Here is a 116,418-nt window from a genome sequence, read left to right as displayed (position 1 = left end):
TTAGCCTGCAATACTGCATTCTAATCACCTTGTCATATTTTATTGATTCAATTGTGATGGAAAATGAAAAAAAAATATGGAGGACTGTACACCATAGTTGTTTGGGAACAGGGGCATCTGCAGAATAAAGCAATGGGGGAAATCAACTTACCTTTGCTACCAGCTCGCTGATATGTGCGCGCGCGCATGTTTGCTTTGCGAGTATGTGCCACCAATGAGCATGTGCCACCTCTACTCATGTGCAGGACTTTCGACGCATGCACAGAGTGTCAAAAATGGGACATGATGGCATCCTGGTGGGTGGGCAGAGCCTCCCATCACCACCAGTTCGCCTGAACCGAACCGAATAGAACCGGCTGAATTGCACCACTGGAATAAAGGTGCTAAAAGAATTAAAGAAGGGAGTTGGGAATGGGTGGTTGAAGCTTGTCTTAAGTGGTTTTAACATATTCCAAAAAATAACAATGCCTCAGTCACAAAAGTGCAATCTCTATCATTACTCCCTGGGGATAGCTTTTGGGAGATTCCTTAAGGTGTTCATGGTCTCTAGGTCACTTCCATGTCTCCTTTAGAATCTCAGATAGGGAGCAGAGATTTAAGTGACCTTAAAATACTTCAGTCTTGTAAGCACCATCCTTAATGCTATTGTTTAGAAAGAGCCAAGAAATAAGTTTCTTGACAATAAGATTAAGGCTGAATGGAGCTTTAATTCATTCAATGGAAGCCCCTGAATCCATAATTAGCTTGTTAAAGATAAATGTGTAAATAGCTAAGAGTTACAGCAAATCTGACATTTTAGATAGCAATAACTTACAGTGGTGGGTTATCAACTTGCCTATCATCACAGGGGTGGGCTTCAAAAATTTTAGCAAGGGTTCTTTGCCTGGTTGCTGGGTAGGCACAGCCATGGTAGGTGTGGCCTAGTTGGCTTCCTGCACCATGGTGCAGGGGTGGCATTTTTGCCCTCTCCGGGCTCCAGAGCCTTTCTTTGAGCCTCCAGGAGGGCAAAAATGGCTTCTCCAGGCTCTGGAGGCCCTCATTTTCACCCTTACCGAGCCTCCGTGCACGTTCTGCACTTACCTGCATCCAAAATGGGCTGCGTGGAGACTCCTGGGAGGGGAGGGTGGGGCCAGCCAGGAGTGGGATTTGGGGTTCTCCGAACTGCAGAATCTTAGCTAGAGATTCTCCTGAACCCCTGCGAACCTGCAGCAGCCTACTCCTGCAGCAGATACATCATACTTCTTGTATAGAATTCTCTAATACTTCTGTTAAACTTTTAGTACAGAACAGTATATCATATTTCTATACTAGTGGTAATATGGAATATTTCTTTTACATTGAATAGAAATGCATTGAATATATTTTATTCATCCTTCTTAACTACAACACTTGAACAATTCCAATACTCCATGAATAATGCGTTTTGTCAAGTGCTGAAAGGTTAAAATGTTCTTAGTGAATGATTTTTATCCATCATTCTGTCTTACAAACAGAAAGCTGATTTACAAATGGATTCTATTTTTTTTCTATTACCAAGATTCTTTTGAAACCATGAAAGTTGGATCTTGTACTTTCATACTCACAAACATGTTTGTTTGGCAGAATAGAGTTTTACAAATTGCACAGGCAGTTTACACAGGCACTTCAGTTAATTATGTGTTAAATTATTGTAGTAGGAGAGCTACGTTACATTATGGTACCTGGAAATCAGAAAGAGTCAAGTGGCCACTTCAATTAATACATTTTATTAAAAGTTATAAGCTTTTGTGAGCTGAAGGTCACTTCTTCATATGTATGGAGGAGTGTTCTGACCTCAGCTTCCCCAAAAAGCACGAGGCAGATTCCTGGTCCTGACAAAACCCTTTTTATTAAATGAATGTGAATTCCTCTCATTCACATTCAGCAAAGGCCTGGTAAACAGTCTTTCAAAGGTGAATTTATGACCACAGACCTTATCTAGCTTGGAAAGCTGCCACGTAAATATTTTCCAAATGAGGTGCGGTGCAAGGAAAGACACAGGGCACAGAATCTCTGAGATTCACAGACAGATCTTCTTCACACTCCTGAAATGAATAAACGAACAAATTGTTTCCTGCAAAAGCCCACTCCCCTTTCGCTCCTTTTTTATTTCTTATGGGAGGGGACATTCACCGTCTACCTGTGGCATTACTCCCTGATTTTTTAACTGTTCTTTTTTTCTGACAGCTCTGCACATATGCACACTGGGAACAGGCTCCAGCTGTTTTTCAGTCTTACTGCTGTCTAGCTCTGAAGGCAGCTGAGAACTGCCAGATGATCTTGGTCCCATCTCTGCCTCTGATGCAGAGCCCTCGTCCGAGCCTTCCCCATCCTCCAGGACTGGCCCATGTTCCTCCCCAACCTCCTCACTGTCCAACTCTGCTGCCAGCTCTGCTGGCTGTTGGCGGGCCACAACAAGGAGTTTGACCAATGTAGGATTTGGATTTTAATGAGATGAGGAGGAGGAAGGGAAGACAGGATGGTGACAGAGATGAAGGTTACATGAGAAAACCCCTCTTATAATTTTATTTATCTATTTTAAAAATTTGTATGGCTGCCTATCTTAAGTGTACAATTCTGAGCAGCTCATAGGAAAAATAAAAAAACTATATAAACCACAGGTGTGAAACTCACATTGTCACAGCGGCATCACATGATGTATCAGAACTTTCCTCCGCTTCGCTAAACCTGGCATGGGCATGGCCAATGCGGGCTGGGAGTTTGACAGCCCCGATATAAACCATAAAAGCCAAAACTAAAACTAAATACCAGTGCAAGCATCTTCCTAAGGTGCTCCAACAATCCTTCATAGGCCCAATTCTATGTCCTAGAGCCACATCTTGATGGCCTTTTAAAAGACTAAAATGGTGGTGTGGATAAAGTTTGTTCCCATTATGTTCTTCAGGGTTTGAATCGAAAGCTTCTCAGAAATGGTAGCTATTTATCATAGCCTCAATATTCTTTCATTTTATTAGCTGGCCCAGTTTATTTCTTTAATTTAAGGCATTTAAATGGCTACCCATCATATAACAAACTCTGGTTGGCTTCCAGTCAAAACTTAAACCATTAAAACCACATTAAACCAACAAATCCAAAGAGACAAGAACAAAAGTACGTTGCCAAGTCTTCTGAAAAGTAGTCATCGCATCTTATTTATTTACATTCCATCTTTATTATTTTTATAAAGAACTCAAAATGGTGAACATGTCCAAAATACCTTCCTATTTCCCCAACAACCACCACCACCCTGTGAGATGAGTTGGGCTGAGAGAGTATCACTCGCCCAAAGTCTCCCAGCTGGCTCTCATGGCTATGCCAGGACTTGAACTCACAATCTCCCACCTTCTAGCTTTACCTCACACTTTAGGGAAAAACCTAGGTCCGTGATGGCGAACCTATGGCACTTGTGCCACTGGTGGCATGCAGCGCCCTCTCAGTGGGCACACAAGTCATTACCCCAGTTCAGCTCCGTTGTGCATGCGCGCGCCTCCCACTGGCAAGATGGTCAGTGGGTCTCTGCTGCGTATGCTTGGGGGCGGAGTGCATGTAGGAGGGCTGCACACACGTGTGGGGTACATGTGGGGTGTGTGCATGCACAGGCTGCACGCACATGCACAGGGGCTGCACGCTCATTGCATTTGGGGGGTTGGTGTGCTTTGGGCATTTGGTCTGGAAAAGGGCAGCCACCACTGGCCTAGGTCTTTGGTGCTTTTCAGAAGGCTAGGATAGAAGAGGCCTGCAGAACTCCAGGGGGCAGAGGGTTCCTTAGGGCAGGGACTGGCTTCTGGGCTCCCTGCACCCATAAGGTGCAGCCTTTAAAGGAAGGGATTAGGAGTGTGCTCACTCTATCTTTACCCAAACTTCCCTGCTTTGCAGACAAGCTACTTGGGGGAGTGTGTAGGCTCCATTTGCGCAAGTGTCAGGCATGTGTGTTCACCATTCACACAAATGGAGCCCACAGGGACATGCTCGCCCAAGTGGAGATATATGCACTCACCAGCTGCTTCTGAGGCCCAAATAGTTCATGGCTCAGTAGTGGGCCACAGCCTGAGGATTGGGGACCCCTGCTCTGTCTAACCTGGTAAACTGGGTAGATATCATTTATTATGGATTCGGTTTTACTTATCATATTCATATCCCAAACAGGTCTCCCAAGTGTTGTATCTATGGGAAAATTTCTCTCCCTATATTATCTTTACAATAACTATGGGAAGTCAGGTGACATTCTGACCAAAATCCATTTCATTACTGGGAGATGTTTGAATGTGGGCTGAGTTACACTGGCAATATTTTATGCATAATCAATCAAATAGAACTGGAAGGGACCTTGGAGGTCTTCTAGTCCAGCCCCCGCTCAAGAGAACCTGTACCATTTCAGACAAGTGGCTGTCTGTACTGTACAGCAATTAAGTGGAATAAACTTTTGACTCTTCAATTTAGGAACATATATTTGTTTATAGATCTAAACACCAATTAAATGTTCAATTTTTGGCACCCTTCACTTCTTTTCCTTTAAGCAACTGTGGCCAGAGACACCAGAGACACCCTAAGTCTTGGCACTGGGAACAGATTTCATGCCAGGATAGTTTCCTGCCATCTCAAGGCTGGGTGGAAAGGCCTTCACCCATCGATGGGGCAAAGGCCTCTAACGGGAAATAGAGGGCAGTCAGGCAAACTAATCTATCAGGTTTGGTGATGAGTTGGCTGAGGCTGCACGCATAGTTTGCAGGGATTTTGAAACTAAAATGCAGATGCGAGCTGGTGCCTTTTCTTTCTTTCCCTCTTTATTCTTTTTCTTCCTTTCTCTCTTTATCCTTTCTTTTCTTCCTTCCTCTCTCTTTATTCTTCTCTCTCTCATTTTATTCTTTCTTTTCTTTCCCTCTTTATTCTTTCTTCCTTTCTCTATCCTTACTTTTCTTCCTTTCTCTTTCTTTTCTTCTCTTCTCCCTTTATTCTTTCTTTTCTTTCCCTCTTTATTCTTTCTTCCTTTCTCTTTATCCTTTCTTTTCTTCCTTTCTCTCTCTTTATTCTCTTCTCTCTCTTTATTCTTTTCTTTCATTCCCACTTTATTCTCTTTCTTCCTTTCTCTTTATCCTTTCTTTTCTTCCTTTCTCTTTATTCTTTCTTTTCTTTCCCTTTATTCTCTTTCTTTCCTTCCCGCTTTATTCTCTTCCTTCCTTTTTCTCTTTATCCTTTCTTTTTTCCTTTCTCTCTCTTTATTCTCTTCTATCTCTCTCTCTCTCGTCTTTCTTACTTTTCTTTCTCTCTTTATTCTCTTTCTTCCTTTGTCTTTATTCTCTTTCTTTCTTTCTTTCTTTCTTTCCTTTCTTCCTTTTTTTCCCTTCCCCTTTTCTTTACAAAAAATCGCCGCTTCACGCGCAACAACCCAGAAAAGTTTAAGGCGCCCTTCTGGAACTCTTCAGAATGAAGCGGCGCGACTCCTCCCAGGGTGCCCAGGGCAGCCGCCCAACGAAGCGCGCCGGGCGAAGGGGAGGCGAAGGTTCTGCCGGGCGGCCCCGCCTGGCGGAAGGGGAAGGCTCGTACCCGTGAAGTGGCCGGGGATTGGCTGCCGGGGAGGGAGGCATCTCTCGCGTTCCCTCTCCCCGCCGCGCCGCCCCGCTCTGTAAATAGCGGCGCTTGGCAGGGTCTGGCGCCTGCTCGCCCGGGTGCAAGAGGAGCCTTCTTGGGGAACTGCGGCAGGTCTGGTGGGGCTCTCTACCGTCGAGGTAAGCGGTTCCCTGCAGGCTGGACACCTGTCGGGCCTAGGAGTCGCCCGGATTCCCAGCGCGCACATGCTGCTTCTGCAGAACCTGCTCTCCCTCTCCGTGCTGAGCCCCCTCGCAGTAGGCCTTGCGGGGAGCGCATGGGCAGTGGGAGCCGCGCGCCAGGTTAGCAAAGGGTGGCGGGACCGAATCCTCCTCCTATCTCTACGCTCCACCTGCATCGCCTATGCAACGTCGTCTTGTTCCTGGCATTTAATGGGAGCTTTGTGGCCAACTCGCCTCTTCCCATTTCTCCGGAGCCCGTGGCTTTGGGTAGAGGTTTTGGGCACCTTCCCAATGGGCATTCGGGGATTATGGTTCCAATATGCGTAGAGACCCTCTTGGCTCTGCATCAATAATATAATATAGCAAAATAAAAACTTTGTTTTTTCCCCTCAGCTTGAAAATCCCTCAGGCGTTCAGAGGCAGGAGAAAGCAATTGGCTCAAAAGTTTCTTTAACTTGGCAACTTTAAGACTTGTGGACTTTAACTCCCAGAGTTCTCCAGCCACAAGTCTTAAAAGTTGCCAAGTTTGAAGATCTCTCCACTAAATCGTAAAGTACAATACAACATTTAAGAGGTTGTGGGCTCCCATATCAATCTCACTAAAGAAATTCTTAGAATACGAATGTTCAATAGTCTTGGGGCAGTTGAAGATTTTGCTTTAGAGAATTGCTTTAGAAATTAAGAGATTTCCAAAGGCAATTTACATCTGCATATTTAACATATAGCAGAGCAGCCCTTTTGGTGTAGGCAGGGAATAAAACAACCAGGAAAAGTGATTTCTAGTCCTGCTTCAGCACAAAGTTAGCTGGCTGACTTTGGGCCACTCCTTTTCCCTCAACTCTGCCAAAAAGAAGGCAGTGGCAAACCACTACTGAAATTGCTGCCAAAGAAATGGCATAGAGAACAGCATTCATTATTTAGAAGAGCACAACGTTTTGAGGTTATCACCCCATCCCATCTCCATCCAATGTAATACTATTGGCTTCTAGATTAGTTCTGTTTTCTTATTCTTGCTTAGATTAAAAGTTTGGCTGTTATTAAATGCTACTTTTGCAACTTTGTTTCTGTATCAGATAATGATTTTCTATTTCTGTAAAAATCAGATCAATCACCCAATTCAGAAATGTAGAGGAGACAGTGATTTTCCATTGCCATTTCTTAGTAACCAGTGTTCAGTAAATGCTCCCTGTGATCTCAGAGAAAATAAATAGGTGTGTTGGATACCTAAGTTGTATTTGTCGTCTTTATTGACTTTGATTTTTTATACTGTTGGTTATAAAAATTCAGAGTATTTCTAGTATTGGTTCATTTCTATGAGTAGCAGTATAAGAAAAATAAGTAGATAACTTATTAAGATGAATTCTCATTGGTAGATGATCCTATATAAATTTTTATAGTGCCTTTTAAAAGGCTAACTTAATTGGTGACCATCAACACTTCTTTTTACGTCAAGGCACTCATTCATTCATAAGTGTATTGATGTATTTTACAGAATTTTAATGAGCTTGCCAGAATAATTCCATCCTGATTTTCCCATATTTAATTTTACTGGATATCTTGAGTTCAGGAGAAAGATTTTTCATACCACGATGCTTTATAAATCACGTTTCTTCTTCTATGGTTTTGCTGCAAGCTAAAAAGTCCCCCAAACTGTAGGCTTTCCTTGTAGAAGCCCACGCTTCCCCCACACCACACTTTGACAATCACTACTCTAGACTATCCAGTTGTGGTGATGATAAGCAGTGCTCCAAGCTTGAATTCATGAAGTCACATAAGGAAAATCTGTTCTTATCTTTTTTATTCTTGGTTCCCTTCTGAATGATTTCATTTCAGCAGCCATACACTGGATTGATTTTTTATTTTATTTTATTTGTTAAATTTATTTGCCACTTATCTGGCCGTGAGGCTACTCTAGACAGTTATTTTTCTTAAGCTACCCATTTGTAAGCCTTCTCAGTAGCAGCTCCGACCCTTTGGAACGATCTCCCCGTAGAGATTCGCACCCTCACCACAGTCCAGAGCTTCCGCACAGCCCTTAAGATCTGGCTATCCCGCCAGGCCTGGGGATAAGATCTTCATACACCCCACCCGAATGTTGAATGAATGTTGTGTTTTATTGCTATTTTTATTTGTACTCACATATTATTTTACGTTTTGTCTTGCACCCCCTTCCCATGAGTTGTAAGCCGCCCTGAGTCCCCTCAGGGAAAAGGGCGGCCTATAAGTGACAATAAAATACTAAAAAAAACAAAAAAAACCAGGTCTTCTGATCTGCTTAGATCATATTAATGTGTATTTGAAGTTTAGAGTTTTTTAAAAAGTAAATGACACCCTTGCTTCCATTTAATTTGTTTGCTATTTGATAATTGGGATTGATCCTATTGGAGCTCATTGTAATCTACTTTTGCTTTTAATATAATTAACAATTTACTAATATTAGTACATTTGATCAAATCACTGCTCTCCTTATAGAATCCCAGCTTGCATTTTTCTCAAGCGTGAGAACTGTTCACTTATTCACTTTCCCATATTTAAGTCGGTTAACAATTCAAAAGAACATGTGCCTTCTTATCCCGTGTTACTCATTTTGGTAACTGTAATAGTCACGGAAGGTGTTATATAACTGTATATTGATTTTAGAAGTGGCAACTAAACTGTGAAACAATGTTGCTGTTGGAAGAACAGTATGAATATCTTTGCTACAGTGTTTATAAAATTGGCTGTAAGCAATTACCTATTTATTTGTGGAACTTTTTTTTAGGCTAAGATTTCTTGTTACTTATCTGCATGCATGCTAGCACATGTATAAATTGCAAAATTGCAGTGGCCGTGTAAATCACTGAATTACAAGGGCACTCTAACTTTGGAGGCATAGGGGTGTTTGAAATTGTGGGTACTTGAAATTGTGAGTTCTGTAGTTGAAAACTTTGAAGGGTTGAGGACTCGCAACAGCAAGAAGTAAAAAGTCTTGGAGGTTACATCTAATCATGAACAGATACCTATTGTTCTGTAGATTATTTCTTATCTTTTCCCCTGGAGTAGCAGAGAACAGACCTCTGCCACCTTTTGATTCACAGAGTTTCAGGTGTTTCAAAAATGTATCCCTGTGCTTGGGTAAAAATATCTCACACAACACTAATGATTAAAGTATAGTCCAAGTACATCTAAAAAAGTTATCTCAACTCCACACTGGCATAAATCAGTGTGCAATTTGAGAGTTTATCTGGTAAAGAGGGAGAAGGTGATATCCAAATTTGATTGATAGATAAATAAATAATTTTCTCAAACCTCAATTTCTTTTAGGCTTGTGGCTACTAGTAGTACTAATTGCTAGGATAGTAACTAGAACTTGAGTATAACTGAACTACAGGTAGTTCTGATTATTGCTTTAAAGCCCAAGGTGACCTCAGATAGCCAGAATAAACCTGAATATGAGAAATGCCACTTTATCGTCTTGTGAATCTACAAACGAACATAGATATTGATCTTCTCCAGGAACTTTTGATGTCAAACACACTGCAAATGTCAGATGTGGCTTTTTGTGATGGAATTTGGAATATTTTCCCTGAGGAGTTTCACTGGGTTCCAATTTATGTATCTTTCCGGTAAACTCTTTGAACTTTGTTTCACCTAAGACTTTCTGGTCCCAACTTTGGCAAAAAAACCAGCTGCATAACCTTGGGTCATTCACTCATTCTCAGCCCTATGAAGTAGGCAATGGCAAATCATGTTTGAAAAATCTTGTCAAGAAAACCGCCAATACTACACCAGGTGGTCACTGAGATTTTTTTTTTAAATCATTTGAAAGCACACATACATCCCAAAAAATTGGACTGTGGGGTCCAGTGGTGGGATTCAAAAATTTTTTATTACCAGTTCTGTGGGTGTGGCTTTGTGGGCATGACTTGGTGGGCGTGGCTGGGGAAGGATACTGCAAAATCACCATTCCCTCCCCACCCCATTAACCTGCTTTCCAGCTCCATTCTCCTGTTCAGGGCAACAAAAGATCAGCTGAGAGGCGGCGGGGGCAGGGCCAGTCTATTTGCCGGTTCTCTGAACTATTCAAAATTTCCACTAGTGCTTCTCCAGAACCAGTCAGAACTGGCTGAATACCACCTCTGCTGTGGTCCTTTTGGAAGAGAATTAAAATCTGTCTGTGCAGGCTGACCTGGAGCCCCAATAGGAGCACTCAAGGCTGGGAGGGGCTGATAGGATAGAGAAAAGATCCCCATCCCTATGTTGCCTATCCTGTGGCTTTTTAGTCTATTTAATTTTTCTTAATTTTTAATTGTTTTTGATTATCTTTTTATTGTGTTGTAAGCTGCCCAGAATCACTGTTACAGCAGGGGATGGGGGTGGCGTATAAATTTAATAAATGAAAATTTAAAATAAATAGAATTGGAATTGTGGATTATTATAATTTTGATCAATGTGGTTGGGAGGAACTTTTATTCACAACCAGGAACCATGTAAATTCTAGGGGAAGGTTAGGATTGATTGATTAGTTTGGATATGTTTTTTGAATTCTTCAAGCACCTTTGGGGGATTTTTTTGGAATTACACATGTATATTTACAGCACTTCTCCTTTTTTTGATATGTTATCTGCAAAGTTCTGTTATGATCTTGTTTAGTAAAGAAAAGCCATTTGAACAAATTTAGCTGCCTAAATTTTACAGCAGATTTCTAAGGAATCAAGATTTCTTGTTCTCTTGTTCCATTAAAATGTTGCTTCAAAACATATTTATGCTGCATTTGTTTGTTACCACATCTTTGTTGTGGCAAGGTTTTTAATCATGCTGCGAGCATTCAGACACACGGGGGATCGGTTTGAGAGGCACCTTTCTAGATGGCAGCAATATCATAAGTCTGTCCTGGCAATCAGGAGGGAGGATGTTAACGCCTGGGAAAGAAGAGCCCCTCTAGCACCACGCCATGTCAAGATGTTGACCAACTTGGGGTACAAGGTTCTGGTGCAACCATCCAATCGCAGGGCCATCCATGAAAAGGTATGTTTGGGTCGTGGTGGTGTTGTGTGTACTGCTTTGTTTTGCTCTTTTCAACCGAAAGAATATATGAAATGCACAGGCAAATTAATAATCTGTCTATATTACGACCTTCACTCTGTCAATGACCTAGGAGTACTCATCTCAAACGATCTAAGCCTCAGAGCTCACTGTAACAGTGTTGCCAAAAAGGCATTAAGAAATTTGGCAAAGCTGCTTCTGTGAAACTATTGCTAACTAGGCATACAAAACCTTTGCCGGACCAATTCTTGAATACAGCTGGTCCGCCTGGAACCCACACTGTATATTGGACATTAACGTGATTGAATGGTTTCAGAGGTATTTCACCAGAAGAGTACTCCACTCCTCTGCTCACAATAGAATACCTTATGCCACCAGCTAGGATTGAAATTTTGGGCTTGGACAACCTAGAATTTTGCTGATTAAGGTCTGACCTAAGCATAGTACACAAAATTGTCTGCTACAATTTCCTACCTGTCAATAACTACTTCAGCTTCAAGCTCAATAATACATGGGCAAACAATCAATACAAACTCAAGGTAAACTGCTTCAAACTCATTTGCAGAAAATACAACTTCAGCAACAGAGTGGTCAATGCCTGGAATGCTCTACCTGACTCGTTGTTACATCCTCAAACCCCCACAGCTTCAATCTCAAACTGTCTACCATGGACCTCACCCCATTCTTAAGAGGTCCGTAAAGGGGGCGTGCATAAGTACACCAGCGTGCCTACCATCCCTGTCTTACTGTCCCCATTTATCTGTATTTACTTCCTTTGTTCATGTTTTTGTTCATACCTATTTTTGTTATCTTAACAAGCAAACAAAGAAACAAATACATATTATATACAGAGATTCTGTGGAAAGCTAATGGCATGCAGGGGCTGAAATGCCCTTACTCAGGAGTAAAGCAGATGGAGGCTTTCAGAAAAGAAAGAGGGAAGAGGCAGAAACTTTGGGAAAAGATACCTGAGATGTCAGTAAACTCAAACGGGACTTAGATCAAAAGCGACACTCAGAAGAAGGAATGTAACGAAAGAATGATAAGAATTAGAGATAGGCGAGAGCAACAGAGGTGAAAAAGATGAATTTCACACTGAAGAATCTTTTGTTCAGAAACTTCTGGCCTTCTTTTAATGTGAAAGTAATTATATTGCAGCTTCTGCTCTGGGCTGATGAATAGGATCTAACTAAAAATCAAAAGGATTCCTCTCACTACAAGACTGTAGAACAACTCCATGGGGGAGGCTTCTGCTGTAGCTACGTGATCCTGGAAACAGATGCAATTGCTTTAATGAGTGGCACGCTCTGTACTGGTGGTCCTTGACTTACAGCCACTTCTTTAGTAGCCGTTCAGCGTTCCAGTGACACTGGGAAAAAATGACACCAGTGCCCCCGCTTAATGACTGCATGGTTCACTTAATCACAGTGAGTTGCTTAACAACCATGTCTGAAAAGATCATAAAATTGGGCACAACATACTTAACAACTGCCTTTTTTAGCATCCAATTGTGGTTGTAAATCGAGGACTGCCTATAATTCGGCCTTGCCCATGTTCTAAAATAGCTCTTCAAAATCAAAACTGAGCTGCACATTTCTCTTGACCAGTATAGATATAAATTATACTCATTATTCAGAACTAGCATCTAGAAAACGTATCTGTCTTTTCTGCTTTTGTTCATCTCTGCTGTGTCAGTAACCTTTTAATGATCCATCGGCAGGACTATATTAAAGCGGGAGGCATCATACAAGAAGATATTTCCCAGGCGTGCCTTATTGTGGGTGTGAAGAGGCCCCCAGAAGACAAGCTAATTCCCAACAAGAACTATGCTTTCTTCTCTCATACTATCAAAGCTCAAGGGGCAAATATGTCCTTGCTGGATGAGATCCTAAGCAAGGTAATACTGCACTTACTGAGAACTATTGTTATGATAATACCATCATGAAATGCAATAGAAGCAGTGTGAGAATACTTGTCAAGCATGCAATTAACTTTCCATACTATGACAATTTTCTATAATGTGTGTTAGCAGTTTTAAAGGCAAAAAGGAGGAGAAAAATGCATACATTCCCAATCTACTGTTACGCCTTTTTAGACTATATTAATCTAAGCAGGCAACATTCCCTTCAGCGTGGCTTACATTTCAGTAGACAAGCATCAAACGCTAAATTTAATATCTTACTACAATTAAAAGATTTTTATCTTTAATTGGTTTTCCCTTCTGAACCCATCCAAATCTTTCATGAACTTTTCTCCATTCACACAGTAAATTATTAAGTTAGGCAAAGGATTGGAGAGACGGAAATTGTATTTTAGGTTATTTAGAGAAATTCAAGTGGAGCAAGGAAAAGATAAGACAAAAAATGCAAATTAAAAAATCAAGATTGAATTGAAACAAAATAGTCACTAATACTAAGAAATACTCTCTTGGGACAGCTGATTTTCAATTCAGATTAATGATTTTTTAAAAGCATACATAATATTTTGAACTTGTGAATAAAAGCACATTTCTCTTCTGCTACGATTTCTGAAAAGAATATGGTGGCTCAGTGGCTAAGACGCTGAACTTGTCGATCAGAAAGGTCGGCAGTTCAGCTGTTTGAATCCCTAGCGCCCTGTAATGGAGTGAGCTCCCGTCACTTGTCCCAGCTTCTGTCCACCTAGCAGTTCAAAAGCATGTAAAAAATGCAAGTAGAAAAATAGGGAATTCTTTGGTAGGAAGGTATCAGCGGTCCATGGGCCTTCGGCATTTAGTCATGCCGGCCACATGACCACAGAGATGTCTTCGGACAGCGCTGGCTCTTCAGCTTTGAAATTTAGATGAACACTGCCCCCTAGAGTCAGGAACGACTAGCACATATGTGCTAGGGGAACTTTACCTTTACCTTACTATTTCTGAAAAGAAATACATTAAAGCTGGCTTAATCTTTGATAATTGCATCAATCCAGTGAATATGTGCATAGATTTTGTAAGGCACCCAAACCTGATATAAAAACTGAAACCATATTTACCTCTGTTAAAAGTACCTGTATCTGGATCATTGAGATCCAGATGTGAGAAGCAACTTGCAGCCTGGCTTCTATGACTTGACACATGCTCTCTGCTTTTTGTTTTTAGAATATTCGATTGATAGATTATGAGAAAATGGTGGACCACAGAGGAGTGCGAGTTGTAGCATTTGGAAAGTGGGCTGGAGTTGCAGGTATCTGGATTGAATATTAATATTGTGCACTTATTTTTCATGAAGAATATTTGGGGTATCTATGAAGTAATAGTGTAGATAAAGTGATACGTCTGTTTTGTTCAGTTTTAGGGCATTCATTTAGAACAGGGGTGTCAAACTCAAGGCCTGGGGGCGGGTGCTTAGCTCTGGCCCGCGGGGCCACCTTGGAAGCAGAGCTTGGGAGAGCGGCCCTCCTGAGCTCCATTTTCCCTGGCAGAGGGTTGCATGAGGCCAAAAGGGAGCTTGGGAGCCCATTTTTGCTGGCAGAGCGCTTGGGCTGCCACAGGCGCCCCTGACACAAGTGACATTGAGCTGGCCACACCTACCCTAGACACGCCCACCTTGACCACACGCACCCAGTCCCCCCAGTTCAGATACAACCGTGATGCGGCCTTTAATGAAATCGAGTTTGACAGCCCTGATTTAGACTATCTTAAGTTTCTGCAACATATTGCCCTCTTGGACCGTAAGAGTCTACCTTATCACAAGTCAGGCTATTTGTATAGCTCAGTTTCATTTGGGAAGGTTGTAGTTTGCCTGGTAGCTACTCATCTCGCTTCTTCCTATTAAAACAAAAACTGGAATGCAGTGCCTCACTCAGGGGTGGATGGTCTGCATTATCTAATCAGTAGGATAAGCAATAGATGATCTTATCCAGTATTTATTTGAATAGGAGATTGCATTTATTTTTAGGATCTGGTCTGGCTTAGTTTTAGATAAGAATAGGTAGGAACTTTCTCCAACAGGAATCCTTCAAGCACTGCAGGCTAGAGTTCCCTCATTCCTAGTAATTTATTTGATAAAGGTCTGAAGGGATTTGTACTTCTAAACTTCAGAACTAGCCCGTTTTGGAAAGAATGATAATATATTTTTGATATACAAGCTATTTCAATTCCTTTCTATCGTTCAATGTTTTTTTTGTTTTTGTTTTCTTTTGGCATCATGATTGCATCATTTGATTAATAACTGTATAAATTGCAATTCTAATCCAGGTATGATCAATATTTTACATGGAATGGGATTACGTTTTCTTGCTTTGGGACATCATACCCCATTCATGGTAAGACTGTGTGCCAAGCCAAAAGTTGGATTGCAGGCATTTTTAACCTTTCTGAAAGTTTTATTGACAACAGTGTTCTGTCTTTGGTTTCAGCATATTGGTATGGCTCATAATTATAGAAATAGTAGCCAGGCTGTTCAAGCAGTTCGGGATGCTGGCTATGAAATTTCCTTAGGATTGATGCCAAAATCAATCGGGCCACTCACGTTTGTGTTTACAGGGACTGGGAATGTCTCTAAGGTAAGACACATTAATAGATTTTCTCACTGAAACCGTGAGCTATTATCTACATCAGGGTAATAAATATTTTTATAAGCACATGATGCCTATCTACTTTATAAATACTCAATGCAGAAATGTGATTGCCCCAGGTGGCAGGTATAACAAGGCATTGCCCTTATGTCAAAGTGGGAAACTCATGGTCTTCATTTCCAATGAAGCTTTGCTCCTACTTTTTTCTCTTGGCCCCAGGACCACCCTTGCAGATACTACTGAATCTCTCTTATTGTTGTAAGTTGTCTTGATAGTCAAATATGCTACGGGTTTTCACTGGGTTCTCTATGGAACCACAGTTCATGAGAACTGGATGGAGTAAGTGCAAAGTCTCTCTCTCTCTCTCTCCCTCCCTCCCTCTCCCTCCTTCCCTCCCACCACCTCCTCCCTTCACTCTCCCCTCCCTCCTCCCCATCTCTCTCTCTCTCTCTCTCTTTCTGTCTGTCTCTGTCTCTGTCTCTCGCTCTCTCACTCTCTCAAACACACACACACACACACACACACACACACACAAACAATAGACTTTAAAAAAACAAACACACTCAGGCCCTCAAAAGTATAAACATTCTAGCAATAGTCAGAAAGGTAAATTAGGAATCCAACAGGAAATTTAATTTATAAAATTGATATTAGTCAGTAAGGGTTTTTTAACGTTTTGTGGAAAGAAATAAGGGCAAAATAATTGTATTATTTTGTTTAGTTATTAAATTTATATGCCACCCATCTCATTATAAAGCTTCCACAAGACTCAATAGACATTTTTCTCCTTAGCTACTTCTTTTTTCCAAAGGTAAATAAAAATGGACTACAAAAGTTTAGTTGTATTAAAACTGATTATATCCCATAATGGGATCATGTATATTCATTGGTGGAATCTCCACGATTTTAGAGGCTTTCTCAGATCTCCCCTTAGGATTTCTAGGCTGAAAGCAGATATGGAGTCAGAATTTGAAATAGCATGAGGAAACATGTGTTCCGGGGTCCCTCTCTGTAGTATCTATCTTACATTCAGCAGTAGGGTCTACAGGGAGCAAGAAATGAGAACAACAATTGAGAAGGAGGGACTGGTGATCTAAAGCCAGGTAGGACTTGAATCAGAGGTGGGTTGCTCCCAGTTCAACCCAGATTGGGTGAACTGGTAGTAGCACCGGTGGGAGGCTCCACTCACCTGACCAGACGCTTCTGCGCATGTACATAAGCATCGAGCACATGTGCTAGCATGCACACATGCACAAGCAAACCGGAAGTAAAAAAATTGGAAACCCACCACTGACTTGAATGGCATTTTTCCTTGGCCAATTTGAGCATCATACCATTATTGACTTAGCATACTGCCTCTATAAAGTATAGTATGCAAAGGTCTTTCGTATAAATATTATTTCTCATTGGCTTGCATTATTTCTAAAATCTTATATTTTTCTCTGCAGGGTGCCCAGGAAATGTTTAATGCTCTGCCTTGTGAGTTTGTGGAACCCCATGAATTGAAGGAGGTCTCTAGAACTGGAGGTACTACTAAATCAATCATATGTGCATTGGGAATTTGCAGTATCTAGTATCTCTGTCTGATTTACTGCCTACTTCATCACAGACCTTAAAAAAGTATACGGAACAGTACTAAGTCGACACCATCATCTTGTAAGGAAAACTGATGGAGCATATGATCCAGTAGAATATGACAAGCATCCGGAACTCTATACATCACGGTTTAACAATGATGTAAGTAAGACTTCTAATTTTTCTAGACTAGGAGCTCCTTGTTCTTTGACATTGACCATGGATTGTGAGCACCTGCCCTCTAGTTATAAAACCCTTGTCTGAAATTCGTGCTAATGCTGGCCATTCTTGGCAGGGTATCCTACCTGAACAAAGGTGGTTTTTTTGCTTTTTTACTTTGGGTTCTTCAACTGTTGATTACTTAGACCTGCTTCTGGAAAGCCCATGATTTGCATGTAATCCTCAGTGATTACAAGTATCAGCTTCAGAAGGAACTATTTATTTATTTTATTTTATTTATTTGTCAAACATGTACAAGATAACAGGTATAAGAATATACATGGGCATGAACATAGAAAATGGGTATGAATAAATGGGAGACAGTAGGATAGGGACAGTAGGCACACTGGTGCGCTTATGCATGCCCCCTACAGACCTCTTAGGAAAGGGGTGAGGTCCATGCTAGACAGTTTAAGGTTAAAGTTACGGACGTGGGGTGGGGGTTGAGGATATTTTCTGCAATTGAGTTTGGAGCAGTTCACCTTTAGTTTGTATCTATTGTTTGCCCGTGTATTATTGCACTTGAAGCTGAAGTATTCATTGACAGGTAGGACATTGTAGCAGACAATTTTGTGTACTACGCTTAGTCGGTGTAGTTCTAGGTTGTGTAAGCCCAAAATTTCAAGCCTGGTGGCATAAGATATTCTATTGTGAGCAAAGGAGTGGAGGACTCTTCTTGTGAAATATCTCTGGACTCGCTCAATTGTATTAATGTCCGATATACAGTGTGGATTCCAGGCAGACGAGCTGTATTTGAGAATTGGTCTGGCAAAAGTTTTGTGTGCCCTAGTTTGCAGTACAATGTTACCGGAGAAGAAGCTTCACAAGAAGAAGCTTGGTGACTAGGTTGCTGTCACCAAAATTCTCTGCCAAATACCACCAAAGGAAGTATACTTAAGGCTCCTGTTCAGTGAGATAGGGAGAGGATAATTTTCCCGGAGGCGGGAATCAGAGTGGTACAATTGCTCCTCAAGCATTCAGCATTGTAACAGGAGATCCATCTTGACCACTTGTTATCAGGTAGCCTGTTCTGCACCCAAATCTTTTAATGCGAGGGGTACAGTTGATGGAAAAAACCATTCAAGGTAATTAATTTGACTCATGCAATTGACATCACAGGGAATAAGTAAAATACAGTTTCATTTACAGATTGCACCCTATGCTACCTGTGTGATAAATGGAATCTACTGGGAGCAGAAAACTCCGCGCTTGCTAAACAGACAGGATGCACAAAAGCTTTTGACTCCCCTCCAGCCTTCTCCTGCTGCTACAGAGGGCTGTCCTGAATTGCCACACAAGTAAGATGTTTTAACTAGGACATGATTTGGAAACAACCTGCTCAGTATCACAGTGGAATGGATGGGAGTGGAACCAGACTTAGAGCCTGTGGAGCTTGGCTGGCACTGGGGAGCTGAGAAAGCATTGGAAAAGCAATGCCCTTTAATCCCCCCTTTCCTTCCCTTTGCCACTTTAACATTGCTCTAGATACTGCTCAGATGTTCTGGAACATGATGAGAGGCTGTAGGTTGCAGGACAGATGATGATTGGAGTACTGGCCCTAATATATCCAAAATAGCCAGAGGCCAAATTATCTTCTTCAGCTGCTATCTTCATCATTCCCATTATTAAGAGCCGTGGAGGCGCAGTGGTTAGAATGCAGTACTGCAGGCTATTTTTGCTGACTGCCGGCTGCTTGTAATTTGCCAGTTAGAATCTTACCAGGCTCCAGGTTGACTCAGCCTTCCATCCTTCCGACCGAGGTGGGTAAAATGAGGACCCAGATTGTTGAGGGCAATAGGCTGACTCTGTAAACCGCTTAGAGGTGGCTGTAAAGCACTGTGAAATTTATATAAGTCTAAGTGCTATTGCTGTCAGTCATGCTGGCTAGACTGACAGAGTAATAGGTGACAATTTATCTAGTTGCAAGTTAAATATCTCTTTCCTGTCCAATAATAACAAATAGTAATAAAATAGCTTTCCCCAATTTATAAGTTGAACATTAAAAGGCTTGCTGGCAGCAAATATAAATCAAATATCGTTTAAAACCTGTTAGGGCAAGCAAGACAGTTTAAAAACTGCAGATCCGTTTAGATGAAAATTCCTTTGCCTATTGATAGATAACATTGAAGGGTTCCTTGCCAATCTTTACAAATAGCATGTCTTCAAATGATGTCAAGATTTATAGACCAATCATTTGAGTTTGAACAGAATATATCAACTATAGAAAGAGACACATTTAATCCCAATTTTTAGGGTTTTATGGGAAGGATCCTGGAATTACATTTCTAATGAATAATTCTGTGCTGAAGACATAGTTGACTAAATTGGTATCTTTCTGGTCTGTTCTTACAAGTGCAGTAACTTTTCTGTTATTGCTAATAATAATAAATTTTTCTCTACTGAGTTCAGGTATGCATATGCATTCAGCTGCACTTCTCTATTTTGTGTAGGTAACCTGGTGACCTCAGGTAGTTTGGATTTATTCGGTCTCTTGCCACTAGTTGGTATTGATAAAAATGAATCCAAAATATTTGGATAACAACAATTATCTATTTCTGTCTTATATGATCTACTGTGTATGGTTATTGAATTATGATTTCATTAATTTTAGGCATGTCACATTCTGCAGTCTTGATTTTAAACATACCTTTAAAAATACCCAAAATGAATAGGAAAAAATATTCATACTACTATACCTGCGTCTAAACTTAACCTAATGATTAGCATTGTGATAGCATTCTTCCCACTGTTTTCATTCCTTTTTAATAAAATTGTACCCCTTATTTGCTTCTCAAATAATCAGTTTTATTGGGTTTTTTTTCTAATTAATGACAATTTTGCTGAGATGAATGTAGTTAAAGCAGCCTCACTATATAAGCTATAAGTAATGTTGAACACACAAACAGAGACAAAGGAAGATGTAGAACTATTCCTAATTTGGGTCACTGTTCACCAATTAGAACATGGTTAGAGGCTAGATATTCAGAAATACAATTCTCATAATTTATCGAGATACAATTTTTTCCACTTAAATCTATCCATAATGATATTTCATTCATTATTCTGAGGGATTTTTTTGATCAATGGATTATTAATCAATTCTAGACTTGTTGCAATATGTGACATCTCAGCAGACACTGAAGGATCTATAGAATTTATGACAGAATGTACAACAATTGATAGTCCATTCTGTATGTATGATGCTGACCAGCATATTATTCATGACAGGTAAGAGGTTTTGTTTTTAAATTTGTACTGGCTTGCTTTTGATTTGAGGATTCAGAGTTTTTTTTAAATATGTTTTTGGAATTCTTTACTTAACTAGGATGAATGTAATCAAGCATAAGGGATGCCAAAATAATTTAGTTTAAGGAATTTCTGGAAATAAAAGTTTCATGTCCAACCACCCCTTTCTTGGCAGTCATTTGTAAATGAGCCCCTTCTCTAACCACTCTGGCAGGGCAAGGGTTCTCTTAAACAGCAAAAATTAATCAGACTTTTTGGAAGAGAAATGAATTTTTTGTTCTGTGTACCATTTTCTTTTAAGATGAAAGCCAGATTTGGGAAGTAGGCCATGCTCCCTAGAATTCCTTAGACCAAGGGTATCCAACTCAGGGCCCGGAGCTGTATCTAGCCTGCAGGGTGCTTAGATCTGGCCCATGGAACCACCCTGGAAACAGCAAAGAACTGGCCCGTGGTGCCTCTGCCAGAGGCAGAGATTTGCAGGATGCTGTTGCAGCAGAAAATGGAGGTTGTGAGAGCTATGAGTGGCCCTCCTGAGCTCCATTTTAATGGCAGAGGGTTGTAGGAAGCCATCAGAGCCAAAAACGGATCTTGGGAGCCCATTTTCAGTGGCAGAGCACTCGGGCTACCACAGGCACCCCCGACACGAGTTACATTGAGCTCACCTTGGCCACGCCCATCGTGGGCTCCCAAGGTCAAACACAACGCGGCCCGGCCCCAATAAAGTCGAGTTTCACACCCCTGCCTTAGACCTTATCTGATAAGTGGTCTTCTCTATTTTAAGAGACAGCTGTTCTCTCCCCCGACACCATTTATTACATCTTTTTGGCTGTTCATTACATGGAATGAAATGTCTCTCTCTTCCAGTGTGGAGGGACTTGGGATTTTGATGTGTTCTATTGATAACTTACCAGCTCAGCTTCCAATAGAGTCAACAGAATGTTTTGGAGACATGCTGTTCCCCTATATTGAAGAAATGGTAAGTAGAGGATGCACCTTTTGATCTATTCTAAATAAAAGAAATCTGCTGTAAAATGTAACAGGCTTTCATGAAATGATTTCTGAATATTCTTTTTTTTCCATCTTGCTAAAGTTTAATCTCTTCAAATGGTTTAATATTTTCAAATATTGTTGGACAGCTTTCCTTTCTTCCTCTGCTCACATTGCTTGAGAGAAATTCATCATCTGGGAATAAAAATGTAGGAGATGAATGTTGCATAAATATAGTATATCATATAGGAGCTGTTTCATTGAAGTTGTCTTCCTACCTAAATTATGATGACTCTTTTCTGGATAAGTTTCATTTAGCTAATTTGGGCAGTTCTTCAAAAGGTGGCTAGTGAACCTTTTTTTAAAAAAAATTGCAATGGATAATATTGTACTATAGCCCAATCTGATTGGCTATGTGGTATCACGATATCAATACATTTGTGGTATTTAAAGTGGAAAATGGACATTATTGGATTGAAAAAAATACGACTGTAAATAGCTATGGTAAAACCGGTGAAAAATTAGACAGCAGAAAACCTCCAATACAGTGGTTATAAAACTTAATACAGTTTTCATTTGCACTGAAAATATATTTTGGATAGAGTTGCTTAAAGTATTAAAGTGGAGTCCTTGGTAATAAAGTAATAAAGTGGAGTCCTTGGTGCTCTCTGAACTTGGTTTTTTGTTTTCAGATGTTTTATTACCTGAGTAGATAACATTATCAGAGGTAGTGAGTATACAGTTTACTCCCTGTTTATATATATGTAGTAGCTTACGCTACCAGTGTTGATAGGAATGCAGTTTTCTCCTCGATAGTTTCTGATTATGATATTGGGTTTTTTTTTTGCTAGATTTTCTCTGCTGTTAATTCTTGCTTATCTGGGTTTTGGTTGCTAGAGTGGAATGTGGACTTTTTGTTTCCTTCTTAACTTTTTTATTGGCTCTTTTGAATGGTGTGACACACCTTACATCACAAAAGCAATGCTTTTGACATTTGAAAAAAAAAGGGTGCTACGGATGCCTCTGGGAACTATAGTTAACCTGATTTTATTTTTATTTTTATTGATTCGTCCAATCAAACAATTTTCTGACAACTGATAAATAGAGATTAGGAAAGATTTGTGATTAACAAATCTTATCTGGAGATGGATATGACTATTGCAATGGTTTTCTAGGTAGTAGGCTGCAATTTAATCACTAATTATGTGATATGAAAACAGTGAACTAAGTATATAGCAGCATTAAAATAGCTATTAAAGATAAATATGTTAAATATGTTAAATTTTAATCAATTTCGATTACGAATACATTTTAAAATGGAGACATCAGAAACCGAATTTGGGATAATCTCATATAAGACTAAGCTATTCTGTTGACTAGAAATGGACTTCAAATGTCTTCTTAGCAAATGAAAACTATTTTATGGTGCTTCCAATGCAAGTTATTCCTTTGCTATAAAGAATTATTCAAATTATTAAAACTATAGCATTCACAGTCATTCCTTGTAAATGTGTTTTTTATTTTCCATTTTCATTTTCATACAATCACATATATACTGTGCATAACCGGGGTCATATAACATTAAACAATAAACACAGCCATTCCTCTTGTCAACAAAACCCCCTAAAATAAAGACCCAATGCACCTCTTCGACCCTCCATACACCCTTTCTTTCGCCCCCCTCCAACTTTCCATCTTCCCTCCATCATTCCCCTCTACCCTACTTCCCCTCCCCCTCAACAGTCATTGATGTGACTGTTTGCCTATCCCTATTTTAAACTCTGCTTCTGTAAAATCCAGTTATTAAACTGGTTTGTTATAGTTTCCTGAATAGTTTCTTTTCTGTTGTGATATGAAAACTTATCTTTCTTAAATTTAGTTCCTTTCTAAATCTTGTTCTAGAGCAAAAAGAATATTTTATATTACTTTCTAAGAATCACAGTTCTTGTCTCTCTTGCTTTCTAGATAAAACCTGTAATTATCAGGGAATGTACAAAAAGACAGGTCTTGTAGATTTCGCTTTTTGCTTGTATTTTGCCATTCTTCTTTTCTTCCTGCCTTTCAGCTTTTGTATGTGTCACAGATCAGGCCTCCTATGGATAAAAAGTTGGAACTGGTTCTTGATTTCCTCTTTAGAAAATTGTACATATATAATATAGACTATGGTATAAAAATATATTGTGCTTTATCCTTCTCACTTCAGTGGTGTCAATACAGTATTAAGTTAAAACGTGAAAAAGTTAATCCTAGAAAAGCCAATTAACGTTCCAAAATTTTTCTCATTTTCAAAAATAATGTGGCTACTATTGCAGCCAGCTTTTTCATCTGAGTTTGTCTTGACAGTTTCTATGCTTTTAATAATTTTTTGCCCAAGGTTCTCTTACCTGTCCAACATAATTACATATCTGAGCATGTGTGTCTACGTGAAAGCAAATATTCTAACAGAAAACCTTGCTCTCCACAGCTCCTCTCTGATGCTTCAGAGCCCCTGGAAAGCCAGAATTACTCACCTGTAGTTAGAGATGTAAGTCTTACAAATCAATTGTCTTTCTTCCACACATTTTAAATAGGAAATCTGGCATGTAAAGAGAGTAACAATGGCTCTCCTATATCTTTCTAGGCAGTGATTACATCCAATGGTTCACTGACTGATAAATATAAATATATCCAGAAACTGAGGGAGAACAGGTAGAGTACTTTTTTCCTCTTCAGAATATATTCATCTCAAGTGTAAAATTATTGAGTCTATTTGTGCATGCTAATATCAGTGTTTTGTTTTATTTGATGAGGTTAACATAGCAATCACAACATGTCTACGTAAAGGCATGCAAAAACAAAAGGAGCAAATATGAACCATTCCTTCTAGTGTCATCACTATCGATGAGATATTTGTGATTCTTTGGGGAAATGTTCAAAGTTTACTTTTAGATCTGATCATCTGAATTACAGTCTCTTGCCACTGAAATATGTGGTAATCTAAAAATTCACCTAAAGGTGACATTGTCATTGATTTGAAGGATTCATCTGAAGGCAAATCAATTTAGTGCAGAATTCAATTGATATAATAAAGTGGTTTCTGCACTTTGTGATTGTGGGGACAGGCAGACAACAACACATATGTCTTTTGTGCCTGATCAATGCACATTTGAGGACCTCATGGCAGTACAACAGAAAGCAATTAATGTTACTAGTTTCTGGGCAAGATCTGTTTAACTTGTACATATTTTAATCTTGTATTTTATATTTTAAATAATATGTCGTATACTATGCATTATTTTAATTGTGATGCTTCTGATACGATTAAACAAATAATGAAGTGGCCTTATATAGCACCAATTCTGAAAGGGTTACATTGGTTGCTCATTAGCTTTTGAACGCAAGATGCTGGCATTTAAAATTTAGCCAAGGATCACACTGGGAGAAGTAATGGTGCAAAGTAGCTGAAATTCTTCATCTTTTTCCTCTTGGGTTTTTGGAGGGATTTGGATTCTTCTTTGTTTTAAAATGTACGTTCAATCATGTTTTAAGACTTAGGCTATATTTCTGTGTGTTTCCCATCACACAATTCAGAAAAAAACATGTTACCATTTTTAGCAATTTTGGACAGAGGAATCTTCTAGGGATTGTAAGTGATAGTTGAGGCTTGTTTTAATCTCTTAATGATTCTATTTCTCTATAGAAGTGTTTCTTTCAGTACCCTCCCAAGAGAGAGGGAGGGGAATCCATGTTGCATAAGGGGAGGTAACTTCTGGTCTTACATTGATTATAGAAGCTTCTAGAGCAGCATTTTTAAAGTTTGGATCTCAGAATTCTTTTGGAAAAAAAGTTCCACCAATATCATGCAGCCCTGGGTCTTTTCATTGTACACTCCTGGCCTCAGGCAATATATTTAATGCTGCCATTGTAGTCTCTGTAAATTTTGGGTTGTGGCAAGATGAGTTGTCCTGATGTAGTTTGGGATGATATAGTAAAAGTTGTGGGATTAAACCCTATTGTCTATTTATTATCATCTTTACTTTTGTGAATGAATTCAGACTGGCTAGCTAAAAGGTTCTTACACCAATATTTAAACAAGTCTCACTGATCAATAGAGCAATGGCTGTACTCTCTTGGGCTGTACTTAATAATATATGCTGATATTATGACAGCAGCAGAAAGGAACATATATTGATTTCACTGTAACCTTGTAAGTGTAAAGCTACTGCTAGAGTTAGTAGAGGAATAGAGACAGAGGCATAAATTCGCACAATATTAAACTGACCATTTTCACCGTCAAAAGCAAATGCAATATTGAATTTTTAAAAATATGGGCTGAAGTTAAATGAGCTCTGAAGGAATAAAACTCTAGTAATCAAAAGTTTTCAAAGCTAATTTATAATGTTAACAATTTTCATGTTTATTTTACTGATATTTACTTTTAATTGTATACATCTATATATATATTGTAGGGAATATATGCAATCCCTGACCATGGATAAGAAGAAGAAGGTTTTAATACTTGGATCTGGATATGTTTCTGAGCCTGTAGTAGAATATCTTACAAGAGACCCCAATGTTGAAATAACAACAGGTTTGTAAGTAAGGTTATAACCCTAAAATCTCAGCATTGTTTAAACTAGGGGAGTTTCATTTATTCAATTTCTTTCAATTTATTTGAGAAGAATTATGTCTTTGTTCCTTCTTTTTGTTCTTGGCTGGGGTGCAGGTAGTCCTCACCTTATGACCACAATTAGGACCAGAATTTCCATTGTTCAGCAAGTCAATTGTTAAGGCAGTCATGCCCAATTTTACAGTCTTTTTTTAATCATGATTGTTAAGTGAATCAATGCAGTTCACTGAATCAGGCAGTCATTCTGGCTTCCCCCATCACTTTGCTTGCCAGAGAACAACTGAGAAGGTTGCAAATGGTTATCAGTGATGCTGGCACACTGTAACCAACATAACTACAAGATGGTTGCCAAGTGCCCAATTTTTTTTTTTTTGGCCTGATCATGGGGATACAGCAATGGCTGCAATAGTACTAGCAATAGCACTTAGACTTATATACCACTTTACAGTGCTTTACAGCCTTCTCTAAGCTATTTACAGAGTCGGCCTATTGCTCCCAGTAATCTGGGTCTTCATTTTACTCACCTCGGAAGGATGAAAGGCTGAGTCAACCTTGAGCCAGTGAAACCTGAATTTGCCAGACTGCTGGCAGCTGGTGGTCAGCAGAAACAGCCTGCAGTACTGCACCCTAACCACTGCGCCACTGTGGCTCTTGCAAGTGCAAAGGCTAGTCATAAGTCACTTTTTCAGTGCCATTTGAACGATCACTACAGAAGTGGTTGTAACTCAAGGACTACCTGTGCAGGCCATTGGGTGGAATGAACATGGGGCAGAAAGGCATCACTCACAGAAACATCCTTCCATGAAAACATATCTTAACACTAAATCTTATGAAAAAAACTACTTTGTATCCCACTTACTAAGTTTTGAATTACTTCAAGAAATGGGTAAAAGCAGAAGAAGGCAAGCTTGTGTTTCAGTGCCAAGGGGTTCTGTAGATCTTTAGACCTGCATGTGTGAAAATTTGCTTTGCTCTTCCATCATCATCATCATCATCATCATCATCATCATCATCATCATCATTTGGTTGATTTTTTAAAAATCTAATATGGAAGGTGCCTGGAGTTGCTATGACTTCTATGACTGACGTTTATAGATGTTTATAAATAAATAAAAAACACACATCTGAGATACCTAAATTAACCCAATATACCGGTGTGCATTGATGTTGGTAATGTGCTTCTAGATCTTCTCCTGGAAATATGCTGCGTTCCTTTGGAATTAACTTTTTCAATACTGCCATTAGCATCTCTGCATTTTTTTTTTAAATTGCAGAACTGAGATTTGAAATTGAGAATTGAAAATTGGGTGGAATCTTGGGCCAGCTCTTCTTACTGGGATTATTCTTTATTTTTTTATAACTTCGTTTAGTGATGTTCTCAATACCTCTCCATCCATGACTGATAAAATTGTAGGATGGGGTGATTTTTCTTTTGCTTGATTTTAGTGGAATTTTAGTGGAAGATCCAGAGCCTTATGCTACTTGCTAGCAAGTTGAGTTAAAATGTACCTGACTGCCTACAGTATCACCCACATTAAATCTCTGCCTGGTGGAGAATGTGGGAGTAGTTGACCTGAATGGCTTAGAATGACTAAGCCATCATTTCATTATTTTCATTTGTTGATACTCTTGATTTCTTTCCCCTCCAAACAGTTTCTTCGGTGAGCCTTTGTCCTAGATCAGGTACTGCTTTGCCTGCATGGATTAGCTTAGTTTTAGCTAAATATTGATCAGAACTCCTCCTTCTGTTCTTGCCACTACGTACCACAACATGGTTTTAGAGAACACTCACTTTTTGGTCATGATTCTACAGATAATAGTTTCCACCAATAAGGCTTGTTTGTTGAAGTTTTATTGCTCTAATCCATCTGATACCTCGTCCTTTCATCTTAAAATGCTGCCTCCCTGTTAGAATGGCTGCCTTCAGAAACCATTGCAAATTGCGGAAGTTTATTACACCTATTTTATTGCCTAAGAAAAATAATTTTGCCAACTTGTGATGGCTAAAGTACCAAAAAAATTCCCATCATTGGTTTACATGACCAATTGAGCTTTATATCTCACAGATAATCCCCTTCTTTTCTGGATGGTTCAGCAAGCTATGGCTAATCTGATAAGGATGTGAAACTTTCTGACATTGTTTCAGTGGAGGAGTGCATGAGAACAAGGTTTTCCTGATCTCATCCTGCTAATGCTAAGCTATGGTTCTGGTTTTGAGAGGCAGCATCAAATCAAAGATAATATACAGGTTAAAAATACTGTGGGAGCCAGTCTTTTTCATCTATTATTTGCACTCTCTAATAGCCTCTATCATGAAGACTCAGCTTGAGCAGTTGTCCAAGAAATACAATAATGTTGTTCCCGTCATTATGAACATCACAGAAGACGAGAGATTATCATCCTTGGTGAAAAAACATAATCTTGTTATTAGGTCAGTATTTGATCATCCATTTCAGAAAGTGAAAATGAACTGTTCCAGAATAAACCTTGATAATTTAAGCATCTGATTCCTAGCAGTCACCCAGGTTGGAATTTTATTTATTGAAATCTTTTAGGTGTTTACCTCCAAAATATGGGCCCATCATTACATAACATTAGCATTAAACAATAAAAATGAATTATAATGATACAATGATCGCAAAAATAAAGTCTAAATGTATATGTTAATATCTCTGATAAGTATACTCTGATGAAATATAGTGAAATTCCCAAAATATTATATTATAATTCATTTGGTCTTATATAGATGTTGTCTTTTCTATTATTTAAAATGTTTTGGGTTTTTTTTAAACTAAGAACATGTTGCAGGCTAGTGGAAACATACAGTACATTTTCTGGTTCAGGTGGTTTTTCCCCAAAGAACTCAGGATTATATATGCTAATTTTCCCCAACTTGGTGTTTTCTATGGAGTTTGATGGAAGATCATTATCTGGAACAGCACAGTTTGAGAAAAAAAATGAGATGTAAACTGTCTCCCTTCTTCCCTCCCATTTTATTCTTAACAACATCTTTGTGAAAGAAGGGTAATAAGTAATTCACTCACTGATATTATTTATGTATTTTATTTATTAAAAATGTACTGTACGGCTGTGCATCTAAAGCAAATAACTGAGTGGAAACAAATACAAACCGAAAGAGACATAAGAAATATAAAAGCTGAAGCATCTTATGCATAATTAAAAATCCCAATGCACTATATCAAGTTCCTAACAACTCTGCCTTCTACTAATTTAAACCCAGTTTGTTCCATTTGAAATTTGTCATAGTAACAGACGAAGTTCATAATTCTGATTTCGGTGAACTATGTAGAACTAAAGAAGTATGTTTTGCTATGTGTGGGTGTGTGAGTATCCATGCAAACGCACACACAAGAAAGCTCATGTAGCAAGAACTAAAGGCATTAATTGCCTCACATTTAATTAAGTATTGGTCCATTTGAGTTAGCACTGACAACTAATGATTTCCCATAATGATTGAGCAGAAAGAGGAAAAGGCATAGGTCTTCCACTTTCAAATGTTTACGAGGGATTCCTGATTTAAACCTGGATCATTACATATGTAGCAGTGCCCTAGTCCTCTCAAAATTTCATTTAGCAATTTGTATATGTTTTATAAAATGCTGCTTAATAACATTTAAAAAATAAAGTAGAACAGGTTCATATTTAGAGGCAAGCAAGTTAGTCCCTTTCTCAGAAAATTTATTTTAAAACATCTTGACAAATATTTCCTTCTTAAACCTTGATACGGAATACTATTTGTGGATGTAAGTGTGCCTGAAAAAAAGTTATTTTTCTGTTCGCTATGTGACCTTATTTTAAAAGTCAGAGAATGACCTTTCCAATTAAACTGATTTTATAGAAATCGGTAATTATGGGCTGCCTTTCTCTTTAGAAATGAGATAAGAGTGGCCTGGGTTTTCTGCCTGTTTTGACAGCATAAAAGAGAACTGGCATTTTCTAGTGTTGACCTTGCCCTCACTTTTTCACCCCTCTTGTTTTTAGTTTGTTGCCATATTCATTCCATCCTCTGGTTGCTAAGAAATGCATTGACAGCAGAGTGAATTTGGTGACCGCAAGTTACCTGACGCCTGAAATGAAAGAGCTACAGAAAAGGTATGACCCACCATGTTTGAGCACTTAGCATCCTCTGCAGATTTCTCAACATCATTCTTGAAGCTGAATGTAAGTTTAAGTCAGGCAAATGACTTAAATGTGGATTATCTCCAGGCACAGAGATTTCGCCATTTTAATCAGAATATCAAAATCCAGCATGGCTAAGTCACAATTTGACCCCATCTTGTGACAAACATACAAATGAGACAAGATTTGTGACAACTCTGCCATACTGCTGACTGACAACAGTCTGGCCAGTCCTCACTTCTCCTTCCGATGTCACTTCCTCCAGCAAGAATGGATAGCTGGCCTCAGGGTTTTTTCCCTCAAAATCCATGGCTGGATTATCTCACTTTAGATAGACAACCTTTTGGTGGCAACACTTAACTGTTTTTAAGAGGATGAAACAAAGCAGGCAGGATGATGCCATATCCCTATATGCTTGTCTTCTCAGCCACCCACCCCCACGTTTCTGCTTTGTTTTATAAGCCATTAAACATGTAGCCACATGCAATAGGATTTTTTCCCCCAATTTTCTCACCTCATTGGGAACCCATACCAATGACTTTTGGCAGTTATAATAGGGAGGTACACTAGAAAGAAAAGGAAGGGAAGGAAGGAAAGAAGGAAGGAAGATTGATCAAAGACTGACCTGGAATCAAAAGTTAGGTTTGAAAGAAAGCCATCTAAATGAAAAAAAACTGTGTTTTCCAGATAATTTATTGTTTGTAGAAAGCACATGTATACCAGTATAGCTTACTCATTGAAGGTATCAAGTGGGTCCCATTCAACTCACTGCACCGATATTTGAAAATAACTTGAAATACAATGAATTGTATGTACCCTGCCTGCTGGAGCAGTGTCTTTCAACTTTGGCCTCTTTAAGACATATGGACTTCAACACCCAGATTTCCTCGGCCAGGATGGGTTTCAATTCTGGACGTTGAAATCCACACTTCTTAACAATTGCAAGGTTGAAAAACCTTTGTTAGAGGATGGTTTGGGAGCTACTGAGTTCAATCAACAGTGGAATATAGGTAGTCCTCGACTTGTAACCACAATTGAACCCAAAATTTCTATTGCTAAGTGAAACAGTTAAGTACATTTTGCCCCTTTTAGGACCTTTCTTGCCACAATTGTTAGGTGAATCACTACATTTGTTAAGTTAGTAACACAGTTGTTAAGTGAATCTGGTCTCCCCATTGACTTTGCTTGTCAGAAGGTTGCAAAAGGGGAATCACATGACGCTGGGACACTGCAACCGTCATAATATGAACCAGTTGCCAAGTCTCTGAATTTTGATCACTTGGTTATGTGGATGCTGCAATGGTGGTAAGTGTGAAAAATGGTTATGTCACTTTTTTCAGTGCTGTTGTAACTTCAAATGGTCACTAAATGAAAGGTTGTAAGTCGAGGGCTACCTGTAGTTCAGGGGTGTCAAACTGGCAACCCACAGGCCGGATGTGTTGCATGCAGGCCATGCCCACCCCAGTTCCTCGAAGGGAGAAAATGTTGTGATATATCAGATGATGGCAACATGATGCCGTGCATTTGACACCTGTGCTGCACTTTGTAGAGATACCTTGCTGTTGCTTTCTACCTGACATCTTTCCTTGTATTATAGCGCAGAGGCAGCTGGTATTACCATTATCAGCGAAGTAGGTTTGGATCCTGGCCTTGATCATATGTTGGCAATGGAATGTATTGATAAAGCAAAAGAAGTGGGTGCTACGGTAAGCTCGACTGAAAAAAGAATCCACGTCATCGCCCACACTCCTTCTCCCAGGTTTTGTTTTTATTCTCCTCTTCTTCCTTTGAAAAAATGGAAAGCTTTTCTCTTTCCTTTGCTTCTTCTATGAAGCATCAGGTTTTACTGCACACAAAGACAAAATGGAAAAGACAAATTCCGATGAATGGTGAGTTTTGAATTTCACCCGAGCAAAGTCTATGGACTGAGGAGCAGATTAAGTCCCGCAGAAAGTAATAACATGCAGCTGCTGTAATTTTAATACATTTATAATAAATCCCATCATTTTCAGAGGGGTGTGCAGGAGACTCCCCTTCACGTCCACCCATTTCATTTTCTGGAGCTCATAGATAGCTACGGGATTGCAGTTAACTCACTTTGTGATTTGTTTGTGCTTAGAATGTGCAGGCTTTAGATGAATAGAAGATGCTAGGTTAATTTTTAATTCTTTTTTTGTTACTAGACATTATAAAAGTTAAATGAATGAATTTCTAAAGAAAACTATATAAATGTCTTAGCTGTCTTTCTGTAGACATACTGCAAAACTATATTAATCAGAAATATAGAGTTAGACTATGTTAAATAAATTCAGGAATCTCTATTGTATAAACTAACTGAATTTAGATTGAGAACTTTATTTTCATCAACTCCAGGTGATCTCCTACACTTCCTTCTGTGGAGGCTTACCTGCTCCTGAATATTCTGACAACCCCCTGAGATATAAATTTAGCTGGAGTCCACAGGGAGTCCTGCTAAACACAGTTAAACCTGCAACCTATTTAAAAGATGGAAAGGTGATGTAATTTCTCTCTAAAAGTATAAACATTTGTTTGTATGTATGAGTGCTTTCAAGTCCATGCCTTTCTTGTAACATTTTCACAAATGGTCTGCTGTTGCCTTTCTCCTGGAACGGAAAGAAAGTGACTGGCACAAAGTCATCCAGCTGGCTACATACCTAAGGCAGGATCAGAACTCCTGGTTTCTAGCTTGATGATTTTAACCACTGTATCAAACTGGTTTCCATGTGTATGTTAAAATGAAAAGGTGGTTAATAGGTATATCAGGTTGAGGAATTTTGAAAACTTCTGAAGTGAACAAAGTTAGTTCTTAATGGAACATTTTCATTTTCAGTTAGGGAGGGGCAGATATAACTGAGCCGATCCAAGCACAGCCATTTTTGTATCACTACCCCTTTCCAAAGTTCTCTTTCCCATGTCATCCATGGTTAAAGGAAATGTAGCCTTAGCTGTCAATCACCTGTTCTATTAACTAAATTGTCTAGTTCAGGGGTGTCAAACTCCCGCCCCGTGTGCTAGATGCGTTATGTGCTGGCCATGCCCAATTTAGCAAAGGGGAAAAATGTTATGATATGTTATGTGATGTTGCTGTGGCACCATAAGTTTGATACCCCTGGTCTAGTTCCTTCTTTTTAGAATAATCCACGGACAATACAATGGTCCCCTAACTGCTAGGTGGTGAGGTGATCAAAGAAGAAATCACTCTATGGGGGAGATAAATTTGATAAATAATATAAAAGCAAGAAGAGTCTTCATGCTGCTATGATTTGCATGGAGACTGTTTTAAAGAAAAGCAAAATATTGATCAGCTCGAAAAGGGCTGATTTCTCCTAATTCTGAATTAAATCTCCTTTGAATTCAGCCACACCCATTGGGACACGTTTGAAGAGGAACAAACAATTTGGCATAGTAATAATAACTTTTCTTACTTCAAAAGACTTAAAACATGAGGTTATGTTAGTAACCTAGGCTTTTAGGACATGAATCAGTAAGATTTGAGGCAGTGTCAAAACTAGTTTTAGGAAAGTTTCTGTTAAGGGAATGCAGGTTATGTGTGCCATGTAGCACACTGAAGGTCTTGTGAAAGAACAGAGGACAGAGCAGGGACCTGAAAGGAAGTGGCCATAAATAATATTTGGGAGAAATGCTCAACCTTCACAATTGTGGGAGACAGGCATTTGTAAAGAGGAGCTTACAAAGTTTGGTGAGCCCTGTCCTCAAATATAATACATTTACATGATTGTTATTTTTCATAATCCTTAGATTATTAATATTCCAGCCGGAGGAGCTTTGCTTGATTCTGTTACTGTCATGGATTTTTTCCCAGGATTAAATTTGGAAGGCTTTCCAAACAGGGACAGTACAAAATATGCTGAACCTTACGGCATTCAATCAGCTCACACTCTTTTAAGAGGAACTTTAAGGTACACGGTAGGTACATTTGGCTTCATAGAAGTGTGATTGATCTTAGAGAGATCATGGGCACCCACAGAGGAGGGGGGAAATGACTCAAACCACATGGATTATGTATTTGCATGGGATATGGAACAAAAGGATGAAAGATGGGCTTTTGTGTTGTGATATCATAATATATACATAATTGTTTTTGCCTCATTGTGGTTTTTAATAGATGCCTGTGTTAGAAAGCTGAAGGTACTGTATGTCCACACCAATTAAAACACTAGTTAGTTGTCCTTTGGTTTTTAATTCTGGAACAGGAGGCTTTTTTTTAATGGCCCCTCTCATATGTGGGATCCTACTGGTTTATCAATCGGTTCGCTGAGTTCACGTGTGTGCAGTTTACTTAACGTGCCTGACTGCTGGCAAGGAAAACAGTTGAGGTCCGGCAATCCACTCTGCCGTGCTGATCAGCTGGGCTTCGGAAAAGGAAATATAGGTGAGTGTAGTGCAGGGGTGGGCAGACAGGCCCACTTCAAAGTCGGAGCAAACCAGTTTGCTCCCAACTGATAGAACTGGTAGAATCCCACCCCTACCCCTGCTTTACACGCAGATAATCCACAACTTGCAACTATTTGTTCAGTGTCTGTTCAAAATTACAACAGCACTGAAAAAGTGATTTATGGGTGGTGCTCACAGTTATGACAGCTTCCCCATGGTCATGTAATCGAAATGCAGGCTCTTGTCAATTGGCATCTAACTGGTTGCAGTGTCCCAGGGTCCCGTGATTACCATTTGTGACCTTCCCAACTGGCTTCTGACAAGCAAAGTCAATGGAATCAATATTGTCATGACCTTTTTCATGCTTATTAGATTAGTAGGTCTGAAGGTTTGTGTCCTTTCCTAATCCTTTCCATTTGTCTTTCCAGGGTTACTGTAAAGCTATAGAAGGTTTTGTGAAATTGGGACTAATAAATCAAGAACCCTGTCCTATGCTTAGTGCGACTGCACCTTCTGTAAAATGGGTAAGTTATACCCGTTCCAAATGAGAGAAATAAAACTGAGGTTGGTATGATAATTAGTTCCTGTAAATTTAGTAAGTCTACAATATGCATTGTTTTAAATTAGTGTAAATAAGAGCAAACCTGTAAAATCATTTTCTTTTGAGGGGTTTTGAGTAGAGTGGCCATCATTCAGAAGGCCCAAACTTTGGTGTCTATGAGCCTTTTATAATTTTTATTGAAGATTTTTTAAACTTTTACAAAGTTAAAATTACAGGGGGGAAAAACCATAGGAGAGAGAAAAAGACATAAAAAAAAGAAAAATAGAAAAATTTAATAGTATATAGATCAAGAAAAGAGGAAGAAATAAAGCAACTCCTATCTTCTTTGCAGAGGTTGCAAGAATCAATCCCCCTCAAAAAAAAAATTACATAACATAGTTCACTTCTTCCCATCTATAACCCTTTTTATTCAGTAAGTCCAGAGATCACCGTTCATGTTTATCTATTTTCAGCAAAATCTTCATAAGGTCTATTATAGTCTATTATAAAAGTAGCTATTGCGCCTTCCCTAGTCAAATGTCAATTTAGCCATTTCTCCACATTCTGTCATCCTCATCCACTCTTCCATTGTGGATATTTGTATATTTTTCCATCTTTGTGCATATAATAGCCTTGTTGCGTCTCCTGTGAGTCTTTTCTTATTGTCTGTCCTTAAGTCCTATTAGTAAAAGTTCTGGTTTTAGCTGAATATTAATTTTTAAAATTCTCTGTATATGTATTTGTACCCAGCTTTTTAAAAACTTTTTCCCAAGTCTACCAAATATGGTAAAATGCCCCTTCATCTTTTGGGCGTTTCCAACAACAATTAGTGATATGTGTCAGAAAATCTCTCTAGTGATATATACCTACAGTATATCATTTTATTTTTAAAAATCTCTTAAATTATAAGACAATGTAAATTTCATTTCTTTTACCCATATTCTTTCCCATTGACCTATCTCTATGTTGTAATATGTTCTTAGCTTATGTTATCGTGTACTCTTTAACTCATTCATCTTCTATTTGAAATCCCAACAGTCATTTATACATTTTATCAATTGCATGTTCATCATTTGTTCTATACCTGATAGCTTTTTATCTATATTCAACTTCTTCCTCAGTTGTGCATATGAAAACCATTGAAAAATAAATCCTTCTATGGCAGGGATGGGCAATCATGGTCCCTTTACAACTTGTGAACTTCAATTCCCAGAATTCCTAAGCCAACATGGCTGGCTCAGAAATTCTAGCAGTTGAAGTCTACAGGTCAGAGGTGCCCACCTCTCTTCTATGGTCATTTGTTCTCAGGATTTTAAATTTTCCTGTATTAACAAACCTTGATATGTTACCCATTTTCCTTGCCTGTTGATTCTTTTGGTATATTTCTTTTCTGCAATTTTTTAAGGCCTCAGTACCTTGGTTTTCGGAATTTCAATCATTTTTCTTAAACTGCTTGTATTTAGAAAGAGCTAATGTGTAAGTTACTTGGACTTCAGCCTTCTGTCAAATACGATGAACTCCAACAGGCTGTCTGCAAACACCTGGATGGGAACAAAAAACAGTTGGAAGCAGTGGAATGGTATGATAGAAATTGTAGGATTTCCTCATTTTTTCCCTTCCACTTCTAACATTTAGATCTTTCATATACTGGACTGCTATAATGTTTTTCTTTAAAATGTGAATCAGTCATGTTTACCTTGAAATGTTTAGCTCAGTGAATAAATCAGTACTTGGATTTGCTTGCAAGATTACTGGCAAAGATTACTTTACTGGGGTTTTTTAAGCTGCCAGCCCTCCCTCAAATACCTCCAAGGGGAGTGTAATAATGTTTAGAACAAAAGTAACCTTATTAGTGAGATTGATTATAGAGAAAGCAGAAGGCAAGTCCCCAGCTAAAAATATTAGCAATATTCTGATTTTGCTGCATAGTCTCAATATAGAATGCATTACCAAAGGTCAGAAAATTGTATGACTGTCAGGGAATGTAGGAGGGAGGGGTGAATTCCAGAAGCAACTCAACCTTGAGGTTATGTGAGAGAGAAAGGAGATGAAGACAGTCCCACCATTATAGTTTACAAACTAAATGGAGATGGAGATACAGGAGATGCAGGATTATGTCTATAAATGTGAAAAAAACAAGAAGATCTTGGAAGAATCATCATGTAACATTCCTCGTTTTAAGCCTGATATCAACAGAACAGTCTGTCCAACCCCCTCCCCCCAACCATAGCTTGTACGAAGGCACAAAAGTATTCTTAGACTTCATGCTTAATCATTGGATAGAGAATTTCCCCCTAAGAAAAGGAAAAACTAACGATTCCCTGCTACATATCTTATTTATACTATTTCTTCATAGAGTTCCTTCTCTGCACAACAAATGTACACGAGGAGTCTAAAAACATGGCAGCAACCCGAAACTCCTTGAGAGAAATGCTTTTGTACAGCTGTTCATCTGTTATTTATGTTACAGTGCCAAATTGGTGTACACTTTATGACTATATGGGGTGAACTCAGAGTTTGGGGAGAAGATTAATCTCATACAAGTAGCCCTTGACTTATGACCATAATTAAGCCCAATTTTTCTGTTAAGCAGGGCAGTTATTAAGTGAGTTTTGCCCCATTTTATGACCTTGTTAAGTGAATCATGCATTCTGTCAGTGACTCTGGCTTCCCTCATTGACTGCTTGTCAGAATCTGGCTGGGAAGGGTTACAAATGGTGATCATTTGACCCTGGGATAAATATACAACAGAGGCCATGTGTCCGAATTTGGATCATGTGGCCATGGGGATGCTCATGTGTGAAAAATGGTCAGTTACTTTTTTCAACGTCGCTGTAACTTCAGTGCTCACTAAACAAACGGTTGTAAGTCAAAGACTCTTGCTTCTCAGTCATTCCTGTGCAGAATAGGAAATTCATACATCTTTGTCAATCCTGCATGTACTTAAACAGGGTATAGTTCTTCAACTTCTTTTCCTAGTTTGACATTTTAGGGTGTGAATTTTTAATAAGAAAATTGTGCCAGAAATTTGTATAAGTTCAGGTTACATACATAGCCTACCTATATCCATGAAAATATAATTTTCAGGGTAGTGGATAGAATTAAAAAAAATAGTTCAAGTGCTTTATGTTCTGCCCTTTACACTTGTTGAACAAACTCCATTTCACTGGGGAAAAGTCTTCTTGCTCTTCTTTGCATTATCTGTTTTTATCTGCCTTTCAGGTTGGGGTTACTTGGAGATGAACCTGTTCCAATAGCGCATAGTATTGTGGATGCATTGGCCAAACACATGGAAGCAAAGCTCTCGTACGGTAGGTGACAGGCTCTTCACCCATAGTTCTATTTTCCAATATAGGTAATTCTCAATTTATGACTGAGCCAGGAATTATGGTCCTAAGTCATTGCAGTCATTAAGGGAATCACTGTGTGACTGTGTCTGATTTTCCAATCATTTTTGTGGTGGCCATTAAGCAAATGCTGCAGTTGTTAAATGTATCCTTTTTACCCAAGGAGTATTTTTGGTGGAATCTGGAAGCTAATAAAACAAAGGAAGGAAATACCTAACTACCAGCTGGATTCCTCTAACCTGTCCTAATTAATGTCAAGGAAACAGCTGAGCATTGAAATGGCCAGACCACTCCAATGATACAGTAGATAGTCCTCGCTTAAGTACTAATAGGGACTTCAGAATCTGTTGTTAAGGAGCACAGCTATGTCAGCCATCTCAGGTTTGTTTGTTTGTTTATGTCAGAAGCATCACAATTAAAATAAGGCATACTATAAGGCATAAAAATTAAATTATAAAATTAAAATATGTACAAATTAAACAGATCTTGCCCAGAAACTAGCAACATTAATTGCATTCTGTCGTCCTGCCATGAGGTTCTCAAGTGTACACTGATCGGGGAACAAAGAGCAGGTATACATATGTGTTGTTGTCTCCATGTCACCACAATCGCAAAGAGCAGAAGCAACAGGATAGCCCCATTTGTTCAGAGGGTCTCTTGCACAATCTATTCAAAGATTTCCATATTTCCCAGCTTTCATCAGACCAAAGTGCCAGTTTCTCCATTGGTCCCATCCAGTGTTGCTTCTTTGTAGCTTTCCAAAGTTCCACTCTACTTTCAAATACTTCAAAGTCTTCCATCAACCTAAGGAAGCTTTTCCTGGATTTCAATCTCTGCTCAGATGGTTGTAGGGCATAGAGAGGGTTCTGTGTAGATGTTGATGAAATGAGTCTCTCTCTGTATGCTGCTGCTTGCAGGCTGGGAAATTGCCAGCTAGGTGGTAGATCTTTATCTAAAGGGGTAGGTTTAAGGCATTTGGTGAGAAGCAAGGGGAGGGGGCGAGTCCAGTTTTGGGACAACTATGACCTGGATGACTGAGAATATCTAGGCATTTGGTAATAATTCTGTGACCTTCATTCAGAGAAACATTTACTTTCCCAGCATGTCAGAGGTGGGTTCCATCAGTCACTACTGCTGGTTTGCTCGTGGGCACGTGCACACACATGGTTGATGCGTTCATGCACAGTGCAATAAAAATTGTTCTGTGCATGCACAGAAGGAAAAAGCAAGGTGGTGGTGCCAGTTCGGGGGATGGCAGGCCTAGATCACTGCTGGATCCAGCAGCCTAGGCCACCAAACCACTACCGGTTCAGCAGAAACTGACCATTGCAGCATGTGCTGATTTATACCAGACTGGGCGTAATATTGTTCAACCTCCTCAAATCGGGGGATGGCAGGCCTAGATCACTGCTGGATCCAGCAGCCTAGGCCACCAAACCACTACCGGTTCAGCAGAAACTGACCATTGCAGCATGTGCTGATTTATACCAGACTGGGCGTAATATTGTTCAACCTCCTCAAATATTTTTCCCTGTACAGCTATTGCCAGCTGTCCCAGGTAATCAAGCAGGAAACATGATCATATGAGCTAAATCTATTTTATTATAAGGCTCCATTAACAGATTCTTGCAGATCTGAAAGCGCAAACTTCCTGCTGCCACTTTTAATCATCTGATTAATTAGGGTGGGTCCATCCTACAATTCTTTCTCTGTTAATTCCTTGGAGACTGTACCCTCTCTTTGATTGTTTCCTAGACAACATCTCTTTCCCTCATCTCCCAAAGTCATTCACACATTCCATTTTGGTCATTAGTCAAAAGAATAATGTGACTGGTTGCAACACTTAGCAACCAGTTCTGCAGTTCTAATTGCGATCATTAATTGGCGACCATGAGGACCATTAAATGAGAACTTCATGTGACTGCATATTCCTGCCAGCTTCCTCACCTGTGTTTGCTCATCCTAACCTGGCAGGGAAGGCGATAAATTGCAATCACATGACCTTTTTAAATAGAGAAGTGAATCTTTAGTATGATTTGGATGGGAGTTAAACTGCTGTTTTAATGCATTTTTATTTTATGGCAAAGTTAGTGATAACTGAGTTTCATAATGTAAGTACAGATTTTTTTTACAATTAAAACTTTATTTAGCAATAACACAACACATACAGTTATGCATGGAGAGATGTATTCAATTCCCTCTTTTAAAAGGTGCATTAATAGTGCTCTGTGCTAATTCTTTTATTATAATCCTTTCATTGTTCTTAAAGGTATATTTTCAAAAAAATATTGTCTATGAATAACAGATAATTACTACTCAATATAGCATTAGAAAAGTTGTACTGTTCTTGAAATAGTTTTGCAGTTCACTTTTAATGCACAACTTGGTCAATTTTTAAAGAACAATTTCCTTTTGTTTAGGATCTGGAGAGCGAGATATGATAGTTATGAGGAATGAAATAGGAATTAGGCATCCCTCTGGTCATTTGGAAGACAAATATATCAATCTTGTTGTGTATGGAGATGATAAAGGGTATTCTGCGATGGCCAAAACGGTGGGGTACCCTACTGCTATTGTAGCAAAGATGATTCTGGAAGGTATGTAACTTTCTTCCCATCTTTTAACTAAGGAGTCCTTGAAAGTAATGTGGTTGCTTTAGGCAATTGTTATAAAATGCCTCCTGAAAAAGCACAACTTATTAATCTTATTATACCTTTTTATTTATGTGGTAAGTTAAGCCTCAGTGCCCAACTACTTATTTTAAAGGGCTTTGGTTACACTCAGTGAGATTTCGTTAAGATACATTTTGTTCTTCTAGCCTATGTCAGAAATATGCGTAATTTCCCATAACGATCCTGTTCTCATATTCCTAGTATGGTATGTTCCCCATTTTTATTTTTCTTTCACTTCTCTTTCTCTGAGTGAAAGGAAATGAATTGTTCACTTGAAATTAATACACTTGCAGCAGAGGTGGTATTCTATTGATTCAGAGTGCTTCATCTGAACTGGTAGCGGAAATCGTGTGTGGTCCCGCCCATGCGCCCCGGCTCTATGGCATCCCATTTGAGCCCCTTTTTAGCGAAAAGTGCATGTGCGGAAGGCTTAGCCCGTGCACGCTCACATTTGTGAACAGGTAGGGAAGGTAAGTAAATACCACCCCTGACTTGCAGTAGTGTTTCAAGAATAAGTAAAGACGCAAGTCTTAACTGCAAGTAGAATGCCATTGTATTTTTTTTTTAATGAAATGAGTACCTACACGTTCTTAAATGAAATGTTATAGAACTATTATGCTGTTATGCCCCTCTAAAATTTGTTCAAATAGAAAATTATATTATTTTGTATTTCAGGTGAAATTAACAGTAAAGGTGTGATCGTCCCATTGACAAAGGATATATATGGACCAATACTAAAACGTATTCAGGCGGAAGGCATTGCATACACAACCCAGAGTGTTATCAGGCAATAAAGCAGTCTTCATGTTCCTCTCAGCCACCCGTCCACTGAGTTTCTAGTATGCACAAATTGAAGCTTGAAAATCTGCCATGGATACCTTCAGCTGCAAAGTCTTCTGTGCTGAGCCCATTGAAATGAACAGAAGAGCAACAGCATTTCTATTAACCTCCAGCCTTTGGTTCAGTCTTTCACATGAGATTATCCTGTTGAATTGGGTTAATTAAAGGCTACAGTCCCAATGAACTAATTTGGAAGCAAGTCTCAATGACTTCTGTTTTATTTGTGTACTTATCACAATATTTATCATGGTATGTCATGGTATTTTTTTCTTCAGAAATGTAGGATTTTTATACATGAGGCAAGGCTCTTAGGACTGTGCAAAAGTATTTTCATTGTTTCATAAATGCTGCAAAATTGCTGCATGTGGTGAATGTTAAGACTATTTTCTAGTACAGCGTTTAAAATGGGTTTCTAAAACAACGTATTTCTAAATTTAGAATGATTTGCTCTTTATTAGGAATGAAGAGGTTTATGACTTAAGTGTCCATACTATTGATTTTGAAAAGCTCCCACTTCACCCAGATATGGTTATGCATTGTTATATCATTGGTCTTCTAAGAATGTGTAAGGGATAATTAATTTTCCCATGAGCCATTTTTGTAGTCACTTTGTGATTTGGTCCATATCTTGATGAGCATCTACACAGATTTCTTGAATGATAACTATAGAGTCAAAAGTAGTTTGGCTTTTTCAAAACTTAAATCATATTGTTGAGCTAGCTTAGTCTAAGCACTTCCAGTTAAAGGCTGCAATGAGCAGAATTGCAAATGATCTTTCTCTGGAATTCTGAAAACCTTCTCCTAAAAAGGAGATTTAAATGTGCAATACACCAGCCTTTCCTAACTTGATTACCCTCCAACGGTATTGGGATTCCAGTTTCCCATATTTTTAGACTGTATGAACAGTTCTTTGAATGTCATAAAACTGATACAGCTATAATATGATTTTATAGCCAAAGGGAAAACTCTTTTTCAATTGCACTTTTAATTTGGCATTTTTAATGTATTGAGAATATGATTGTTCTAGACACTTCTATAATACATGTTTAAAATCCTGTTGTGGAGGTAAAATGATCTACTTTGCTTTACATTTGCCAACTGTTATATTCCTTGAAACTATGTTTATATATTGGACAACTTCTAAATTCTGAAGTGCCATGTAAAGTTGCCAATTAGTTTATTTATTTACGTTATCTTAAAGATAGAATATTCTGCAGTGCCTTGTAAGGTCCTTACGAGAGAAACAATATAAAAACATGTTCTTATTCTGTAATGGACTTTCAGATCAGTGTCACACAAATAATATGAATTTTCTGGTTCAAATGGAAATATGCTGCATAGGAAGGAAACCAGGAGGCTTTCCTTAAAACCATTCTGGAATGGAGAAAAGTTTTTTTTTAATCCCAGGGAGGGAAAATGTGGGCAGAATTCATTTGGAAGTATAGATAAAAAGTGAATGTGATGGGAAAAATATGGAGTCTCCACTGACAACTGCAGCCATACACTGTTGACCATTCAGATAGCTAAACTAACACCAACATAATTTTCCTAGAAGTTTTAATTCCAAGATACAATGAGTGGTAGCTTTGGCTCTTTTCTTAGTATTCTTGGATATACAAATACTAAATTTACACATGGGCCCCTGATATTTGATGTATTAGTTAGGTCAGAGCAATTTTTAATATTGTATAATCCTGTGTTATACAATACAATTGTATTGTATAACACATTTACTGAGAAGTAAATTCCACTGTAGTGATGAAATGTAATGTGTATATACATGTGCATCAGCAGAAGCTTTAATATCTATATAGCATTAATATCCCTATTTTTTTTAATCTCACTTATGTTAGCAGAAGATAATTGCTATCTGAAATCATTTTTTAAACACAATTTCCAATGTTCTTTCTCTGCCTGTTGCGGTCACTGAGAAGTAGGAAAAGTGAGTACAAGATGTACAAACTGGAGCTCCGGTGGTGCAGTGGTTAGAATGCAGTACTGCAGGCTACTTCTGCTGATCACCCGCTGCTAGCAGTTTGGCAGATGGAATCTCACCAGGTTCAAGGTTGACTCAGCCTTCCATCCTTCTCAGGTTGGTAAAATGAGGACCCGGATTGTTGGGAGCAATATGCTGACTCTGTAAACCACTTAGAGAAGGCTGTAAAGCATTGTAAAGCGGTATATAAGTCTAAGTGCTATTGATATATTCACTGGAAAGTAGTGGAACTGCTTCATTTATACTTAGCAAATTTTGCAGACATTTTTTTGACGGCTGTTGGCCTGCAAACAATTTGCCACCTAATTTCACAACAAAATGCCTCACTTTGTACAATCCCCATAACAACCAACCTCCCCCGCCCCGTTCTAAAATAAATTTAAAATAAAGGTTAAATAAAGCTGTATTACTGTGCATTTCTGTGGCTCCTGCATACGAGAATGTATTCATGGAGAAGTGAGAGAATAAGGAAACTAAGCAGTAAGGAGTAAATGTATCAATAGAGTTTCAGGAGGAATGATATACAAGTTTAGACTTCACTCAGGGAAAAAGGCACAACCTGTTTAAGAGAAACGTTTTAGCTTGTGATGGTGAATCTTTTAGACACCAACTGCCCAAACCGTGCACGCACATGCCCAAAACTGAATGGCGTGCCCGAACACGCACATGCCCACACTTGCACATACATGTGCGCATGTGCAGCAGGGACTCAAAGACCAGCTGGCCAGCAGGAGGTGGAGCATCCCAGCACTGGCAGCGCAGCAAGAGCTAAGATCTTTTTCTTTCGTGAGCTTCTGTTTTGTTGTTTGCAGGGAAACAGAAGCTCACAAAAGAAACGCCATGGAGATCTGACCTGGGGTGATGTGTGCCAGCAGAGAAGGCTCGCCATCACGGTTTTAGGCAATCCAGAGTTGATTCAGATCATTACTCTCTCTTCCTGCCCAAATAAAAGGATTATCATGGAAGCCCTAGTTTTATATGGTTTTCAGTTTACAGTATCAGAAAGGGACAAGAAATTGCCTGACTAAATTCAGAGTCACTGACATAAAAAGTGTGCTTGTGAGAGACAATTTTGTAATTTGTATTGTTTTTGAAAATTGCTTTCTTGCAGAGACGTAAAGTGAAAGGTAATGTGTTACATTGGATTTTAAAAATCTGATGCTTTTGCTATCCTGCCACACAAAATAAAAATGTTTGACCTTCATGTGGGAGCAATTCTTCATATACGTGAGAATGTTCATACTGCATTGTTATCCTAACATAGTTTATGTACAGTTAGTGCAAAGAAGCATTAGACCTACATGCAGAAATGTTTTGAATTCTTTTAAGTATAAGGCATGCATTCATGTAGTAAAGTATTAATCGCAACAAAATCTCCTTAGCTTTTGAGATCACTCAAGTTCGGTTAAAAAGAAAAGTACAGTTAGCCACAGAGTGGTTTGTTCACTAAAAGGAAGACCTTCTATGGCTCATGAATTGATTTTTTTTCCAGAATTAACAAGGATTGGTAAAGTTCCTGCAATGTTACCAAATGTCAAAATGAATCTTAATGGATAACTTATATGTTTAGTCTAATGAAAAGAAGGACTAGGGGAGACATGATAGCAGTGTTCCAATATCTCAGGGTTTGCCACAAAGAAGAGGGAGTCAAACTATTCTCCAAAGCACCTGAGGGTAGAACAAGTAGAAACTAATCAAGGAGAGAAGCAACTTCGAACTGAGGAGAAATTTCCTGACAGAACAATTAATCAGTGGAACATCTTGCCTCCAGAAGTTGTGAATGCCCCAACACTGGAAGTCTTTAAGAAGATGTTGGATAGCCATTTGTCTGAAACGGTATAGGGTTTCCTGCCTAAGCAGTGGGTTGGATTAGAAGACCTTCAAGGTCCCTTCCAACTCTGTTATTCTAAAATATTATATATTAAACTATATGATGAAGTTGTTATAATTGGAGGGCTGAGCCCATGTGAACAGCACCAACAATATTAGAAACCTCCAAGGTCCCTTCCAACTCTGCTATTGTATTGTATATCCATAGCATTGGCCTCTTTTACAGCTAAGGATGCACTTTAGAATGTTGCCTGATTTTGTAATGAAATATTTGGTTCTAACAATGAGAAATGAAGCACTAAGTTAAAATCAAAAGTTTTGGTTAACAATGTGCCAGAAAGGTATATATTGGAACCATGAATCACTACTATCAGTGAAATACTGGAAAACTTCCAATTTTCATAGTGGTTGGACTGACTTTAGGAAAGGGACTATATACAAGAATAATCTGAAGGTTTGCCTTTGTTAGGATCATTTGTATTTCTGATATACTTATTTCTAAAATATATATGCCATTCAGTTCCCAAAAAGATTCTAAGCACCTTACAAATACAGATGTTGCTTGACATATAACTCTTTGTTTAACAATCATTCAAATTACAATAGCCTTGGGGAAAAGTAACTTACAACTTGTCCTCAAAGTTACAGCTGTTGCACTGCCCATTTGATCATGTGATCACAATTTGGCTTGGCAACTGGCTTGCATTTACAACTGGTTGCAGTCAAGTGATCATGATTTGCAACCTTTCCAGCTTGTTTCCAACAAGCAACATCCATTGGGGAAATTGGATTTACTTAACACCCATGTCAGAGGTGGGCTGTACTCACCTTAACAACCGGTTTGCTGGTTGTGAGCACAAGTGCTTGCTTCGCTCACACCTCTTCGGGGCTGAAACGGAGCTTCAAACATGCAGCTAATCAACTCAGGCAGCTCTGGTGAGTACCACAGGCATGGCGTGGAGCTTGTTTGAGCAGCGAGGGCAGGGGGAATCAGCCAGAAAACTAGTTATAAATGGAAAGGATAGTGGGGGGGGGGGGGTAGGGCCAGCCAGTGATCACAACTACCGGTTCACCCAAAATGGTCTGACCTGGCAGCAGCCCACCACTGAACCATGTGATTTGCTTAACAACAACAGTGATTCATTTGATGTACAATGACTCACTTAACCACATTGTTTAGCAACTGAAATTCCAGTCCTAATCATAAGATGAGAACTACTTGTAATTAAAAAAAAGAAAGCAACAAGGAAAACACCATCCTAAAAACCCCTAGTAACAGTAAGATTTCTCGTTGACGGAGGGCAAAAAGCCATCTTACTTGCCTCCTACAGGAAAAGGCCTTGCATAGATGTCACCATATCAACAGTAGCGTTTGGAGGAGTTGGGTGCCAAATGGAATCCTGAGTATCAAGGCCTGTGAACATTTTCCTGCCTTGCCAATATTTTGCTGCTGAAAAATGAAAAGGCATCTCTGAAGGTACAACGAGGGTCTTTAAGAGTGATGAGGCAGATTTTATTTTTGCCAAGTGTTCAATACAAGCTGAAATATTGATACTCATTTTTGTAATGCCGTGGATAGAAAACATTGAAACAATGCTTAGTACAGACGTTATTTTCATAGAAACTTCGTATTTCAAAACAAGTATATTTCGATTTCCCACAAAAGTTAAAATTACATGCAGAGATAGTTACCATTTAGGATGCATGACAATATATCAGAAGCTACTAAAATTAAGAACTACGTCATTTTAACAATGCAATTACACAGAACTAGAAAACTGACTTTGTAGTAAAATATAAAAATCTACAATTATAAATATAAATTTGGTCCATGGAATCCACTCTAGAAATATTTACAATAAGTATCAGTTCTACTAAATGCCTACTAAAGTCTTAAAATGTTGAATATTACAGAGAATATATTTACATTCTACCATATTAAAAGTTAAATTTCTAACAAAAGTATTAGGAGTGCTATAAATAACAATGAATTGGATACTAAAATGTGTGTTGCTGAAAACTTCAGCATCTATAGTTATGATAAAATTTAAGTGAAAATGTAATCACAAAAATTAAAAACTAATACTGTAAAAGACTACATACCATTCTTAGAAACTGCAGAGTTCAGTAAAATTAGTTCAAACATAACAAAATGCATTACGAGATTTTTTTTTCAAAAAGGCACACATTGTTAATGCATTTGCAAGAAATGTTTATTCAAATCAAATGAAATTTTAAAAAAAAGATTATCTAATAGCTGGACATCACCCTGCCCCATGTAAAAAAAGGAAATATTTCCAGCTCTGGATAATTGCTCTGTCATATTTTGATTGAAGTCAAACTAATGATTCCAAGCTTTCCGCTGCACTGCCATCTGGTAAAACTGAGCCATTACTGTCGATGGATATCGAGGGATTTTCTTCTTGCCTTGAACTAACAAGACTGAGGACAGTTTTGTACAAAAACTGGTAATGGTCCTAGAAGATTATAGGTGGATAGAAAATGATGAGACATTACCGTGGCTTGTATGGATTACAATCACTAACAGCACATTCAGTCATCAGGAAGTAAGAAACAAGCAACTGCATGCTCAGGAGATGGTTGTCAAGGAGAGACATTTTCCTGGCTAAGAATAGTGCCTAGGTAATGATAGGGAGTAAATATAAAGTGACATTTCAAAATGGTAAAAGAAGTTGTTCCTGAGTTATAGATCAAGTATATCCATGCTCAGAAAATTGGCAAATTAATTGTTGCCAAATTGAAGCAATGCCAGGGTGAGATTGAAAAATTGTAGCAACAGATTCTCAGCTGGGTGGGCATGGCCATGGGGGCATGACCTAGTTGGCTTCCTGCACCACAGCAGGGGGGCATTTTCACCCTCCCAGGCTCCAGAGGCTTTCCTTGAGCCTCTGGGAGGTGAAAACAGACTTCGCCAGGCTCCGGAGGCCCTCTGGAGGCCGGAAACAGACCCGTTTCTGGACTTCTGGTGGGTTCGTTTTTCACCTTCCCCAGGCTCCAGAGGTTTTCCTTGAGCCACCAGAGTCCTCTGGAGGCCAGAAGTAGGCCCATTTCCAGACTTCCAGTACTTCTGGTAAGCCCATTTTTTTTTGTCTTCTCAGAACCTCCGTGCAGGCCCTGCACTTACCTGGAATGATGAATGGGCTGCGTGGAGACTCCTGGGAGGGCGGGGAAGGGTAGGTGGGGTCAGCCAGTCCTTCCAACTACTGGTTCGGCGAACCAGATTAAAATTAACATCTGGTTCACCTGAATCGGTCTGGGTCCAAAGTGGCTGAATCCCACCCCTGCCAGGCCTGCTATTTTAAATACTTAAAATGAGATTTTCTCTCTTTGAGAATGGAATTTCATCCCACAAAGAATGCAGTTTCATCATGCAGAGTAATTCTTGGCTACTTACAGTATCTGTGAAGACTCCAGGTCTCATCAAATTGACCATCTTAGCTACATGATAAACATCCACACAATTTTCATTTTCTAGCTGATGCATAAGTGTTGTTAAAGCACAGAAGGTACCCGCTGTCACTCCTCCATACCTTATGAAACAAAATACATGAATGTACATCTAGAAAAAGAACATGCCTTACATTTTGATAAAATACAAAGCTGCTTAATAAAAATACCATTTAGGACTTACTAGAAGGGTAGAGAATCTATCAAATGTGATTTATTTATGATCAACTACTAGTTCTGATCACTATTAGATGGGCATATGCATTAAAAACATATTAAAGGATTCAAATTCTCTCATTTAAGAGCATCCTTAGTTACCACTTGGCCTGTTTGATTGTTGCAGTTCTTATGAAACATAAAAATATATTTTTAAAAAGATGCATGCACACTACTTTTGGACCTTTTAACAACTGGGTTATTATAAACCAGTAAATATCTTGCCTTCTACTCCAGAACTATGCTTGCTGTTATACCATCTTTCTTTTTTTCCCCTTTTTCCTATTTCTCAAAATCATTTCTTGTATGTGTTTCTTGGATCGATTTTGAAGCTGAATTAATGTCTTTGAGTTGACATGACGTTACATTTTCTGTGCCACTACATATTTTATTGTTATCCTTTTAAGTAGTTTTATATGTTTTAATGTGCAAACATAGCAACAGACCATGTAAATGCATTTTGTTGCCTTAAATTACAGAGGATAGTGTTAGGGCACCTGACTAGAAAGTGGGAGGCCATGAGTTCTAGTCCCACCTTAGCCAGGAATGACTTTGGGACAGCCCAACCCTCCTCACAGGGTTGTTGTTGTGGGGAAAATAGGAGGAAGAAGGAGTAACTCCAGGTATGCTCACCACCTTTAGTTATTTGTAAAAATAATAAAGGCAGGATGCAAATAAATAAATAAATAAATAAATAAATAAATAAATAAATAAATAAATAAATAAATAAAACCTGATTCTTTTTTTCTGACACAGCAATGACTGAATAGTAAGAAATTATTAGTCATTGCTTTCGCATGATCTTTCACTTATAATGATTTTCTTATTCTATTAAAGTGTTGCTATTTCTTTTCCACGTACTCTTAAACTGTTTTGCTCCATGGACAGTTCCCACAGATGCAATAATACTGAAGTACTGGCAGAGTCAAGAAGGCATTGTTAAGAGATGTTGAATACTGGCACTTTTAAGTGGAAGAGAAATTTGGCTCCAATTTCTTTCTATAAATATGACTTTTATAATTCAAAGATGCTGTACAAAACATACATAGAGATGCCAACAATTATTGAATTTGAATTAATACTTACTCATCATGCACAATCATAGGGCCATCTCTGTTGGAAGTTTCTTCTTTTATGATGCTTATAAGTTCAAATGTTTTACTAATAGGGCTATCTGGATTTGGCCATCTTGGACACTGAAAGTGCCTCACTTCAAGAACGTAATCATCCTCAAAGATTAAAAAAAATAGTGCATTTAATTGATTCACATTTATAAAACAGGTGAATCAATACAACTGAAAAACATGTTTGGCTTGAAAATTTCCCACAGTTCTGTGAAAAGGTACTTGCCCTCTTTAGGATTTTCTGAATGTTGACAGATCTTTGCCACTAAATCCATTACTGAGATATAAAAGATTGAGTGAACAGAACCTCAACTTCCTCCTCCTCAAATGTTTGGGACATGTTTCATGAACAAATAATCTTACACATAATGTCCCAGTTAATCTATATTCCTTTAAGAAAACAAGAGTGACCTGGCTTTTTTTAGCTCATTCAAGTGAAATTCTCATATGCAAATTCTAGTCGCAAGATATAATACCTCTGAAATTAATATTTTGAAAACCTGGGTTAAAAAGTCACTGATGCTTTTCAATCTGGAAAAGTTTACAAAACTATTTCTAAAATTCTGGGGTTCTACTACTACTTCAAGACATATTTTAAGATTATGTCTTAAAGTAGTAGTAGAACCACAGAATTTTAGAAATAGTTTAGTCTTAAAATGGAGAATGTTTGGAAAAACAGTGAATTTTCCCAATTTTCCCATCCTGTTAAAATGAATAAAAAAGTGCAACATAAAAACTGAGAACAGCATTAAGAGAACTGCAATCCTTCTGCTTGCCAAAACAATTGCTTATGTCAGTTATTAAAATGTATCTCTGTGGAGGAATGTTTTATGGAGAAATGAATCAAACATGCCCACATTTTGTCTACATTGATATTGTTATTTCTTCTGGAAGCCAAATTCTGTGTTTTACAGTAAGACTTTCATACAAATTATGAAGCATGGAAGTACGGCCATGAGTTGTTAGGGTTGTTTTGCTGCCTTGGGAACTAGATATTTGGTCATCATTTAAGGAACCAAATTCTTTGCTTTATATTAGAAAATTGTACATGAGAAAATGAAAACATTAACAATTAACTGAAGATGCTGAAGAACAAGTGGGTTAAGAAGCAAATTACTCCAAACAGGTACAAACAGGTCTATAGAAAATGGGTTAAAAAATTTCAAGATTTGCTTGGATTGGACAGATTGGCCTAAACCTTATACCCGTGATGGCGAACCTATGGTATGCAGGCTAGAGGTGGCACACAGAGCCCTCTCTGTGGGCGTGTCCGCTGTCACCAGCTGTGTTTCTGGTTTATAAGGTTTATACTTATATAACTATAAGGCAGTGATGGCGAACCTTTTTGGCACCGAGTGTCCAAACTGTAACATGTGCATGTGCATGCGTGCATGCGCCAGAAACCCAAAGACCAGCTGGCCAGTGCACATGCATGTGCTGGCCAGCTGATCTTTGTGTGTGCCAGAGTGCTGGAAACTCAAAGACCAGCTGGCCAGCGCATGCATGCACACTGGCCAGTTGGTCTTCGGATTTCTGGCGCATGCACACATGCACATGCACATGTTCCAGTTTGGTCACTCGGTGCCAAAAAGGTTCGCCATCACTGGCTTATACTAATATTTTGACAGATTGTGAAATGAGCTGCTCATGCTAGAAAATTCTGAAATGATATTGAGCTGAAACAGCTTGGCATGGAGTAATGGCCAGGGTTCTGATATAGGAATATAAAGAATTAATAACTAATTATGAGGAGCATACTAATAAATTAATTGTTAATTCACTGCCTCGAGTTACTTATAAGGTGATAAAGATTTTATTAGAATAAAATGTAATAAATAAATAAACTGCGATTACTGCATTTGAAGGTGGTACAACAAGATACCAATTACTTTTTCACTACCTATTGGATCCCAATGTATGAAATAAATGAAACAAGCATCAATGTGACTTGTTCACTCAGACTCCTTTTCACATCAACAAGACTATATCAATTTCTGATAACATTAAATGGTAGTTAAATAAAAATTAAGAACCTTCAAAAAGGTTAAATGCAGGTAGTCCTCTACTTATGACCACAATAGAGCCCACAATTTCCATTGTTAAGTGAGACATTTGTTAAGTGAGTTTTGCCCCATTTTACGACTTTCTTGCCACAGTTGTTAAGCGAATCACCATAGTTGATGAATAAGGAACTGGGTTGTCCCATTGACTTTGCTCATCAGAAAGTCTCATATGACCTTGGGACACTGCAATGGTCATAAGTATGGATCAGTTGCCAAGAATCTGGATTTTGATCACATGTTCATGGGGATGATGTATAGGTTGTAACTGTGAAAAATGGTCATAAGTTGCTTTTTTCAATGCAACTTTGAATGGCCACTAAATGAACTGTTCTAAGTCGAAGACTACCTGTACTTGTACTTTTTTATAAAAGTATATATACATATGTAATAGTTTAGAAATGGTTTCCATGAAGATTTTAACTTTAATAATTTTTTATTATGTCTCTATATACTGTATCAATGATCCAAATCTGGGAACTTGTATAAACGTGCTTAGAATTATATTTTTGGTTGTTATGAAAAAAACACTTTAAGAATATTCCAACCAAAGAAGAAATAATTATATTCACTTTATACCTTATTATGGCATATTCCATTATGGCATTTGGAATTGCAAAAATATAAAATTACAGGGCTAGAAAGCAAGCTATTGTAACCCCACCCCTAAAAGCAAAGCAATCATCTGAGTTGTGTTTTATTTCAAATAACAGTAACTCTATTGTATAGAAGGAGAGCAAGTGTACTTGTGTAGCTTCTAAAATGAAATCCTGGATTATGAGCTTCTCTTCGTTGGATAAACACTTATGCTCTTCTGAAATCAGGCTGACTTTAAAGCTCTCACAGTTTATAGGATCTTCTTTGTTTGGCCAGTAGACAAATTCATCTTCTGCCTGCTAAAAGGAAAAGAAAAAAAAACCCTTCAGATTAGCTATGAAAAAAAGTAATAAAGGTTATTTTAATAAACTAAACATGATGTCATTTAATTGCACATTCTAAAATAGGTCAGTAATCATGATGACTTTAAGCTTTATAATCAAGATTTTAAAAATATGCTTTAAAGCAGGGGTCTCCAACCTGGGCAACTTTAAGCCTTAGCGTACTTCAACTCCCAGAATTCCCCAACTGGAAATTCTGGGAGTTGAAATCCGTCAAGGTTTAAAGTTGCCTAAGTTGGAGATCCCTGCTTTAAAAGACATTGTCCTGTCTTTGTTTAGAAAATCAGTAATTATTCAATGCATTTTAAAGCATAAATACCAACTTTTAAACAAAGTTATCATGGTAACACATGCCAGGCAACAGTTTCCTATCTCTATTCTTATGACAGAAATCTATTATCTTTCCAGAATTCCATCATTTTAAGTATTTTATTTTATTATCCCTATTATGTCCAAAAGACTATTTTCCATGCCTTCATTAAGATATTAGTAATGAGAAAAGCATTTTTTAATATCATTTTCTTATTTTTAACACCGAGTTCACTAATCAACAAAGCGATGAGATTCTGTTTCGTGATTAACAACTCAAGTAAGTAATAAAAATGCTGATATGAAGCAAAGCATTTAATCTTACCATATTCTGACTGTCAGGGAGCATAACAATTATTTGAGCATTGTGATCCCATATCATTTTCCAGAAATCTTTGATAGTGTGTAGCAAAGGATGTTGGGTAATAATGAATTCATTACTTTGATAATAACCCTGTAAAGAATACAAATTAAATTAAGGACACCCTGTTTCTCATAAGCATGTGTTTCTTATAAGGGGTGCTCTTCCTTTTAATAGGAGTGTGCTGTTTCTTACAAGCCTCAGAAAAGGCATAATCTTATTAAAAGCAAGAAGATTCCTCCAGAAGATGAAGTACTAAACCAATGCATACACCACAGATTATTGCAGAAACACTTCAGAGGATTTCTTGTTCAACCTTTTCTTTGATCTGTTTTATAACTACATGGTTTAAGGCAGTGATGGCTAACCTTCAGCACCTGAATCCCTGAAATGCAATGCGTGCGTGCCCCCATGCATTCACCCCCCTCATGCATGCACATGCACACCCTGCACATGCCCCCTCCCCTCCCCTGTGCATGCACCCCCTGTAAATGCCCCTCTCCTGTGCATGCACCCTTGCATGCCCCCGCCCCTACATATGCATGCACATCCTCCCTTCATGTGTCCCACATGCACGCATGTATGCCAGAGACCTGCCGACCACCTGGTTGGAATGAGGGACACGCATATGTATGGTGCTGAACTAGGGCGACAGCTTGCATATCCACAGAGAGGGCGCCGCATGCCACCTATGGTACGTGTGCCATAGGTTCGCCATCACGGGTTTAGGAACTTTTTTAAATGGTTATATTGGCAAGGAAGAATATTAAATCATTTTCATTTCTTTGATAGCGAAGATGTTATTTTCTGTCCAAACGTAACCCCAAAGGTGCTTTTTCCAAAAGGCAATTGGACTTTCTTTTTTTCCTTGAAGTTGTCTTGCTTCTCATCCAGGAAGCTTCTTCAGTTCTTCAGAGTTCTTCAGAGAACTGAAAAAGCTTCTTGAATGAGAAGCAAAACGTCTTAAAGAAAAAACCAAGGAAATCCAGTTGCCTTTTGAAAAAGCACCTTTGGGATAACCATGACCTGGATTCCTGAGAATCTCCATAGATATTTGCCTAAAAGTACGTTATTTTTGCATATCTATGCAAGATGACCTACATCAGAATTATTTGCAAAGCTTTTATGAATGCTAAACAGGAAGTTATTTTCCTCCATGCCCTTGAAACAGAACATTAATTAAATCACATAAAGCAGAACTATTGGGGGAAAAGTGAAAGACCTGGTAGATCTTGGCAAAAATAACTGCAGTAGTTTAATAGTACCTACACTATGATTCTGTATAATCTGTATTTAATTCATTGCTTAAAACTGATTTTAAAATGTTGATCTAGTAATTTTACTAGTTCTCGGTAAATATACTTCAAATTCGCTATTTATATATTCAATTAGAGTGATACATAATTTTTGTTTTTGTTTTTATGGTTTTAACTATTTTTAGCTGTTTATAGATTTTTTATTTCCCTTTTATTTTCTAAGATTATTTCCCACTGCTTTTTCTCTCTTTAGTACAGTACAGTATTAGTATTAGTACAGTATATAATCCCTTCACTGTACAGCTTGTTAAAACATTTAAAAATAAGAAAGCAACAACACAACAAAAAGATAGCAGAAATGCTATCCTTTTATTATATTTGTTTTTATATTTTTCATTTTTTAATATTGATCCACAGAACACCTTCAGATTGCACCATGGATGTTCAGTGGGACTGATTATTTAGCTTTGCTTTCTTTCCAAAAGTTACAAAATAGATGAATTAAAGTTCCCAAAGATGATGCCTTTCATTAAAAGGACCCCAATATGAGCTTGCAGCCCCTGGCCTCTATGTCCTTTCAGTCTGTAATCAGTGGGAACAGACTGAGCTGGAGAGGAAGGGATTGCTTAAAGCTGCAGCTACTCCATCTTTGGGTTGGGATGGTTTAAAAAGCTACAATTAAACTGTCACATCCAACTATAAATAACCCCTGCTTCCTAACTTAAGGACTGGCATGGATTTCTGAACAACTTTTCAACTTAAAGAAAGCTGTGTCATGATATCTAAAGCCAAATATTGTGTAATATAGTGCTGGTCCTTACATTTTGCTTGATTACATATACATGTATTCAATCCATGGATGCCACTTCACACAAGATAATGGCAGCTCTTTGGTGTTTTCTTTGTCCTATCTAGTCTTGTTGCTGGTTTGTTTGGTCAAAAGCCTTGGCTGACACAAAAGAAGTTCCTCAGAAAGCTGACACCAATGTGTAGATCAATTCAAATTGTAGTGTGATTTACAAGATAACTCACCATAATATAGGAAGCATTAATGTAATCAGTGCCCTCACCAGACAATGATGAAATACCAACTCTAGATCTTTCCACTGTAACACAAAGATAAGAATTTATTGGGATGTGTGTTGCCAAACACCAACCATGTTCTGACATATATTTTAAAATTCTCCAAATCAGAGAAACTGGAGGAGCACCAGCTATTAACACAGGAACTAATATCTGCAGCTATATCTATTGTATTTATTTTACTGAGAGGCCTGGTTTAATGTTCTGTTGCTGAGATCTGGAAGAATAATGGGGCTTTCCTTTCTTTCACTCTTCCATCTAAGCAAATGATACTTTTTGGATCATTTGTACATTGGATCCATACATTTTATCCCTTCAGATGAAGTTATGGTAAATTGCTCCTCCTCCATTTAGTAATGTGTGAATGGTCTGTAAATTATGAGAAGAAATTTTTCTTTCTTTCTTTCTCTCTCTCTCTCCTTCCTTCCTTCCTTCCTTCCTTCCTTCCTTCCTTCCTACTGAAAGTGTATAAAATACAAAACTGAAAAGAGAGGATTTGGGATGATCTGAGTTACATTATCTGAATTGTACAGTCTTTCACAAATGCAGTATCATTTCAAGGTGCATCCATCTTATCCATTTTGAATTATATCTATGTAAGCTTACATAGAAAAATACCAAAAGTTAATATACCGGTAAATGACTACTTACCACAATGTTCAATATGCTGCATAAATAACTTCAAAATTGGTCACAAATATTAAAAAGGGAAAGTGCAAAATAACAGATTCATTTTCCCTAAACTTCCTTTATCATGCTATACTTCTGGTATATTAATAATAACTGCAATAAAATCACTGTCTTAATTTTGTGGTTATATTTAGTAAATTTTGTTTTTGACAAACCTACCAGGAATTATAGATGAAGTCCTGTTCTTTTCTCTGTTGTACTGTTTCAATGCAGTAGAATAATCACACTGCTGTATATTTGATTGGTTCAGAAGCTGAATAAAATACACATATAATAATAGTATTAATAATAAATGAACAACTGTAGTACCACTTGAATACCATCGGATTTGACAAAATTGCCATCAGTCAATTGCCAAAGGCAGTTTTATTCCAAACAGATTCCTGTGATGATACCTTTAATGTCATCAAACATCCACACCTGCCTATCCCAGGTCCTTGGGAAGGACTTGATAGATGAATAAATATGCCAAACCTAGTCTGAAAATCTGGCTGACTTCGCAATGAACCATAATAATAAAGAAGGGTTGCTTTAGATGGATAATGCATGTTTCACTTTATCCCCTTATTATCTCAGAATAGTTAATGCTTTTAACACGACTGCAATACTTCTGCATCAAAGTTATTGACATACATTCAGCTACCAGGATACACACAGGGACCATATAAAATGTTCGGTCCAGCGATCTATAATTTTTCTAAATCTCAAGTTATACTAAAAATTCAACTATGAAAAAGTAAAATAAATTAATGATGGAATTCCAAAGTACAACAAATTTATTTATATTCTGCCTTTGTTATTTTTAGAAATAACTCAAGGCAACCAATGTTCCTTCTCCTATTCTCCCCACAACAACCCTCTGAAGTGAGTTGGCCTGAGAGAGACAGAATGACTGATCTAAAGTCATCCAGACAGCCGGCTTTCATGCCTAAAATGGGACTAGAACTCATGAACTCCCAGTTTCTATCCAGGTGCTTTAACCACAAGACTTAACTGGCTCTCAGTGAAAGAGGTTTTGTAATTAGTGGTGCAGTTTAAGATCAAAGCAGTTGATGAGGATTAAACATCATCATCTAGGTTCTATAGCAGGAACTGGGACATGATATATCCATAAAGATACTGCTTACTATTCATTGCCATAGATATCCAGTAAAAAATATTGGGTTTCTGTCTGGATGGTCTCTTGTGACGAGCCGAAGGACAGAGAATGGAAGTAGTGATCTTCCTCCCATATTTGGGCATACCGGGGGTTGTAAAATCTATCTATCTATCTATCTATCTATCTATCTATCTATCTATCTATCTATCTATCTATCTCTCTATCTCTATCTCTATCTCTATCTCTATCTCTATCTCTATCTCTATCTCTATCTCTATCTCTATCTCTATCTCTATCTATCTATCTATCTATGTATCTACCTACCTACCTACCTACCTACCTCTCTCTCTCTCTCTCTCTCTCTCTCTCTCTCTCTCTCTCTCTCTCTCTCTAATCTATATCTATATCTATATCTATATCTATATCTATATCTATATCTATATCTATATCTATATCTATATCTATATCTATATCTATATCTATATCATCTATATCTATCTATCTATCTATATATATATATATATATATATATATATATATATATATATATATCTATCTATCTATCTATCTATCTATCTATCTATCTATCTATCTATCTATCTATCTATCTATATATATATATATATATATATATATATATATATATATATAATTTTTTACAAAGAGCCTAAGTGATCCAAGCTTCAGGGAGGAAAAGCAAATTCCATTTTATTCCAGAAAGGCATTGCAACTGCAATAATAGAAAAAATGAAAAAAACTTGTGTTATGATGTGTTATGATGTCAAAATGCAAACCCTGGAGTTTTCTCTTGCATCCCAATGTTGTACACATCTGTGTTATTCATATCAATTGTGTTACGAAGTCATAACAGACATTTTGTCATTTCTGCTTAATCTGCAGACCCTAGAAATATTATGATAATGGTCCTATGATTTTAGTGGGTCAAAATGTTAGGCAGCAAAAGCATAAGAATATATTTCTCTATGGCTCACAAGTAGTGTGAACTTTGCTTGCTTTATTTATTTACAAATTTATATAGCTGCCCAACCCACACACAGTGATATTAGCATGCAAAAGGCACAGAACAAAATGCCAGATAGTTAGAGGTAAATAATCTGGCATGCTTCACATGGCAGTATTTGCAACGCAGTTGAGGAAACAGCTGAGGCAGAATTGCAAATTTCTTGAAATCCAAACAGCCTCACCTTGAACTGTTTCTCTAATCTTGTCTTTCCCATTGGTCCTGGTATTAAGAGTGAATTCACATAGGCATGAATGTGATTTTCCGGTACTTCTGTTTCTTTGCTTAGTATGGCTTCCACAAGTGCATCATGAATGAAGATGTACTGTTCCTAATTTACAACATGAAGAAATAGTCTTGGTCATAGCATTAATATTTATTGTGATCTAATGTTCAATTTAGACCATGTCCTACTATAAACTATTCAGCAGAACAGACTAACTAACAATTATACCAGTGGTGGGGTCCAGCTGGTATGGCCCGACACTACCGTACCGGTAGTAGCCGGGAGCAGCTGACAGCGTACTGGTACGGTGGCTCATTTGGCCCACCTGTCCGCCCACTTTCTATATCTGCTTTTAAAGCAACCAGCCAATTGCACACATGCGTACAGCGTGTGGCGTCTGTGTGAGCTCCAACAAGCAGCTGGGAGTCACAGGGGCGGTGGAGTGCACAGGGGTGCGCGGCACATGTGCACAAACAGGACGTGCAGTCCCGTGAGCAGCATACCAGTAGCGACAGGGAGAGGAACCAACCACTGAATTATACACATTTTATTCCAAAGTCAGAAACATGTTTTCTACAGTTACAACAATTATAGAAATTGCTACATTACCATGCTTATATTCATTACTGATCACAGGAGGCATCAACAAACTATAAGGTGTGTAATATTTCATTTTTGTTAGAAATTGTCAGTCATATGTAGTCTCCTGTGTTTGGACTATATGCTCAATTGCTGAGTTCCCTTTTTTCACACATATATATTTGCAGGTATATAAGAATATTTTGAACAGCGCTATATTTTAAATCCATCTTAGAACTGCATGACAAATTTGTAGTTTTTCACTTGAGATCTAGAGCAGAAAAGGTCATAAAAAGGTCTCATAAACTATAATAGTAACATTAGGTTCCAAGAAAGAACAGTTTAATGCTCCTGATTCTGTCTCCATTGTTCATGTAAGCACATTTCGGATTTCTTTGAATTAGTTGAAGAGTAAAAATCAGGGAGCTGATATTGAGTTTATCTTGTAAAATAATGTAGGCATTTTCTACACGTTCCTTATAAAACCTTTCAAAATACGGTTCCAGTGCACTCTTTCATTTTGGAGTTCCCCAATGACACACACACAGATTTACAAGACATTTTTTTTTCTGTACAACTGGCTTCTTGTTTCAAGTCAGCAATGGTACCAATGGAGTATGGTTAAAACAAAAATTCAAGGATGGCCCCAGTGACATGATCAGCACATAAAAAAATCAGGTGGAACTTTGATAGTACCAGTGTGGATGCCATCTCTTTTTTTGCCCACATGCCACTGCAATGTAAATGTGGATGAAGCTACAAGTGAAATATGCATATGGCAATTTTCTGTGATAGATTTTAATTAATTTATCTAATATATTTCTCTAATGCACTGAAAAGGTTACAGGTAGTCCTTGACTAACAACAATAATTATGCCCGGAATTGTGGACACAAGATATTGGCAGTCATTCATGACAATTCATAACACATGACCATGCCTGATTTTATGGTCTTTTATGGCAGTCATTAAGAGAACATTACAGACATTAAGTGAATGCTGCAGTCATTAAATGAACCCATTGTATCCAATGGGCCTTTTTAACTTGGTTTCTGGCAAAAATTCATGGCCAAGTGACCATGGGACGCTGCAAATGGCTGTAAATTGCCAAATGCTCAAAATGCCCATAATGTGACTGCAAGACAGCCACTGTAACCTCAAATGATCCCTAAGTATCTGGCCATAAGTTAATGACTATCTATATATTTCTTTTTCAAAACTAATGAGCTTTCAGGTGGTATGTAACCTGTTTTATAGGTGGGGCAGGGGAAACATTTTATAACAGGGCTCTGCAACTGGTATTGGAACCATAGAATATTTTTATTTGCCTCTTTTAAATCCATTTAAAAAGTTACCTTTGTGAGTTTTAATGATACAACATGGACAACCTAATTCAAAGCAAACCTTTTTCTTACCTCTGTCTGCACCAAATAATTCCTTTGTGTTCGAATATGCTTCAGGAACCCAAATATGTTGACAGTCCCTTCATGTTGAATTTGCTGGAGCATGCTGTCTAATACTATGTACGTGCCTGTCCTTCCAACACCAGCACTGTTAAAAATTAAAAGTGAAGGATATATATAAATCTGAGAAAAAGCATCAATGCGACTATTCAGATCCATTCATTCATAAAAGGTCACTCACAGAAGAAAGGACTTGATGCCTCCTTGTGCATAGTTGAAAACAACATTTTACACTTTATGATTCAAAATCTGCTTTGTTAACGTGAAACCTAAACTAGAAAGCCAAGTTGTAAAGCAGACTGAAGTCCACATGAATTGAAAACATTAAGAAAATATAGCTTCCTTATGGAGAGGTTCATTGTGTTTTTCCTAATAATTAAAAGGGGAAAAGGGGAATAAAGATCTAAGTCAGGGGTAGTCAACCTTTTTATACCTACCACCCACTTTTGTATCTCTGTTAGTAGTAAAATTTTCTAACCGCCCACCGGTTCCACAGTAATGGTGCTTTATAATGTAGGGAAGTAATTTTACTTTATAAAATTTATAAAGCAGAGTTACAGCAAACCCCTATCGCCCACCATGAAAGCTGGAACGCCCATTAGTGGGCAGTAGGGACCAGGTTGACTACCACTGATCTAAGTGAAAGATGAGAACCACAGACCTGCAATGCACCACCACAGGACCTACAGCATGTCTTTTAGCATAGGCTGCCTTTCGAACAAATGCCAGCACTGGCAACGTGTATTCAGGAACACCCATGTCAGGCCACTGAGTATAATGATACTGAGAAACTAAACGACCACTTGACCTTCCTTTTTGGGAGCCCTGTGACATAGAATAAAAATTAAATCAACAACATTTATATTCATTGTATAGTTTTATAAAGCCACATCCCTCACGATGTGACTGGCAATGTACAAAATGAGTCAGGTATTATTATATAAGACAAAACAATACAAAGCAAAACCAACAGATCCGAAACAAAATCGAAAACATAAGCCACAACTAACGGGAGTATCCACCTTCTTCACTTTGGTGTTCCTGATAGTGAAATTCCTCACGGTGTAATAGGCGAGAACATGAATGCTCTTTTGGGTCACCAGAAAATTTCCATATTCTTCACTGCCATCAGCAGGCCAGTACTGGTCACATTTTCTCTGGCAGCCAAGAAATATACAATGTTAATATGGAAAGGAAGCTATAAAGCATTATTTTAACTAGTAAACAGTCCGAGCATGTGTATTTAAATATCTCTATTGCTAAGTAACTACATTATATAAATGGTTTGTGAATGCTGTTAATTCCCCCGAGACTTTGAAATTTTAAAATATTTTATCTGATTTGAATGGAATGCTAGGCATGAAAATGGCCAATCGTGTTTGAATAATAGTACTAAACTAGATTACTTTCAATCAAGGATTAAATCTTTCTTTCCAACTTTCTTCAATGTTTGTATTAATTTTGTGGAATTATGGAATTCACCAATACAAATAAGATCAAATCCAGATTTCTGCCTTCAAGATTCCTGGAAGTGCAGCTATCATTTTTGAAAGCTAGAGAGACAGAGGAGATTTTATTAAGAGCAGATTTTTAAAAAATCCCTTCTCAACAGAATTTGAACAGCTAAGGTTTTCTAATGACTAATATTAATTGAACAAGTGATTGCGCCATACTAGCATTAGGCCTTCCACTGTTATGAGTCATTTTCAAGAGTATTTCAAACCTATGTGTGCTTATTTAAAATGAAGCTGCTTTGTTCCGTGAGTTTATCATTAAAAAGCATTCAATTAATAGGTTTTATTGAGAAGTTCTTATATAAAGCTAAAGAATATTAACTAAGAGATTTATACCCGTCCTTTCTCAACAAGGTTCGTTATCATTACAATGACTTCCACATTATGTTCCCATATCATTCTCCAGAAATCTTCTGCTGTTGATTTTAAAGGCCCTTGGGCGGCTATATAAGCTTTTGGTCTGTTGTAGCCCTGCATGAAACAAAGCAAAGAAAACAGTTTAGGATAGGACAGTGACATATTTCCCTTTTTAATGAAATTGTAGCTTCAGGCAATCTTCTAGAAATATATTCATTTTTTAACATAATGAGAAATAAAAATGATGCTTTTTTCTTGGACTGAGGTTACATTTGAGGGTGTAATGTTAAATATTGCTCAGCATGGATTTCTCAGACTTTCAGGCTGAACTGGGTTGATGATTGGCCTTTTACACACTTTTTTCCCCAAAAGGGAATAACATGAATCGGTATGTGAGAGACCAATATTTTATGTAAATTTGTTCCATTTGCTAGCCAACTGCTATTTGACCCATGATGTTAACACCAATATACAACTTATCTTAAATAGGAGAAAAAGAAAGAAAGAAAGAAAAAGAAAGAAAGAAAGAAAGAAAGAAAGAAAGAAAGAAAGAAAGAAAGATCCATCTTCTGAGTAACTAGGACCTTTAAAGCCAGGCATAGGGAGACGATTTAATCCATCAAAAGACTGTTGATATACAGTATAAATGCTAATCTTAAACTAATCTTCAAGGAATTACTTCAAAATGTATAAGGCTATTCACATATGCCACTTTGAGATTATATGTATAAAAATAATTATGTAGCAAGCAGATAAATTGTGTTTGTGTCTCACACAAACACAATGAATCACATACTTGAACAGCAGTGGTGGGTTGCAGGCGATACGCCCCGGTACGGGTGTACTGGATCCTGCCCAGAGCTCCAGATACTGTTTGGTACGGTGCTCTGGAGTGCCCGCCCGCCCGCACTCCTTACCGGTGCTTTATGCTGTTGGCACTTCCGCACAGGTGCATGGCGCGTATGGTGCCTACGCAACATTCCACAGAGCAGCTGGAGTGTCGTGGAGGCTTGTGGGAGCGTCATTTGACACTAGAACGCATGCACGCACTGCATGCACGTGCATGTGTGCACGCGCACCGCACACATGCATGTGAGTAACTCCAGGGTTGTTCCAACTGTACCAGTTGAAACGGAATCCGGAACCCACCACTAATGTACAGGCATCAGGATGAAAATATGCAATGGCAGCATTTGTGTGATGACTTCATTTTTAATGTAATTTGGATTTCACTATAGTTTTTGCAAATGCCAATATATCAACACATACTTAATGGCAGTTTTGGATCTGCTTTTAAGGTTCACATATCAGATTGCGGAGAGGAAAAGGGGATTACAATAAATATATTATTTTTTACAGTGCATATTCTTTTATACAAAGAATGTGATAAAATGTAAGATATCTCCAAGATCTCTATTCTTGAAAGCAATATTTATTAACCTTGGCAACTTTAAGAGATGTGGACTTTATCTCCCCAAATTCCCCCACCCAGCAGAAAAACACTGTTCTAAATAATACATTTTCTTAATGTTCTTAATTTAACTTATTGGTTTGGTGACTTAAGCTCTCAGCTGGGTCTCTTTTTTCTTTTTCTCAGTAACTTGGTATACTTCTCTCCAGTGCTGGGAAAGGAGAAATCTTTCAGGGATCCAAGGTTGAAACTCATAGAAAATGGTCAATAAACAAAAAAAAAATAAAACAACCATATGTGGGAAGATGCAAACTTACATCAACATAATTGGCATTAATATAGTCAGTAACTTTTCCATCCTTGTCTGAAAGTTGGGTAAGTTTAACTCTGCTATGATCATCTACATTGGAAAGAAAGTGAAAATAAAAATGTTTTAGCAACAGGAATAATAGTCTTTCTTAACAGCGAACTACTAAAATTAAAAAAATCAGAAATTATTTATAGCGCATCCACCATCCTAAATTTACTAGACATAATACAATAAGGTGAAAACAAACCAAAATAAAAATATACAGGATTCAAAGACAGAGTGTAATTGCTTTTGGTAGAGAGTTTTTTTTTTTTGCTACACATGAAATCTTCTATGTGAATTTTTAGTGAAATATTACTTTTGTAGACAATTCACACTGTTCCTATAGAAGCAAAAGATTCATTGGGGTAACTAGACAGAGAAGAGGTTGTTCCCTGTTTTGTAGGTACGTACGTACGCACACACACACACACACACACACACACACACACACACACACATGGACTTCAAGTCCTAGAATTTCTCACCATATTACTATTTACAATGAATAATATGTAGAATTACTTACAGGCAACTATATTTATGTATCTATTCTTATTTTTGTTATCAGGATGATTGGAACTGTCTGATGTAATTCCTAGATCTACTGTGCAACTCTGGATTTCCTGAAAAAAGAAAAATAGAAACATGCTGCTGAATACACATGTATATTTGCATACATGGCCCCACCCCACCAAAGATCCATATCTTGCCACTATTTCTTTACTAAAATAAGATTTGTTTAAATAATTCCTTACCTGATAAAACTCTTTCAGTGTCTAATGAAGGAATGAATGCAAAAATAAAAATAAATCAAATTTCACAGCACATAAATGAATGTTTATATATTACAAATACAATGGAAAGCAGTTATGGTTATGAGATACACATATATACGGTAAATATATACATGTTGATAATTGAACATTGCTGAGTATTTCCAATATAAGGCATGCAATTAAATCATTTTGTTTCAATCATTTTGAAACATAACTTTACTGCCTAGATCAGGGGTGTCAAACATGATTTCATTGAGCGCTGCATCCGGGTTGTGCTTGACCTCGGGGGTTAGGGGGGTGGAGTGGGCATGGCCAGCTTGACATCCCTTGTTTGGGGGGTGCCTGTGGTGGCCTGAGCCTTCTGCCAGCAAAAATAGACTACTGAGCTCCATTTTTGCGTGGAACAGCTTCCTGCACACCCTCTACCAGCAAAAACAGAGCTTGCGAGTAGCCCTCCCAAGCTCTGTTTTTGCTGGTAGAGGCACCATGGGCCAATCTGTTCCCAGGGCGGCCAAGCGGCTCAGATCTAAGCACCCCGTGGGACAGATCTGGCCCGCGGGTTTTGAGTTTGACATCCCTGGCCTAGATGTACAATACAATGTTCATTGAAGTCAGTGGAAATACATCATTTTGCTATCTTAAATCATGGGTTGCTGTTTCAATGCATAATGCGTAAAAATGCTTGTGATTTTTCAGTAGTATTGTCTTAAACAGAAAGTGGCTTGGTGAATGCAAAGTTGTTTTGCAAATAAAAATATTAATGGCAAGTTTCCATTAAAACATGCAAATAATAAGTCATGCACAGAACTGGTAAAATATATGAACTGCAAATGAAGTTAAATTTCTATTTTGCTGATGCAAGACACAAAAATTAGGTATATAATGGGGTTACTTTCAATGTTTTCAATGCCTTATATCAATACTATTCATGCATTGCTTCCTAGAGAATAAAATCATGATGTATACATGTATTCTTATGAAACTAACCGCCAAACACACACTGCGAATCTCACAAATATGTAAATAAGGTAAATTCAATATATTATCCTATTATATATTGATCAAGATTTTCATATTTATTTTCATATTTATTATTCAGAATTAAGATCAGAAGCAGCAGTTCTCAGGTGCGACATGCCAGTTATGTCAAAACCAAACAACTGCTCAACTTCAAGAGCATAAAGTACAGAATGAGAAGCCCAGTGAAAAAGGGAAAAGGGCAGAAGAAAAAGTAAGAGATTTAAACTACAGTACTGTGGGTCTAAAATAGAGCTGTACTTAAACACAGAGAACAATTAATTCAACTATATCAGATGAAAGAGTTCAGGTGAGTTCACATTTAGCAGCATACTGCAGTTAGGAATTGGATTTTAGCCAGGTCCTCATCTACGATCCTCACACCTATGAAATGTATAACATGCGAAATGGGAGTACAGGACAATAATAAGTTTGAAATGGGGAGATTTACAGGAGAGAATAAAATTTTCTCTTCCAATGCTCCACGTGCAGAAAAAGCTCAAAAGAAAAATCATTTCTTGCACTTTTTAAAGTTAGTTCTTATGGGTACATTTTGCATCGTTATTACTATAGTTTTCTACTATAGTAATTAAAAGTGTGGTTCAACCCCACACAGGCCTAGATATTCTTTTCATACAGAAACTTATGTTCTGAAAATGTTAAGATGAAAAACTATTTATACACTCAACTTGATCATTGCCCAATACCCAATTCACTTTGTGCTCATCATAAAATGGCTGAATTTAAACATGTCTTTTCCATATATAAATATGGACATTTCACATTTCATTCTTTTAATTTTAGAAAATCTGATTTTTTCACCACTTATGAATATACTTGCAACTGTGCCTTTAATTTTAAAGGAGCAATAGTTCGTACCTCAAATTCTTCTGGAAATCCATTACTGGCATGCAAATCCGCAACATGTTTTGGAAAATGTTTTGTTGGGATTGCTCCAACATCGTCTTAAAGGTAAATTGAGAAAAAGGGAGAAAGGGGTGGGGAAGAAATGTAAACAAGGTAAATAAAGTAACTGTAAATAAGTATTTATTTTTAAGTTATTATTTTTGAACACTAAAAGCCAATCAAGTCTTAATGAGTTCCTTCATAAACATGTCAGAAGATGGATGTCTCCACTGTTGAAATGCACCAGTGAAACATGGGAAATTGTTTCTGAAGACACACAATGTACATATTAACCAAGCACATCTATTCTAGGATAAAATATACATCAGCACAGCAAACTATATATATTTAATTATTGGTCCAAGATTGATTGGTTCTCCTGAAAACTAGAATAACTACATTGCAATTGAATGCCTTATTTCACTAGTTTCTTTTCTTTTTTCTTTTAGAATAAACTCCAGCCAGTTTGTTTAGTATTTTTTAAACTTTTTAAAAATTTTTAAAAAGTGACTCTAAATATCAGTGATATTTATAGTATTCATTTAATGTTTTTATTGACTGTTTTTAGCTGGATGAAATCTGCATATTTTATATATATATATATATATATATATATATATGTATGTATGTATGTATGTATGTATGTATGTATGTATGTATGTATGTATGTATGTGTTATATTTATGCTGATAAATAAATAAAGGGAGACTAGTATAGATCTATTTCAAGCTATTTAGCTCTCATCAGCTAGCCATACCCAAGTTTGGGTATGGCTAGCTGATGAGAGCTAAATAGCTTGAAATAGATCTATACTAGTCTCCCTTTATTTATTTAACAGCATAAATATAACAAATGTAACAAAAAAGGCAACAGTAAAAAATATTGGGTTTCTGTCTGGATGGTCTCTTCTGACGAGCCTAATGACAGAGAGTGGAAGTGTGACCTTCCTCCCATACTTGGGCATACCAGGGGTTGTGACTTTAAGTATATATATATATATATATATATATATATATATATATATATATATATATATATATATATATAGCAATAGCAATTAAACTTATATACCGCTTCATAGGGCTTTCAGCCCTCTCTAAGCGGTTTACAGAGTCAGCATATTGCCCCCACAATCTGGGTCCTCATTTTACCCACCTCGCAAGGATGGAAGGCTGAGTCAACCCTGAGCCAGTGAGATTTGAACCGCTGAACTGTTGAACTAGCAGTCAGCTGAAGTGGCCTGCAGTACTGCACTCTACCCACTGCGCCACCTTGGCTCTTATACACACATATATGTGTGTGTGTGTGTGTGTGTGTGTGTGTGTGTTGCATTTGTGCTGATAAATAAATAAAGGGAGACTAGTATAGATCTATTTAAAGCTATTTAGCTCTCATCAGCTAGCCATAACCTTACTGGGATTCAAACCTGCCTGTTTTTACACATTAGGCAGTTGTGTTAGACTCTAAGCCACAAGCTCTCCTCCCTTATCAGCTGAGCCAAGGAAATGATTAAGTGTTATGTCAAGGAAATGATTAAGTGTTATGTCAAAGCACCTGGTATGCCCAAATATGGGAGGGAGCATACTGCTTCCCTTTTGCCTTTCAGCTCCACCCTAGGAGCCTTCCAGGCAGAAAAAAATTTTTGTGTTGCATTTGTGCTAGCTGGCTAACTGATGAGAGCTAAATAGCTTGAAATAGATCTATACTAGTCTCCATTTATTTATTTATCAGCACAAATGCAACACAAAAAAGGTTTTCTGCCTAGAAAACTCCTAGGGTGGAGCTGAAAGGCAAAAGGGAAGCAGTATGCTCCCTCCCATATTTGGGCATACCAGATGCTTTGACATTTAAATAATCATAACTTCAAGGAGATACATTTTTCAGGTCCTCAACTTATTAAAGTCAAAAAAAGTTAAAATATATAAAAACATTTTCTGTGATAAAAGTTTAATTAGCTTTGTGTTTGAAATGACATTTTCCCATAAAATATTTAAATGATGTGGCCAATATTCTTGAGTTTCTTCTAGGTTTTTAGGAGGGCTACTGTGATTATCTTATTAGAAATGTGATACTGAACTAACCCCCTCCCCCAAATATGATCAATAGGTTGCTTTGTATGTTCTTCTTCTTATGTCATACTTTGTAATTTCAAATGATGAATAAACATCGAAAAAAACTACACAAGGAACTTCTATTTTTGTCAGCAGATGTTCCCTTATTTAAGCTAAATAACTTTTTAAAGCTTCAGCTAACAATAATTTGCTGTTTTGTATTAGGATCCATCTGTTCTTCTTTTATTTGAATAGGCTTGAATGCACAGATCAAATTAGCAGTTCAAACCTGCATAAAACTGCATGAATGTGCAAGAATAACTTCACACCTTGGTGAAGGAAGCTGTCAAAATGTATTTCCTAATGAAATTAGACTATATGTTAATTTTCTTTTAAATACACAGTCATACAATTTTACTATAGGGAAAAGACACAAGCACACTTGTAATAGGCATTGAAATTACATGTTATATAAAGTGGGATAAACTTATATGAATATCTATACATATAAACACACAAGGGATAAAGATCCAGATGTTGCAAAATAAATAATTAAAATGGAAAGATAAGTTGTAAGAAGGTCAGTTTGCAACTGTTAGGCTGCTTAGAAAGTTCACTTCAACAAGATGGAACGCAGCATAAAATAAATCTTCTTGAATACAATTTTATTTAGAGAATTGCTCTCTAGCCTATTGTGAGCATATTGCAGATGCTTTTTGTTGAGAGGGCGATTGTCATTGTTCATTGTCAATTGAAGCTGGCTAGAAAGGTAGAGATAAAGCCCACACACATTTATCTAGAAAAGGACTCTTTGTGCTTTTCTTTGTGCTTTTCCTGTGTTGTGATTAATCCTGGAATTTAACTTTTGAAAGAATTTTATATTTTCTTAAATGCAAGGCACATACACTTAGCGTTCATCTCCCTTCAGAAGTGATTTTTGGATTAATGTCTACAAATGGTAATTAAACCTGACATATTCTCTATATATCTAAATATACAGGTTTTGTTAACAATGAAGATGAACCCAGGCAATGATAAAATAGATCTAAGTTTAAACTTCTTTGCTTTATGCTCTAATATATAAATATAAAATTGTCAAACAATGAATACATTTGCCTTTTAGGAACCACATCTAGAAATGCAGAAGTCACTCCTTATTACATTTCAAAGTGATAATGATTATGTACCATGTTCAGAAATTTCTAGAACAGGCTTCTGATCAGATACCCAAATAGAGTTGAACATAAACCTCGATTCTGCATATAGCACTGATCTTGATGTTTTTCTGCTGGATGCTTAGATTTTATAATCTGAGTGAAAAAGCCTGAATGGAATGTCTATTCGCCACATAATTATATGGTATATCACACTAATATCATGCCTCTTCATCAACTCACAATTCTATTTAATGAAACAATGCATTAATCACCATGATTAAAACTAGCCATTCTTCATAAAACATATTCTAAGCACACTACCTGACACAGGAAACACGGGTGCTGGGGGAATGGATATCACTCGAGGAGATGTGTTATCCTCTAAATAAAAGTGTGCAGTTTGAAAGCATTTCCTAAAACAAAAGAAAACAAAACTTCACATAAATGTAACACAGTTCCACCCAATATTAAGATGACATGCAGTTATTTGTCTGTTAAATCAGGACTGAAACACTTGGGGGAGGGAACCTTCCTCTGCACACATGTTCTGACACCTACATGTCAACATCAGTACAATACATTCTAAATAATAACAGGGCATTCCTCAGCCAAAATTTAATACATTTATACTGCCTTGATTTCTAAATGAGAGTTAAAAAAAGATATATGCAGTAACACCTTAAAGCTTTAATTTTGGCTAGATCACACCAAAACATTAAATGAAACAACTGTTTTTTTAATACAATTTTTACCTGAAGAAGATGCAGAAAATATAGCAGATCTCTGTCATAGTGGCAAGGGTGTAGCTCTCAAATGCATATTCTTAATAATGAAGTTCAATGTTTCAGTGATAATAAAGCTATTACTGCAATCAAATCCAAATGCTTCCTTAATAGGTCTTTTTGATAAGCTAGCTAGCTTAGTTCTGGATCTGCTCTTTCAAGCACCTTTTTATATTATACTGAGATATGTTTCTCCAGGGATATTGGATTTAATGAACAAGTAAACCATTGTGAAGAGATTCCAGTAGTTTCCAATAAAACAGGTAAAATTCAGGGAGGAAAGGTTAGTTAATCAAATGATCATCACCCTGCTGTACTCCTCATCCATGCCCATTCATTATAGATTACAGAACATTTCATTGATCAATAAAGAAAGTTAGCAATTTAAGTCAAAACATTTACTGTGTTTCATAACATAATTTGAATATTCTTTCAGTACTCCAGATGTGATGATAATAGAAATAGCATCTGGTAAGAGCATGCTATTAGCAAATTAAAAACCAGTACTAATCAGCTTCAGCTTCAAACAATGCAGTTTTTCCTTAATTAAAAAAATCAATTTTAGATAATTATGCCTACTAATAACACTTTATATGGATCATTTATTTTATCAGAAATATTATTTACCAAATATGTTTTTTTAATATGAGACAGCTGCAAAGAAAGCACCACTCATCCGAATGAGTCCTTTCTTTTTTTTTCATTTTGTATTTGTTTTCTGACTATTACATAAATTAATGAAACTGGATTTTTTAAATTTTCAAATCTATTATGCTTCCACTGATTTAAATACTAATATAGTATAGTGGATAGAAAAATCTTTTACACTGGTGCTTCATTGTGCTTCAATAAACTTTTTGCAATGGAAAAAGCAAATATCAAGATGTAAATTAGGATTTTTTAAAAAAAATATGGAAGCACCATGAGTTAGCATATAAGATGATGAAATAATACTTAAAACATATGTAAGCAATAGTTAATTTGGGCAACTTAAATAGCCAGAATATTCAGCTAATTAACCTGATTTACTAAGTCAAATGAGATGAATTTCAATCAAAAGGAGTTTAGATGTTTAAGTCACAAACTATTCCAAGCAAATAGAGTTCCAAATTCTGGAATATTTCTGTGTTAAGACAGAGGGAAAGCTTTATTCTTGTATGAAACAGCACTGGTCTTTTCTTACCTGACACAAGTATTAAATGGTGTCAAAAGAGGGATCTGAACACAGCAGAAGCTCTAAAAAGAATAACCTCAAATACATGGCAAGTACAGCAATTGATTTCTTATTCTGGGAAAGTGGCAGGAAATTGGTTCAAGTCCAGCAGGAGTTAGAATTTGCAGACTTTGAAGCAGAGAAATGGCCTGAAGAGGACAAGGAGACATGCTCCTGATAGCCATATGTGGAAAAGAAAGTGTTCAGGGATGTGTGTGTGTGTGTGTGTGTGTAGATTGCAAGTGTTACTAGCTGGCTACTGCCTAATCACAAACTATTATTTATCAGCAATTATTATTTACTATTTATTACTATATTATTATTTTCAAACTTTTGGGCAAGAACAATACTATGGGGAGCAGGTTTACTTATGGGAAGCTGCAAGGAGAATGTTAAATCATAGATGACTTGACTAAACATTGCCGTAAACTTTGCACATTTCATGAAATGGCCAAGACACAAATCTTTGCTAACTGGCACAAAATAAACAATTAGTCTTAATGGAAGTTGACAAGATGAAATTTTTGTCAACTTCCATTGAGACAAAGCTGTAAATGTTGAGGAGTTGAAGATGATGAATTAGAATGCCCTGTAAGTCTCTGTATTATATATTTCAAATGCAATATGTAATTAATTCCTTGCTCTACAAAACAATTTTAATATTTCTCATCTGTTTTTGTGTGACTTTACCACATCCAGAATTAAGATGTGCCAAGAAGATAAGAGAGATGGGAAATGTTGCTTGATTTGCACTTTAAAATGAATCTGATAAATGTGTGTTTTGAGACAATGATACAAACTGAGATCCAATTATTAGTTGAAATTCATGCCTTTTTTTGATGATGTTCCCAATCCCTCATATCAACTGAAAACACTGCACTTCTATTTTACACAAAGTACTAATAATCACAATATCCATGAGTTTTCACATACAAATATTAACAGAACTGGCTTAAATGTGCGATAAAGAACAACTAGGGATTCACCAAAATATGCTTCAATTGTTGAGGAGATGTGCATCTTCATACTAGTAGTTTGCTTGGACCTTAAGTTGTGGAGAAATCATCTCCTCAACAATTCAAAGAAATGGTCCCAGAATAAATAATCCCCTCGGCAAGGGGTTGGACTAGAAGACCTCCAAGGTCCCTTCCAACTCTGCTATTGTATATAACATAACCCAGAAAACCATTCATTTCAGAGGTGGTATTCAGCAGGTTCTGACCAGTTCTGGAGAACTGGTAGCAAAAAGTTTGAATAGTTCGGAGAACCGGTAAATACCACCTCTGACTGGCTGTGCTCCCATATATTCTCTGCCTCCCGAGTCCCAGCTGACTGGGAAGAAATGGGGATTTTGCAGTATCCTTCCTCTGAACTGGGGTGGGAATGGAGATTTTACAATATCCTTCCCCTGCCATGCCCACCATGCCACATCCACCAAGCCGTGCCCACATAACTGGTAATACATTTTTTTGAATCCCATCACTGATCCATTTATCCAGCATAATGTATTACTTTAGTTGAAAAAGTATCAGCCACCATTTGCTCAATGTCAGTGCATATTTAGAATTGTTCTTAATATTTTAACAGCATTTTAATGTGGTTGAAATTTTACTTCAAACAAGAAACTAATGTTCAGACTTTCAAGTATGATTTTCTATTAAAGTCATTCATCTGAATTCATTAACTCTCTTATCCAAACAGGATTTACCAGTTCAGGTACAGAAATTATCAACAAAAATGTAAGAGTACAAACGAGGCTGACAAAAAAGTAAAGCTTACCTCCAATATATTAGAATAGCAACAAGTATCACTAGACAGGTGAATGTCAAGGTTGATACAATCACAAGGGGTATAACTGTCTTCTGTTCTGGCAGTCCAATAATCAACTGATGGCTACTATTACTTGCTTCTGCAGTCGGAGAAAATTGAAACAGCCTATATTTAAACTTTGGCAAAAAGACACCACATAACTGGCCATGATTTCAGAACCCTAGGTTATTGTCACTTACCCCAATGCTTTAGCACACAGAGCAAAATGTGTGTGAACGTGTGTATACATAGACAGCACATGTACATTTGCAAACCAGTTTAAGGGAAATAGACAGAAAAGGCAGCAAAGCAGGAGAAGTCACGCTTAAGCAGCTGAACCCCCTCAGAGTCCAAATTTGCCATTCATGATCTTTATGGTGAAAAAAAAATCACGTTTGATTCAATCCAGAATAATAAAGTAACCATGTACTTTATTTACTTATGGTAAGAAACAATAAAAATAATTTCATATATGTTTCCCTATAGTTTAATGCTGATAAGATGCAATTACTGTTTCTAACTTACCATTTTAGTCTTTACTCATACTTTATAATTAAAGGTTTTGAATATGCTCTTCGTTGAAGATCAGACCTGCATTAAGGCAACTCCCATAAAAAATAGGATTTTATTATTATAATAATAATACAAGCTAGAAATAGACCAGGCTTAACCTTTCTTCCAGGAGAACTTGTAGAATGTTTTGTATCAAAATGTCTGCTTTTCTTCATTAATATATTGACATCAAACAGCAGGTATTCTTCTGTAATTATAAATGTTTCCATAAAAGCTCAATATATTGTAATGATCTATTGAGAAGAGTAGACGCTAGAAGCTAAAATTATAATCTTCTAAGTCTTCATAGAGTATATTTGAAGTATTAACATAGTCTCGAGACACAGGCACATATTGTGAAGTATTTCTAAGTAAATTTCACAGCAATGACAATATAAATGCATTTGTGGAACCCATACATATATCTGAGCTCTTGGTTGAAAATGAAAACAGTAATAATAATGGGATGGGGAGGACAGCATGACAGGGTGCCAAATTTGAAAACCTATTATCTGAAATAAATGATTCTATCAAGACAAATAGAAAATGCATTTCTTGGCCAAAGTTTGTAGTTTATATTTTAGTAAGTACCCAACTTGATGGAAAAGTCTGTATTTATATTCTATCACAAGACTAGAGAAATAAGCCCTGATTTTTTTTTTAAAAAAAAAATGAGGATCAATTGTAAATTATTATTACACTTAAGAGATCCTGACAATGATTTCAAGAAGATGTTGTGTGGTCCATGGAGTTACGTCCAACAATCAACAGAATTGATATGGCTAGCAAAATGGATTTCTCCTTCTGTAAAGAGGTCAGTGATCCTGCTAAGCAGATTTGGAAAGACCAAAAAAGGGAAAGAAAGAAAGAAAGAAAGAAAGAAAGAAAGAAAGAAAGAAAGAAAGAAAGAAAGAAAGGGAAAGGAGAAAGACTGATACAGCTTGTATGGAATCTAAACCAAATAGCACTTTGTTCACTGTAACATCATGAAAAAGTAGGTGCTGTGCAAGAGATGGGTGCACATAAACTTTCACAAAATCCCAAGGGAAAAAGGCAGTCATTATTCATACCCAACTGCACATATGTAAAGGTAAAGTTTCTCCTTGCACATATGTGCTGGTCGTTCCTGACTCTAGGGGGCGGTGCTCATCTCCGTTTCAAAGCCGAAGAGCCAGCGCTGTCCGAAGATGTCTCCATAGTCATGTGGCCGGCATGACTAAACGCAGAAGGCACATGGGACACTGTTACCTTCCCACCAAAGTGGTCCCTATTTTTCTACCTTCATTTTAGGTACTTTTGAACTGCTAGGTTGGCAGAAGCTGGGACAAATAACAGGAGCTCACTTTGTTATGCGGTGCTAGGGATCCGAACTGCTGAACTGCCGACCTTTCTGATAGACAAGTTCAGCATCTTAGCCACTGAACCATTGCGTCCCACATGTATTAGCATCTAAAATAACATTATGCTTCTCTATTTTAAGCAATCAGCAATACAAGACTGAACAGAACGTCTTAATACCTGTAAAGCAATTGAGGTTTTTTAAAAAAACGTATTCAGATTTCTGAATTTATATTATTGACAATGGAAGGAGATAAACTGTAGATTTCATACATCAAAATGCATAGCCAAAAAAAGGTAAGCAGCCTTTGTAATAATCTATTGACTGTCAAGAATCTGTTCAGGACAACTGATCCTTCTACTTTCAAATTTGTCTTATTCACACAGATCTGACCGGCATAATCTGATTAGAATTTCCATGTGGTTTTAATGCAGAAAAAAAATAATCAAAACATGTAAAAGCATTGAAGAGTTTTTTTCCTCCACTGAAGATTCTGGGGTATTTAGGAGCCTTGCAAACATAATGAGTACCATATAGTGAATGGAGAATAATGGACTGCATTTAAAGGCCATTTATAGAGCAACACAAAAAATCTGCTATTTTTTCCCTACTTCTAAAGGAATGCTATTGATGAGATAATCCTCCTTGCCAAAATTCATGTATTTACTACAATCCTGCACATTTGGAATAACAGGTATTTCTGTTTAAAGTCAGTGACATAAATGCAGTAAAAGCAGGGATGATGATCACCTTGGGATCTGCAAGAATTGCAGCCCATCCTGGATCTTCATTCTAACACCCCACATCACGGTCTGCTAAAAGACTAGTGCACACTCACAGAAGTACCTTGGCATTTGCCTAGGTTTGCAGAATGGAGATAGAATTAGTCACCGGCAGAGGAGGGCTGTGGATGGCACAGTGACCACCCTTATTCTGTGCTACATAATATGAACTCTGGGTGGCATCCAAGAGATACAGAAAATTCTCAGTTGTGTTAGCAATAGCAGTTAGACTTATATACCGCTTCATAGGGCTTTCAGCTCTCTCTAAGCAGTTTACAGAGTCAGCATATTGCCCCCACAGTCTGGGTCCTTATTTCACCCACCTCGGAAGGATGGAAGGCTGAGTCAACCTTGAGCCAGTGAGATTAGAACCGCTGAACTGCAGATAACAGTCAGCTGAAGTGGCCTGCAGTACTGCACCCTAACCACTGCGCCACTTCGGCTCTTTGTTGTCTTATAGTTGTCTGGATTTGTGCAATTCAGATATGGTAACAACCTGTAAGTGCTGCTCCACCCAAGCTGCAAGCTGTGCTGCTGCTGGCCCTTCAGAAAATAACTTATACGTGCAGACCCTGCTGCTTCAAAGGGAGGCCCGTCATTCTGCAATTATGAATCACTACAATGGGGCAGAAATCTCCAACTTTGGCAACTTTAAGACTTGTGGACTTCAACTCCCAGAGTTCCTCAGCTGGCTGAGGAACTCTGGGAGTTGAAGTCCACAAGTCTTAAAGTTGCCAAGGTTGGAGACCCCTGCAATGGGACACCTCATTTATTTAGGGACAAAAAAGCTTTATTCATACATATGGGATAGAGTCAAATGCCTAGGTCACTGAATTTTACGTTTTGTTTTATTGTAAACTGCTAAATAAATAAAGTCTCTCAGCCACAGCCATAGGTAAGTCTAATATTCGATCCATTCATTTAGAGTTGAAAATCCATGAAGAGATAGATGGTCTCTCGTGTGCATGAAGGACACTTAAAAACCATTTACACAACTTCAGGCTTACTCAACACTCCTATTTCTTGTACTTGGATTTTATGTGCATTTCTAGTTGATTAGCAAAATACTGCTTCATAGAAAATATTAATGTTTAACTGCTGCTCTGCTGAAATAAAAATAAAGCAGAGTAGAAGGAAATACTGTTATAATACCAGGAAGAGGCAGAAAAATCAAAGGTTACTTCCCATGAAGCATAGCATGCAACATTTCTAATGTATCCTTTAATTGCTGCTTAGGGTGAAATGCACACAACATACTATATTGTTAATTAGATTAAATTAAATGTATTGTCCTCACTTAACTTTTAAAATCTCTCTTTGTATATTTCATTTCTTCCCTTTATACAAATTGTCAATAATCTGATTAATGATACTATTGGAAAGCTGTTCAGTCAGTGTGACATATGGATATACATTTTACTGGATTGTTCCTATGGTGAATATTTCATGCAATGATCTAAACTCTATGCTGAATACCCATAACATCATTTCAGTGAAGGTAAAAAGAAAAAATAAAATAAAATAAATGGTATTCCTCAGAATTTTTAGCCTTATAATCATGCACAGTAGCTCAAATTGTTGTATGTGAGGCTGAAGTCTCAAAAACTTAAATACACAATTCTTTCCTACACACAAAAGATAAAAGGTTATATAATACTGCCCTCTACAGGTACAGCTTCAGAGTGCAGTTTACACTCAATTTACCAAATTTAATATAAATCTGTATCATATGAGACCATAATTTTCACATTGCATTATATCATGTGAATAAAAAACTGATTTTAGTTCCCTAGTGTTTATTTTAAATTAAGTCATGTTGATATAGAGAAAGATATTTAATTCTTCTTTCAGTTTTAGTGTGAGGGCAGATAGCAAAGCCTTTATGCCAAAACAATTGAAATAAAAAACTTTTCCTTACCAAGAATTGTCTTATCCTCAGCTATTCCAGCTGAATACTATAAAATCAATGCATAGCTCTAAAAGTCAATACTGATGCTTTGTTTTCTTCCCATCCCCCTTCATTTTTTCTTTTGTATTATATTAGAATGTAAGCTAACATAAAGAAAATGTTTCACACAATCTCCAAAAAGTGTCATATTAATGAACATTTCCTAGATTCAGAGAATACATTGTTTTGAATAAACATGGGCCTTCTCATAGTATTGCCCTACAATCCACAGAATTCTCTTTAAAAAGATATTAAAATCAAATTAGAAGGCTGCTGTAGCTATGCAAATCATGAATACCCACCCACAACTAACCTGCCTCAGAAATGTTGAAGACTGTGGAGACAGCTCTAGATATGAATTCTATTGATGACTCTTGCAGTCCAGGAGTTAATTCTGAGTTACCTGTTCCAACCACCCCTTCCAAGTCATGTTCATTAACACCAAAGAAACTGAAATCTGTTGACATCTCCTCATTTATGCTATCTGAGGTACCTGGGCCAGAACCACTTTCTTCATCACTGGTAAAAACTGACCAAGATTTAGATTCTAATGTTCTTGGCAATGGGTTGCTAAGAGTCTGAGCAGAATTATCCAGTAAAGCCTGATCACCGTGCTTCTTCATCTTCCTGTTTGGGGCCATGGCGGGAACTGACGCTTGCTTGAGTTGATCAGTCTCCTCAGTAACTGTATGTTTTGACAGAGAACTAAGGATTTTCTTCGCTTCCTTTTTCTGAGGCCTTTCAAAATGTAGTTTTCTAATTATGTTCTGATGACTGTTTGCATTGTTTAGGTCAGTAGCTGGCTCATCTACCTCTTCCCGAGTTTCTCTGTTGGAAATGCATGTGTGACAACCACTTACAGGCAAGCCACTATCATACTCATCGTATTCATGATCAACCAGAGAAGACCATGGTTCATGATCAGAACTGGTTGTGGGGAGCAATTGAGTGGGAATTAATAGAGGGTTTAAACTTTTGCTGCCTTCACTGCTGGAAGAATCAGCCGTAAGAGATCTATGTGTATCTGGTGCATTGATAGACGCATGCTGAATAGAATCAGAGATTACTTCAGGCATAGAAAATGTCACATCAACTATCTTAGCACTTGAGGATAAAGTGAGAGACTCAGCCTTTGGCCAATCATTTGGAAGATTGTGAGCAAAGGTAGCTGCATTTGGCAACATTTCAGTTGGCCCAATAGGAATAGTCACTGTATTCACTGCATTCAAGGGGAAAGCATTTTTATTTTCAAAATAGGTTGGTGGATACGGCACACCATTATTATACAAGGAAGGAGAAACCTGTTGTATGTCTTCACTCTTATGCAAATAGGGAGAGATGTACTCATCACTTATATGGGGAAACGTTAAATTTTCTGGCGAACTGAAAGCCTTACCAACAGTATGGGATATATTTACAGCAGATGGTTTTGATGTAGAATGCAATACTTTTTTATATTCAGCTGCATTTGTGGCTATTTGAGGCAATATTTGGTTAAAAACAAAATTACTACTATGACCATTTGTAACATTTTCAACCAGTACTGGATCATCAGGCACAGATGTTTTACGCACTGTATCATCATTGGAGGATTGAAATGAGGTTTGCAGCAATGAAATATTATTTAGGGTAGCTGAAGCCCAGTAAAAGTACTGCTGGCTGGGAGAAGGCAGTGTTTTGCTAGAAGCAGGGGTAGAGGAAGCTTGCTGTGAGTTTGCACTAAGCATAGGCTTAAGCAAAGTGTCATCAAAGACCGGAGTTGCAACATGCAAAGACCGAATAGGAACATTTTCCAAGCGCTTACTAACATAATAATCAAACACCTTAGTAGCAGGAAAAGCAATAGATCCTGGCAGGATTCCCTTTGCACTAGAGACAGTAATGAGGCTTTCTTGAGGACGTGTATCCTGCTTAGGAATCTCATAATTAGAAATGGATGGAGGAGGTTCAGTCATTTCATTTCCAGTATGAGAAGCAGAAATTTGCAGTCCTTTGTCATATCCATGCATTACACCATTTTGGGGAGTCATCTCAACTTCACCTGTGAATACAGGTGTGCTGCACATTACTTCACTGGAAGAAACATGCGAAGAAGCTTTCAGTACCGACCAAATATCTGTGTCAGGCAAAAGGGACTCACTACCAGAATGAGCTTCAGAGCAATCCGTTTCACTAGAAAGAAAACATGGAGGCTGCAGAAAAGTATCAGCTTGCGAGACTGCAGAAGAAGGCTTAGGCACCGGCATATTGCTATAGATGCTAAACAATGGACCATGATGAAATGTGCCAACAGACTCATGCACAAATTCAGACGTGTGATAAGAAGCAGCAACAGTTTGAGGAGAACCCATATTACCAGATAAAGCATAAACAGATTCAGACATTGTAGACACTTCATGCCCATTGAAATCATTGCTGGGTGGCTCCACTTGAGATAACAAGTGAGTTCTATCATGGCCAAATCCCAATGTCTCTGAAGTAGCATGGACCATCTGATATGATGTCACATCAGAAAACTGAGTGAGCCATGATTTGGTTAATGTGCCACCCTCCTCCAATGTCAAAGAAACATGCAGAGACCCTTTATCATTTTCAATAGCTGGAGCAACTTGTGGAAATGTTTGAGAAACCATATATAAATGGTGAAACATTTTACTACTGGAGGAAGCAGAGGAAAATGGAAGCAGAGGTACATCATCATAGGAAGACAAGGTGGATTCAAATGACATACCAACACTGGGAAATACAGGTGTAGCATGCAAGGTCACATCACTACTTGATGCTTCAGGGGAAATGTTGAGCAACTGAGTGTCAGACAATAAAGGGGTGACTAGAGGAAACACTTCACTACTGTAGGAAGGTTGAAGTGGTATCTCACCATTATAAACTGCTTGAGTTGTCTGAGAGAGTACCTCACTTCCAGAAGAAGCAGAGCCACGTTCTTCAGAATTTGATGAGACAGAGTAAGATGATAACTCAGAAGAGGAGAGAGCAAAGGTAGAAGAATGTAGCAATACTGTAACTGCAACTGAAGTATCTTGTGGCCCCTCGGGATCATTAGGATAAAGTGCTGTTGTAGGAATAGGGGAATTAACGTTAGAAAGATCCTTGCTATCCAATGCAACAGCAGTACTATCTGTGCTATTAGGATACCACTCATTTTCATTGATTGCAGATATTTTGGGGGCAGATTCTTCTGCTTTTGAGGGTAACATGTCATCTGATAGAATTTTGACATAGTTTTGAGAAAGATCATCCTGTGTGGTTGTGTCTGGACTTCCAGAACTAAACGTATTTTCCTGAGATGTCTCCAAAGTAACTAACCGGGTAGCAGAGGTGATAGGAATGGAACCCCAAGAGTCATCAGTTTCTAGGTCAGGCTTAAAAGCAGATACCTCTATATCATCTTCATTACTATCAGCAGCAGATTCTCTGGTTGTTTCATTGCCAGAAAAAGTGTGTGCATACTCTTCCTCATTACCTTTGGTGGAGCTGCTTGCAGGAGGAACAATTGCTGTTGCTGCTTGAAATTCCATGGGGTTATTCTCTTCCTCCTTTAGTCCTTCAGTGAAAGGTGGAAAAGTTTGATCAAAAGTTGCTTTGGAGCGATCGTGTAAGTATTTCTCTTCTGTGAAATATCTCGGTATTCCATCTTCACTGAATTTTGTTTCCATCCTTTCCTGACTGTAGCTAGATGTGGTAAACTGGAACTTGCTTTTTTTGATTTGGTTTGTTGCACTATCTCTACTGGCAATTACAGTAGCGTCTTCATCCAACCCTGTCCTTTCATCTTCCATTTCATCTTCCTCCTTTAAAAACGTGTGTAAAATATAGTTAATGTCCTCTTAAATAATGCCTGGACAAATGAACTAAGATATTATAAAGACGTGTATTTCTGTAGCTTATAGTAGCAGAGCAGTGATCCCCTGGCTTTGCGGACTGGTGGAGGGGGGAGGAAATGGTTACATGCAAGTGGAGGGCATGTGCACACAAGTGAATGACTCCATTTGTGTGAGTGGCGGGCACATACACCCACCGCTCACATAAATGGAGCTGCGCCCACACTCACCTGCCGCTTCAACAGTCCAGTTCTGAAATGGCCTGGTACTGGACTGCGGCCTGGGTTGGGGACCCCTGTGATAGAGTACTGCAATGTGGCCTCTCTCTGGATTATCCTTTAGAAAAAGACTGCCAAAAGTAGCATCCAAGTTGTTTTTGGAATTAGCAATATTCCAGAATTTTGCAAACATACAGAATGTTTTCAGTGATATACATAATCACTATTAAGAAATACACATGGTAATGAACCAGAAAATCATTTGATGTCATGATATTTGATTCCCATCTAATAATAAGCTCTATGTGTGATTATTTCCCATCTCTCTTGATAATAGTTATTGATACAAAATGTACAGTTTATCAAAACATTCAAAATTTCATCTGCTCAAACAGTATGAAGTACAGCATGACTGGGAAACGTATTTAAAAGAACACATGCCAAAACCTATTTTGGGGTATGGCTTTTTTCTGCATTCTGTATAATATATATATTTTTGAGAAGATGCTTTAGTATCTGTTCGTCGATATAAATTGGTATGAATCAAATGGCCCAGTGAGGGCTAACCTTTTTCTAAAGATGTGACAAAACTGTGTGTGTGCACGCTATTGTGCGCATCTGCCTGCCCACCTGCATGAGTGCCTCCCCATCTGCACATGCCCGAGCAGCCCCCCTACTGCACACGTGCGAGCAACTCCCATAGGGGAGTATTTCCTGAAGCCTGGGTAGGGCAAAAACAGCCTCCCGTGGCCCTCCAGAGGCCTCTGGGGGGCCGAGGGAGGCCATTTGCACTCTCCCCAGGCTTCAAGAAAGTCTCTGGAGCCTGGGGAGGGAAAAAACAGGCCCAATGGGCCAATCGGAAGCTCATTTCCAAACTTTCGGTTGGCCCATTGGGCCTGATTTTTGCCCTCTCTAGGCTCCAGAAGCTTTCCTGAAGCCTGGGGAGGGTGAAAGATCAGATGGCCGGCACACACATGTGCGCCGAAGCGGAGGGCTGCCAAGGGCTGCCGTGCTGGCAAATATGGCTCTGCGTGCCACCTGTGGCACTCGTGTCATAGGTTCACCAATCAATAGGCATGTCTTACAAGTGTCTACTGAGATATGCCATATTTTTGGGAGTATAAGATGCACCAGAGTATAAGACACACCTTAGTTTTTGGAGAGGAAAATAGGGGGCGGGGGGAATTCTGCCTACCAGGTATTCATCTGGCTAGTCCTTAGCCTGGTGAGCTTCCGCACATTAGTTCGCTTGCTGGTTTTGAGGTTGGGGATGGTGGGGACTGTGCTTCTAAAGCACAGCTGATTGTCAGAGGGAGCAGCAATTAGAAAAGCAGGCAAAGCATGGAAGATTGCTTAGCTTGTGTTTGGGCTGAAAAACAGCTTCAAAAACACAGCTGATCCTTGGAGGGAGTTCCAGTGACTAAAGCAGGCAAAGTGGGGAAAGGGTAAGAGAAGGCAGCAGCTGTTCTGGGTAGCCATTTTGGGCACTGCACATCAAGCATTTGGAGGCTGAAAACGCAATGCACACAGCCAAAAAACACAAGCCATTGTCAGTGGAAATCTCTGAAGCCAGGAAGAGAATGCATGGAGGCCAAAGGGTAGAGGCTGGTGGGTGGGTGGGACTACATTCAGAGTATAAGATACACCCAAATTTTCAGCCACTTTTAGGGGGAAAAGTGCATCTTATATTCTGAAAAATACGGTATGTGCTGTTAGTTCAAAGGATCTTCCTTTACACATGTTATAGAATTGCAGCCCTGTAATCATTTTTCATGCTTTAATATAACTTGCCATATTATTTAGAATGCTTTAGACTGACTTTGTGACAGCTAAATATTTTACTTCAAATGTCAAAATATTCACACTGAATATTCTATTAAACACAACACTTTTATTTTCTAATAGCAGGAGCATAATCTCTTGCAAGATAATGTAATAACCATACCTCATAATCTTCTGTTTCAGTCAATTCAGGAAACAGTTCAATTTCTACAAAATAAAAATATGAATGTTTAAACTAAAATTTTAAATTCATAGGCAATAAATTATTTTAGTGCTTAAGATTTATTCTAAAGTTTTTTTTTAAAAAAAAATCATGTTACAAATATTTTTTAAAAGTTTTAATGGAATTACTGAATAATTTCTGTACTCTGGTTTCCAGCACAATTATTTCTGACATGTAGTATGGTATATAGCAGAAATATTATAAAGTACTGATATTACATGATCGAAGGAGCATAAATAATTATCTAAAAAACTCTGATAGAATCAATCTATTCTAGGATACAAATGTTTAGGGAAAATTAAAAAAAACTAATCTTTAATTTAATATTGGAACTTCTATGATCAAGGACCAAGTTATATGTGACTGTAGAAAATGCAATCTAGGTATCTATTTTTTGATTCATATAGTACCAGAGTTGTATTTGTGTGTCTTAAATTTAGAACTGGTTATACTATACTTTGGAATATACTCGTCCCATATTTTATTCATGATATTACCATCTCTGAATTATTTTCTGTTTTAATATTTTCTGTTTTAGTATTTTGATGAATATTTAAAGTTGGGATCAAATATTTTAAGTAAATAATATATTTAAAATTGATAATGTGTAGTACAAATAATATCCTCACCATCTTCCAAAATATTAAATTTGTGATTAAGTTTTTCCAAACAAAAAATGTCAAATTCCCAGTCATGAATTCCCACATTATATCTTAGTCTGTTTATTAAGGAAGCATGAAAATAAATGCACCCTTGTGACTTTCTTAAACTTGAATCTATTGAACATGTCCATCTGTACAGCCCATTCCATAGGAATGTTAGAATTAGTCTAAGAAGTTATTCTGACATTTTCATTTATTACAAGGTTATGTTATTACTGATTGTAATCTTTTAATAACTTATAAGGTTGGGTGTGGTATAACAGCATAAAATAGACATTGGGAACTGACTGCTAGTAAACCAAGACAAATATCATCTTAATAAATCTGCAATTTTTCATTATCAGTAATTATTTATCTTTTAGTTTTTTATTATTGTATTATATCATAAACCTCATTCTAAAGCAGGGCAGAATTTAAATATATTTAAATAAACTCAATATTTTTTATCTTAGGCTACTCAACAACCATATCAAGTTTTTTAATCTGATCTGAGGAAAAAATAAATCTATGTAGGCATGCTATTTTTTGCAAATCACAAGCTAAAAGGGAAGAAGTTTGACAAAGTTAAAACCATTGATTTGCTGGTAAATGTTTAAAATTCAACTTTGGCAATTCCGTTGCTATCGTTGTACTGCTAACCCAAAAGTTGATTGGCAAGCCAGTCATTTGGGCTCAACCAATTCCCAAAATTTCAGGGAATTTAACAATTACCTCTTGCAAGCCTGTGTGATCTGGCCCAAGCCTGTGTAATCTGTACTCCATAACTAATAATTTAAGAATAATTGGAATATTGGGCATAATTGGAAGTTCCATAAAAATAATGCACCATGCTTTTCTGGTGTAGAACATTCACCAGAGGTCTTTAAACAGTGTACATAAATGCATAAGTGTACAAAAAAAAACAACCACATTTAGGAAAAAATAGCATGGAATGCAACAGTTTTTTTTTAACAAAACAAAACAAAAAGAGATTTATTAGATGTTTAGGAAAAATGGTCTTACCTGTTATGTTCTGAAGACTAAGAAGCTAATGGATAAAATAATGATGATATTCCCTGGCTTCTCAATACTGAAAGATTACACACACACACACACACACACACACACACACAGACAAACACACACATAGTTTAAATATTTTTCTATTTCATCCATTAGTCACAATTACAGCACTCTCTTACAGATATTGCTTTTGCAAACTATTGTGTTTCCCCGAAAATAAGACAGGGTCTTATTTTCTTTTGACCTCTCAAATAAGGACTTGGCCTTATTTCGGGGGAACAAGAGCTGCTGTATTGCAATAATTTTGGGGAGGGCTTATTATCCAGGGAGGTTATTTTGGGGAAAACGTTATAACCATGGAGAAGTGATGCCTGAACGTATTCACCTTTTCCCTTTCTATTCCTCTTTTTAAAAGTGCATATTTTCAGATCCTACACTTTTATTTAATTATATAAAATTCTAAAATATAAAAATTTCACTGGGTGGCTTCCAGCCAAAATCTTTATGCTTTAAATAAATAAATACTGCTTCTCTTCTTTTTTAAAAGCACTCACTGATAAAGTTTTGCTTATTCTTGTATTACCAACAAAACACTGAACACAGCATTAGCTCACGATGAAGAGCCAGGTCTCCCTTGAATACTGATGAAGAAATAAATGCAAGTGAACTTTATTTGCATAAACCAGAAACCAGGCTGAAAAATCAGGATGTGTCTCGTTTGAGAAGACACAAAAGGGGACAAGAAGAAAGACTCTGAAATGCAACAGAAGCTTTTTCAAGTTCTTCACAATAAGTCTGCCTAGGACAAAATAGTTTCTCGAGCTTTCTATAACAAAGAAGTTTCCTAATGTCACACTTCCTTGCCTGGAAGAAAACAAATGTTGGATAGGTTTATGAGTTCTTTGTTGGTAAAGAGAATAACAAATAAATTTAATCTTACTAATTCATTAATTAATTAATCTTATTAATTCATGCTACTCTGATTGAAAAAAGAGAGTAAAAAACTATCAACTTAAAGCTGTTTGGAAATATATTCTTTAAAAACAACAACAAAACATTACAACAAGCAAGGGAGCAAATTCAGTCTTTCATGAATGGATGTTTGTTCTCTTGTTGAATCCTGAAAGTTCACCAACCTTTCTGAACCAGATTTAAAACAGAAAGGTCTGTAAGAAGAGCATCTATGAGAAAAAAGGGATAATTTGTTCTGCTGGAAATTTTTTTGTTAAATACAAGCATATTTATGGTTCTGAGTCATCATGGTGCATTTGCTAAAAGAATATTTCACAGAAATTCAGTCCTTCCAGCAAATGTGCAATAGCACTATTGTTTTACATGAAAGCTGAACATTTTTAAGAAATTAGTGACAATACAATAGATACTACCTGCAAAATTGGATCATATTCATTTCAGTGGGAAACAGGTGAAACAAGTGAGTCATATTATGTCTTTCAAGAGTGAAAATAAAGTTTTGAAATAAGTGCAATTAATTGTTAGTCTGATTTCAGCAATTCAACATTAAGAAGCAAGGGAATTCCATCACCACTGATCTCATTTAGAAAAGTCACATGCAATGGAATTTCAGAATCATAAGAACAGAATTTGTTAATTACTGTATCCTATGCCATCAGGCCTTTCCTTAATAAATAAAAATTACTCATGTTTTATACATTCTTTTAATCACAGACACTTATTATTTTTTTCTCCAATTGGAATTATGTTGAGTAGGAATCTGAATCTAGAATTAATTTAATACTTTTAAAAGTAATCATAGGCATATATTTGGTATCAGCTCATAATAAAGCTTATTGTAGACTCTCAGATATTATATTTATCTTAAAACAATAAATCCGGTTCTAACATTTCAAAGGAATCTTTGAAATATCTCAGAAAATGAAATATTTAAGGTGAAGAACACTGATATAGAAATACCATTGCATTGTGTTTTGCGCTGGTTTGCAAATAAAAGACAATTGTGGATTTTAAAGTAAAATTTACCTTTGTAAACTTACCTGGGTCATCTAAAGGCATGTCAACAATAACTTGATCACTGTACTTTCCATACAGACCGTTAGCACAAATAGCAACTATCTGAAGAATATAACTCGTATTGGGCAGTAGATTATTCAGAATTGCTCCCTGAAATGATTTAAATTCATAAACCATATTTATTACTTTCTGTATTTCATATAAAGTTATATTTTATATTTCTTTAGTCACAGAAAATTCCACTGACAAGAAAAGGCTTTCAAATTAACTTAATATAAAAATATACAATTTTAAACATTCTAACACTTCTGCCCATCCATAGTTACGAAGAAAACAATTGAAAATTAATTGTTAAGCATTGACTGAATACCACAATGCAAGATTCTGTAAAGGTTCCACAACTGTCTAGTAGATTGTACTCTCTCTCTCTCTCTCTGTGTGTGTGTGTGTGTGTGTGTGTGTGTTGTATTTGTGCTGATAAATAAATAAAGGCACAAATCAGCCCAAATACAACACAAATGTAACAAAGGCAACAGTAAAAATATTGGGTTTCTGTCTGGATGGTCTCTTATGACAAGCCGATGGACAAAGAAAGGAAGCAGTATGCTTCCTCCCATATTTGGACATACCAGGGGTTGTGGCACAATACATATATACACACACACACACACACACACACACACACACATATGATAAAGGAGGAGAGCCTGTGGCTCACTAGCTAACACAACTGTCTACTATGTAGCACAGGTTCAAATCCAGTAAGGGTATGGCTAGCTGATGAGAGCTAAATAGCTTGAAATAGATCTATACTAATCTCCCCTTATTTATTTATCAGCACAAATGCAACACACACACACACACACACACACACACATATATGTTGCATTTGTGCTGATAGTAACTAGTAACTTAGTAAACTCAGTAAAATTTAGTAACTACTTCACTGTTCTTAGTAGATGATAATTCCTGTGTAGATATTGAAAGAAGTTTGGAGTTTGGAGTTTATTCAATTTGTAGGCCGCCCTATTCCCCGAAGGGACTCAGGGCGGCTGAACAAAGCCAAGGGAGGGGAAATTACAAAAAGTAAGACAAAGACAATCAGACAATACGAACAATTTAAAAGCACAACAGAAACAGCAAATTCGAGTAAGGGGGGGGGAACTCAACCCCAGGCTTGCTGGGACAGCCAGGTCTTCACGGCCGTCCGGAAGGCCTGAAGGGTGGAGAGAGTCCGAATCTCCACGGGGAGCTCATTCCAAAGGGCCGGGGCAGCCACAGAGAAGGCCCTCCTCCAAGTAGTCGTCAGCTGACATTGGCTGGCAGATGGAATACGGTGGAGGCCTAATCTGTGGGATCGAATGGGTCTGTGGGAGGTAATCGGCAGAAGGCGGTCTCTCAAGTACCCAGGTCCAATACCATGTAGGGCTTTATAAGTAATAACTAGCACCCTGAAGCGTATCCGGAGACCAATAGGTAGCCAGTGCAGCTCGCGGAGGATAGGTGTAACGTGGGTGTAGTGGGGTACACGGAAGTAATCTCAGTAAGGTATTATCACAAAGCACAAAACTGCTACAGATATCATTAAGATATTACAAACTTACACAAAAAGATGTAAGAAACCCAAAATGGATAATAAACAGTTTTGTCTTTTATCTAAAGTTTTTCATCTTTAGATCAATGACCTTAATTATTTTTTCTCTCCCTCACAAACATAGACATATACCAGTGGTGGGTTTCAAATATTTTGGAACCTATTCTGTATGTGTGGCCTATTTTGTGGGCATGTGACTGGGTGGGAGTGGCCAACTTGTAAAATGTGGTGAAACTCATTTAACAATGCTCTTGCTTAGCAACTAAAATTTTGGGCTCAATTGTGATCACAAGTTCTCTTCTTTCTTTCTTTCTTTCTTTCTTTCTTTCTTTCTTTCTTTCTTCCTTCCTTCCTTCCTTCCTTCCTTCTTTCTTTCTTATATCTCTCTTTCCCTCTTTCTTTCTTTCCTTCCTTTCTTTTTCTTCCTTATGTCCATTCTTTCTTTCTTGTGTGTGTGTGTGTCTCTCTTTCTTTTCTTCCTTTCTCTTCCTTCCTCCCTTCCTTTGTTCCTTCTTTCTTTCTTGTCTCTATCTCCCGCCACTTATTTTCTCTTTCCTTCTTTCTATTTTTCTTTCATTCTTTCTTTCTTTCTTTCTTTCTTTCTTTCTTTCTTTCATTCTTTCTTTCTTTCTTTCTCTCTCTCTATCTCTTTGTCTCTCTTTTGTCTCTCTCTCCCTCTTCATTCCTTTTATTCTCTCTTACTCTTTCTCTTTCTCTCTCTCTCTCTCTCTCACACCCACTCTCTCTCTCACACACACATACTTTCCAGTTGGGAGAAATTTCTGTTTTGCCAGCTGGGAAGCTGGCAAAGAAGCCTCGTTTTTCCTGCCACCTGCAGCTCTTGGAGGAAGGATGAAGGGAAGCGAGCTCTGGGCCTTATCTCTACTTCCTTCCTCGAGAGCTGGCTTCGGGGACGGCCAGCCTCTCCCGTCACTGCATCCTTCACTCGCCTTTCACCCAGAGGATCTGCCAGAGGGTGCCTGCCATTTCATCTCCCGAGAGAAGCTCGGGAGAAACATGCAAATGACCGCAACTTGAGGCTCCTGAGGAGGATGCTGGTCACCAGGGGCAGCAGTGGCGCCCGCTGCTGCTCTTCTGCTGCTCCCGGTAATGCAGACTTCTTGGAGAGCATTAAATTGCAGGTGCACCGATTCCAGCAGCTGCGTTTTCCCTTGAAATTTGCTGTCCTAGCAACCCAAAGGGGACAATCTCCCAGCAGCATCTCAGACACTCCCACCCTTAGCTGCGAGGGAGTGAGAATGGCTGAGTACATGGGCCTCGCGCACTTGCTCGCTCACATGGCCTGCATGCTTCCAGCAGAAATGGGAAGTGCGGGGATCTTAATGTAGTAGGGCAGGGGAGGCTGGAGCAGGAGGTTAAATAAACAAATTTGGCTTTGTTTCCTTGTGCGGCAAGAGAGAAAGTTGCCTGAGACGCCACTGGGAGAATATCCCCTTCAGGTTATCCCCTTACCGTCCTCCTGTGGCCCCCATTGCCTCTTAGCGCCTCCCTAAGTCATTCCCCCGCCTCCCAGGGGGCGGTACCACCCACTTTGGGAACCACTGGCTTAAATGATGGATGAACTGCACAACACTGATTTTGCCATCATTTATGATAGTAAGTTGTTTCAGATGATTAATTATTTGCAGATTTTTCTTGTGCTTCTGATAATATCTTTATTGTAAGAGATTTATGTATTTATTTATACAGGTAAAGCGGCTGCCAACCTGCAGCAATGATTCTGACAGACTAAAAGTAATAAAGAAAAAGGAACAGCCAATAGAATAATTAAAAACATCTACAATAACAATTGATATGCAGTGTATTGGAGGTCCAAATCAATCCCTTCAATCTTGCAACCAACAGTTTATAAGCAAATAACCAACAAGGTTATGCTTGTGGGAAAAGTCAAATCTTTTAAGGCTTTACAAAACACCAACAGTTGAGAAGGGCCCTCTGGATCTTGCAGGTGGCGGAGATGCTATTCCCCAGGTGCTGGAACAGAGAAACCATGTCTGCTTAATAAATGATGGAGTAGGACAACCTGTTCCATCTGATAGGTTTAGCAGAAACAATAAAAAGGGTATTCCACAAATAACTTTGCTCTCATAGCAATAACCACCATTTGGATTTGCACTCAGAAGCTTACTGGGAGCTAGTTCAGCTCATGAATCAGTGGCTTTAGAAGGGCATTTCAAGCTGCTCTTAATGCCACAATGTGGATCACTGCAGCTTCTAAATGTTCTTAAGAGCAGGCCCATGCAGAGCAGGTATATTAATCAAAACAGAAGGGAACTAAACCAAGGATGCCTATGAGTAAGTACTGTGGATCAAGAAATGTGCATGCAATGAACCGTGAGTGCAGAAAGAGCTCCAAGCAGCATATCAACTCTGTTTGGGGAATGCAACTCCACTCAGAGTTAAAGAGGACTCTCACAGTGTCCAGACACTGACAAAATGCCTATTCAGGTAGTTCTTTGCTTACAAGCATAACTGAGACCAGAATCTTGGTTGTTGAGTGAAGTGATCATTAAATGATACACCACATAACTGTTTTGCTTAATAACTACAATCCCAATACTCCTGGTTGTGGTTGTTAAGTGATCTTGTGAGTTGTTCAATGGACGGAGTCTGAGGTGAGGCGTGTAGGAGTGCCTCAGGAGGGTGGAGCAGGTCAGGTAGGGACCTGGGGCAGGTTATAGGACCCACCAGCACATGAAGCTTGAGCCTGATTCCTGCCTCAACATGTCCAGAAAACCAAGAAGACCCAGAGGCTCAGGCCCAAGCCCCCCCTCCAGCAATTATACCACTATTCATCAACAGGTGTGACTAATGCTATTACAGTGCTATAACCATGTCTAAAATCTGGCTGAAAAGTAGATAATCCAGATAATCAGCATGGAGACTTCAATCACCATCATTCCAAGCATCTAAGGCCCTGGTGGAACCTTGTATCAGAGCTCCAAGACAAAACCACGTTCCCTCTGAAACCCAATAAGAATCCATCAATTGTTGGGTTAGTTTATTCAACTAGGTCCTATCTTCCTGCAGTAGAGCAGTCACCGATTACTCCAAGACAAATAGGGAGTGATGTGTCCATGTCATGGCATTAAAAGTGACACCCCCTATTCCAAATTATGTCACCATAGACCTGAATTAAAAAACAGATCTAATACATAATCCCCACTGTGAGGTAGGCTAGAGATAATCTTGGCTGCCATGATGACCCTATATTCCTGATTCATTTCTAAGTCCATATCCATGGATAGAAGGCTGATCTTCATCAGTACCATAAGCCTGGGAAACTCCACTAATAACCCGTTTGCAGATTCTAATAGATAAACAGATTACTATGTGCCTGTAGGGATGATATATTAGCCTCCTTATCAGACCAATTTCACCAACAGAGTCCTGGTGCCAATTATTTCTGTGGTAAGGGTTTTTTTAAATACTAATATTTACACAATCCATGAAATGTCTTAGTAAGGGAATGCTTGTAAGGAATGGGAATGGCTTTAGGGTACTGCATGAGGTAAAATCAACTTGGTAAGCAAAAGCTGTCATAACAATTATCCTGCTGAAGCACTTTAAATCCAAATTTATCTAATCAACTATATATGTGCAATCCCTTACATTTTGATTCCCAGCTCTAGAGAAAACCTTTTAAATTGTCATTTACCAAGTCCTGATAACCATCTGTTAGAAATTCATGCTTTGTCTGGTCTTCTCCTTCCAACTGTTGGTAAAAAACAGCAAATTTTTCTATCATTGTGTCATATACAACACGTGGCCTTTCCCAAGTAACAAGGAGACTGGTATAGTTCTTTGGATCAGCTTGAACATTTTCTGGTTCTAAGCTGCAAACTTAAAAAAAAGAAAAGGTGATTTACAAGTTATAGCAACTAAAGGTATGTATTATAAAACAACAACTACAAGATAGACTTACAGAGAGAAAATTCACATTTATGGCTTTCACCAATTAAAATAAATCTACTTTTTAATTAAGTAATATATAGTCCTCCTCCCCAAAAGACTTGAGTACCCTACTCCATAATTTTCACTAGAGCTATTACTCTAGCCTCATTTTTTAGTTTTCATACTGTAATATATGTCTTTATATATTATGAGTTATTATATAAACACTTTAGAAGCACGTATTAACTTGTTAAATTTATGTCTTTTAAAAATGGGAATTGAATAAATACAATGATGAAATAAATAAAACATGTACTATTTCTGTGATATATTTGCAAGAATTAGAATGATGAAAATAACCAAGGAATTGAAATGAATAACATCTGTTTCAAATATATACAACCCTCCTCGAATTTTTTTTAAGCTTGGAGATTTAATCTGGAAATCTCTTCTCATTTTAAGATGGAAGAACTTGAATGATGTATCACCTCAGACTATGAGAAGGTTTTTGGTTTTCAAAAAAACAACAGTGGTCCTTCTACATCTAATTAAGTATAGAATTGCTGAGAATGCTTGGATAATTTGGGTGCAATGAAAACACGTTCTGTGGTATTGTGGTAAAAATCAATGATTTCCCACAGGCCAGAAAAGCTAAACTGTCTTTAATTAGATTTAAACTAGTTCAATGCAGCTACCTTAAAATATAAATTGGCCTAAATTCAGATAAAAAAGCCTTAACTCATTTATTGAGATGTCACCATTGCCCAATCAATTTTCATTAAATCGATTTCACTTAAGTTTTTTAATGTGTTTTTCTCTAACATTATTTTAGAATTTATCTTTTGAACACAAGAGGGCACTCACTACTCAATATAGGTTTCCAACATTAAACCTGCATAATAAAATAAATTTTAAATTGATATTTTCCCATTTTATCAAACTGAAATTTAATAACACAATCTTATTTAATGTGTGACCCATTTAGAGCTTCTTTTAGAATAAAACAAACAGATAATGTATTAATGATCATTTGCCTGATTTTGTTACATATTCCTTTGTTAGACTGAGTAAATACTTTGAGCCCTTGATTTATCCAGTAGGCAAAAAAATCCTTCACTCAGTTGTATTAATTGCTTTTTGGCCTTTGGCTAACTAAGCTCATTCACAGTGTGGTTGGATTATACTAAAACAACAAATCATGGAATCTATGTGGGGTGAATCGATAAATGTGTGTGATGGTATCATCAACTACCACAGCTTACATACTTGTTTTAGATCTCAGGAGTGAAATACAAAATTGTGGCATTTGCAAGATCCCATTACCACATATGGTTGGTATTTATCTTACATCCACACTTTTTGCTAGGAACGGGAGTTGTTTCTGTTGCAAGTAATAGCTCACTTAACCAAGGTGAAGGTAATATGAGCGGCCTTATCTAATTTAGGTAATATGAGCGGCCTTATCTCCACATGTGCCAACAGTCCCAAGGTATCTAGAAGGTACTGGCCTGATGTAAAGGCATGTACTTATGTGTGCATCCCCAGGACTATGTTGATATAGCTTCAAAAGCTCAACTGCATGATAACTGATCATGCTAGACACATTTTCAAGTTTTGGCAAGGTTGAATCTATTTACCCATTTATTTTTTGCTCCTTGCTTAGTGCACCACAGCTAATTAGCACAAGAGATAATTGCCTTAAAATTATCTGCATATGGACAGTTGAATAAGGATCTCCTATTGTTTTCCTTAGGAGCAATTCATTGTGGCAAAAATTATACTTAAGCCCACAATTCTAACAAACAAATACCTGCTTCATGAATTTCTTCCTGCCCAGTGTATGATGAAAATACTTGGCCAGAAAATTTATGCTGTTGATCTCTAAAGTTATTTTGTAGATAGTCCATTAGCATCACATAACCAGATTGCTGCATAGTTAGAACATCACAAAACACTGACAGCTGGAATAAGACAAGAAATGGAAAAACAAAAGTAATTTAGTAAGGAATACATTTTTGAAAAGCCACATTCAGATGATGGAGAAACATGTACTACTCTAAATGTTACGTTGCCTGATTCTTCCTATATAATCTTTTTGTTCAGCAGAACAAAGTTCTTTAGAACTAGAGAGTTCATAAACTGTTCAGATAAACATTTAAAAAAATAAAAAATGAATCTTTCTAGACAAGTATATCAAGGTTGCTGACTTTCTTATTAAACTCTTTCCATATCTTCCATTCCAATGGACTCTTTTCTCTTCTTTTGTCACTATAGTTCTAAAGAAACTCCAATGTATTGTGCAGGGATTTTCACTTTGATGCCACCCTCCCCATTTCATTTTAATCTCCAAGCAATTGTTTAAAAGAAACATACTCAGAACCTCATTTTGTCATTCTTTTTGTCAATAAAAGAATTCAGATGTACATCAAAATGGCATTTAAACCACAATAGAAATAAAAGGTGGTACTTGATAGGAGAAGAGACAGAGAAGACATAAGGTAGCACACTGTAAAGTTTGACGTTCATTCTGAGCCTTAACAAAATATTTGTTATTGGTCAACATTATTATAGATATAGTCCATAGTATCACAAAGTCAGTTTGTAGGTACAGATAATACTCTAATCACCAACAAGCAAATATATTTTGTTGGTTCAGAAAAGAACATGCTTTTCCTAAAGCTGGTGTAGATATAGATACCACAACTGTTTATTTTTTGAGGAAACTCTGTCCTTGTTTCACTCTAATCATGTAGATGTGTTGACTGATGCTGGCTGCATATCATTTTTCTTCAACATTAGGACCAACTCTTTCATTCAGACATGTATATAAATCACCTGGTTTTCTGAAATGTTAACAGTGTCTTTGAACACAATCCATTCAACTGTTTCTGAGCATGGAGGAGTTGACAAAGATCCATTGTAAGTGTAATATTTGTCTGTTGAATTTGGCAAAAGACTCAACAAAATGAAAGGTTCCAGTTCATTTTTCTTCCCTGCAAAATATAAAGAAGTTCCCATGATGATATTTTAAAATCTAAATTGCATGATGTAGAAATGGGGGAAGCTAGATGAAGGCATGGATCTGCCTTGGTTAGAATTCAAGACTGAATTGTCTTCAAGATTATTTGAAATCAATATAAATAAGGAAATCTGTAGTTTGCATTGTCCCCAACACACAATTTATATCTCACAGAGCAATAGAATGCCAGGCTTAAAATTTGGGAAATAAAGGCTGCCTTAAACTTTGCAACGGTGTAAGGCTCGCTTAACATCTTTTAAAATTTCCCAAGTCTACCATGACGGTACCTAATTTTTCCAATGAGGAGAGATGGAAGGGTTAAGGGGCAAAAATAGTGCTTTAAGTCTGGGAAAGGAAACCAAATTAAAGCATCCCTATTACATAAATTCATGTATGATAGATTGTTAATCAGGCGCTACTAGCCATGGACTAAAATGTTCAGTAATCCACTCATCCAGCCAAGTCTCTTTTCAAGCTTGGTTGCCCAGTTTTGCTTCTCCTACACCCTGGAATCTCTCTGTTCCTGCTGATATTTTCCTGCTAAACCTGAATAGCTGCAGTTTTAGTATCAGTGTAAATAAAGAAAAAAAGAAAAAAAACCCTATTACATTAAGGTACCAGTTGAAGGGAAAAATTAGAAGTGGAGGTTGCTTCTTTAATGCTATGGTAATGAACTTCCTGAAGAAACTCATTATCTTATGCTAAAAATACAATGCTAGATTACATGTTTTTTTCCCTTTAATCCAGAGAAAAACTTTCAAAATGAATGTATGTATATATTTAATTGTAAGCCTCCTTTAAATGGTCATGCTGGGAATCTGATCTTTTCAGATTCCACTAAACTACCTGAATCTGTGACTGTCTCCAATGGATCTCTTATAAACAGTATAAGTGACTACAATTCATCAGCTCTGTCATCTATCTTGTGAACTACAGAAAGTGTCCATTGCTGCAACACATTTTCCATCATGGTGGCAGTTTCCTTTTGGTAGAAAAAGGGATGTAGTTCCCTTGGCTCCATGCCTCTTGCCAAACAGAACATAGAAGTGGAGATCTCTCTGCCATGGAAATGCTTGACAGACCCATTTCAGGAAGTGTGAGGTGGTACAGCAGGGTTTCAATGCCTTTAATCTGTTTTTCACTGGTGTTGCTGAACATGCCATGATCGGGGATGGGCTGCTATGGGTTCGTCCAGGTTCGGGAGAACCTGTAGCTAATGTTATGGCCACTTCAGAGAAACTCCAAATCTCACCCCTAGCTGGCCCCACCCAACCTTCCCTGCCCCTCCCAGGAGTCTCCACATGGCCCGTTTTGGATGTGAGGTAAATGTGGAGGCTCGGGGAGGGGGAAAAATGGGCTTCCCGGAAGTTCCAGAAGGGCCTCCGGAGCCCAGGGGATGCAGTTTTCATTCTCGCAGAGGCTCAACAAAAGCCTCTGGAGCCTGGGGAGGGTAAAAATGCCCCCCTACCTTGGTGCAGAAATCCAACTAGGCCACACCCACCATGACTACGCCCACCCAGCAACCAGGCAGAGAACCTGTTGCTGAAATTTTTGAAGCCCGCCCCTGGCCGTGATGCTTTCTTACTGAGAGTAATGTGTTGAACTTGCTCTGTGTTTTATTTCAAAACCCAGATCTCTCAACAATTTGGTAAAGCCACTCTCCTAATACATATTATTCTAATCCATAATATTTAAACCAAATATAAAGGAAGCTATTACAGCTTGTTCGGTGCAATTTACATTATTCCTGACTTAAATGCTAATGAAACACTTTGACCATTTTTTTTGCTTAATTTACTTATATTGACTAGGGTCTGGAGGGAGCCACAAAAGTGCACTAAAATAAAATTTCCTTTGAAATGAACCTGACTCCAGGTGATCTCACATATCTTATGGAAATGGTTTGCCATTAACTTCTGATTTTGTTGTATTTTGCTATTGTTTTTAATCACTATGATTCATAACTGTTAGATTGTTGGATTCCAGTCCCTAATAAATTCCAACCCGAATACTGAGTTTCAATCCTGCACTAGTGTGCTACCTGGTCTTTATAAGGAAGGTTCATATTTTGTCATGATATGTAAAGTTTTTTTTTAAAATAAAACAATATCTTTATTCACATAAAATGATATTGAAATCTATGGCTGTGATAATAGGGGAGCAGGGCTGATTAAAATCATTTGGAGACATGCGTTGCACAGCATTAGAGCCATGGTCTTTTGAACATTTGGCATGTCATCTAAGCATGTTCAGAAGAATTTCCATTGAGATGCAAAGTGCCTATTGGATGGTATGCGAAACCCTACCATTCATATATCTTCAACTATAGGATTTGAACAAATTTTTGCCATGTATCCAGATTCCATAAATTCATATATTACCAGACGTAGAAGCTTAAAATTGATCATTCATATAATTTCTCATATTTTATCACAGACTCACCAAACCGACTAACGCTGGCCACTCCTTCAATAATTGAATTATAATCTATATTATCTTCCAGACCAACCTGTTGAAGAAAGATTGGATTTTTTTCAATAAGAAATCATGCAAGATGTTGTTAGTTTGACAGTTAATAAATTATAAAAACTACACTTCTTTTAATATTTAACACAGATACACATTAATGCCTAAACCTTTTTAAAAATAAAGCTAATTCTTCTTATGTAAAAATAATTAACTATAACAATACCCATAACTCTTACCCTCAAAATGGAAACAATTACATTTCAAAGTTGAAGAATAATAAATCATTAAAAACTATTACCTCAAATAAAACTGATAAAGTTCTTAATTTCCCATTTCCTTCAATTGCTTTGTCCATATCGGAAAACTCATTTGAATCATAACAGTAGATTTGCATCTATAATATAATACAGTTAAAAAAGTTAATAGAACCATAAAATGAATATGCAAGGGAGATTAATTAGTTCTGGTAAACTTTAGAAAATTAAAGCACTGATATGCTCAGATACATATCACTTGGTTTCAGTCAATATAATATATGGATATTAAATTAAATTATAAATTATTTTTATTATTATTACAAAATTATATAGTTAATGATTATTTTTCCATTAATAATGGAATACATATCAAAGTTATTTGGTGGCACAGGACATTAGCAATATTTTAAATGATTCCAAAGCCATGCTCTGTTGTACAGCTGACATTGTGCTGGATTTCAAAAGAGGCTAACTCTAGATAATTTGATTGTTCTAAATTTATCAGCAGTAAAAAAAATAACAAAGAAAGTGACAGGCAGCCCATAAAATACCAAAATGATATGAAATTCCAATTGTATTAAAAATAATATTTATTTATTTAATAATAATAATAACAACAACAACAACAACAATAATAATAATTAAAAAATTGCGCAGACTGATTATAAATTGCGGCACAATTCAGTAGCACAAATGATCCATTGGAATTTGTGCAAAAATTATAATATTAAAACAGCAACAAACTGGTGGGAACATCAGCCTGAAAAAGTCACCGAAAATCAGATGGTCAAGATCTTGTGGGATTTCCGTATACAAATGGACAAAATACTGGCGCATAATACACCAGACATCACACTGGTTGAGAAAAATACAGTCACAATCATAGACATCGCAATACCAGGTGATAGCAGGGTCGCCGAGAAGGAACATGAAAAAATCACAAAATACCAGGACTTAAAAATTGAAATTCAACAACTATGGCACAAACCAGCAGTGGTAATTCCAGTGGTAATTGGCACACTGGGTGCTATTCCAAAAGCACTGGAATTACATTTAAAACAGTTAAAAATTGACAAAATCACCATCAGTCAAATGCAAAAAGCCACACTGCTTGGATCTGCATGCATATTATGAAAATACGTTACGACGTCCTAGGCCCCTGGGTGGGGCCCAACTAATAACCAATGCCAAATCCGGCGAAACAACTGGCCGCTGTGATACAATTGTATAATAATAATAATAATAATAATAATAATAATAATAATAATAATAATAAGGATCCATCTTGGAAACAAACCAGTTAATGTACAGCGCAGCTGTAATAGTCACTAATGAACTAGGCATTAAAATTAAAGTACCTAGTCATACAACAGAAAAAGCATCAAAGCCAAAGTGGAAAATCCGTTTAGAACAAAAAATAAAAAAATTAAGGGCAGATGCTAGTAACTTAAAGAACATGCATGAGCAACGGCTTAAAAACAACAAAATCATAGATCGGCTAATCAGGAGATATAGATTGGATACAAGAAACATCAATGAAGCTGTAGAGATTGTAAAACAGCAGATAACAGCAACAGCTAGAAAAATTGAAAGATATGAGGCACGAATCATCCAATATAAACAAAATCAGCAATTTCGATCAGACCAACGGCGTTTTTATCAAAGTCTTAATGTAAATGGTGACACCAAAAGTGAAAAACCAGAAAAACAGGCCACAGTTGAATTCTGGAAAGAATTGTGGGAAAATGCAAAGGACTACAACAAGGAAGCAAAGTGGATACATGACTTTGAGAAAAGCATTGGCAACAAACAAATGCAAGTATTAGAAATAACAACTGAGATGGTCAAAAATTGAGTTAAAAAGGTAAAGAATTGGACATCACCTGGAAAGGACCAATTACATGGTTTCTGGCTCAAATATCTGACCAGTTTACATGCAATATTGGCCAGGCAACTGAATGAAATTTTACAAAAGGGCCAAATTGATGAATGGTTGACAACTGGAAAAACATACTTGATTCAGAAAGATCCAACTAAAGGAACAACACCTGAAAACTATAGACCAATAACATGCTTGCCAACAACCTTCAAATTACTCACAGGCATTATTGCAGATAACATGATGGATTATTTGGAAACAAACAACATCTTGCCAGTAGAGCAAAAAGGCAACAAAAGAAGGAGCAGGGGCACAAAAGATCAGCTTCTAATTGATAAAATGATATTAGAAAATTGTAAGAACAGAAAAACGAACTTGAATATGGTCTGGATTGATTACAAAAAGGCATTTGACTCACTGCCACATAGTTGGATCATAAAATGCTTAGAAACAACTGGCATTAGCAAAAATATTACATCCTTTACTGAAAAGGCGATGAAACAATGGAGAACTGAGTTGGCAGTAGGGAATGAGAGCTACGGAATGGTTAATATCAAGCGAGGAATTTTCCAGGGTGATTCACTTTCACCTCTTCTCTTCATCATCGCAATGATCCCACTATCAGTAATCTTAAAAAAATGAAATTAGGCTACCAAACAGCCAAAAAAGCTGAAAAAATTTCGCATTTACTATATATGGATGATTTGAAACTCTATGGAAAGTCAGAAATAGAAATCCAATCATTGACAAATACAGTCCGAGTATTCAGCACCGATATTTCAATGCAGTTTGGCATGGAAAAATGTGCCACTGTATCCATAAAAAGGGGCAAAATCACTGCATCTGAGGGAATTGAAATGCCCAATGGCCAACTAATTAAATGCAAAGAAAATGAAGCCTACAAATACTTAGGCATTCTGCAGTTGGATAACATCAAGCATGGAGAAGTAAAAACTATTGTCAGACGAGAGTACACCAACAGAGTTAGGAAAATTTTGAAATCTAAATTGAATGGTGGAAATACAATCAAGGCCATAAATACCTGGGCAATACCAGTTATAAGATACACAGCTGGCATAGTTAACTGGACACAAGCTGATTTGGACCTTTTGGACCGAAAAACCAGGAAACTAATGACAATGCACTACAGTTTACATCCACGTGGTGATACTGATAGACTATACCTGCCACGAAAATCAGGTGGCAGAGGATTATTACAAGTGAAGCAAACAGTTGAAGAAGAAAAACATGCACTGGCTGATTATTTAAAAGAAAGTCAAGAACATCTATTAATCGAAGTAAAGAACAAAAATCTACTGAAGGCCCAACAGACAAAACAAGAATACAGAAAAGATGTGATAAAATCAAGAATGGAGAGTTGGCAGAACAAAGCACTGCATGGTCAATTTCTGGAAAAAATAAAAGACAAAGTGGACAGGGAACAAACTTGGTTATGGTTAAAAACAGGTACATTAAAGAAAGAAACAGAGTCACTAATCCTGGCTGCGCAAGAACAAGCTATCCGCACAAATGCCATTAAGGCCAAAATCGAAAAATCCTCTGATGATGCCAAATGCAGACTTTGCAAAGAAGCTGACGAAACTGTTGATCACATACTCAGCTGCTGTAAAAAAATCGTGCAGACTGATTATAAATTGCGGCACAATTCAGTAGCACAAATGATCCATTGGAATTTGTGCAAAAATTATAATATTAAAACAGCAACAAACTGGTGGGAACATCAGCCTGAAAGAGTCACAGAAAATCAGATGGTCAAGATCTTGTGGGATTTCCGTATACAAACCGACAAAATACTGGCGCATAATACACCAGACATCACACTGGTTGAGAAAAATAGGGTCACAATCATAGACATCGCAATACCAGGTGATAGCAGGGTCGCCGAGAAGGAACATGAAAAAATCGCAAGATACCAGGACTTAAAAATCGAAATTCAACGACTATGGCACAAACCAGCAGTGGTAATTCCAGTGGTAATTGGCACACTGGGTGCTATTCCAAAAGCACTGGAATTACATTTAAAACAGTTAAAAATTGACAAAATCACCATCAGTCAAATGCAAAAAGCCGCACTGCTTGGATCTGCACGCATATTGCGAAAATACGTTACGACGTCCTAGGCCCCTGGGTGGGGCCCGACTAGTAACCAATGCCAAATCCGGCGAAACAACTGGCCGCTGTGATACAATTGTATAATAATAATAATAATAATAATAATAAAATAGGACCATAATAGGTTGCAGGTGGAGCTGGATTAAGGCTAACCTAAGCACAGCCTAACAATAGTGCTCTTCAGCCCTGCCATTGCTTAACTTAAATTAAGACTCAATAAGTGTTGGAAACTAAAGCTGAATGTGACAGTGAAAGGGTAAAAGTCATGTCAAATAGAGAAAAAAAAGTCTCTGGTGCCCTCCTTTTGCTTAGTACCCTTAACACATGCTTATTTGACTGAGTAGCTACATCTCTCTAATAAGAACATACAACAAATCCAAAAAGGGGATTGAAGAAAACATTAAGGCACAAGAAGGATTCAACCAGTGGAATGAAAACTAATCTTTGCCCCTTGAAAGACTACACCTCAAAAATTGGGTCCACAATTAGTAACTAGCACACATGGCAAACTAGCTATATTCTTTGGAACAAATTCAGGTTATCGTATCAAAGGTAAATTTATTAATGCCATTTATAGCTATTTAATCATGTCTAGGAAAATGAATGTGCACAAATATATTGATATTTATAATGTTATTAAATCAATTACCTCAAGGGGATATTTTTGTCCATCTATACTATGTTCAGATCCATCATGAGATATATTACATTTTCCCCAGTGAAATGTTATCTTGCTTGCTTTAAATATTGCTTCTGATCCTCCTCCAATCACAAAGTATTCATTTTTCAGCTTAATTTCCACTGGGAAAAAAACCAAAAAAACCTATTATTCATTATATTTAAGAAGAAAAAAGTGACTTGAACCTCAAATTTATCAGCATTAATTTTAAGATTATCAAATCAAATTATATCACACCATGAGTGAAATTTAAAAAAGATTAACTATATTTTCTCCAATGAAATCAACAGGATTTGAGTTAAATTAGGCTTATTATTAATTATAATAATGTTCATATATCTCAACTAAGAATATGGTTTGAATTTAACCTAGTAAGTATAATTTAGACCTTATGGATGGGAATTATGGAAATATATACGTAGAGTCCAATATAGAAAGAGTTAATTTTACTGTTGAGAAATATTATTTTCTACTCTTACTGTAACACTGCTTGAATGTTTAAAGTAATCATTTCTAAGAACTTTAGAGATGAGAGTCAAATTATTACTAATAGCTCTCTTCCTGCGTTCCACCCTTAAATGTTCATGCACCATCAAGTATTTCTTCTACACATTTCTATGAAAATAGATTCCATCGCCTATGTGGAAACAGAATGTAATCCAATTAAAAATGAATCCAAACTTAATTTTCAAAAGTTCAGTTTGCTTTAAAAATTCTCTGATAAATAAAAGAACAAAATAAATTATGTAGCAATACACAATTGGTTTGCAACTACATAGCTTCAGCAGATAAATTGTACAATAAGTTACAGTAGGAAAACCTATTAATGCTAAATATTATATCAAATTTAATTAAATAGATAGCTCAATTTCAAATGTTGAAATATATTTTATAGGCCTGGTGAATATTCAACAGATTTCTATTCCATACTTTAAGTTTTTGTAATTTCCCTTCAGTTTTCAAATGAAGCATTACTAAGTAATTTAGTGATTCAAATGTATGTTTTGAGGAATGTCAGCGTTTTCTCATACAAAAAGAATACAAATCATTAGAACAAATTGATATGAAGTTTTGCAGATTTTATAATATATATTCTAGACAAATAATATTCTATATGATTAAATACCAATTGGATAGATGATAGGTTTATTTCAACTCATTTATTTATGTGACTATCAATATATTGATAATCTGTACATGACAAACTCTTAATAATTAGAATGATGCCTCTTGAAATAGAACATTGTAATTAAGTAAGATAAATTTTTAAATCTATCTTTATAAACCAATCTGTGAAAACATTAGCTGGGTCTTTGTGACATAACATTTTGCACAATGTTGGCTGTATTAATAGCATGCATATTATGCCAAAATATATTTATATTCAGAAAATAAAGAGGACTTTATTATAGGAATTACGTTATTTCAAGGGCTATTTTTGTTAATATGTTTCTTTTGGGCCTGGAGGCCGCTTGAATTAATGTTTGTTTGCTATTGCCAGCTGTCTTCCCATTAATTGCAAGAATCTTAATTTCAAAAAGATAAAAAAGAATAAAATAAATCAAGAGACTGTAAAAAAAAAACAATAATTGCCTCACATGTGGAAAAAAAAACTTCTATGAATATCAAATATAATATGAATACATATTCTTTACCTGTTTTGCCCGTGTTATAGATTAAAGTGTCCTCTGAAGTTTCTTCTTCCCAACCTTTGAACTTCAGTTGCTTGAGGTTCACATTTACTTGAGTGAGATCTTCATCAATATTTATAGGTGACTGCTTGGCACCATTGCATGCTGGATATTTTTTCCCCCACTTTGTTTGATTTAAGGCTCCTAAAAACCAAAATGAATCAGGGAAGTAATTTATCTAAACATATTTGATAGATGTTCATTTGTTTATGAAAGCCACAAATTATGTTCTAAAAGATATTCTGTTAATCTCTGAAACAACCCCTCTAATTCACATGCTTTTACAACAATATATGACAATCAGAGGTGATATTCAACCGGAACGGACTGGTTTGGGTGAACCGATAGTGGCGATGATCAGATGGTCCCACCCACCTGCCCCCTGTGCTATCCTGTCCTATATTTCCTTCTTTCTGGCTCAGCTGATTCAAGTGGCACAGCTGATTTCTGCTGTTCTACTTACTGGGGCTGCCTTAGAAGGTAAACAGCTGAGCTTCAAATTGCTGTATTTTGAACGCTACACATAAGTGCGTTAGGTACGCCCATGCACCCAAAATGTGCACTCACGAACTGGTTGTTAAACTGTTTGCATCCCACCACTGATGTCAATGCCAGAAAGGTTGTTACAAGTAACATTTACAAATGTCCTGCCAGATCACAAATCCTCAGCAAAGCTAGTACATCGAAGTATGAGACTTTTCCTTTAACATGAAGTTCGAGTTTTAGCACAATCATTTTCAGTTTCATGGTGTCTACAGTAGAAATGCAAGAGGGACAAATGTTGACATGTGCATGTGGTAAAGATGGTTTCACTGGAAGATGGATGAAGACGAATTACAAAGATCTGTGTCCTTGACCTACAATTGCAAAGGAACTGCCCATTATGGTTGTAAGTGGTGACCAACTTGATTTTATAATCTTTTTAATGTGTCTATGGAGATCTCAGTCATCCAGGTCATGGTTGTCCCAAAGTTGCTTTTTTAAGAGGCAACTGGACTTTCTAGTTTTTCTTTTTTCTTTGAACATATTTTGCTTCTCATCCAAGAAGCTTCTTCAGTGAGAGCTGAAGAAGCTTCTTGGATGAGAAGTGAAACATCTTCAAGAAGAAAAAAGAAAACCCAGAAAACCCAGTTGCCTCTTAAAAAAGCAACTTTGGGACTTTTTTGAGGTGGTTTTAAAGTGAAACCATTGTTTGTTATGAGATGTTTTTGCTGAAAATCATAGATAAGCACTATTTCATTTGGCAAAAATGTGAATTGCAGTCATGTGACCACAAAATATTGCTAACAATTGCAATTGCTAAGCGCCCAAAATGTGCTCAGGTGACTGTGGGTCCCTTAACAATCACTCAAAGTTACAGCAGTACCCCTACTCCCCAAAACAAGTAATTATGACCTGGTTCTGAAGTGGTGTGTAATACCGTGTCATGTAATGTTTCAGTATGTAATAGACAATTAAGTAAGCATTTATTTTAACCACAAAAGGCTGATGCTTTGTTTTGTCCTCTCTTTGGTAAGGAAAGTATGTGGAAAGTTCGATGATCTTTCTCATCTTCAATACTGCTTAATCTGGTCTTAACCTTGGCAGGAATGGGTGATGCATTCCAGGAATAAGACAAGATAAATTTATCTCTTTGGCTTGGCAAAATCAAGTGAGAACAGAAAGGGCTAATTATGCTTTAGAATCTATATAAGCTGGTAGGCAATCCCCATGAGATGGACGTTCCATGAAGACCTGACTGAGACAGGTGCTGCATAACCAATAGCTTTGAAGAGGCTCACCATCCATCATTTTCTGGGTTCCCTGACTGGCAGAAGAAGTCTTTTGTCTCCCTTTCATTCTTGAATATTTTTGAATATTATCTGATTGCTATTTTATGTTATGATGTTATGTTTAATGTTATGCTGTTATGCTGTTTTGGAATAAAGCCATATGTTCTTATATTAATGATGTCATTGCTTCCGAATCCAAAAGTACCCGTGACTCAAACCTGCTGACCTGGACACAGAGCAATATACAGCATGATGCATGTAAATTTTGAATCAGGCATCAGGACACAAATATACAGTCATGGGCCATATATGACATCAAATATCAATTTCATCATTTTAGCATCATTGCAATTTTTTGCAGACTACTGGTCATTTTCATTATCCTCAATTTCTAGTTCATTTATTATTAGTTTCTATTTTAAAGAAACTCAGTTGGTTCTTAGATTAATATTCAGCCCTTTTTCTCAATCACTTTGATTTCAAAATTCATTTCTTTGGCAAAGTTGACCTATCAAAGAGTGACTCCTCTTAATTTGCATTTCTATATATTTTCCATATTTCATCCAATGTGTAATTGACCATAAGTATGCCAAATAATGTTTTAGTGCAAGAGCAGCAAGGTTGTGTTAATAGTCCTTCTTTCTGATATAGCATCTGTCAAATTTAAAATGCCCCTATCATGTGAGGTCACCAAATCTCCCTAGATTTCCATATCCTTTGAAATTGTTACAAGATTTCCTGTCATAATTCCATCATTTTATATGCATTGTTAATGTTAAATTTTCACAAGACATTTATGTTTGCATGATAAATGTAATGATCTAGTATTATTTCAGTCTATTATTTTCACCTATTTCCCCCCTCCTTCATATGACCAGAAAGAAATGTATATCACTTGACAGATGGTCAGAATCACCAACTTAGGTCTGAATAACTGAATACATGATGAATGAAAGTATATTCTGGATTAAGGTTCCTTTCACAAATTCCTAAAGAATGAAACAAGAACACTTATAAAGCCACTCAGCTGCAGTCTAGCCATTGCTGAAATATTGATGCTGTGCACACCATGCTGGACAGCTGATTTGCTAACTTGAATCCCCAATACAAGGTGATTCATGAGAGTGAGAAAGGAAACGGACATCATACATATCATTATACCAACAAAAGTGTGTATAGTCAATGCTATGGTTTTCCCAGTTGCAATGTATGGCTGTGAAGGCTGGACCATAAGAAAGGCTAAAGGCCAAAGAATTGAGGCCTTTCAACTATGGTGCTGGAGAAGACTCCTGCGAGTCCCTTGGACTGCAAGGCGATCAAACTGGTCAGTCCTAGAGGAGATCAACCCTGACTGCTCTTTGGAAGGCCAGATCCTGAAGATGAAACTCAAATACTTTGGCCACCTAATGAAAAGGACTCACTGGAAAAGAGCCTAATGCTGAGAAAGATTGAGGGCAAAAGAAGAAGGGGATGAAAGAGAATGAGGCGCCTAGATTGAGTCACCACAGCAGTAAGCGTGAGCTTAAATGGATTCCAGAGGCCTGGAGGAATGTTGTCCATGGGGTCGCAATGGGTCGGACATGACTTTTCAACTAACAACAACAAAATACTATTATGCAAAATATGTATTTTGTGTCAGTCATGATTAATGGATATGGGCATATCTGGACATGATATAATTGTGGCTTCTATTGGGCATCCTTTATAGAAATAACAGTCAAGCCAGATGTTACTTCCTTGGCAAGAATAGGAGCAGAACAATATCATGCCAAATTAATCACATTCTCTTTCGGGTGTGATAATCTGGCAACACAAAACTTTGAGAAGGGCATAGTGTCAGGGTTCCAAATAGCATCCAAAAGTAAATCAGAGTCCAAGGCAAAGGATTCCTCAAAGTTCCAATTTATTAAGAGAGCCATGTTGGCACACCTGGGAAAACCCAAATCTGAAAGCTTCCAGGTTTTCCCCACCTACTTGAAAGTTCAAGATCTTGCCTGCACACCCATCAGTCCATCACATGGTCTAATCTTCCACTGCCATGCTGGCAGTTCCTCCCATCCAGTTCTGGCCAGGTGCAGAGACAAAGGATAACCTTGATTTTCTAGAAAGAATGTTATCATGGCTACATATCACTCAACTCCATATAATCCCCCCTCCCATTTTCCCACAATAGAAAATGCATAGTAGAATAATAGAAAGTGTGGCAGGCCTGAAGGCCAAAAAAGAAAAGATGGCTTGCAGGCCTGACACAAAGAATGTAACAACATAACTCAACTACGATTTTCTACCATTATGGCAGGATTCTATTTCCAGGAAAGTATTTGTAACAGAAAGTTTACTTAAAATTAAAAACAATCATACTACCTCCCCCTAGTTCTATGTTACCAATTTCTAAAGGTTAAGAATTGTTGTCTATGAAACAACTGACTGCTTAGATTTAAATGTTACCAAATTTTAACAAAGCTTTTAATTATAAATCTAGCCTTGCAAACTGTGCCACCCATTTAAATTAATAGTTGACAGCTACAATGGCATCAAAAATATTATTACATTGGCATTTTTCTTGATTACTCTCATTTTTGCTGACTTCCATATAATCTGTCACAAAGAACAGAAATATATAACGGCCTGTCATCTCCTCATTCTCTGCCAGAGTAAGTAATTACTATGATTTTCAAGCAGCAATTGTTCTATCCTACTCTGAAAATATTCTTAGCACTCTACTTTCCTATGTCTTCCCTATACTTCACTGTTGCTTATTGGAATTGATCTTAAGATGCTAGTCCTGCAGCTGACAGATACTGTATATTGGATTTTTATTCTTTCCAATACAGAAGAATTTTGAAAGAAAGGAGGTTGAAATTCTGTCAATGAGTTTAATAAATCATTGAACTGTGGCATTGTTGATGTACTGATGATGTTACCTAATGTGGTAATGAAATGTCTGCTAGAAATCAGCCAAGCTCAGAGAGCCTGAAATACCCCACAGTTTAAGACTATTCTCCAGAATAGTCTGGAGCCAAATAAGCAGAGAGAAGTTAGCAAAAGAAAAAGATTAGGGAGACGGCTACAAAGGGGGGAAAATCACTAGTGGATCCCTATTGTTCAGTGGCTCAAAAGGTTAGTGATTTATCTATTCTAGGTCCTAGCCCCGTGACAGTGAACCCATGGCACGCATATGTGCGCATCCCCCCCCATTTTGGGCCTAGGAGGCCTCCTGCCCCAACCTGAAAGCCAAAACGGGGTGCAGGGGTGGTGCCTGGAAAGACTCCTGTACCAACTTGGAAGCCAAAAATGGGGGAGGGGCGCATGCATGGGGATGCACGTGCATGTGTGTGGGTGCATGCACAGGGGTACTTGCATTGCATTTTGTGGTTGCGCACATGTGCCTTGGGCACTCAGCACCAAAAAGGTTAGCCATCACTGTCCTAGCCTCTTCCAGTTACATGATCCAGAGTGGATCACATGCAGGTTACACAGTCCTTCCCAGCACCCTCAGTGCAACATGAATGAAAGCAACAATTTACACTTAGAAGCATCACTTTGGTACACAAAAGAAAACATAAGTGCACCTTGGCTCTTGATAAGAAGTTGGAAGGAATTTCAGAAGTCATTCTCTGCATGCTATGGCTACATTATCAATGCATTATCAATGCAAAAGGTTTTTTCCTTCTTATTTCTCCCTTTTGTATTGAACAACCAACACATACAATGGCACATTTGGATTTCTCCCTGCTATTCAATTTGTTTCCTGTTTAGGAGGCTGCCGTACCTATGCCCATGTGATATTTCATGTTTTTTTTTCTTTTTAATAAATGTACAGACATTTCTAAAATTCTGTTTTCGCTTGTCATTATGGAATACCCAGTATAGATTAATGAGAAAAAAATGAATTTCAACAAATGTAGAATCAGGCTGCAGCATAACAAAATTGACAAAAGTGAAGGGGTCTGAATACTTTCTGAATACACTGTCTACAGTATTTCAAGAGCCCAGGTAAACCGTCAATAGAGGTAATGTTCAGCGACCATTTAATTTTAATTTTAAATACGACAATACTGAATAAGACACTTATGGATAGTCCTTGAAGTTGCAGCTGTTACAATGTCCTCATTGTCACATGATCACAATTTGGGCACTAAGCAACTGGCTATCAATTACAATAGTTGCAGCATCCTGTTATCATATTTGTAACCTTCATGGTAGTCTTCCAACAAGAGGAGTAAATGGGGAAACTGACAGGAGATTGCAAATGCCGATCACATGATCCTCTACCCAAGAGCCATGGGCAAAGTGCCTAACAAATACCACCAATGGAATTGCTGTGATTAAGTCAGCATGGTCACGTGACATCGCACTTATTGACCTCGTTGTTTAATGACGGGGTTCACAATTCCAGTTACATTTGTCAGCCAAGGATTACCTTCATTATAGGGAGTTGAACTATTTTCAGGTTGAAGTCTAAAATATCCCAAAGACTTCTTGCATGAATTAATAAGAACTGAGCTCACAGTAAGCAAATAGAATAAGTTTGTGATAAACAGTGAATAATGTATATCATTTCTTTATGGATTTCTTTATGGAATGGATTTCCTTCCAGAGAAAATATCAGAACTTTTAACCTGATAATTATTCTCAAAATTTAAAAGTTCATTTTCCACTAATTATAAAAAAGGACTGCTGTGAACAGCTGGCTAGGAAGTGACATTCAAGCTAAGCTCCTTTCTGAATTATATCAGTATAGGTGACCTTTAAAATAATTGTAGTCTCAGTGGCTGTAGTTGATTCTGAGATGTAAATTTATAGATCAGAAAGAAGACAAACTTCACAATCTGTGGAGCAATGTCATATTTCTGTGTGGCTGTAATATTCCATATATATATATATGATATATATATCATTTTGGGATTTTTTTTCTATTTTAAGTGACTTCTGCATATTTTAAAGTTGGGGTTTATGTTACAATCCCACTTCCTTATAATAAATAATAAATAAAGATTCAGTCATGCTGAATCTTTCAGATTCAAGTTTTGGTCTTGTGCTCCATTTTATTATTGCTAATACATTTTATGTGTGCTCTCTCTCTCTCTCTCTCTCTCTCTCTCGCTCTCTCTCTCTCTCTCTCTCCCTCCCTCCCTCTCCCTCCCTCCCCCCCTCTCTCTCTGTATGTGTGTGTATTTGTTCATGTAGGCATGACCTCTGACAGGTCCCAACACTGTCACAATAGCATCCAAGAACATGTCTACTGTATTAAATTGACTTTCCCTAGGAGGATTGAAGCAGATTAGGGAATGGATTTATCACACTTAGTCGAAAACTTTGTCATCTGAACTTTGCTGGGAAAATAGACCAATTGTGGATACTGAATTTATTATATTTAATTGGACAATTGATAAGAGATGGTATTAAGAAACAAACATGAATATTTGATCCATGAGGAATTATACTTAACTGATAATTTTAGATAAATAAGTTGCCATTGTAAATTTTCTATAAATTGATTACAATAATAGTTCGTTAACAGAGGGTTTTGAAACTTTAACCTTGCCTTTCTCATTATTATTGTTCTTCCTGCTCACTTTTTTTTCAGTAATATAGCATATAGATGACAGGTGAATAATCTGAAAATAGATTTACTGGTTTAAAATTTTTGGGAGCCTATTCCGCAAGGAGTGGGAAAGTAACATTGATGTATTAATCAATATTCAACTAGGGGGGAATAATATATGTATATGTGTTGGTTTTTGATTTTAATGCACTTTTTTCAATGGCTTGTTTGCTTTTTGTTTTTGGGAGTTTTGCATTTTAACTTTTTTCAAATAAAGTAAAACTAGATTAAGAAAAAAACAATACCTATTTGCCAATGGAAATTTAACACTTGTTTAATTTAGTGCTTAAGGCATCAAGCTAGAAACCAGGAGAGCATGTGTTCTAGTAATGAAAGTCAGCTGGGTGACCTTAGGCCAGTCTCTCTCAGCCCAACTCAACAAGGCTGTGAGGTGGGTTGTGGAGAAAATAGGAGAAGAAAGGAGTGTTATGTATGTTTATTTCATTTCACAAAGGACTGAAGTTTCCGTCCTAGATACATTTGCAGAAAATAGGATTTATGGGTATACATGGATAGGATCAGATGGCCCTTGAATTATTAAATAATAACAATAAAGGCAGGATAGTAAAAAAAAATCTAATCTCACAAAGGAAGCAAATATATAGATGTTCCAGGATATTGTTGCAGGATTCAATCTGGTCAGTCACTAGGACCAGAAGTTTACTCTTCCAAGCCTTTGAACTCGTGCGGGAGCAGATCCTCAGGGAATTTCTCTCTCACCAGAATGTGTAGGATGGGCTCCAGCATGAGTCCAAAAGCTTGGAAGACTAAACCTCTGGTGACTGGTGACTGGTGACTGGTGACCCAGATTGGATCTTGCACATCTAAAGAGTGAAACAAAGGAAAACAAAAGATAACATGATAAAATTAAGATAAAAGAGTAAAAGAGCTTCCTTTTGACAATGTAAAATAATAATTGCAACTGAACATCTTGAAAAGATTGGACACTCCACAGTGGCAAAGTATCAAGCCAATCAATATAGTTTCTTATTTAGTTTATTCAGTATTTATTTATTTTATTAGACAGAGGCATCTCTAGACATCAAAGTGACAATAGACAGCTTGTTAAAATTATGAAAACAGATGCCCCCATATCCTATATACAGTAATTAGTCTGAGATAATAGCAACATCTTCTTACATTTTCTTGAAATTAGATCATTTTCTGTATTGCATTGTAGAATCCTGGGCCCACTAACCATACGGTGCTGATTAGTGTTAACGAAAGAAACTGGCAACAAGGCCAAACCCAAGAATGCACAAATTTGCTATCCTGAATAGCATATTTTTAAACACAAATTAACTACTGGAAAGTAAATAAATCAGGAATCCCGTCAACAATAAAGAACAGAATGGAAATAGAATCCCCAAAAGACACTTTTTCTTTCTTTTGCCTAATAAATATCTCATAATCCACAAACATGCATGGAAATTCTACACCATCAAATGATGGAATGTATAAACCATATTGAATTTTGTTTTGGTGCAAAAATAATGCTGTTAGATTCTTGATTCTTTTCAATCAATAGTAAGAAACAATGAAGCAACTATGAAAACACATTGGACTGGTGGCATTTTTAGGATATAGGAGTGATGATACATGCCTCACCACTAAAAGTAATTCAAACCAGTTGTAAGAATCAATTAAGTTTATAAATGACCTGAACATTAAAATCCTAATTGAAAAATATACATATGAATCTTATTTTTATCTGTACAATTTCTGTAATAAATTATGCATTCTCACATTATTCATCATAGTATTATTTGCACCATTATAATATATGTCAGAATAAGAGATAAAATAGGCAGAAATGTTACTTTGTATTCTCTCTTTCTGACATTTTCAGTAATCAATATTATTTTGAAGCCTACAGAGCATGAAATTAATGCTATCATTCTGGTCCTACATAATGAAATCTTACATTTGGAGATAAATAAAATATTTTAGAATGGAATATAACTAGTATTGTTGGGGATTATCTATCTATCTATTATACATACATATATATATACATACATATATATATATATATACACATATATACATATATATATATATATA

At 37.3% G+C, this 116,418-nt stretch overlaps 2 protein-coding genes and 1 long non-coding RNA gene across 7 annotated transcripts; 1 reads left to right on the top strand and 2 right to left on the bottom strand.

The window, feature by feature from the left end:
* The first annotated feature begins 5,575 nt into the window (after positions 1-5,575).
* Positions 5,576-43,871, top strand: AASS (aminoadipate-semialdehyde synthase). 2 transcript variants are annotated; one of them, XM_032220504.1, is made up of 24 exons: positions 5,577-5,744; positions 10,571-10,793; positions 12,532-12,708; positions 13,930-14,014; positions 15,028-15,095; positions 15,189-15,335; positions 16,796-16,874; positions 16,957-17,084; positions 18,291-18,439; positions 20,247-20,369; positions 21,252-21,363; positions 23,839-23,898; positions 23,995-24,062; positions 25,823-25,944; positions 28,288-28,414; positions 29,986-30,096; positions 31,721-31,829; positions 32,497-32,637; positions 33,904-34,071; positions 34,968-35,063; positions 36,544-36,659; positions 38,303-38,391; positions 40,848-41,024; positions 41,775-43,871. In XM_032220504.1, exons 2-24 carry the CDS (start codon positions 10,581-10,583, stop codon positions 41,891-41,893), a joined length of 2,784 nt encoding a protein of 927 aa, XP_032076395.1. In that variant the 5' UTR covers positions 5,577-5,744; positions 10,571-10,580; the 3' UTR covers positions 41,894-43,871. The 2 variants fall into 2 exon arrangements, with proteins under 2 accessions (XP_032076396.1, XP_032076395.1); XM_032220505.1 differs by lacking the exon at positions 20,247-20,369 and having other exon boundaries at positions 5,576-5,744.
* Positions 39,501-40,836, bottom strand: LOC116510884. Its single transcript, XR_004255695.1, has 2 exons — positions 39,941-40,836; positions 39,501-39,801 (listed from the first exon to the last, which is right to left on the bottom strand). It is a non-coding gene; the product is annotated as an uncharacterized LOC116510884 (long non-coding RNA).
* A 3,390-nt stretch (positions 43,872-47,261) lies between the features above and the next one.
* PTPRZ1 (protein tyrosine phosphatase receptor type Z1) lies at positions 47,262-105,335 on the bottom strand. 4 transcript variants are annotated; one of them, XM_032220985.1, is made up of 28 exons: positions 105,254-105,335; positions 100,634-100,729; positions 100,309-100,375; positions 97,683-97,840; positions 96,658-96,808; positions 94,612-94,796; positions 89,362-89,488; positions 85,626-85,669; positions 83,105-83,432; positions 82,502-82,693; positions 74,973-75,102; positions 71,520-71,611; positions 67,964-68,049; positions 66,047-66,067; positions 65,818-65,914; positions 65,257-65,339; positions 63,508-63,642; positions 62,680-62,814; positions 62,319-62,482; positions 61,610-61,745; positions 59,575-59,721; positions 57,430-57,523; positions 56,530-56,603; positions 54,206-54,334; positions 53,380-53,529; positions 50,536-50,678; positions 49,181-49,316; positions 47,262-48,242 (listed from the first exon to the last, which is right to left on the bottom strand). In XM_032220985.1, exons 2-28 carry the CDS (start codon positions 100,727-100,729, stop codon positions 48,102-48,104), a joined length of 3,441 nt encoding a protein of 1,146 aa, XP_032076876.1. In that variant the 5' UTR covers positions 105,254-105,335; the 3' UTR covers positions 47,262-48,101. The 4 variants fall into 4 exon arrangements, with proteins under 4 accessions (XP_032076876.1, XP_032076877.1, XP_032076880.1 ...); XM_032220986.1 differs by lacking the exon at positions 82,502-82,693; XM_032220989.1 differs by lacking the exons at positions 82,502-82,693; positions 83,105-83,432; positions 85,626-85,669.
* Positions 105,336-116,418: the final 11,083 nt, after the last annotated feature.

This window comes from Thamnophis elegans, chromosome 7, assembly GCF_009769535.1.
Source record: "Thamnophis elegans isolate rThaEle1 chromosome 7, rThaEle1.pri, whole genome shotgun sequence".
Taxonomy (NCBI): domain Eukaryota; kingdom Metazoa; phylum Chordata; class Lepidosauria; order Squamata; family Colubridae; genus Thamnophis; species Thamnophis elegans.
The sequence above is the reverse complement of the archived record's forward strand: the minus strand, read 5'-3'. Positions and strand labels throughout refer to the sequence as shown.

What these genes read in the sequence shown, in the direction of transcription:
- AASS (XM_032220504.1), top strand. Translation starts at nt 10,581, where the DNA reads ATGCTGCGAGCATTCAGACACACGGGGGATCGGTTTGAGAGGCACCTT. An exon ending in CAGCATATTATTCATGACAG is followed by an intron (nt 20,370 to 21,251) that starts GTAAGAGGTTTT and finishes TCTCTCTTCCAG; the next exon opens with TGTGGAGGGACTTGGGATTT. An exon ending in CAAAAGAAGTGGGTGCTACG is followed by an intron (nt 31,830 to 32,496) that starts GTAAGCTCGACT and finishes CATCAACTCCAG; the next exon opens with GTGATCTCCTACACTTCCTT.
- PTPRZ1 (XM_032220985.1), bottom strand. Translation starts at nt 100,729, where the DNA reads ATGCAAATCTACTGTTATGATTCAAATGAGTTTTCCGATATGGACAAA. An exon ending in CACTGAAAGAGTTTTATCAG is followed by an intron (nt 65,915 to 66,046) that starts GTAAGGAATTAT and finishes TTCTTTTTTCAG; the next exon opens with GAAATCCAGAGTTGCACAGT. An exon ending in CCTGTGGTGGTGCATTGCAG is followed by an intron (nt 61,746 to 62,318) that starts GTCTGTGGTTCT and finishes AATTTTTAACAG; the next exon opens with TGCTGGTGTTGGAAGGACAG.